General features: G+C 37.1%; 1 protein-coding gene across 3 annotated transcripts; it reads left to right on the top strand.

Annotated features, from left to right (window-relative positions):
* Positions 1-73,052: 73,052 nt before the first annotated feature.
* On the top strand, positions 73,053-135,881 carry LOC131052835 (sorting nexin 1). Of its 3 annotated transcripts, none has more exons than XM_057987462.2 (11): positions 73,054-73,380; positions 74,312-74,437; positions 80,321-80,456; positions 98,227-98,360; positions 133,255-133,329; positions 134,060-134,219; positions 134,374-134,507; positions 134,647-134,715; positions 134,864-134,943; positions 135,065-135,128; positions 135,225-135,881. In XM_057987462.2, the coding sequence occupies exons 1-11, from the start codon at positions 73,369-73,371 to the stop codon at positions 135,465-135,467; spliced, it is 1,233 nt and encodes a 410-aa protein (XP_057843445.2). In that variant the 5' UTR covers positions 73,054-73,368; the 3' UTR covers positions 135,468-135,881. The 3 variants fall into 3 exon arrangements, with proteins under 3 accessions (XP_057843446.2, XP_057843445.2, XP_057843444.2); XM_057987461.2 differs by lacking the exon at positions 73,054-73,380 and adding an exon at positions 73,416-73,445; XM_057987463.2 differs by lacking the exon at positions 74,312-74,437 and having other exon boundaries at positions 73,053-73,380.
* Positions 135,882-144,179: the final 8,298 nt, after the last annotated feature.

Raw genomic sequence — 144,179 nt, 5'->3', positions numbered from 1 at the left:
ATTTAATTACATAATAAAGATTATTTAATTTACAGGATTAAATCACAATTAATTAAATAATTAATATTTAATTAATATTTAGAAAATGGTTAATGATTAATTGATTAGAGATAGAAATTGAAAATAGAATTTATTTAAATAATAAAGATTATTTAAATTGGGGAATTAATCATAATTAATTAAATAATAAATATTTAATTAATATTAGAAAATGGTTAAAATGATTAAATAATGATAGACTAAGAAATAGAATAATTATTAAGATGATGAGGAAATATGAAATTAGAAGAATAAGATTAATTAACTTAATTAAAGAATCAAAGAATTATTTAATTAATTAGACGAATAATTAGTACATGATCAATGAGACATTTTTAGGTGTCTACATTTGCCACTCTTTGAGACAAAGTCAATACGATATTGTTTCAAAGAAAATTTAAAAAAAAATTGCCCTAGTATGCCCTGGTGATGTTGTATAGTGTAATGCCCCCTCAAGAGATTCTTTGTACATTAAAGACATGAATGATCTCTCGAAAAAAGAAGAATGTTAGATGAAAGATAGAAGAATGGTTAGTTGATTAGAGATATAGATAGATGATGTGAAGATTATATTGAGATAGAATATGAGAGAATGAACCTTAGAATGAAATAGAAAGATGTTAGATGATAGAATATGAGAGAATGAATCTTAGAATGAAATAGAATGATGTTAGATGATAGAAAATGATTTAGAAAGAGATGATGAGAAAAGAATCAGCAAACTAGCAATAAGCAAATGAGATGAAGTGGGAATGATTGATTCACGAACCTTGTCATTATTTATTGTGCAATATATATTCATCACTGAGCCTCATTATTGAATAATGAAGCTTAGCACATCAGGGTATAAGGAACCAATATGTAAAGATATCTCATTGAAGAAACAAACACGTAACAGACAAGAAGTGAACCCCTCCATTCTGGGAAATACACTAGGGGTCGAGGTATGTGTGGCATTCACTAGCTGAATGCTCCTGTCACAGACACCCACTAGAGCAATTTCCCTAAAACTTCATCGGTTCATACCACAAACAACAAACAAAAGAAAAAGATAATGCCCATCATGGCTCCTCTAGTCACTTGTGGACATCCTTGAGTAGCATAGGAACATGATATATCACCAAATGATAAAAGATAAAGACTGACGCGAACAAAATTCAGCAACTATATTGACCTTGTGGCTTCGTTCTCAATTTCTTGATGTGATGGTTGATAATGTCTGATCTCAGAAAGTTGCAGACCCCGTTTAAGACTGACCTGTCTGATTTTGAGTGTATCATCTTCTGTTTAAGACAAGATAATGATCACTTGATATGGATATGATACGATTGATAATACATTTTGATCAATTGATTGCAGATGTTTGACTGGATAGTCGTATCCTTTGTTAACTTCATACGAAGCGTTTGCTGGATATCTACTAGGGTATTTGTTTCTTGCGAGACATTTTATTGCAAGTTTTTTGATTGATTGATTTTCGATTTTTAGTTCTTTTCCAAGAGCTTTTTCAATGATTTTGAATTATGTGGATCTATATTTGAATGTTTTTTGCTGATTTTTCATGGCATTATGCAGATGTTTTTTATTTTTTGAAGGATTTTTCAATGTTTTTGGATTTTTTTTTCACTGTTTTTGGATTTTTAACGAATTTTTTCCAAATGTTTTTGGTTGATTTTTAACGAATGTTTTCCAAATGTTTTTGGTTGATTTTTTTCAAGACTCTTAACGATTTTTAGGATTTTTTTAGTTATGCCCCCAATGTGCAGACCTGTATGACATGATGATCTGCAGAATGCATGTGGAGATAATGAAGTTTTGATATGACCTATGTTAATGCAATATGCACGATGAAGATGCATTTCCTATTCGAACAAGGATAACTATTTTTTGTTTAGCATTTTGTAATACACCCATTGAATTAGAGATACAAAACATTTAGTAGATAAGCGGTCAATCCATCTTTAAGGTCCTTTGGAGATGCGGAAAACCTCCCCATTGGTTCTTGAAACTTTGATCTTCTTTTGTCCATGTGTGTACAAATGAGTTAATTCCTGCTCTTATGTTCACTAAAGATACTTAGCATCCTATATGACTAGCTACGTGGATTATCCCAACTTCAAAAGCATCCCAAATAGAGCCTCGCTGCCAACAAGCTTTTAGAGCTCTGACGAGGTTATAGACTGTAATTTCTCAAATATTGATCCATTGTCAAAAGGTGTTCATAGCCCTAATGGAGTTACTTGCATGTTCCCATAGTCAAGCTTTTTGTGACACTTGTATGCGTGATATTTCAGTTATATATCATTTTTCTTTTGTCTTTAAGATGAATATTTGGCATAGCACCTTCCCCCCCCCCCCCCCCTTTTTTTTTCTTGCCTTAACTTGTAAGTAATGAAACCTACTTGGGTGTGATAATTACAGCGATGCTGAAGTGGAATTTTAGATTTTTCACTAGTCATGTGATCAACTAGGTGTCTCAAATGAATTAGAGATTTTCTTAATGTGTTTGACATATAGCAATTGATAGATTTTGGGTTAACAAGTCTCAAATAGTGAAATCACTACCCAACCATAAGTAAAGCGTCATCATAGGGTAATATTGAAAATGAATGACCTTAGGACCTCAAAGACTTCATGTCTGAATATCTAAGAAAGGAGATGACCCTTGTTTCTCTTGAATGCAAACAGATGACCAACTTAGACAGTTACCTTGTTTTATTGATGCTGCTATATGCAAATGCAGAAACTATATGTCATAAAAATTGTGAATATGATGTGCTTGAAAAAGAAACTATATGCAATGCAGTGCTTTGAAAGGCAATGATATGCAATGCGGAAAGTAAAACCTAAACTAACCTAGCCCTTAGGTATAATATCATTTAAGGTGCATGTTTTTCATAGGGTTAGAGAGTGGATCTCCCTCCATGGTAGCCAAATTGAATGCTCCATTGCCTATAACCATTGTTATGATAAAAGGACCTAGCCAATTAGGTTCAAACTTCCCTGGCTTTTCTTGTTCCACTAGGTTCCTTTAGTTCTCTTTGAGAACTAGATCTCCCACTTCAAAAGTTCTTGGGCGGACTCATTTAGTGTAACTCCGTCTCAGTCTATTCTGATAACCTTGCAGATGATTGAAAGCAATTTGTCTCTTTTCATCGAACATTTCTAGCTCTTGTAACCTTGCAACCCAATAGTCTTCCTCTGATATGATGTTTTTTAAGGAGACTCTTAAAGACGGTAGTTCTATTTCAATAGGTAATATTTCTTCTGTACCATAGACCAAGGAATATGGTGTTCTCCTGTAGGGGTGCGTGCTCTTGTTCTGTAAGCCCAAAGAGTGGGATTTAACTGGAGATGTCAGTCCCGTCCTGTGTCATTGACAACTTTCCTAAGGATCTTCAATATTGTCTTCTTTGTTGCCTCTGCTTGTCTATTGCTTTGTGGATAATATAGTGTTGCAAATCTCTGTTGTATTTGAAATTTGTCACACAATTCTTTCATTTCTTGATTTTTGAATGGACGTCCATTGTATGTCACTATGCACATTGGAATCCCGTATCGAGAGATAATGTAATTAAGCATGAACTTTGCTATTTGCTTTCTAGTGGTGTATGTAAGGGGAATTGCCTCGACTTGTTTAGTAAAATACTTAGTAGTTGTTAAGATGAATTTGTGCCCATTGGAAGAAGTAGGATTGATTTTACCAACTAGATCTCACCCCCATTGTGAAAATGGCCATGGTGATGTAATAGGTTGAAGGTCTTGTGTCGGTGCATGAATGAGGTCTCCATGCATTTGGCATTGTTTACATTTTTGTACATATTTATAGGCGTCTATTTCCATAGTTGGCCAATAATATCCAGTTCTTAGAAATTTCTTTGACAATGGCGGACCACTTTGATGCGCCCCACAAATTCCATCATGGACTTCCTTTAGAGAAAGTTGTGCTTCATTTTCATCAAGACATCATAGAAGTATTCCATCAAAGCCCTTTCTATACAATGTGTCTGCAATAATAGTGTGTCTGGATGCCTGACGAATAAGAGTTTTCTTTTTATTTCTAGACAAATCCGGAGACATGTACTGAGTATGCAAATATGCATATATCTCATTGTACCACGGGGATTTTGGACCCACAATTGCACATACATATTCTTTTGAGGGAATCTCATATGTCGGTATCATCAATTGTTCTCTAATAAACTCAAACTGAGTTTCATTATTAGGCATATTTATAAGAGACCCTATTGTAGCCATGGCGTCATCTGCCTTGTTTTGTATCCTTGGAATCTGTTCAAAACTAATTTTACTAAAATGTTCTTTGTAATCTTCTACCATTTGTTTATAAGACAACAATTTATCATCTTTCATGTTGTAGTCATCATTGACTTAGTTTATAATCAATTGCGAATCACCATAGACCTATAATTCTTTTATCCTCCACTACACAGTTGTATGAAGTCCTATGAGGAGAGCTTCATATTCAGCTATATTGTTCATACATGGAAAATTTATCCTAAATGACTTAGGTATAGAATCACCCTGAGGGGTGATGAAAAGAATCCCAACTCCATATCCATGATTTGTATATGACCCATCAAAGTATAATTTCCACATTATAGATGTTGTCAATGTAAATACTGATTCGTCTGGAAAGTCTATGAGAAATGGATGATTGTCTGGTAAAGGAGCCTCTGTTAACTGATCTGCTATAATTTTTCCTTTGATGGCCTTTCTGTACACATACTCTATATCAAACTCACTCAAAATCATGACCCACTTAGCCAATATCCTAGTCAATGTTGCTCTAGTTAATAGATATTTGAGTGGATCAAAGCGCGCTATGAGTTGTACCTTGTGACTCAGCATGTAATGTCTAAGTTTTTGAGATGAGAAGATTACTGATAAACATGCACATTCTATAGGAGTGCAATTAAGCTCATATCCTATCAAGGTTCTACTTATATAGTAGATATCTCTTTCTTTTCCTTGTTCATCATGATGTGCCAACAAATCTCCCAAAGCTAAGTTTGTCATTGATATATATAGTAATAGAGGTTTTCCTAGATTTGGTGGAAATAACACTGGAGTGTTCAGAAGATAATATTTTAGAGCTTGGAAAGCTTCTTGGCATTGTTCTATCCATTTAAAAGTAACTCCTTTCCTGAGTAAATGCAGGAACAGATGAAATTTATCTGCCAGTTGTGCTATGAATCTCCTTATGGATTGTAGTCTTCCTTGTAACCCTCTTAATTGCTTAAGTGTTGATGGAGATTGCATATCTATGATTGCTTTGACCTTCGCAGGGTCTACTTCAATTCCTCTGTTAGACATAATAAACCCTAACAATTTGCCTGATGTTACACCAAACACACTTTTTTGGGTTTAGCCTAACATTGTACTGCTCTAACTGATCAAATATCTTTGCAAGGACTGCAAGGTGACCTTCTCTTGTCTGTGATTTAGATAGTAGATCATCCATATAATCTTCCATTATGTTGTGGATCATGTCATGAAATAGTGTCGTCATGGCCCTTTGGTATGTTGCTATTGCATTCTTAAGACCAAATGGCATCACATTCCAGTAGTATGTCCCCCATGGATAGATAAATGTCATTTTATGTTGATCTTCCGGTGCAATTTTGATCTGGTTGTATCCCTAGAAACCATCCATTAATGAAAGCATCTCATTCCCAGCAGTTAAGTCAACTATCATATTGATGTTGGGTAATGGGAAATCATCCTTAGGACAAGATTTTTTTAGATCTCGGAAGTCAATACAGATTCTTATGCCTCCTGTAAGCTTAGTCACAGGTATCGGGTTGGATATCCATTCTACATAGTTGATAGGTCGAATGAAACCTACATCCAACAAATTTTGGAGTTCTATTTTGACCAGTAATGCAATATGTGGATGCATTTTTCTTAATTTTTGTTTGTATGGTTTGAATCCTAGTAGCAAAGGTAAATGATGTAACACCAACTCAAGATCTGGTGCAGGAGCACCTAGGTCCTAGTTTTCTTGTTTTTACAAATTTTGGCTTGTATTGACCCTAGCCAATTCAGTAGTGAATAAGGGCTCTAGGAGGGTCCAAGAGTGAGTATTTTTTCAATGTAGGTCTAGGTGGAGTTCATTTTACCTAGGTTTGCATTTTTTTGTAAATAGTGAGTTTGAGTAGGTGTTTGGCCTTTTTGTTGGTCAAAAGTGCTAAAAGTTGGGAAAAGCATTAGAGAGGGTTAAATAGGCCTTAGACATGTTTGAAATGTCATATGTGTGACTATATATAGGTCTCTTAGGTAGGAGAGATCAAAAGTGCAAAAATCATAAAGTTGCAAAAAGTTGTCATGACAACTTTTGAAAGTTGTCATGACAATTTTTGTCCTGAAATTGGTTAGCGGTGGATTTAGGGATTTCCCAATGCCATGGAAGGACTCCACACATGGAAAAGATATATAAAACCCCTCTTTCATGGTTATCAAGGTTGGTGTACTTGTATTTTGAAAGCAATAATCAAAATACAAGATTCTGGACTGCACTTTTCATTGTTTTTGTCAATTTTGGCATTCTTTGAAGGTTTAGTGGATTGAATCCATGAATCCAATGATGGATTGAGGTTTAGTAGTGTGTTTCAGGGTAGGATTTTCATTTTCAAGCTTTTTATTTAGAATTTACTACTATTTAAGTGGTTTGATTCACAAGTAGCCAGTTTTGGCTTGTAAATAGCAATTTCCTTGTAAATATGGTTGCCTCATGAGTCCCACACATGTTGCCATCACGGCTAGTTGGGGTATGGTTGGAAACCTCCTTTAAATTTTAAATATGTAGGTTCAAGTGTTGGAGAAGTGTTTGGATATGGCTGTCACCTCATTCTAGGCGAGTTCAAGAGCAACCCGACTAGAGAAGAAGAGGTGAAGAAGAGGTGAAAAAGTGGTGAAGAGTGTAGGGGTGTATGCAAGATCATAATTTCTAAATTTGGAGGAGTCCATGGGGTTGGGGTAGAATTGTATGTATAAGGAGGAGTCTTGAAAAATCCATTTATCAATAAAACCCAATTTGCCTACTCACTGTCAGTTAAAGGCCTTTAAAACCCTACAAACCCTCATTTTGGGGTTCATACCTTGTACGGTCCGACCAGGGCCTAAAACCACAAAAATATATTAGGCATGGGTGTATCATTGAAGAAAAGTTAAACTTTTTTAGGGGTTCTTTGAGTCGTTTTCCTCCAGCCCTAGAAAACCAGTCTTGGAGGCCTAATTAGGCCTAATTCCTTGTAGCCCTTTTTCCAGGCAAGATTGTGAAACCGGTAGGAAATATAAAGGTTGCAACCCACCAATGGACTCCATATGTACTAAAAACATGTTAGAAGACCTCATTACACCTCTACAACATCTCATATCAATTGGGGGTCATTATGACAAGTTGAGGCTAAGAGGCCAGAATTGAGCACCTGAGGAGCACAGTGAATTGATAGGGTTCCTAACCAAAACACCTGAAGCAAACACCCTAGTAAGGACAAGAATCAAGCCCTAGAAGAGAGTGAGAGGGAATTGGAGGCCTAGAAAGCAACTAGGCCTGGTGAGTTTGTGGAATTGAGCAACATCAACTTAGTGAAGTGTTGAGCAGGATAGGTTAATCCTATCAAACTGGTATCAGAGCCTACAAGATTTGGGATGGTAAGGTTGATGTCCTTGTTGTCAGGAGAGTCAATTGGAGATAGCATGGTGACCAATGCAAAGTTGGCCAGGAAAGTGGATGATCAGGAGGAAGAGAATAGAGTCCTGAAAGAGAAGTTGATTGTGTTGGAGAGTAAGCTTGGTGCAATTGAAACCAAGGCGGATGAAGTGTTGATAAAGGTGGAAGGAGCAAAAGGGAAGGGTAAAGAAGTGGTAGAGATAGACAAGATACCTAAACCTAATCCTATCTTAGAGAAAGAACCTTTCTTGAAGGCATTGAAGGCCTTGAGTGGCAAGTCACTGGAAGGGTTGTCATTGTTCACTGGCAAGATGGAAGCAAAAGTGATCCTAGAATGGATATAAGGTATGGAGAACCACTTTGAGTGTGAATGAATAACTGAAGCCCAGAGAGTTAGGATAGCCAAGTCCAGGATGAGAGGAGCTTCTCTCACATGGTGGCAGTTTGTACAAGATGAGAGGAAGAAAATGGGCAAAGCGCCCATCTCTTCTTGGAAAGGGATGTTAGTTAAAATCAAAGAAGTCTATCTCCCTAATGACTATTAAGTGCAAATTCATAGGAAGAGGAAAAACTTAAGGCAGAAAGATCTTGATGTCAGTAGCCACACGGAAGAGTTTCACAAACTTAACCTTAGATCTCATGTGGTAGAAGAGGAGAGTCTCAAGGTTGCTAGGTACCTAAATGGCCTACGGTGGAACATCCAAGAAGAAATCAGTTTGATGAGCCCAAAAACAATCCATCAAACTTTTCAACTTGCCCTTAAGGTGGAGGAAAAATTGAAAAGAAGACATGACTCAAGCAACAATAGGGGAAAAGGTAAAGGAAAAGACAATAAAGGCCATAAAGGAGGCTTTGGTGGAAGAAGTTTTGAACAAAGAACACAAGGAGAGTCTAAACTCACTGAGCAACAAGATAGTGGCAGTAGTAGAGGAGGATTCAATAGAGGAAGGGGATCAAACAGTGGTTCTAGAGGAAGATCTAGTAGTCAAGGTAGAGGTGCCTCATACTTTGCAACAATGAAGTGTTACCATTGTAACCAACTTGGTCATCCAGCATATAGGTGTCCAGAGAAGGGATTATCATCACATGGTTGTGAAAGAAGAGTGAGCTATCTTCAAGAAGAGTCTTCAAGTAGCAAGACTTCAGAAGTTGCCTTAGAGTTAGAAGTAGGTGACAACTTGATGATAAGGAGAACATTGATCAAAGAACTGGTCAGAGAAGAGCCTAGCCAAAGAAGGTCCTTATTCAGGATCAAATGCAAGATTTTGGATAGAGTGTGCAAAGTGATCATTGATTCAGGGTCTACAGACAACATTGTGTCAGAAGAGGTAGTGAGCAAGCTCAAATTGCAAAGGATACCTCACAACAACCCTTATAGAGTCACCTGGTTGAACAAAGGACAACATGTTCTTGTTAATGAACAAGCATGGGTGGATTTTACCATTGGAATGTATAAGGACAAGGTATTATGTGATGTTCTACCCATAGATGCATGCCATCTTCTATTAGGAAGACCATGGCAATTTGATAGACAAGCTATCCATGATGGAGCCAATAATGCATATTCATTCAAGAAGGATGGAGTCACATTCAAGATTCAGTCTATCCTTGAGGAAGGTGAAAAAAGGGCAGCAGGTCCTAATGTTCTTTTAGTGAGTGAAAAGCAGTTCTTAAAGACACTTGAGGAAGGTGAAGGTATAGGGTTTGCACTTGTGATGAAGCCCAAAGAAGAAGACAAGAAAGAGTAGCAAGATCTACCATTAGAGGTGCAAGAATTGTTGAAGAAATTCAAAGGTATAGTAAGTGAAGGACAACCAGCCACCTTACCTCCTAAAAGAACCATAAGCCATCAAATAGACTTCATTCCCAGAGCATTCTTGCCTAATAAGGTAGCCTATAAAATGACTCCTCAACAAAACGTTGAAATTGCCAAGCAAATCCAAGAACTCTTAGACCAAGGCCTAATTAGCAAGAGTATTAGCCCTTGTGTTGTCCCTACCGCGTTGGCACCACAAAAAGGTGGTACTTGGAGATTGTGTACTGATTCTAGAGCCATAAATAGGATCACCATCCGATATAGGCTCCCTATTCCTAGAATAGAAGACCTAATGGATTATTTAGGGGAAGCCAAGTACTTTACCAAGATTGACCTTAAGAATGGCTATCATCAAATTAGAATTAAGGAGGGTGATGAATGGAAGACTGCATTTAAGACTATTGAAGGTCTTTATGAGTGGCTTGTAATGCCATTTGGCTTATCCAATGCTCCAAGCACCTTCATGAGACTCATGAATGAGGTGATGAAGGACGTCATAGGTAAATTTGTGGTAGTATATCTTGATGATATTCTCATTTTTCGTAAGGATAGAGCAACACATATTAGTCATTTGCAAGATGTATTACAAAGATTGTATGATGAAAAGCTAACCATGAATTTGGATAAGTGTGAGTTTGTCAAGTAGGAGTTGGTTTATCTTGGGTTTGTGTTGTCTCAAGGAAACCTAGATGGACCCCAGCAAAGTTGAAGCCTGTAGCGTCCTAAAATTGTGACACTTGCAATTTCGACTGCATTTGGGTCTTCACGATGGCGGCGCAACACTGAACCTGAATGGAGACCCCGAAACTTGCTTATGACATCAAAAACTGCATTTTTTTGCACCCTGGCCTGATCCCTCCTTGCACCCTGCTGTCCCAGGAGGTGGGACCATGGCGCCCAACGCCCTGGTCCTTCAGGACTAGGGTGCCCAGCGCCCTGGTCCCCCAGGACCATGGCGCCCAGCGCCGTGGTCCCTAGCCCTATTTTGGGCCCGATCTCTTTTGGGCATCGGGTCTTTAAGTTTGCAAATTGGAAAATAATGTTTCCTGGTCGGCCTAAGGTCAGGAAAATCAGTCTATCAGCCCTAATTGACAAGTATATAAACTACTTTTCCTCTCCTAGCAAGAGGAGGAAGAAAATAAGCAAAAGAAAGATGCGGAAGCAATATTCAAACATTCAAGCATTCAAGCATTCCTTCAAGCAATTGAGTATTCTAAGTCTCCATTCAAGGCTAAGTATTGCATTCAAGATAAGGATTCAACCATTGAAGAGGAGATCACATACAACATACAACATACTACATACATTACACCTTCGCATGTAAGAATACAAACATTCTTACAACAAGGTATCAGTACTTGTTTACATTACAAACATTTACATTTACAGCATTCTCATTTCTTGGTTAATTCCAAAACTGGGGTTTGACCTAAAGGCAAACCCCTCATCCCTAACCCCCCAATCGTCCTCTCTTTTCTATGTGTAGGTTGCAGGTACGCGGCTGTAATTGAAGATCTGGAATCCTTGTGCAGAGACGAACAGATCCCCCTTCGTTTCGCGGATTTTTCGGAGGACCGTGTGCACATCGGGCACCATCGTCTCATCAACTTTCGCTCAAATTTGTAGAACAGCACCGTCTCGACATTTTACTGCTAATTCCAGGTCCGCAGCTTCAACCCATATCCCTATCTCTGTTTATAAGTGAATCTTTCCTACTTTACATGCATTCCTAGTTCAATCATTCTATCTACATTCTTTACAAAAGAGGGTATCCTTGATGTCTTAACCCTTGAAACTCATTTAGAATCCAATCTTACATTGCGTGGGATTGGATCTTATGGGTTTCAACCCCTCTTTTGAATGTAAAGTCTCTCTTAAGTGAAAACCATCAACCCTAGGGACTCTCCCTTCTCTCTCCTTGGAGTTGGGGAGGGGAGAACAACTAGGGTTCGATTTTTCCGCTTTACATTTTGGTGAATCCGACGTGAACATCCTCATTTTGATTATTCATGGTTAGATCTGAAAATTCGGCTTTCCTAATTATATTTCCATGTTTGATCTTTTGCAAATTTTAGAGGTTGATTGCATAAAAACCCTAAAATTTTCTTTTTAAGTAATTAAACTTGTGAAATGTTTAATTGTTAATGCTTGTTTCAGATCTACCCTTCTATTGCAAATTGTCAATTCATATTTGTGCCTTAATTCTAAAAATTAAGTGGTTAAATGTCAAAACCCTAATTTTTAAGACCTTCTTGATTCAACCTTTGACTGATAATTTCACTAATCAAAACACTTCCAAATCGGCTGTAACTTTGGATTCCGCAATAAAATCACAATATCTTTCATCCCTAAAAATTTGGAAAAAAGTTGCGAGGACCGTGTGCACCCCGAGCGCCATCGTCCTCGACATTTTTTCCGAAATTTTGGGAGCTAGATCTTACTGTATTTTTCTGCTAAAATCCAGAATTTTGGCTGATTCTATCAATTTTAACACTCTCAAAATTAAAGTCAAAGTTGGTCTAGCGATTGCTTGGATTGAGGCTTCTAATCATTCAAAAATTGTTGAAATTAAAATTCATATCAAAATTGTGTTTCTTACAGTCCTAAATCTGAAAAGTGTGTTGGCATTCATTCGAAATTTCAGTGTTTTATTCAAATTTTTACAATTTGTGACTTTTGAAATTAAGGGTTTAATTGCAACAACCTTGATTTCCACTTTCAAAATCGAATTTTGCATGAAATCGAGTCAAATTTTAAATTTCAAAACTTGCATTGCTTTTGGCATTCCTTCTAAAATCATAAAATTCAAAATTTCAGTTTCCCCCTCTTTTTCAAAATTCAAATTTTGCATTTTTCAACAATCTTGGTAGGGTTCAATTTTGAGATTGCAACTTTAATTTGGCCTATCTACAGATCGTAAAATCACTCAATTTTTTTAGATTAGCTTTAAAATCATCATAACTTTCATCCCTGAAAATTTTGAAAAAAGTTGCGAGGACCGTGTGCACTCCGTTCGCCACGGTCCCGGACATTTTTTCTAAAATTTCGGGAGATTGTCCTGATTGCATTTAACAGCTTAAATCTAGGAGATTGGCTGATTTTATTGAAATTTGCTACCTCTAAAATTCAAAATCTTCTCTCTCTCTTTAGTGCATGAGTTTTACAACAATAAGCCCTACTTACACTATTCCTGTTAGACGAAGCCTTAGAATTAAGTCCTTCCAAGGTGTAATTACCGAGGAGATGGAACCTAATTTGAATGGCCTTTTTAACGAGGACATGGGTAATTCCTTTAATCCTCTTAATAATGAAGAAGCTCTCCATGAGGTTTCTGTAGAACAACTTTCAAAATTGGATAACCAATTTGATGATTTTCGACAATGGATGTCTCAAGAATACCCCGATAGTCAAGCTCTTCCTTTAATTGAAGGTCTAAAACGTATGGTTCAAAGTGATAAGAATGGAATTGATATTTTGCGTGGTATTGCACACATTGTGGATTCGAATGTGATGCCGATGAAAAGTTGTGCTGAAACTTTAGGTTACACACAACCTCCTACTCAAGTTAATCATTCTATTCCTTTGACAACTTCTATTGCTAGTATACCTACTTTTACATCAAACATAATGACTACTTCAATACAAGACATTCCTCCTATGATCACTAGTCATGGGGGCAATCCTTCTTCTTCAATCAACCCGCTTCCTTCACTCAATCCGACTTCTTCATTCATTCCTTCAATGAGTGTCCCTATTATATCTCCACAAATAAACATGACGCAAGGGGGCAATTCATTTAACCCTTCCATTCCTCCTTGTAGTGTTCCTCCTTTCCAATCATCTCCTATGACTAACTATCATAGTGTCCCACCACCTTACTCTCTACCTTCTTTCAATAACATAACACATCCATCACAATCTAACACGTCTAATATGAACTCTTCGATTGAAGTGACCATTAACAATCTTGCACAAACTGTCTCTTCTTTACAGCAACAAATTGCCTCTATGAATCAATCTAAGTTTAGTGTGCCCACATTTGATGTTGCGAGCCCACTTTCTCTTGAAATTGTTCGAGCTATCCCCCCTAAACATGTTGAAATTCCGCATTTGGAGCTTTATAATGGTAAGGGTGATCCTCTAACACATGTTAAGAGCTTTCAAACAATATGTACTGATTTTGCTTATGACCAAAGGTTGCTTGCAAAACTGTTTACTAGAACATTAAGAGATAAAGCCCTACAATGGTATTGCTCGTTGCCTTCTTATTCTATTACTTCTTTCGAACAACTTGCAAATGTTTTTATTCAACAATTTCAAAACAATATAAGTCCTAAAGTTACTTTGATTGATTTAATGCATTGTAAACAAGGTGTTAAAGAAAAAGTGACTGATTTCATCGGTAGATATAAGCATTTGTATGCTCAAATTTCTTTTCCAGTACCTGACAATGATATTCAAAGAATCTTTATTTCTAATTTACAAAAAGATATTAGAGAAAAACTTTTGTTTTCTGAGTTTACTTCTTTACACCAGTTGTGTGCAACTCTTCACAATTATCAACTGACTGTGAGTCTAATGGAACAAGCAAATCCTATGGCTCGGAGTGATAAGGGTGATAGTAGTCAACAACCATTTGGGAAGTTTAAACCGAACAGAGAGTTCATTAAGTTCAATGAAAACATCACCAACAACAATGTGAATGCAACATCAGGTGTGCCTCCTATTTCTAAGTTTTTCAAGAAAGAAAGAAAGTTTACTCCTTTGAATGAATCATTGCATAGTATTATGAATAAGTTATTGGAACAAAATGTGCTTACTCTCCCTCCTATAAAGCAAATAGATCCTGCAAAGATTAACTCACCCTATTTTGATAACAAATCTTTTTGTCAATTTCATCGTCATCCTGGGCATGATACTGAAAAATGTTTTTCTTTAAAGGGTAAAATTCAAGATTTGATTGATAATAATACTATCTCTGTTTCTGGTGTGAATGATAAAGGCAACACATCTGTAGCTCCTCCTAACCAAAATATTGAGATTTTTACTGATCCATTGCCTTCTCGTACCTCTAATGTGATTGATACTAATGATTCCTCTGTCTCACCTGATGATCTTGTGTCCATGACTCCGAATGTGATTAACTTTGTGGAACAACGGAAAATCCCTAAAGAACCTTCGATCACATTTGATTCCAGTGAAACCATCAGGGCACCTGATGGCCCTTTATATATAGTTGCAAAAGTCAAGAATACACCTTGTCGTGGAGTGCTTATTGATCCTTCTTGTATGATTAATATCATTACTGAAGAATTTCTTTTTACTTTGCAATTGAATTAAGTGATCTATGATGAAACAAATGTGGTTGTGAAACTATTTGATGCATTTTCTTCTCCTGCAATTGGTTCTATTACATTACCTATTGAGGTCCATAACAAATCCCTTGATGTGGACTTTGCTATTATTCCATCATCCGAACAATTTCGTGTGAAGCTAGGCTATCCTTGGCTATCTTCCATGAAAGCTATTGCTTCTCCTATTCACAAGTGTTTGAAATTTCCCCATAATGGTGAAGTTGTTACTGTCAATCATAGTCTCTTTAAACCAGCTGAAAGAACTTCTAGCGTTCCTATTGATTACTTTTGGCCTAAACAATTCCAATCTCTTCCTCCGCGAAGTGATCATCTTTTTAAATCTTATCAAAAGTGGAAGAAAGATATGATCCTATCTCTAAGTGAACCTAGAGTACCCAAACTTGACATTCCTATCGTTCTTGAGAATGAAGTTCTTCCTTTGAAAGATAAAACTAATGTCTTTTCTCAAGAATATTCCCAACCCATCCCTATGAATGTGACTATGCTTATAAAACTTCCTAAAAGTAGACCTATACCTCCTCGTCATGATGGACTTGGTCTCCTTCCTAAACCAAATATTCCTCCCTTATATGGAGCAGTTCCTCCTCCTTCCTCTTATGGAGAGAAGAGACCTTCCTCTTCTCCTATTGTTCAACCTAAGAGACCACAACCTGAACACCCAAGTGAAAAGGATGAGAACATTCCTCCTCCTCAATCTTCGCAACTTCCTACTAAGACTAGACGAAATCGTTCTGCATGTGAACGCTGATGAAAGCGTCGTCTTAGAGCTCAGGCAGCTGCTTCTCAAACTTTGCAATCCCCAAAAACACCTTCAGCTAGTATTATTCCATTTTCTCCTCAGCTGACGATGGAGCCAAAATCTCCTGAACATAAGATGCATGATGGTCTTGATCCTGTGCGAGTTAAAGATCCTATTTTTATAAATCTTGATGATGATATAGATGAAAATGTTATTCATGATGAAAATGTTACTCCTGTTCATTCTGATAGTGAATATGAATATGTTGATGTTGATAAACGAATTTTCTAAAGCACTTATCCTAGCTCCTAGACAAGAACACCGTGGCTTGGGGCATGAACATAGCCCTTGTTTGGATCTTGTGATAGCTCCATCTGCTATGTTGGATGTTCCTCCTCTAGCGTGTTTCCTACCTTCCTGAAATATTGATCAGCAAGATCGGGGGGTAGATGATGTGCTAGACTAGTTCATTAGCATAGCAGATTCTTTCCTCCTCTCTTTTGTTACTTCTTCTATGTGTTATTCTCATTCTTCTATTTGTTGTCCTTAGTGTTGTCTACTTGAGGATGATGCAAAGCATTGAGATCTCTTTTGGTCTCTCTCATGTTGACTCAAAAGACACATGTGTTCCCTTCTTCTAGGTGACCTTCCTTGATTGGGGAATGAAGAACAATTATGCATACATACATATGATATACATGAATTATCATACAGCATACTGACCCCGAGGAAAGCGAAGTCACCTCGTGCTTTGTGTTTTGTGTCTATTATCCTTGGGCTTATCTCACACTTGGGGGCTAAATCCTTGTGATAATGTGCTCCTTTCTCATTTCTTATATGTATCACTACCTTAAAGCAATCACCCCCGGTGAGGCGTGTGCGATCGCTTTAACATAGGGGGGCATACATCCCGTCCATATCTTTTCAAGATACTTGAAAATTTCTTAACAAATTTAGCTTTGCCTTGAAAATTTTTGATATCTTTCTTGCATGACTCATAGTGAGGGAACCTTACTACTGACAGTCATGGTTCTCCCTCGTGATCTTCCCTTTTATTTTGTCAATCGAAGTTGTAAGATCCTTAGTCCACTGGGGGCTTGGTGTATCTTGCCTCCTTGACGTGGTGAAAGCTTTTCAATGTTGTTTCCTTGTACTTTACCGGAAGTATGAGCGTATGCTTATACTCCCGCTAAAGTGGGGGCTAAATGTAGCATCCTAAAATTATGACACTTGCAATTTCGACTGCATTTGGGTCTTCACGATGGCGGCGCAACACTGAACCTGAATGGAGACCCCGAAACTTGCTTATGACATCAAAAACTGCATTTTTCCGCACCCTGGCCTAATCCCTCCTTGCACCCTGCTATCCCGGGAGGTGGGACCATGGTGCCCAGCGCCTTGGTCCTTCAGGATTAGGGCACCCAGCGCCCTAGTCCCCCAGGACCATGGCGCCCAGCGCCCTGGTCTCTGGCCCTATTTTGGGCCCGGTCTCTTTTGGGCATCGGGTCTTTAAGTTTGCAAATTGGAAAATAATGTTTCCTGGTCGGCCTAAGGTCAGGAAAATCAGTTTATCAGCCCTAATTGACAAGTATATAAACTACTTTTCCTCTCCTAGCAAGAGGAGGAAGAAAATAAGCAAAAGAAAGACGCGGAAGCAATATTCAAACATTCAAGCATTCCTTCAAGCAATTGAGCATTCTAAGTCTCCATTCAAGGCTAAGTGTTGCATTCAAGATAAGGATTCAACCATTGAAGAGGAGATCACATACAACATACAACATACAACATACTACATACATTACACCTTCGCATGTAAGAATACAAACATTCTTACAACAAGGTATCAGTACTTGTTTACATTACAAACATTTACATTTACAGCATTCTCATTTCTTGGTTAATTCCAAAATAGGGGTTTGACCTAAAGGCAAACCCCTCATCCCTAACTCCCCAATCGTCCTCTCTTTTCTATGTGTAGGTTGCAGGTACGCGGCTGTAATTGAAGATCTGGAATCCTTGTGCAGAGACGAACAGATCCCCCTTCATTTCGCGGATTTTTCGGAGGACCGTGTGCACGCCGGGCGCCATCGTCCCGTCAACTTTCGCTCAAATTTGTAGAACAGCACTGTCTCAACATTTTACTGCTAATTCCAGGTCCGCAGCTTCAACCCATTTCCCTATCTCTGTTTATAAGTGAATCTTTCCTACTTTACATGCATTCCTAGTTCAATCATTCTATCTACATTCTTTACAAAAGAGGGTATCCTTGATGTCTTAACCCTTGAAACTCATTTAGAATCCAATCTTACATTGCGTGGGATTGGATCTTGTGGGTTTCAACCCCTCTTTTGAATGTAAAGTCTCTCTTAAGTGAAAACCATCAACCCTAGGGACTCTCCCTTCTCTCTCCTTGGAGTTGGAGAGGGGAGAATGACTAGGGTTCGATTTTTCCTCTTTACAAAGCCATTGTGCATTGGCCTACTCCTAGATCAGCAAAAGAGGTGAGAAGCTTCCATGGATTGGCCCAATACTACCAGAAGTTTATTAGGCAATTCAGTGCTATATGTGCCCCAATGTTAGACAACATTAGAGGTGGTATGAAGGCCAAGTTTCAGTGGGGTGAAGCAACAAACAAAGGTTTTGAAACCTTGAAGGAGAAGATAGTTACCCAACCGGTACTAGTGTTTCCTAATTTTGAGAAACTTTTTATTGTAGAATGTGATGCAAGCAATGTTGTAGTAGGTGTTGTCCTAAGCCAAGAGGGGAGACTAGTAGCCTTCCATAGTGAGAAGCTAAGTGATTCCAAGAGGAAATACTCCTCTTATGATCTTGAGTTGTATGCTTTGGTGCAAGCTTTGAGAAAATGGAGACACTATCTCCTACCCAAAGAATTTGTGGTGTACATGGATAACCAAGCATTGAGTTTTCTGAATTCCCAAGACAAACTCAATCACAAACACATGAAATGGGTGGAGTATATGTAGGCCTATAAACTCACCATTAAGCATAAGAAAGGGTAGCTAAACCGGGTAGCTGATGCACTAAGTAGGAGACTCTTAATAGTCCAAGAAATTCAATTGAGAAGCATAGGTGTGGTCAGTTTTAAAGACTTGTATGCAGAGGATGAAGATTCTCAAGTGCCTACCAAATATCCAAGGAGTATCAAAATCATTTCCATAGTGAATACTCAAATTTCCCTTTACAAAATGGGCTATTGTTCAAGGGTGGGCAGCTTTGTGTGCCTAAAGGCTCAATGAGGGAAAATCTCATACAAGAGAAACACAATGGCAGCCTTAGTGGTCATTTTGGAGTCAATAAGACTCAAGAGTTGGTTCAGAGGTTCTATTATTGGCCAAGGATGAATCAAGATGTGAAGAGGCATGTGGAGACTTGCATAGTTTGTCAAAAAGCCAAGGGTACTTCAACAAATGTTGGTTTGTATCAACCACTTCCCATACCAAGAAGACCTTGGGAATGCATTAGCATGGACTTTGTGGTAGGTTTGCCAAAGACAAAGCAAGGATATGACAGTATTTATGTCATTGTGGACAGATTTAGCAAAATGGCTCACTTTGTACCTTGTAAGACCACTCACAATGCATGCCACATAGCTTGGTTGTTTTTTAAGGAAATAATAAGGATACATGGTTTACCATTGAGCATAGTTTCAGATAGGGACTCCAAATTTATGAGTCATTTTTGGAAAAATATTATGGCAAAATCTTGGCACAAACCTCTCTTTTGGATCAGCCTACCACCCTCAAACAGATGGGCAAACTGAGGTGGTGAATAGAAGTTTGGGAAACTTGTTGAGATGCCTTACCCAGGAGTGTGGGCAGACATGGGATCAAGTACTTGCTCAATCTAAATATGCATACAATGACACCATAAATAGGACTACCGGTAAAAGTCCTTTTGAAGTAATCTATGGTGTGCACCCAAGAGACATTTTTGAGTTGAGGGATTTAGGAAGTGTAGCAATCAGAAGTGGATATGTAGAGGACTTTGCTCAGTCCATGAAGGAGGTCCAAAAATCAGTTAGGCAAGCTTTGAAGGAGAACACGAGCAAAATCAAACAAAAAGTTGATGAAAAGAGGAGATATCTACAATTTCAAGTGGGGGATCTTGTTATGGTGCACTTGAACAAAGAAAGGCTACAAAAAGGAGTGCCAAACAAGTTGCAGATGAGGAAGATAGGTCCATGTGCCATTCTAGCTAAGTATGGTAAAAATGCATACAAAGTGGATCTTCCTAGTGACATAGGCTTGTCACCGGTTTTTAACATAGCAGACTAGGTTGCATACAAGGGGCTAGTCCAAGGTGTAGAATGCAGTCCCATAGAGGTTTCAGATGATGTGCATAACCTTCAGTTACCAGCCAAGCCTAATCCAAAGGCCGAGAAGGTATTAAGTTCAAGAATTGCTAAGAAGACTAGGCATCAAGCCTATTGGGAGCACCTCATTAAATGGCAGGGAATGGATGATGTTGAGGCTACATGGGTGATGGATTTAGAGTTCCAAAATATTGGAATTGATCCAACATTGATTCCTCAAGAGGTGACATGATCTCTTTTTGTTAGGGAGAATGGTGCGGGAGCACCTAGGTCCTAGTTTTCTTGTTTTTACAAATTTTGGCTTGTACTGACCCTAGCCAATTCAGTAGTGAATAAGGGCTCTAGGAGGGTCCAAGAGTGATTATTTTGTCAATGTAGGTCTAGGTGGAGTTCATTTTACCTAGGTTTGCATTTTTGTGTAAATAGTGAGTTTGAGTAGGTGTTTGGCCTTTTTGTTGGTCAAAAGTGCTCAAAGATAGAAACAACATTAGAGAGGGTTAAATAGGCCTTAGAAATGTTTGTAAATTCATATGCGATGACTGGATATAGGTCTCCTAGGTGGGAGAGATCAAAAGTGCAAAAATCATAAAGTTGCAAAAAGTTGTCATGACAACTTTTGTCCTGAAATTGGTTAGCGGTGGATTTAGGGATTTCCCAACGCCATGGAAGGACTCCACAGATGGGAAAGATATATAAACCCACTCTTTCATGTTTATCAAGGTTGGTGTACTTGGATTTTGAAAGCAATAATCAAAATATAAGATTTTGGACTGCACTTTTCATTGTTTTTGTCAATTTTTGCATTCTTTGAAGGTTTAATGGATTGAATCCATGAATCCAATGATGGATTAAGGTTTAGTAGTGTGTTGCAGGGTAGGATTTTCATTTTCAAGCTTTGTATTTAGCATTTACTACTATTTAAGTGATTTGATTCACAAGTAGCCAGTTTTGGCTTGTAAATAGCAATTTCCTTGTAAATATGGTTGCCCCATGAGTCCCACACGTGCTGCCATCACAGCTAGTTGGGGTATGGTTGTAAACCTCCTGTGCATTGTAAATATTCAGGTTCAAGTGCTAGAGAAGTGTTTGGATATGACTGTCACCTCATTCTAGGCGAGTCCAGGAGCAACCCGGCTAGAGAAGAAGAGGTGAAAAAGTGGTGAAGAGTGCAGGGGTGTATGCAAGATCACCATTTCTAAGTTTTGAGGAGTCCATGGGGTTGGGGTAGACTTGTATGTACAAGGAGGAGTCTTGAAAATTCCATTTATCAATAAAACCCCAATTTGCCTACTCACTGTCAGTTAAAGGCCTTTAAAATCCTACAAACCCTCATTTTGGGGTTCATACCTTGTACGGTTCGACCAGGGCCTAAAACCACAAAAATATATTAGGCATGGGTGTATCATTGAAGAAAATTGAAACTTGTTTAGGGGTTCTTTGATTCATTTTCCTCCAGCCCTAGAAAACCGGTCTTGGAGGCCTAATTAGGCCTAATTCCTTGTAGCCCTTTACCGGGCAAGATTGTGAAACCGATAGGAAATCTAAAGGTTGCAACCCACCAATGGACTCCATTTGCACTAAAAAAATGTTAGAAGACCTCATTACACCTCTGCAACATCTCATATCAATTGGGGGTCATTATGACAAGTTGAGGCTAAGAGGCCAGAATTGAGCACCTAAGGAGCACAGTGAATTGATAGGGTTCCTAACCAAAACACCTGAAGCAAACACCCTAGTAAGGACAAGAATCAAGCCCTAGAAGAGAGTGAGAGGTACTTGGAGGCCTAAAAAGCAACTAGGCCTGGTGAGTTGGTGGAATTGAGCAACATCAACTTAGTGAAGTGTTGAGCAGGCTAGGTTAATCCTATCAAGATCTAAGCCTGGCATATCCGCATAGGACCAAGCGAAGTTGATAGGATGTTGTTTGAAAAAATGTATGAATTTGTCATTTTATTCTCGATTTAATGATTTTTCCAAATGGATATTATGTACAACTTCTCCTTCTGCTATATTTACCTATTTAGTTTCTTCCATGAGCAATGCTGAATTTTCTCTTTCGATAGGGAGGTTGCCTAACTCACTCTTGCCATTATGGTTATTTTGATCCATATCTTCTATTATAGAGGTACTTGCCTCTCCAAAGTATTTCGTTCTATCCAAGTCTACAGCAACTCCTGCCTTGTGATCACCTTGTGGAAATCCCTCTCTGACACCAAGGAATTCTGCAATGGCTTCATCATTTTCAAACCAATCTAGAGTTGGTTTTCCTTCTCGCCCCTAATTAATAAAGTGTGAGTATAAAAGGGGTAGTTCATTACTCCCTTCTGTCATAACAGATTCTGATAACATGATGACTTGATTATTTGAGTGACTTGGTGTATTTTCATCTTTTATAGGCGATCTTTGATACCTTATCATGTCACTTGTTCGTGGGCTGGAATCATGGAGTGATAGGAATTCATAGTCATGAGAGTCTGTCTCACTTTCAATGTATGATTCAACTTCTGAGGTTGTATCACTTATCTCCTCTTGTTCTTGCCTTTTATTTTGTGTAGTTTGACTGGTCTCCCTTGTATAGTAGTTACCCTTCTTAAGCCAGGTATTACTAGTTGTAGTCTCTCTTCATCTGATTTATTGGGTGGAGCTTGAGTTGTTTCCCATGGCAGAAGTATTGACAATAACTAGGGATTAGGCTCATTTATTGGTGCTAAGCTTGTGCTTGTTACTACATTTGCTTGTGCAGTTGTTTCAGGAACTATATTGTTGTGTGACTCAGTGCTAGGTTCTTGCAAGAGTTGTCTCATATCTTCACCATCTGATTCCATACTAGGTGATGTTGGTACTTGGTTGTTTGTTTGAGATGAAGAGGGAAACACTCGCATAGACAACTGCCTTTGAGATATGTAGTCTGATGGTATCCTTGGTCTGTTCAGTATATCTAGTGTGCGTTTTCTTGCTTTCGTTGCATGTGGTACATGTTTATATCCTAACCCTTGATTCCCTGGATTGTCATTAGGTACAATAGGTTATAATCTTCCTTGTTTATATAATACCAAGCCTGTGGTGCCATCATACCCATGTTTTTGGAGCATTTTGAACCCATTGTTGTACCGATCTAGAGGTAATTTGGGTATTGTCATGTCATCTTCTTCTCTGTATATTTAATGATTGACATATTCATTCATAGATTCTTCTTGTAAATTACCCCATCTAATGAAAGAGCACGAGTCTGAGTATCTGACAATTTCCTTTCCTTTGTCTTATTTCATTACTACATTTTGAGGTTTCCCAAAAGACCTAGGAGAGAGAGACAATTGTTTTCCATTTGAGGTACTTGAAATATAATACTCTTCACAATCAATATATTTTATCTATAAAGAAGATTTCGTAGGCACATTCTTCTATGTTTTTGTGATTGTCAATGACTCCATTTGTGTAGTGAGAGGTGTTGCTTGATTAATTGGTACCTAATTATCCACACTTTCTTTTAAGTAATTACAGTGTTGGAATAGATTTGGATCACCTTTTATGGTGATTTCAATGTCGTTATACGAGAATTTGACACATTGATGAAATGTTGATGGTATGGCTTGCATGGTGTGAATCCATGGGTGGCCCAATAAAATGTTGTATCCTAGTTCTTTGTCCAACACTTGAAAAGCGACCTCTATTGTTATAGGTCCTATTTGCACTAGTAGAGTTACTATACATTTGAGGGACATTCTTCATCATCATATGCTTTGATATTTATTCTCTTTGATGGATCAATATGAAGCTTAGAATATCCCAATTCCTTAACCAGCTTTAAAGTATAAATGTTGAGACCGGCTCCTCCATCTTTGAGTACTCTTTTGATTCTTCTCTTATGTATGTAAGCTTCTAGATGTAGTGGGTCATTATGGAGAAGTCTATCACTAGGAACATCTTGTTCCGTGAATGCAATGCGGGTGCCATGTGCCAAATTCCCTACCATGGATGGGAAGGCATTTTCATCTATATCTTTGTCCACTACTGAATCTTGAAGCGCTTTGTCCATAATGGCTTTATGAGTGGGTGAAAAACGCAAGAGTTCAAAAAGTGATATCTGCGATAGGGTTTTCTTGAGTTGCTCAACAACATTATAAGTCCCTATTGTTAGTGGTAGGTTTGGTGGTACTCCTTGTAAAGTTACCTTTGATTCACGAGTAACTACTGCACAGTCTCATCTCTTGTGCAGGAACTGTTTGTACCATATGTTGTGTTGTCAAGGTTTATGTTATATCCCTCCTTATAGTCTTTACGTGTAAGTTTGACATCCATGATATGTGCTATAAGTTCATCTTCAAACCATCCTGAATGAAATGGTTCGTCATGCCCCCAGTCCATGAGACAGAGATTTTTGTCTTCATCATATTTTGGTGCCTCTGACAACATGCAAATTTGGTTATCATCTTTGTGAATCTCTCGATATTGCTCATCTTTATCAAGTGTTTCTTGTGAAACATCTTTTACTACATCTCCTGAGCTAATGGCATGAATAGTATAGTCGTATGAGACTTTTGTGTAGTTAGTTGTATTATCTTGCATTTCTGATGTAGTATCCTTCCCTTTGTCATGTTTAACAAATGGACCCTTAAAGATTGTGTAATTTGTGTTTGCTGAAGTTTTATCGGTATCAATCGTGATGTCAGCTTGATCAATCATATCTTGGACCAAGTTTTTCAACTTACAGCAACTCGTTGTTTTGTGACCTTTAGTATGATGATAATCATAGAAATCATTATCATTCCACCATGTAGGTTTGAAATGACCTGGTTCATATACTCTTATTTCCGGTAAAGTGATCATGTTTGTTTGTATTAACTTTTTTAGTGTTGATTCAATAGGTTCCCCTAGAGGTGTGTAATTTCTTCTTGGAGCTTTTACCCTTGGATATTTTGTGTTCATATTTTGTGCAGCGTTCACATTTGTTGAGACAGTGTTATTCTCCATATGTAGATTTAATGATTGACTTGTACCTTGTAAAGATAAAACCAGTTGATTTCTATTCACCATACGGGTGTCTACAACACCATCGTTGGTCATTTTTTTTTTTTTCAACCAAAATTTGGCTTTATCATTGTTGTTGTTGTTGCCATACTTAATGAGACCTTGTTCCACTAGTCCTTTCTCACACTTGAGGGATTTTTCAGTGATTTGTTTAAATGTGGTCAAACATTACATTTGTATTGGGTACTTGATCTTAGGGATTAAGTTTTTTTGTGAACATATCCACTTGCTTTGTTTCTGGAATAGTATTCTTGCACATCCTATAGAGAGCTCTCCATCATTTTATGAAGGATGTGAATATTTCATTCTCATATTGTTTCGTGGTGCATAAGTACATCAAAGTGACTGGGGTTTCAATGTTATGTGGAAAAATTGCAATGAAGTGTTCAACTAATTCTCCCCATGATGTGATAGTTGGTGGTAAATGTGAAAACCACTCTAAGGTTGGGCCTCCTAGACTTTTAGGAAACAGTCTCATTAGGTAAGTGTCTTCAGTTGCAACTATGCATGCCGTAAAAAACTCTTTGATGTGGTCTCTAGGATCACCTTTCCCTCAGTATCTATCGAATTTCAGTGTTTCAAAATATGGTGGGAAAGGTAGAATGTATAATGTATGATCAAAAGGATAAGGACGTAAGTCCTACATTGTGTAGCTCTTTTTATCGTTACCAATTTGCATAGTCGTTACCTATTGTTGCAAATTCTATAATTATTGTGACAAAATATCCATTTGAGTCAAAGGTACACTTTGTGCATGTATATTTCCCACAAAAGGGTTTCTGGTAGCATAACTAGGAGGTTGTTGGAAGGTACCATGATTATAATTTCATGTGTTGTACGTTCTAATAAGTATTGTGAAATAAGTGATATGTGAACCCATGTTTGGCTGAGTTGTACTCGTTGTATTGGCAAGACCTAGATTTGCATTTTGATGACTATATGTTGATCCTATAGAATAGGAAACCGGAGGTTGGGTTGCACTTGTTGTATGAGGAACTTGTGTTTGAATAGGTGCTGAGACACTTGATATTATCGATATGGTCTATGTTGGTGCACTAACATTTATTGTTGAAGATGATGCACTTGACTGAGAGTTCGCGTTTGAACTGACATTTGTTTGTATAGATGATGTTGGTGCATTATGAGGAAAACTTGAGGTCGTTGCTTGTGTTTGTGTCATATGCGGTATTTGACTGCTATCTTGACCTAGAATATTTCCTAGTGGTAAGATTTTTGTGACATCAAAATCTTCAGGTAATTTTGCCCCATTTTGTAATAACAACGAGAGATACTTGTCCCTATCACTATGTATAAGTGCATCTAAGATCATAAGGATATGTGGGTCTTGTTGAGCTGATTCAATCTCTTCACGTGTTAAATGTTGTTGTAGTTCATGTATTGTGGGCATTTCCTGAGAAATTGATTGCTGACTAGTTGATATGTCCATATTCCAAGTTGGGTTTACAGACTGGTCATTGTTTGGGTCCATTGTACCTTTTGCCTTTTGTGACCTTGTAACAAGCATTTAAGACTTCTATATGAGGGTCGTTTTATAACTTTATGCAAGATGACAACTAATGCTAGACTCTAGACCTAAGTATAGGGTATGCAAGACCAGACTAGACTCTCTATTGAGGATTTGGATGTGAGACCTGTTGAGTATTTCGAGATTTATGCAATGCAAGTTTTTCAAGTTCTTCTCTTAGATGTTATGCAGCAATTTGTCTATCAATCCTATGGGCAATTTTATACTTGATATTTATCTCATACTCGACTCCTATATACTAGGGTGCGTTTCTCCTTGATTCTCGGGCTAAGTTAGCTAGACCATCAATAATTTCTTGTTAGCCACCATTTGGCACTAGATTGGGTTGCTCGAAGGGGAGAAAACCATCACCTGGGAGACCCAATAAGACACATGCTAATACTTTCTAGGATGATTATGAAAATGATGATGCACTAAGACATATGTATATGAGGTCTAGACAAGCACTTAAATGAGGACGTAAATAGAGATTATGCAACTTCTAAGGGTGATAATAAGAACATAAATGAGGACTATGCAAGGACTTAGGACTATGTAAATGAGGACTATGCAAGGACTTAGGACGTTGTAAATGAGGACTATGCAAGGAATATGGACGATAATAAGGATGTGAATGAGGACTATGCAAGGACTTAGGACGATGTAAATGAGGACTATGGACGATAATAAGGACGTGAATGAGGACTATGCAAGGACTATGGATGATAATAAGGACGTAAATGAGGACTATGCAAGGACTTAGGACGATGTAAATGAGGACTATGCAAGGACTTATGCAAGGACTATTTATGGTCACAAGTGTGTAAACTTTTGAGTTTTGACGTTTCAAAAATAGACTTTGTTTTCAATAATTTCATGTTTAGGAAAAGTTTTGTGGTTTTCCAAGTCTGAGAACAATTGTTTGGAGGTAGATATAGCTGACTGAACTGGTTTTCAAACAATCTCATAAAATTCAGAGATATGCAGGATAGGGCCTGAAATAGCCCAAATAACTGACTCAATACTAGTCTGATACAACAATACATAAAAAGACTCAGAAGACAATCTTAGGCTGGAAATTGGACACCATTCAATGAGGCCCCCACAACAAAATACTGAAACAAGACCGACAAATAGAGAGTCTAGTAGCACGGGCTCCACTCCTCGGCACACACTTCTCGGGCATGCCAGTCTCTCTTACCCCGAAGATCTGAAGATCTTATCACTGAGGGATTTCTATCTCATAATGCAAGGTACATGAGGGGTATCTATGGGGTACGATCCACACTCCCAAAATCACTGAATGTAGGATTTTGGGCTACTACGTTGGTTCTTATTGTAAAATTTTGAGGGATCCCGATCCAACGACGGATTCTTAAAGCAAGGCACTTAAGACTTTAGTTGAGCTTATCGGTGCAAGGAAGGCCCCCACATATGTCAAATTCACTCAACACTCTAGCCGCCTGACCAATATGTTTATATAGCAGCTCAAAAAACCCACTCGAGAGTACGTTGGGAGAGATGATATCCCCAACGCATCCCAATTCAAAGTACCTTTGTGGGGTGATGAATTCCCTAGTCAAAGATACCCTTCTCTACTTGAAATAAAATAAAATTGAGCATCGTTGTCACCTTCTCCCTTTTCCCAAGACCCCGAAGGTGGGTGGAAAGGTAGTTAATGCAACAGTAGATCCACCCCAAACACGATAAAAGTTCTTCCCTTTAAGAAAATAAAATGTGAGTTAATCTATGTTCAACCTGATTCATGTTTATTTTAAAGCCCAAATTGAGGCGTTGAATATGCATGCGCATGTCAATTTTAAACACCAAACTGAAATGTGAAGGCATGAATGTCAATTTTAACCATTGTTAATTTTAAGCCCAAACTCAAGTGTTACAAATGCATATCCATTTTAAACCATTGTTAATTTTAAGCCCAAATTGAAGTGTTACAAATGCATATCCATTTTAAACCATGGTTAATTTTAAGCCCAAATTGAAGTGTTACACATGCATGTCCATTTTAAACCATTGTTAATTTTAAGCCCAAAAAATGAAGTGTGAGAGCATGAGTGTTTATGATCTAATGCTAATCTGATCCTCTCTGTAAATTTGCCACAGGCTGCAAACATATGATTAGTAACCAAATAAAATCCATAGAAACGAATATGTGATGATACATGCGCGATTTCATGACCCTGCATAGGCGATTGCGTGATTCTATCAGAGTGATTGTGTGATCCTGACAGAGCGATTGCATGATGATAACAAGGCGATTGTGTGATCCACAGGCAGGCAACACAAAAAAATAAAATAAAAACTGAAGCTATTTTTTATCAAAAATCTGCAAAACAGATTGTGAGGCTCTAGCAAGGTCTCTGATCATCCATTCAATGTTAATCAAATCATATTTCACCCTATATGAGAGAACTAAGCTATTGTATTTATCAATGGTTGGTTGGTCTTCTAGATCTTGTATCTTCTTGTCCACTTTGAGAATTTGTTGATGGTGTTTGGCTTGTCTTCTTTGATCCTTTGTCCTCCCGGCATCAAAATTTTTGAATTGTACCTTACATGCCATAAACTGTCATAACAAAAACATGCAATAAAAATAATTTGTTTCCAGATTTACCCAATTTCATGCAGAATTACACAGATCAAAGAACAAAAAAGAAATAAGAAAAAAAATAACAGAACAAAATTATTCCTAACGAATGTGTAATAATGTCAGAGTGATTGCGTGATCTAGTGTAGGTGATTGCGTGATCTAGTGTAGGCGGTTGCGTAATCCTGTAAGGGCGTTTGCATGATGGGTTTCACATGTATGCGTAACCCTGTCTACTCGATTGCATAGCTCTGTCTATGTGATTGTGTGATGATGCAAATGCAATTGCATGACGAATAGATCTGTTTTTAAATCCGTGCAAAACCTACAAAAAAGAAAGAAAAATCCGTATGATCTTCAAAAATAACATAGAAAATAGAGAAGGTTAATTAGCTATTGTTCACGTCGGGTTCACCAAAATGTGCTATGCTCAAATTCATCGTTACTAAATAGGAAATAAGGAAAATCACAAATCCCTTAACTATCTAAGCAATTCAAACACAAACCAATGAAATAGATGCAAAATAGACTAAAATTAAACAATGTAAAACTCCATATTGTGTATCATGACTTCCATTGTTCTCCTCCCCTTTGTGGTATAGTGGCTCTCAGATATCGCGCTGGCAACTTGCAAATGATACAAAGATTCAAAGTTCGTGATTGTTGAAAATGAAGATTGAATGCTCAATTTATAGATAATTGGAAGGATTGATTGAAAGGTAGAACATAATGATCAAGAGGTGGAACTCAGGTGAGCTCACATATTGATTGATAGTTGAACTGCTGATTTGGAGGTGAAACATAATAGATTGAATAGATTAAATGAGTTAATTGATTGAGAAAAAGCTATCTGAAGGAAGAAAAATAATGATTGGAGGAAATAAAGAGGATGAAATTGTTAACTGGAAGATGAAAATAGAGATTGGAGAGATAAATGATTTAATTAATTAATTGATTGAATTAATTATTTTAGCACGTGATTGCACTTTGACTTAGATTTTCAATTTAATCTTTGCATGAGATTTATTCAAATAATTGAATTTATTTTAAATTCAATTTAGTATTTGAATATATCTAGAACTTGACTTTGATTTTCAATTTGATTTTTGAAATCATGCACATGTGATTGAATTTAGAAGAAATTAGAAGAATTTGAAATTAAATGAAATTAGAATTTGGGGATTTGGAAATGGAATTAGAAGAATTAATTAGCTAATTAAATAATTTAAAGAAACTATTTAATTATTTTAGAAATGAAATTTAATTAAATAATAAAGATTATTTAATTTAAAGGATTAAATCACAATTAATTAAGTAATAAATATTTAATTAATATTTAGAAAAGGGTTAGTGATTAATTGATTAGAGATAGAAATTGAAAATAGAATTTATTTAAATTGGAGAATTAATCAGAATTAATTAAATAATAAATATTTAATTAATATTAAAAAATGGTTAAAATGATTAAATAATGATAGAATAAGAAATAGAATAATTATTAAGATGATGAGGAAATATGAAATTAGAAGAATAAGATTAATTAACTTAATTAAATAATTAAAGAATTATTTAACTAATTAGACGAATAATTAGTACATGATCAATGAGACATTTTTAGGTGTCTACAGTCCAATGCAAAAGTTTGCTTATGACATTTAAGTAGGTCAACCAGGGTTACCTCTTGGGCTTCTATAAGTTGATTATTAATATTCAAACACTTATTCAGAGCAACTTCCACCATGACGATAAGATCTATCTGAGTCGCTTCAAAGAGATAAGAAGTGTGGACTTCCTGTGGTAGCAAGGTATGCAATATGTCTATGGCTGCAGGAAGTTCCGATGTCGTGATACATGATGTTAGCTCCTGTGATTGCTGCTCCAAGACATATTGATTTTTCATAATATTATAAAGCACACAATCTTCATCTTGAAGTCGTATAAATGATTCTCTATTAAACATCATAATATGACAAACAAAGTTGACCTCTTTTTGTAATTCTTCTCCCACATCAGGACACACAACTTGCTCTTGATCAAGCTAAGGTTGAGCAGTTGAATACAGGGCAAGAGTTTTAGTAGAATTCCCATCGGAAATAGTCATGTCCCCTGATCGACACCCAATGTATGCATCAGCCGTAGAAAGCCAAGGTCTCCCTAAAATGACATGATATCCTCCCAATGTAGCTTTGGGAGATAATATCATGAAGTCTATTGGATATTCTCAGGAATCCAGAGTAACCACAATGTCTTCAATCATACCATCAGGTCAGGTTGTGGAACTATCAGCAAGCTGCAGAACCATAGGAGTGGGTCTGAGACTGGTTATGTTAAGTTGTTGCATGATATCCTTAGTCATAACATTGATGGTTGCTCCCAAATCTATTAGAGCATTATCTATCCAAATTCCATTAATGTCTATTTTCACAATAGGGCTACTAGGGTCGGAGTATTTAGGTATTGTAACCTTGCCCAACATAATATCAACTAGTTGACCCATTACATGGACTATTTGTGGATCCTTTTTCTTCCTACCAGGTTTCTTCAAACATGCTTCCTTAATTTCTTTACCATAGATGGGGACATCATTAATGGCTTGGAATAATGGAATCTTAACACATATGTGTTTTAGCTAATCAATAAGATCAAAGGTTGCATCCTCATGTTGTTTAGTCTCCTTGGCTTGCAACCTTCGAGGGAATTGGGGCATTTTATTAGCTGGAGGTGAACTGATAGGTTGTTGAACCTGAGGAACTTGAGTTGTTGGACTCAATACTTCCTTTTCCTATGATACTTCAGTTATAACCGGAGGAGATGGATTAGGCAAGGTTATCCTAGATCTAAGATGAATGTCGCTTATATTGAGAGAATATGTAGGATATTGATTAGGATCAATGGAATATACGTGTTGTTGTTGTTGGGGCTTACTATTAGGATTTGGCATGGGTTGAGCTGGAAATTGGGTAGGTTTAGATGGAGTAGCATTAGGAGCAAGGGGTGGCATTATAGCAGGCTATTGAGGCTACTGTAGTGGTTGCTAGTATCCAGAAGATTGATTTGACCACTGCTGGCCTCCTCTCCATTGAGGAGTAGGTTGTCAACTCCCTTGTGATGGTTACCATGGTCCTTGAGATTGAGACCAATCTCACTGTGGTTGTTGCCACTTTGGAGATGGATTTGAAAATTTTGGCCATGAACTTTGAGGATTATACCAATTTTGAGGTGCAAAGTTCCCAAAAATTTGAACATATGGAGGTTGCCATTGATTATTTTGTGCATAAGAATTCCCATTATACCCAGTAAAAGATAATGGATCAAGCGGCATACCTTGTCTTGGGACCCATGGCCTTCTTTGAGCAACATAAAAGAGTTGTTCATCATGTCCATGTACTGGCTTAAACTCGGGAACATCAATATTTGCAACCAACTTACATCTACAGTCCTTCTTCTTTTGCCTAGAATGTGGACAGAATTCTGCAAGCATTGCTTCAGCTTCCCCGTGCTTCTTCTTGGCTTGAAGTGTGTCCAACTAAGTGGCCATTTTATTTATGATATCTTCCTTAAAATCCTTTAGAAGATGACTTAATTTCATTCCAGGCTTATAACACCTATTCTTCTTAGTAGTGGCCCTGGAATACTTTTGACAGATTTGGCCAATGTCGTTCCATGATGATTGAGTTATATCTCCACCTCCCATAAGGTCTAAGGCATCCGTGCATTCTTCACTGATTCCTCTTAGAAATATCAGCTTGAGAGATTCTTCATTTGGGGTATTGTGTTTAGACTTTTTAACACAAAATAAAAACTCTCAATATAGTCTTCTAGACTCTCATCCTCCTTCCGTGTCATTCTTAAGATATCATCTCCATGGCGGTCACTTCCCCTACAATAATCTTTATATTTCTCAAGAAACAATCATTTCATTTCATCCCATGTATTGATTGAGCTATTCCCTAAACTCATAAACCATCTCAAGGCAGACTCTTCCAAAGTAGCAGGGAATATTTTAAGTCTATGGGCATCTATAGTGTAATCATAGCTCCTACAAAGGACATCAAATTCAAACAAGAAAGTATCAGGGTCTTCTTTGACTAGCCCATAAAATTTAGGCAAAGAAGAAGGTAGGATGTTCTTGAGGTTAGCATTATCATGCAGATCAAAAATAGGAAATTCAAATGTTAGATTAATAGGTGGATTTCCGCCACTTGGAGGTGGGGGATTACCTCCACCCCCTAGTGGATTAGCTCCACCTCCTCATCTTGCCATTAGTCCTTGGTGAACAACTAAAGGGTAATGATCATCTTCAGGTGGTCCAAAAAGAAAACAAATGCCATTTTTTGAAAGTTCAAATGCATGATAGTTTGAATTATCTGGGGCTTGATAAAGTGCAACAAAAGGATTTACATCTGGTGCTTCATATGGATTGAGTCCTTTGTGATCAATATGATTAGGAATAAATCTACCATAGGCATCTCTTCTTCGTCTATGCATGCAGATTCATGAGAAATACTTAACAACTTATCTTAACTAACAAAACATAATTCTACTGAAAACTTGAAAACTCATGACTATGACAGGTTCTTAGTTTGGCACCATCCCCGACAACGGTGCCAAAAATGTCTGCCTTGCCAATTAGGATAATAACTAGACTCGAAGCCTTAACTCAGAGAGTGGACATCCATTCTGAATATCTATCATTTCTATGACTGAGGTTCATTTACTTGTCAACCCGGGGACATATTACTTGAAATGGGCCAGCATTGTTTGTGCACTAAGTTCCGGTAAGAGTCATTCTATCCTATTGTAGCAACTGAAGTTACTGAAAGAAACATGCAAAAATGCAAAAACTAAATGGCTATAGGAAAACTTAACATAAAATATTATTTTAAATGAACAACTATTATCCATGTTCAAATCTAGCAAACATGAACTACACTATCTGCTTTGGCTGTAGGAACAGTCACAGGATCTGGTTCTAGTGGCTGCAGGAACAGTCAATTGCCAAAAGAACTACTACAGCAAAAGAAAACTTAATTTAATAGTTACACAGGATTAATCACCAAGTGGGCCCCCTTGGATGAGTGTACCTAGATTTCAAATGATTCTATATGCTCAAAACAACATAACTTTATTCATTATCTCCAAACGCTGTTACAATACATAAAACAGGGAAAATACTTCTTGACTCTAAAAACTCTTTCTAACCTTTGCGAAGAGGTTCAAAACTTTATTTATAAGAAAATTATAACAAACTCTTAACTACATAGACAATTCCCATGAGATCAGGTGGAAACTTTAATTACAATAAGGAAGAAGTCAACCATAGAGATTGTGGGACTTTCATCATTACATGACTAGGAATATAACATGATAGTTTCTACAAGATTGTTGTCTGCTGAACACAGTCATAAATATATCTAGTACTACCTCGCTATTCTTCGACCACTCCATTCGAACACCATCTCCCTTATTGTTTTTAATGCTCTTAACCGCCTCAAAATATATCTAGCTGTTTGCATGACATGATCCTCCAACTAGCATAGCTCGTCCGCTTCTTCAACTACTTATTTATGCCTGCATCAAAGGTTAGCACATGCAAACACATACATATCCATTTCCTATCAACCATAATATATATACACCCATACATGAAATTATCATAGTAATTTGCATAGCTACAAGAATACTTAACCAAAATAATACAAGGTTCAGCAGGTTCCGTTAACATTCAATATGCACACAGTCAAAACTCTAATATATCCTACGACCTTTACATTATCCCGTTATGCAACTTAAAACATAAGAAAAAATTATTATTCATAGACATAAAAGAGATAATATTTCAGATCATCAATACCCTATTTCGAAGGCACTTCAAGGAAACCCTCCTAAGGTGTTTAGACAAAGAGGAGGTTGAACGAGCACTACGTGAAGTCCATCGAGGCATTTGTGGAGCACACTCAAGTGGCCTCACTTTGGCTAAGAATCTCTTGTGCACCAGATACTATTGGACCACCATGGAAGATGATGCCTATCATTATGTAAATAAATGTATCCCTTGTCAGAAGCATGGTGACGAGATTCATGCGCCTTCTTAGGATTTGCAGTCATTTATCACACCTTGGCTCTTTTCTCAGTGGGGATTCAATCTCATAAGAATTATCAAGCCCACCTCATCCAATGGTCATGAGTTCATAATAACCACCACATAATACTTTACCAAGTGGGTGGAAGCCATACCACTCACTTTCACCACTGGCAAATAGATCTCAAAATTCATCATGAATTACCTAATCTGCAGCTATGGAATCCCTTAAGTCATCATTATAGATAATGGCAGACCTTTAAAAAATCAGGATGTCAAAGAATTATGCTAGAAGTTTGCTATCCAACACCACTTCTCCGCTCCATACTATCTGCAAGGAAATGGTCAAGCTAAGGATTCAAACAAAACTCTTATCAAGATCCTTAAGAAAATAGTCAATGAAGTTGGTCGTGATTGACACTTGCAACTCCATCCCACTCTATGGGCCTACCACACAAACATTCATACCCCCACAAAAGCTACTCAATACTCCCTAGTCTTTGGTTCTGAAGTCGTCCTCCCCCTTGAGATTGATATCCCTTCACCTCAAGTATCACTACAAAATATCCTTCCTAATGAAGAGTACAGAGTGGCCAGATTACAAGAGCTAGAACTGCTGGATGAAAGGTGTCTCAAGGCCTTAAATCATCTCTGAGTCTATTAGAATCATCTTTGCATGAGTTACAACAATAAAGTCAAGACCCGGGAATTTGACATTGGTGACCTTGTTCTTATGGAAAATCAAAAGAATCTTCAAGATCATGAGAAGAAAGGCAAGTTTGAGCTTAATTGCCTTGGACCTTTTATCATCACTACAAAATGTGGATTGGTAGCCTAACAATTGGCAAAACCTAAAGGAGATCCTTTGGATGATCCCATGAACATAATCCATCTGAAGAGATTCTATGCCTAGTCTTCTGAAGTTGCCAGTTTTCAAAAATCAGAAAAAGATAAAAAAAAAACAAAATATCATAAAAATACAAAAAAATGAAAAAAAAAGTTAAAAAAAGTAAAGAAAAACCAATTTGTCCATCGATGAAAACCAATTTGTGACACTATGGGAAAGTACCTTGGTGAAATCTTGGTTCCAAGAGTCAAGGTAAATAAGTAAAATCCACTGTCTCTTTGGACACTCATCCCTTTGCTTGCATTACATTCCCACCCTCCCACCTGATATCCATACTTTTGTAATGTAAGTCATTAATTAGCTTCCTCTTTCCCCACCAACAACTTGACACCCATATGTCTTTAGTCATGTAAGTCATTAATTTGCCTCTATTTCTCTATCTGCCTCCTCCTTGCTCAACATCCATATTTCATTAGTGGTGTCAGGAATTAATTCGCCACTTATCCCATCTATTCGTTCTCTTCATTTGTGTAGGTCACTTTTGTTTTGATCACTCACACCGCTTATTTAAGTCCTTTGCACTCGCCTCTCCCCAGTGAGATGATGAGCTTTCATCTCAACTGTGAATAAGGATTGTCCCATCACATTGAGCTTTGCCCTATTTTCTAAGCTTATCCCATCAACCTGAGCTTCTTCTTGACTTGCACATCATCCAAACCTCCATACACACTATCCTACTCAAATCTTTGTAATTAGATTCATAGCCACATTCACTTGTGCATCCCATCTTCTCTATTATCTACTCAGCCCTATTAGTTACCTTTGCCCATCAGAATGCATCCTTCCCATGTCTGGTACATCATCACAATCCTAGTCCTACTCTTGGAAAGAGATGTCAGTTGGCCATGTGTATGCCATTTGCATGCTTTGGTATTTTGCTTTGATTTGCATCTTTGTTTCCTATGAGTACTCTTATCTAGGGTTGCCATGATCATTCTATATCTTGGTATGTCCTGGGTTGGTGTATATTGGGGCATGTTTTTGTGGTATGGCGTGTTTGAGGGTTTCTCTTGCATGATCATGCAGTCTCGCATTTACATCATCATGATTTTTGTGAGCCTGTGTGCATAGAGACCTATAGTTTAAGAGTCTAGTCCACGCCTCAGATTTTCACAACATATTGATTCCTATAATCAATGGTGTAAATCATCATTGGCAATATTAAACTAGGTTTACTCTCCCCATCTACACAAAAACAAATCAACCATCATTCATTCATTTCATGTTCCCATCATTCCCCCATCTCAAACACTTCAATTTTTTAAATTTCCCCTCCCTTTTTTCTTCTGTCTAAGTCCTATATCATTGTATTATGGATGGCTCATTACAAAAATTGTTCATTTCCATCCCATTGCATCTACATATGCACATAGGTCATTATTGCATTCATCTTTTGCCTTACAACTAGGTCCTTGCATTTTTTAAGGTACATCTTATCATTATCATTCATTTTCATTACCATTATCATTTAGTGATCATTATTATTTAGTGGAATTTTAATTGTTATCTCATTATAATTTAGATGCATTGTCATTTTCATTATTATAGCCATTTTAGTTGCACTATCAACTCACATTTCCATTTTCATCGTTAACCATTTAGGGGTATTTTCATTTAGATACATTATACATTGTCATCTTTATTATTTAGTTCATTATACATTGCATTCATTACATTATAACCATATCCGTATACAATCATCATTTAACAACATTCATATCACATTCACCATAGTTGCATCTATTATAATCATGTTCATTTGATAAGCATTACCATATCTCATTTTCATGAGAAATCATATGCACATTAAGTTCATCCATTACATTGCATTTTATTTAATTGGCTCATTTTCACATATCATTATAGGCATGCCATGCATTCTCATTACACACCATAAAAGAAATAGTCATCTCATCATCATTACATAGCATGTAGTATCATACATTGAGTCATCATTAATCTTGCATACAACATAGGATTAGACATAATCATGGTATATCACATGATCATACATCACAAAAATCTCATCCTTCATCCACAACATGTAAGAAACATAATATAGAAATATGTGCATACATATCATATAGGCATACATCTTTCATCACAAACATGTCAGATCAACATCATCCATCAAAAACATCAATCATCCATCATAAATTAAAATTCCATAATAAAGTTCGTAAATAGTCCATATACATCACCACCAAAATCATGACTCATATATACCAAAAATAATAATGTGTCCAATCATAGTACAATGATAAATCCCCGAAGGGTCAAAATGTCACACATATAGCTGAGAGATAGCCCGTGCTCTCCCTATCTCTTGCACCCGATGGTCGTATTGAAGGTGGTCGTGATGCTCTCATCCCAATGGAGGCGTCTGACTATTGGCTCCATGTCCTGTGCGACCAGGGACTCTCTGTATATGATGCCACCCTCTAATCAACTGGCACTACTTAATGATATAGATCCCTGTAATACTAGGTCTCTCATGCCATCCTCTCAATTTGTTAGTCCACACCTATAATCTATGAAAACGACAGCAAGTCCTTCGGGAACCAACAACTATCAAGCAATGTCCCTCTCTCCTCGTAGCCTCACAACCTTTGCCTCTGACCTCCTGAACTTGGCCCTCAGTGCCTACAACTCATCCCCCATTATGTCCATATCCTCCCTCATCTACCGCATCTAATATGTGACTCCCCCAGACTGAGCTGCCTCTAGTAGCTCTGCAGGGATCATAGCCTCCATCCTGTAACTATCTCACTCAGAGATAGCGACCTCTAGGTCTCTCCTTAATGCATCGCCCTCCCTCTTGACCCAGTCAAGCTCGACCTATAGGTTGTCTGCCCTAACCCTCTCCTGATCCATCCTCTATCTCTTCATGGCCAGCTGCTCCTCTAGGATCAGAGCTCAAGCCCTCTTAGTATCACTCTCCATAATGGCTTGGTCTAAAATGGCCCGAGAGACCTTTCTTGCTACCTACTCCCCTCCCCCTGCTGGCATCTCTACCTGTGCAACTATCTATATCTTCTTTGCAGGAGCATCCACCTATCCAGGAGCTTGTACCTATACCAGTACTGCTACTACTCACTGTACCTTTCTCCTCCTCCCTCACCTTGACATTCGTCATCAGCCCCTAGCTCCTCCTACCACTCCTTCCTCCCTGGTTGCATCCCCCTCACCCCTCAAATATCTTATCCACTGAAGGTGCTAGCTCATCGGCCTCTAATGCCCTTGGTACCATGAGACGAATAGGCCTATGGGCCTCCCACCATGCAGAGTATGCACTTGTGCAGCCAGGATCCTCAATCTATATCCTCTCCTCCCACACTACCATCTCTACCCATGTGCAACTAAGCCATATGATGAATGGTCCGATGGTTTCCCCCCAGGTGGTTGTCTCCCTAGTGATGTGTGGGTGGGTGCTCGCATGCCCTACTATATCTTGTATGTGACCAAACTATCACATAACCTAATGTGGAAGGTATTGATCAATCATGTGCATTGTGCGACCGAATAACCAACATTGGCTTTGAACCCATGAGAGCATGCAATCCCGCCACCACCGCTCACTTGAGATAATCTAACTTGGGCAATTCTACTTTTAAGGGATGAGAACACCTAGGTAAGTCATGCTATTACTCTTAAGTAAGCAAGATAAAATAAAGGGTATTTCGAGAAACTATTAATGTAAGGAAATAAAAAATCAATAATATATTTAATTGATTTTGCATTTATCACATCATCAAATATAGAATTAATAATAATAACTCCATGGCTAAATACAAAGGACAAAATTACAACTCAAGTTCTAGTGCTCGTTTGAAGAAAGCACATATACATGTTATGAGTACATTAATGACATACATGTCATTATGGTAACAATAAATTGAATTATACATCATTACATAATATAGCCATACATAAATTAATCATCTTTACTCACCATCAACCATACTATCATTTTCTAACTGAAGATGGGAACATGGGCCAAGCGTTTTTTTGCCCAACCACGAAATAATTATGCTTCCTCAGATTTCTTCTTGATATGAAGAACCACCAACCCTACATGGAATGCCTAGCTACCTGAAAAACAATGGTAGGATGGAAAGCATGGTGTAACCTAATACATCTACATGCACATCTACTACATGATAATGCAATGTCATATTATCAAGATATGACAGAGAAACGTATTAAGTAGATTTTTCTAGGAAATTCATCTATTCAATAAACTAGACTTTGGCCATAAGGTAAAATTACAAAGTTGTGTCACACTTTTATAAATGAAATGGCCAATGTTGATTCAACTTTTTAAATTTGAATCAATAGAAAGTGAAATATATATTTTGAATTTTGAAATGATGTAAACTAATAAAATGTATATTCTTTTGTGTATTTTATGTTTGTAATTAAAAGAATATATTAAAAAATGATTTGAATATAGTTTTTTATAAAGTAAACACTATAATTTAGTTGCTGATAAAATGCTAAAAATGAAGTTACACAAGGCGCCACACTTTATTTAGTAAATTTTACCTTTTTTTCTTCGATTTCTTTTGTGTATATTGATAGCTTGAAATTTTAGTGCATGGATATATTTTTTACTTCTTTTTTTTTTCAAAATTTTAAATAAATTTCAGTATTTTTTCTTGACAAGATAATCAATCTTATATTTTAGTGCTAATGACCTACTTTCAATAAAAATAAAATATAAAATAGTAAAAGATGTATTTTGGAATATTCACTTGTAGATCTATAAAAGGGTATTTTTACATTACAAAAAAAAATTATTTATAAGAGTAGGAGTTGTTGAAACATCGAGTTTAAAAAAAAAAATCGTAATTAGACCCAATTTGATATAAAATATACATTAGTAGGCACTTCTAAACGAAAAATTTGTGGCCCATATATAACTTAGCTATAATGAATCTATATAGACCATATGTTTGACTAAAATTAATTTTTAGTTAGAAATACTTAAATTCACTTGTGCTGATAAGTTGGTTGTAAACGTAACACAATATTGTACTTTCACCCCAAAGCACTTTTATATTATGGATTTTCTCAAAAAGAGTATCCTCCTTCTCTGTTGTTCCATATTTGGCACCCCTTCCCAAAAACAAAAGCTTATTCTAGACATAATGCAACATATACCCATGATCTAAGCCCATGAGTTATCCTATTATGAGGCATTTTGTCTCATTATATATGGCTTTTCATATGCAACCTATTCTAATTCATCATTCTTCATGTTTATTAAAATAAAATACTGATACATTCATGCTTATGGATATTCATATGCATTCCAATTGATTCATTATACTACATAGTTGTTATAAAAAATCACTAATTCAATCATATATTTGGCTTTTGTTATGCATTCCTAATGGTTCATTATTCTACATGGCTATTCAATGAATCACTAATGCGATCGTGTACATGACTTTTTGTTGACTTGGTTGAAGGGACCAGAATACTGAGAGGGGGGGGGAATCGATATTCCCACATATATTAAATTTTTTTACCAAACTTAAACTTTCTGATCAATTAACCAGATATGCTTAACACACATGAAACAACAAATGTAGAACAAAAATGAAAATCACAGCCACAAAAGGAACACCAAATTTTATACGTGGAAAACCCAAATGGGAAAAACCATAGAGAGTGTTAACTCTCAGGAGAATATAACTAGTTATATGGTGTTTTACAAAAGGGTGGCACAATACCGGGTGGCTCACTGCCAGATTACAAAAATGACTCAGTGTCAAACTGCTCACTGCAAAGATACAAAAGACAGCTTACTGCAATAATGCTCACTGCAACAGAAAAGGTTGAACTGAAGAGGATTACATCTCCAAATGCATGAGATCAGTTCCAAGATTAAGCTCGGATCACAATTGACCAACTCTACAGCAGATACGGTGAAAGATCTTTGTAGAACTGTCTTGCAGTAGGTCCAGTGAAGGACTAGTACAACACTGCAACACTAATTTCACTCTGACTTTGCACTAATTGCCTTTTTTGTTCGCAACTCACACTTCACAAAACATAAATGAGACAACCATGTCAGCCTCCGCAAGATCTCTACATGCTTCCTTTTTCACACTTCATTTTCCAATGCATATTCTGAGATTAACGGAATGGGACAGGGTCATCGTGACCCAAAAATACTGACCCATTATCACAAAACTCAAGCACAGATTCCATGCATACCAAGAATACCGCAACATGAAAGTTGAAGATATACAACTGACATGACCAAGATGGCTGATACCAAAATACGTAATTGATACTAGGACCAATATAGACACAACACAGGATTCCAGAGGAAGGGATCTTCTAGAAATCACTCCATTGTATCACCTCAATCTTACTACATCACAACACCTACTCATAACAAAAACTGCACATACCGACTACATACAACATCCGAACTAAACTAGGTAACACAAAATTGCATATATTGTCCAGTCCAAATCGGATAACTAGTTTGACATCAATGACAACAATATTCACACAAGTCTAACACTTTTCATATGCATACAGTCATGATGATTAAAAATATAACAAAAATACTTGGGAATAATAATCCATTTAAAAGAAGAAGGTATAGCCCATGTATGTATATAGTTAATATATACTTATATTACTACAAACATATGTATGGGCATATGTTCTTAAGCAAGATAACATAAGTAGAAATTAGATTTGGATATGGTTCTATGTATTTTCCTTTCAACATTTTTGTTTGCAATGATGACAAGAATGCAAATTTATAATAGCAGTTTGCAACACTAGAAGATTCATTTAAAATAAAATGTAAAATAGAGAAGGTATATCGCGTGTATGTATATTGTAAGTATACATATATGTGATATACTATAATGTGTATACATTAAATCAAATATAGCTAACTGCATGTTTATTTTCAGTTTTAAAACTAACAACTTTTAGATGAACATGAAGCAATAGTTACCTTTATTCCTATGTCACTATGTTTAACTATATTAACAGTCTTTATTTTAGTTTATAGTGAAATAAAAAATCAGTTTATATGTAAAATAATCTACCTCCAAGATTTCTATGTTTAATGATTAATTTGGTTAACTATTTCTATGATCTTGTTTATAAAAAACAATATAATAACATTTGCTACATGTTATATCTTGTATTGCCATGATAATTTCAATTTTAGAATGATATATCTAATTTGGTTTTCTAATCATGAATGCTTAATTTAACCTATTCTAGTTATTAATACTACAATAGTTATATCCTATAATATTATCTCTTTGGTTTTTCTTGAGTTCTATGAAAATATATTAGCTATTTGATGATTTCTCATATTAGATGTTCATCCATATTGACTCAGAATTATACAAGCTTTTCTATATCGGATCCTTGATCGGATAGACTAAAAAATATATATAACTTCATACAGTTTCAAATAGAAAAGAAAAATAACCTACATGATTTGTATTTTGGAGATAGATTGGCTCACAGGGATATGTTAGACCTTTGTTTCAGAGGCAACTCCTCTAATCAGCTCAGTGACATCTTTGTTGAAGTGTTTAAACCCCCTTCTAAAAACTGATTGATATATTGTATGGCAAGCTATTATATTAGCATTAAAAGAACAAAATAAAACTACTATGAATGCCTTGATCAATATTTACCCTACATATGCCAATATGGTGCTAAAAAACTATTCCTATGCCATGAAATTGTTGTGCATAAGCTCTTTTATAACAACAAAATGGAGGTGTCGAATATTCTCTGTGGACGCCCACCCCACAACCTCTCTAAGTTTATAAAAATGTATTTTTATTCTTTACCTATCACCCATTCAATAGAAGCATTCATTATCGGCCATATTAATAATTTTACTGCAATCTTTAAAGCACATATATGCCACATGCTAGAGGTTATGCTTTCGTGTTTTAATATTGCTATAACACTATTCATTTTGAGCATATATCATTTTATAGAAATCAAATATGACAAGTTTATTTTTATAGAATTCCATCGTATTATCAAGCAAATACACAAAGTAAATGTAGAAACTTAAAATCTGCATCCCCTTGTTGTCTTTGTTTTTAACCTTATTGCGTGGATGATCTTTTTTATTTGCGTGATCCCGTCCTATCTAGTTTGTTCCCTTTCCTTCCCATCTCAGGTTTGGGATTTCATTTTACCCTTAACCTCATCCATTTTGTGTCAATTCGTTCCCTTGTCACTTTTCCAGTGATATTTTTCCTAATTGCATCCCAACTAGGGTTTTTTGCCCCTAATTCAGCACTCTCGTTCAACCTTTTTCATGCCTATTTAAATCCTTCACCTCTCTTCCCACTCCTAATGCATAATTTGTGTTTTGACCCCTTCTTTATCCCCCTTGAATTGGTTTTCCCCTCACTCTAGCAGTGTCCGTTTTGACCATTTTATCTATCTCGATTTTAGGGTTTTGTAGGCTTTCTTTTTAGGGTTTTGCTACTTCCCGCCTACCATTTTTTATCCCATTGGATCCCCTCTCCTATCTAGTCATATGCAAAAGTTTCATTTTGACATATTTCCCAAACCCATGGCATCACATTTGTCCCTTCTTCGTCTGATGACCCACTTTGACTCGGTTTACTCAGTCTTACCCGGTTTAACCTAATTTGCAGTTTTTCACTCAAATCGTCTCATTTCCTATCCAAACCTTCCTATTATTTCCAACTTCGTCTATTTTGACCTAATTTGAATTAATTTGCCCCCTTTTAGGTCCTTAGATGTCAGATTGATTAATTTTCCCTTTAAGGTTTAATTAATTAATTAATTAAGCCCCTTTTATTAATTATTCTTCCCTCATCTTTCATCAAACCCCCTCCCCTTTTTTAAATTAATTAAATAATATTACATTATTTGGTTAATTTCCAATTATCCCCTTTAATTAAATAATTTTAATTGATTAATTAATTTTGACTTATAGTTGAATAATTCATTTTAATTATTCAATTATTTAATTATGTCTTCAAATTAACTAAATATCATTATTTAGTTAATTTTCCTAATTATCTCCTCGTATGAGGATACTATTCCACTTTTTCAATTTTTAATTGAAAATTATCTTCCCAATTTTCAATAAAGGCAACTTTATCTCAAGAAATATCTTTGATTTTTGAAAATCTTAATATCTCATTTTATTTCAATTTTTAATTTGAAAATGAGGTATGCATCCCCAAAAATCTGCTTTTTGCCTTTTTATTACTTTTTCCTTAATCTCCTTCATCCTTCTCCGAATGGTAGCTTTGTCGTGCGTTCGATCTCCTCCATCCACCCAATCAAAAATCTTTTTGATCCTGCCTGTTCGTCGAGTCTTCAGTTTTTATAAATTGAGGACTCCCCTTCAATTAGATCATCTAACTTTAACATTGTTATTTTGTCAGTTTATAGAATCCACTTTTAATTTCATTCTGTCACATTGTTACTCTATCTAGATACTCATCTTTAATCACACATTTTGAGTAAGGTTCGCATATCAATCCCCTTCACTTTCATTGTTTCATGCACATGGCTTCTCGAGAGCGACATATACCTGATATTAAGGAACTGCTATTATTGGCCTGGCATGTTTAAAGATGCATATACCTGGGTTGCTAAGTGTGACAAATGTAAATTCTTTACAGGAAAACCCCAACTAGCTGCTTTACCTCTCAGACCAGTAGTTGTGGAAGAACCTTTCAAGCAGTGGGGATTAGATTTCATTGGTCCATTGACACCCCCTCTAGCACTGGACACACACATATTCTCACGGCCACAGACTATTTTACTAAGTGGGTAGAAGCAGTACCTGTTAGGAGAACAACCTCAAAAGTAGTATGTGAGTTCATAAAGGAAAATATTGTGGTTCGTTTTGGGGTACCATTGAAGATAGTGACTGATAATGCTGCAAATTTTTCCTCCTATGAAATATCCATGTTTTGTTATGATCATGGAATTTCTTTGGTGCATTACTCTAACTATTATCTACAGGGTAATGGTCAGGCAGAATCCAGTAACAAAAATATGATAAATATCATGAAGAAATTGGTCAGTGAAAATGCTAAAGATTGGCACAAAAGGCTATATTAAGCTTTCTGGGCAAACATGACTTCACCAAAACGAGCAATTGGTATCTCACCTTTTGAACTTGTATATGGAGTTGGGGCTCAACTCTCACTTCCTCTTGAATTGGCAACTTCTAAATTGCAAACAGTCATTGAAGATACGTATTTTCAAAATGCATTGGAAAAGAGAATTATGTATTTAGTCAGAATAGAAGAAGAAAGGGAGAAGTTGGTCGATCACATTACAGAGCATCAATAGCAGGTTAAAAAGATTTTTGATCGCAAAGCCAGGCCGAGGAAATTTATGCAGGGAGACCAAGTCCTACTCTGGGACAAACAAAGGGAGCTGAAGGGAGCACATGGAAAATTTAAGTCATTGTGGAAGGGTTCATTTTTTATTCATGAAGTAAAGGGACCAAATTCATTTAAGCTGGCCTATGTGGATGGTACTATTCTTCCCTTGTCCTATAATGGACAAGATCTCAAGCTTTAAAAATTGTAAGCAGGTATTCCCTGTGTTTTCTGTACATAACTCAATTTTGTTGTGTTAGTTTTGTTGTGTCAGGTTTTTGTTGTTTTTAGCTGTGTCTGTTTTGGGCCCTCGTCTTTGTTTTAATGCGTAACCAGAGATTCTAAGTTCCTTTGTAGTCCTTCACAGTCCTGGTCCCCAGTCAAAGCCCTTGTTACCCCTTATTTATCCTCTTATAGCTTATCAATTAGTGGGCATAATTTTATTAAGTATTGCAAAGCTTAAGTCATCATCAATTTGAGTTTCATACTCATCTGTTGAACCCTTTATAAAGTTTAAAATTCTGGTTCAAAGGAAATGTGGTCTATTAAGTTCTAAGTCTTCATTAACATAGTCATTGAACTTGAACTTTGAACCTTTCGGGTTCAAGGTTCAAAGTTCAATCGGTCTTTTGTCTTATGTATTGCGATTGTGCCTTTAACGCCAGTCCTTGTGGTCGTCTTGAACTTGAACCGTTGAACCACTCTTGAAATGGTTCAAGGTTCAAGGTTCATTTTCGCATCATTGAAATTTTCTTTTGTTTCCTTCTTCCTTGCCGCAAGTGTTGATCTTTTGTCTTTGAACTTTGAACTTTGAACCAATGAACTTCTTTTGAAATAGTTAAAGGTTCAAAGCGTTGTTTCAAATCAGCCCAATGGTGTTTAGGAGATAAAGGCAGCGCGATGGGAACAGAATATTCCTCATTTTCCATGTTTTTAAACTATAATTATGGAAAGCAATCATGAGAAAGCATGTCGACTGTGTGGAATTGATTTTTAATTAATGAGCATGTCAGAACTATATCAAATCATGGGAAGTTTTACACGGATAAATGAGCTGGGGTGAAGCATGCTTTGGTATTTTTCAGTGTTTTCCATCCTTAAATATGATGCTTCTCAGGTAAGAAAATCATTGTTGTTGTTGGCGAAGAGTAAGGATGCGGAAGGTAGTTTAGCTCAGTTTTTTCGAGGGTTACATAGTTTGATGGTGAAGACAGGTGAATTTAATCACTAACCTCCCCTGCTCTATTTTAGCTTTGAAATTGGTTAGTGTAATTCTTTTCCTCGGGGTTGAATGTTGTCTGATTGATGCAATTTTAAGCAAACATGAGACCAATTCTTCCGAACTTGGGTCGAACATCATGCTTAATTAGTACCCTTCCAGAATTAGATGATACAGCTTTAGTTCAGGATGAGTTAGAGAATTTTCTAGGAAGGGCTAAGAATCCAGAGGCCAATTCCATGATGGAAAAGATAGTTCACAGCGGTCTGGTTGAAGCCGCTGCTTTCCCAATCACTGCTCCTTGCCCAGAATTAGTGTATGCATGCATGAGCAAATATGATGCTAGTAACAGGTGTATTAGGGCCAGTGATGGAGACATTTTAGTGCGGATTGACAGAGAAACAATAATGGCTGTGATTGGGATCCCTCACAAAGAGCCGTACGAAGATTGGTCCATAGGAACCTCATATGCATTTTTCTCTGAGAAGAAAAGTGTTTGTTAGAGTGTCATTGCTAGAAATTGGCTCCTTAAAATGCAAAAGGGAGGTTCTAGGTTACCTAAACCTTTTACAAGGGAGCATTTTATTATAGAAGTGAGGGACATTGTAATTCTTTTGAACAGGCTCAAGGGGAATTCACATGCCTTCTATTGGGAAGACTGGATGTATTTTTACATTTAGGTGTTATTATTTGGCGAGAAATACCTTGATTAGGCGCAAGTAATTGCAGTGAGATTGCATGAGGGTATGAGTAATTCTGTTGGAATAGCCAGTTTTCATATGTCTTCCTACTTGTTTTATATTTTAGCCTGCATCAGAGAATGGCCAGGATTATATCAAGAACCATGGGTTGATGGAATGAAAGTCTATGAGTTTTATCCACACTTGCAGAGACAAAGGTATACAGAAAACTTATTGAGATGGAGTGATGTCTTTGTAGGAAGATTAACTTTTGAAGTGTAGGGAAACATGAATAAGAGAATGTCATCCGAAGCATTAAAATTGATTAGTACTTATGGGAGTTGTTTTATTCAATTTCCTAGGTTCACTTATATTAGAATTGGAGGCTTTGAAGATGAACCTTTCAAACTGCCCAGATATACTCTTAATAGTTATGTGCTCTTGGAAGTCTGCCGACAGTTAGCTCATGTTGATAAGAAATTAGGGATGAAAAGTGAGTCTGGAGCAATTTTCCCAATTGAACTTGGATATTATAGCTGCAAAACTACCTCTGATGCATTGAATTTAGAATTGGAACTCAATAAAATGAAGTTGCAACGTTATGTTGCTCGGCAGGGGTTTGACAGTATTCAATAAAACATCTGAATGTTGATGTGAACTTTTCACATATACCCCAGTTACAAGACTACTAGGAAGATTGTTGTGATGAATTTGAAGTCCGAAGAAGATTATGGTCAAGGTTCACTTTGCGGCAAATCATTACTATGAAATTATCAATGAACATAACAGGAGTACATGAAGAGGAAGGTGAAGATGTATTGGACCCGGAGTTCAATAAAAGAATTCATAAGCAACCTATTCCTGAAATTGATTGGGATAGGAGAGAAGAAGAAAATATCCAATCCAGAACCTTTAATGTTATAAGGAGAACAGAAAAGTGGTTAAGAAACTGTAAATCTAGAATGAAACTGACCACTACCTCAGTTGAGAAATTAGTTGAGCAATCCCATACTGCTGCACGAACACTCATTTCTTCCTCTGACATAATTGTTGATAGTGCAGGTGCTACTGATACGCAGAGTGTGAAGGTTCAAACTAAGAGGTTCAAGGAATCACTATTTGGCTCTTCACCCATTCCAGAAATAAGAAGAAAAGTAAAGAACCTACAAGGGAAGAAGCCATCATAATTCTTGATAGTGAAGAAGCACAAGTAATTATGGATGAACCAGTAGCAGATATCCCTGCAACTCAAGATGCAGATAAACAAAAAGAACAACCTGAGGATAATCTCAATCAGGTGGCCACTTTGGCTATCATGGATTCATCAGACTATTAGATGCCACCAGCGAAGGAATCTCCAAATGTTTCCTGATGGTTGGGAGTCTCAATCAGCAAGAACGAAATGTGGTTCCTATCAGCGTTCCAATAGAAGATATGGTGAGTAGATGCCTTGGAAAGATGTTTAAGTCTAAGAGGCTAAAATCATAGGCCAGGCTGGAGGTGGATGAGAATACAGGGCATTGGGTAGCTGAAATGGCCAAACCAATTTCAGACAAAGATCCAAAAAATGCTAATGAGAAGGACTTTACCATTGAAAAGATTGATTTAGGAACTGCCTCCAGGGCTGCTGACACAAAACATTTAGAGTCTTCCACTAAAAGGATGTTATCAAGAACATGGAAGGATGAGAAGGACAAGCGGGAACTGAAACAAGTTGTTAAACAGATGGCAGAATACATCAATTCCATACACCATCCCAGCTCACAACCCTTGTCGCAAATTTCTCTGTGTTTTGATTCTAAATCGCCAATGAACCAAAATTTGTTGGATAAGGTTCAGAGGAATCGTATGATGGTGGAAACCTTCGATGAGTGGCTTGAATCCATATTTCATCAGGGAGCAGGATATATTGCTAATCTGATCAGGGTATATGAGGATGCTATAACTGTAACTCAAGAGCTTGAAACAAAGGTGATAGCGTGGGAAAAAGAAAGGAACAAATGGGCAGGAGTGTTGATCCAGATGAAAGATGTGCAAAAATATGGTGTCATGAAATTTCTCGCCGAAAAGGCGGTTAAAGATTTGGATGACAAGATATTGTATGTGGCAAAAGAAAATATTGAATGGAGAAATTCAATCATCAAGCAAGGCCACGAAGAATCCATTAAGTTGTTGAAAGAATTGAAAGAACTCATTGCTTTAATGCAGAAAGACTTGAAGTGCATTGATGTACAACTTCTCAAGGAAGACAGACAAACCATTGAGCAGATAGTGGATATGGTGGAGAATTTCAAAGGAAAGATGAACCTAGTCAAAGAATCAAAATCTTTAACCAAAGATGACTTCTCCAGAATTGCTAGAATTGAATCTATGTTGGTTGTCTGTTCTGATCACTTGGAAATGCACAAAACTAAAGTTATGGAAGTGAGTATGGATAAAGAAGTCTGGAAGGAACGCATCTTGCACATTGGGCTCCCACATTATCAGGTTGTTCACAACTTTTCAACAGCTCATATGGTATGGCGAAATATATGTGGCACAACACACCAATAAGACAAATCAAGAACCGTTTCCTGTTCTGCAATTATAGCTTTGTTTACGGCTCTTGGCTGTTTTAGTTAATTTCAGTTACGAACGGTTGTTTCTTGAAGCTTTGTGTTTAGTTATTAGGTTGGCCTGGTGGCTATAAATAGGAAGAATGGATGTTTTGGCGAGACCCCATAAAATTTTGTAAAAAATTAAGATAGCAGACTGTTTACTTGTTAATATCAGTGAAATACTCCATCTTTGAATGGAATGGAATGTCTAATACAGCTTTTGAAACCTGTGCGTTTGAATATATAAAAGATTTCTATTGGAATATTTATATGTTCATGTATTGGATTCCCTTCTCTGATTTTTATCAAATATAAGTCTATGAATCAATCTGATGAATGAAATTAGCTAAAAGCATTTGAATATTCTGATTCCCTTTTCCTGTGAGGCATGAGCGAGTATCAATCAGAGTTCAAATATTTTGATCACTTTATATAGGTTAATCATTATTTGAAGTTTAATGTTTTGTTATGAATTCCAATAATCTTTGTGAGGCGTTCATTTTGTGTTGACAAGTGAATGTTAAAAGCCTTTCTTTGCTTTCTGGTTAAAAGTGAATTATATGATAAAATTTGGTCAAAATTCATTGAATATCATATGGGGAGTTGTACCCTTATGCAGAGGGTAAATTAACATTATTTACCCAACTGTTGGTTTTCATTGGTTTCCTACTGAGTGAATATGAGTATTTGTTAATAAATTTTGGGAAATCCAATCTGTTAACTAACAAATTTTTGGTGACTCTGCTGGGGAGTCGAATAATAAGACTAGTTACATAGCCACAAGCAATATTAATGATCAGTTGCCAATTTGCTTTAACTTGTGAATCGTGAGCACACTGGAGCCAAGAAGGTACACTAGGTCTCAAAGGCGTGAAGGGATATTTGATCCAATTTTTCAAGACTTGCAAAATTTAAACTTTTTCCCTTCCTTTACACCCAGAAGAAGAGCAAGAAGTAGACCCCCAAGTTTTTCCCCTGTTTTTCCCCAAACTTCTGTTTGTCATGCCTTAACCTTGCATGGTGTTACCCTTCCTTCTGTAATTAATCCTACGCCTTTGAATATTGTACTTCCCATGGCTGGGAATAATCCGTGGGGTCCAGTTGTTGGACCACTTGCTCTTGGTGCTAATCTGCATTCTTTGCCTAAAGGGTCTAGATAACACTTACCCAGGTTCAATGGTGATGGTAGAGTGACAGTTGATGAACATTTAAATGCATTTAATGTTGCATGTGGGGTTTTAGCTATTCAACATGAAGATGTAGAAATAAGGTTGTTTGTACAGACATTAACTGATGGAGCATCTGATTGGTTTTATCATTTGTCGAATGGTGTAATAACAAATTGGCAAGATTTGAAAACTAGGTTCGAGGCTAGGTTCAAAGTGGCAGAAAATGAGCATTCCCTCGTAGCCCAGTTAGCCCAATTAAAAAAAGAGATTCCTGAAACAATGAGGGATTTTGTGGTGAAATTTGATAAAATTGTTCATAAGATTCCAGTTAATCGAAGGCCTTCTGATGATAATTTGAAGTGTTTCTTTATTAATGCAATGCCTGCAGAAATAAGTTTCTTTATTCGTAGGCAAAGAGTGCAAGATTTAGCCGCTGCCAAAACTTTTGCATTAGAGTTAGAGGATGACTTAATTAATGCGAGTAAGTGGAAGAGAGAAATTCAAACTGCTACTTCGCAGTCATCAACTTCCACAACTTCATCTGACCCTGTAATCCAGAGACTGATGAATGATGTAATTGCTCTCAAAAGGCAACTACCTAAGGCTAGTACTTCCTATCCTTAGCCTTATCAAGATGTTCCAAGAAGAATTAATAATCAACCTACAATGATTGGGAATAAAACTCTACAACTTCCTCCAGTTCAACAAAGACTAGCCATTGAACCACCTCCACATAGAGGAAACATGTGTGTTTTTCATTTAACAGATGATCATGATGGTAGTTCATGCCCTTAAATGGTACGACATGCACAGATGCTTAGTACAGGAGAAGTCATAAGTGAACTTGGTTCAGAAGGAGAAGTTCATGGGCAGCCCGGCGACTCTGGAATACACTTCCTTGAATATGAATCAGATTCAGATAGAGGAGGTGATATATTGGTGACCCTCAAATATTCCTCTTGCATCGTTCTTACTAGGAGTCAGCGTCCTTTTAAATATACAAGTACCCCTACTTCTCCTGAAACTTTAACTAAGAATAAAGAAATCATGAACCAAAATTATGAGAATGGTTCAAAGGTTCAAGAAGTTCAAATGTTCAAGCGTTCTGAGTCTGATACTTCTTTTGATATCGTGGAGTTTTGTAAATCATCAAGGATTCAAATCTCACCTGCTGAATACCTTAAGTTGAATCCTAAAGAATTAGAAAAGCTAATTAAGTATGTGCAGGAAAGAAATTCTCAACTTAAGCCCTCAAGTTTACCATTGATAAATCTTGAACCCTCACAATATAACGAGGCTGTGGAATTGTCTGCTGCTTCTACATCTAAGACATCTGTTGATGAACCAGTTGAATTATCACACATGTCTGATCTAAGACTTGAGCCATTTTATGTGTCTTTATTTATCAATGGATATAAGCTCAATAATTGCATCATTGACTCAGGAGCCTCAGATAATATAATGCCTTCTGCAGTTGCCAAAGCATTAGGTCTTCCGCTCACTAAAACCTTTGGGAAGTGTTATTCAATAGATTCAAAATAGGTGCCCTTACTTGGTCAGATTAAAGATGCTCAAGTTACTCTGGCAGTTCATCCGAATAAAAGAGTAAAGCTAACTATATTAGTTGCTGATATTCCCGCAAGTTATGGAATGCTCTTAAGCAGAACCTTTTGTAAGGATTTAGGTGGTGAAATTAAAATGGACTGGTCTGAAGCGGTGATTCAGGTAGGTAAATAGAAAATTACTCTCATACCTGAACCAAAATCCAAATATATGGTTTTCCCTTCTGATGATCTAAAATCACAAATATTGTATCAGGAATGTGAATTTGGTAACTATTTGCTTTTCTCTGATGATAAAAAGGGTACGTCAGAAGACGTGGTTGATCGCGCTGCAGAGTTGTGGGCAATGGAATTTGATGGAAGCTGTGCATCTGCTGGGTCTGGCGCTGGAGTGGTACTTATTTCTCCACAGGGTGAGAAGATTCCTTTCTCATTTAAACTAGAGTTTAAAAATATGAATAACACCGCAGAATATGAAGCATTATTGCTAGGAATTAAACAAGCCAAGAAAAGAGAAATTAGGCTGTTGTGCGCTAAGGGTGATGCAAAATTGATTGTAAATCAGGTTCGTAGCCGTTATTCTGTGAAAAATGAGAGGCTTAAACATTATAGAAATAGAGTCTGGGATGAAATTGAGTATTTTGATGCATTTTCAATAGAAGCTATTCCCAGGAGTCAAAATTCCCGCGTGGATTCTTTGGCAGTATCAGCATCTTTATTACTTCCACATCCAGATTTTGGTACTAATGTTTACAGAATTGAAGTAATATATCGTCCTAATGTTCCTGATAATTCAGATTTCTGGCAAGTGTTTGAAGATGATAAACATATTGATAGGTTCTTACAAAATACTGCAATGTTTACTTCATCTTATTTTGAAGGTTCTGAAAATCAATGCAATGAGTTTTGTCCAGATGAGAAGGGAAGCTTCAGAGAAGGAGTGGTTCAGCTTAAAGGGAATTGAATTCCAAAAGGGTTAGTAACCTTAGAGAGCCTGTTTGACAGCAATGACAAGTATGTAAAAAGAACTGATTCCCAAAATGCTTATACATCAGTTGAATATGAGAAAGTTAATATCGGTGATGAAAATGATCTAAAAATGGTCAATTTGGGTAAATGTTGTACTCCTAAGGAAAGGTATTTGTTTGTTGAACTGTTGCAAAGTTTTTTTGATGTTTTTGCCTGGTCCTATGAAGATTTGAAAGATTTTAGAAATGGCCAATTTCAACATCACATTCCCCTTAAACCAGGAGTGGCACCTTTCAGACAAAAACTAAGGAATTATAACCCCAAAGTTGCAGATGCTATTTTCAGAGAAATAGATAAAATGCTTCAGGCAAGGATTATCTATCCAATCCATCATTCCACATGGGTGGCTAATATTGTTCCGGTTTGTAAGAAAAATGGAGAAATAAGAATTTGTGTTGATTTTCGGAATCTGAATCAAGCTAGCTTGAAAGACAATTATCCTTTACCAGCGATGGATCACATTCTCCAAGCTGTTGCCGGATCCAAAATGATATCAATGCTTGATGGTTTCTCTGGATATAATCAAGTAAGTGTGGCAAAAGAAGATCAACACAAAACAGCCTTTACAACACCATGGGGAACTTTTGCTATAATTGCATGCCTTTCGGTCTGATAAACGCTGGAGCCACTTTCCAAAGAGCAATGAACCTTTCATTTGGTCACCTGATTGGTAAGACCATTGTTGTGTATCTAGATGATTTGACAGTCTTTTCTAAGAAAAGGAAAGATCATTTCAAGGACTTAGAAACTGTGTTGCAAAAATGTCGAGATCATGGTATTTCTCTTAACCCAAAGAAATCAATTTTTTGTGTTACTGAAGGAAAGCTTTTAGGACATATAGTTTCACAAGATGGTATCAAGATTGATCCTGATCATGTTAGAGCTATCCAACAGCTAAGTTTGTCATCAGACAGGAGTGGTGTCAAATCGTTCTTTGGTCATGTAAGCATTCTGAGGATATTTGTGCCAGATTTCGCTGAAATCACTAAACATATTGTAGGAATGATGAGTGAAAAACATATCTTTAAATGGAAGGAGGAAGCAAAGAAAGCTTTTGAAGAGGTTAAAAAGGCCATTGCTCATGCTCCAACATTAATTAATCCTGATTTCAAGAAAAACTTCATCATTTACTGTTACGCCTCAGAGCATATAGTGTCTGGTATTCTCCTACAGAAGAATGAACTCGGTGAAGAGTTTCCTATTGCATTTATGAGCATCCCGCTTAAAAAGAATGAATTAAACTATTCGTTGAATGAGAAGCAGGCTTTCGTAGTTGTTAAAGCTGTTAAGCATTTCAGGTATTATATATTGCATTCTCATTCAATTGTTTTTGTGCCAAATTTTGCTGTTAAAAGTATCTTGACTCAGCAAGAAGTGGGAATGAATAATAGAGCAACTTGGGTTTCAAAGGTTCAAAAATTTGACTTGGATATCAGGCCGACAAAGTTAGTTCATGGACAGGGATTATGTCGCCTAATGGCAGAAAATAAAGAAGAAGAAGAAAGTTTGCCATTAGCTCTGTTTGTTACCCTGCAGGATGAATGGTTTACCAAAGTATCCTTTTATTTAACATATGGAGAATGTCCTGTGCATTTGTCTCCCAGAGAGAAAAGAAACTTAAAAGTAGCTAAGTATGTTATTTTTGATGACATATTATATAAGAAAGGTTTAGAAGGAACTTTCTTAAGATGTATGGATAAAGCACAACGTGAGGCCTTGTTGAAATCATTTCATGATGATGCTTGCGGTGGGCATTTCTATTCTACAGTCACTGCTTACAAGATATTAAGGAATTTTTATTATTGGCCTGGCATGTTTAAAGATGCATATACCTGGGTTGCTAAGTGTGACAAATGTAAATTCTTTACAGGAAAACCGTAACTAGCTGCTTTACCTCTCAAACCAGTAGTCGTGGAAGAACCTTTCAAGTAGTGGGGATTAGATTTCATTGGTCCATTGACACCCCCCTCTAGTGCTGGACACACACATATTCTCACGGCCACATACTATTTTACTAAGTGGGTAGAAGCAGTACCTGTTAGGAGAACAACCTCAGAAGTAGTATGTGAGTTCATAAAGGAAAATATTGTGGTTCGTTTTGGGGTACCATTGAAGATAGTGACTGATAATGCTGCAAATTTTTCCTCCTATGACATATCCATGTTTTGTTATGATCATGGCATTTCTTTGGTGCATTCCTCTGACTATTATCTACAGGGTAATGGTCAGGCAGAATCGAGTAACAAAAATCTGATAAATATCATGAAGAAATTGGTCAATGAAAATGCTAATATTGGCACAAAAGGCTATATGAAGCTTTGTGGGCAGATAGGACTTCACCAAAATGAGCAATTGGTATCTCACCTTTTGAACTTGTGTATGGAGTTGGGGCTCAACTCTCACTTCCTCTTGAATTGGCAGCTTCTAAATTGCAAACAGTCATTGAAGATACGTATTTTCAAAATGCATTGGAAAAGAGAATTATGTATTTAGTCAGAATAGAAGAAGAAAGGGAGAAGCTGGTCGATCACATTATAGAGCATCGACAGCGGGTTAAAAATATTTTTGATCGCAAAGCCAGGACGAGGAAATTTATGCAGGGAGGCCAAGTCCTACTCTGGGACAAACAGAGGGAGCCGAAGGGAGCACATGGAAAATTTGTGTCATTTTGGAAGGGTCCATTTTTTATTCATGAAGTAAAGGGACCAAATTCCTTTAAGCTGGCCTATGTGGATGGTACTGTTCTTCCCCTGTCCTATAATGGACAGGATCTCAAGCTTTACAAATTGTAAGCAGGTATTCCCTGCGTTTTCTGTACATAACTCAATTTTGTTGTGTTAGTTTTGTTGTGTCAGGTTTTTGTTGTTTTTAGCTGTGTCTGTTTTGGGCCCTCGTCTTTGTTTTAATGCGTAACCACAGATTCTAAGTTCCTTCCTAGTCCTTCACAGTCTTGGTCCCCAGTCAGAGCCCTTGTTACCCCTTATTTATCCGCTTATAGCTTATCAATTAGTGGGCATAATTTTATTAAGTATTGCAAAGCTTAAGTCTTCATCAATTTGAGTTTCGTACTCATCCGTTGAACCCTTTATAAAGTTTAAAATTCTGGTTCAAAGGAAATGTGGTCTATTAAGTTCTAAGTCTTCATTAGCATAGTCGTTGAACTTGAACTTTGAACCTTTCGGGTTCAAGGTTCAAAGTTCAATCTGTCTTTTGTCTTATGTATTGCGGTTGTCTCTTTAATGCCAGTCCTTGTGGTCGTCTTGAACTTGAACCGTTGAACCACTCTTGGAATGGTTCAAGGTTCAAGGTTCATTTTCGCATCATTGAAATTTTCTTTTGTTTCCTTCTTCCTTGCCGCAAGTGTTGATCTTTTGTCTTTGAACTTTGAACCAATGAACTTCTTTTGAAATAGTTAAAGGTTCAAAGCGTTGTTTCAAATCAACCCGATGGTGTTTAGGAGATAAAGGCGGCACGATGGGATCAGAATATTCCTCGTTTTCTGTGTTTTCAAACTGTAATTATGGAAAGCAATCATGAGAAAGCATGTCGACTGTGTGGAATTGATTTTTAATTAATGAGCATGTCAGAACTATATCAAATCATGGGAAGTTTTACACAGATAAATGAGCTGGGGTGAAGCATGCTTTGGTACTTTTCAGTGTTTTCCATCCTTAAATATGATGCTTCTCAGGTAAGAAAATCATTGTTGTTGTTGGCGAAGAGTAAGGATGCAGAAGGTAATTTAGCTCAGTTTTTCCGAGCGTTACACAGTTTGATGGTGAAGACAGGTGAGTTTAATCACTAACCTCCCCTGCTCTGTTTTAGCTCTGAAATTGGTTAGTTTAATTCTTTTCCTCGGGGTTGAATGTTGTCTGATTGATGCAATTTTAAGCAAACATGAGACCAATTCTTCCGAACTTGGGTCGAACATCATGCTTAATTAGTACCCTTTCAGAATTAGATGATACAACTTTAGTTCAGGATGAGTTAGAGAATTTTCTAGGAAGGGCTAAGAATCCAGAGGCCAATTCCATGATGGAAAAGATAGTTCACAGCGGTTTGGTTGAAGCCGCTGCTTTCCCAATCGCCGCTCCTTGCCCAAAATTAGTGTATGCATGCATGAGAAAATATGATGCTAGTAACAGGTGTATTAGGGCCAGTGATGGAGACATTTTAGTGCGGATTGACAGAGAAACAGTAATGGCTGTGTTTGGGATCCCTCACAAAGAGTCATACGAACATTGGTCCATAGGAACCTCATATGCATTTTTCTCTAAGAAGAAAAGTGTTTATCAGAGTGTCATTGCTAGAAATTGGCTCCTTAAAATGCAGAAGGGAGGTTCTAGGTTACCTAAACCTTTGACAAGGGAGCATTTTATTACAGAAGTGAGGGACATTATAATTCTTTTGAATAGGCTCAAGGGGAATTCACATGCCTTCTATTGGGAAGACTGGATGTATTTTTACATTCAGATGTTATTATCTGGCGAGAAATGCCTTGATTGGGCGCAAGTAATTGCAGAGAGATTGCATGAGGGTTTGAATAATTCGGTTGGAATAGCCAGTATTCATATGTCTTCCTACTTGTTTTATATTTTAGCCTGCATCAAAGAATGGCCAGGATTATATCAAGAACCATGGGTTGATGGAATGAAAGTCTATGAGTTTTATCCACACTTGCAGAGACAGAGGTATACAGAAAAATTCTTGAGATGGAGTGATGTCTTTGTAGGAAGATTAACTTTTGAACTGCAGGGAAACATGAATAAGAGAATGTCATCAGAAGCATTAAAATTGATTAGTACTTATGGGAGTTGTTTTATTCAATTTCCTAGGTTCACTTATATTAGAATTGGAGGCTTTGAAGATGAACCTTTCAAACTGCCCAGATATACTCTTAATAGTTATGTGCTCCTGGAAGTCTGTCGACAGTTAGTTCATGTTGATAAGAAATTAGGGATGAAAAGTGAGTCTGGAGTAATTTTCCCAATTGAACTTGGATATTATAGCTGCAAAACTACCTCTGATGCATTGAATTTAGAAGTGGAACTCAAGAAAATGAAGCTGCAGCCTTATGTTGCTCGGCAGGGGTTTGACAGTAAAGGATATGCAATAAAACATCTGAATGTTGATGTGAACTTTTCACATATACCCCAGTTAGAAGACTACTGGGAAGATTGTTATGATGAATTTGAAGTCCGAAGAAGATTATGGTCAAGGTTCACTTTGTGGCAAATCATTACTATGAAATTATCAATGAACATAGCATGAGTACATGAAGAGGAAGGTGAAGATGTATTGGACCCAGAGTTCAATAAAAGAATTCATAAGCAACCTATTCCTGAAATTGTCTGGGATAGGAGAGAAGAAGAAAATATCCAATCCAGAACCTTTAATGTTATAAGGAGAATAGAAAGTGCTTAAGAAACCATAAATCTGGAATGAAACTGACCACTACCTCAGTTGAGAAATTAGTTGAGCAATCCCATACTGCTGCACAAACACTCATTTCTTCCTCTGACATAATTGTTGATATTGCAGGTGCTACTGATATGCAGAGTGTGAAGGTTCAAACTATGAGGTTCAAGGAATCACTATTTGGCTCTTCACCCATTCCGGACATAAGAAGAAAAGTAAAGAACCTACAAGGGAAGAAGCCATCATAATTCTTGATAGTGAAGAAGCACAAGTAATTATGGGTGAACCAGTAGCAGATATCCCTGCAACTCAAGATGCAGATAAACAAAAAGAACAACCTGAGGATAATCTCAATCAGGTGGCCACTTTGGCTATCATTAATTCATTAGACTATTAGATGCCACCAACGAAGGAATCTCCAAATGTTTCTAGATGGTTGGGAGCCTCCATCAGCAAGAAACGAAATGTGGCTCCTATCAACATTCCAATAGAAGATATGGTGAGTAGATGTCTTGGAAAGACGTCTAAGTCTAAGAGGCTCAAAGCAGAGGCCATGTTGGAGGTGGATGAGAATACAGGGCATTGGGTAGTTGAAATGGCCAAACCAATTTCAGACAAAGATCCAAAAAATGCTACTGAGAAGGACTTTACCATTGAAAAGATTGATTTAGGAACTGCTTCCAGGGCTGCTGACGCAAAACATTTAGAGTCTTCCACTAAAAGGATGTTATCAAGAACACGGAAGGATGAGAAGGACAAGCGGGAACTGAAACAAGTTGTTAAATAGATGGTAGAATACATCAATGCCATACACCATCCCAGCCCACAACCCCTGTCGCAAAAGATGTGCAAAAATATGGTGTCATGAAATTTCTCGCTGAAAAGGCGGTTAAAGATTTGGATGACAAGATATTGTATGTGGCAAAAGAAAATATTGAATGGAGAAATTCAATCATTAAGCAAGGCCATGAATAATCCATTAAGTTGTTGAAAGAATTGAAAGAACTCATTGCTGTAATGTAGAAAGACTTGAAGTGCATTGATGTACAGCTTCTCAAGGAAGATGGACAAACCATCGAGCAGATAGTGGATATGGTGGAGAATTTCAAAGGAAAGATGAACCTGGTCAAAGAATCAAAATCTTTAACCAAAGATGACTTCTCCATAATTGCCAGAATTGAATCTATGTTGGTTGTCTGTTCTGATCACTTGGAAACGCACAAAACTAAAGTTATGGAAGTGAGTATGGATAAAGAAGTCTGGAAGGAATGCATCTTGCACATTGGGCTCCCACATTATCAGGTTGTTCACAACTTTTCAGCGGCTCATATGGAATGGTGAAATATACGTGGCACAACACACCAATAAGACAAATCAAGAACCGTTTCCTGTTCTGCAATTATAGCTTTGTTTACGGCTCTTGGCCGTTATAGTTAATTTCAGTTACGAACGGTTGTTTCTTGAAGCTTTGTGTTTAGTTATTAGGTTGGCCTGGTGGCTATAAATAGGAAGAATGGATGTTTTGGCGGGAGCCCATAAAATTTTGTAAAAAATTAAGATAGCAGATTGTTTACTTGTTAATATCAGTGAAATACTCCAACTTTGAATGGAATGGAATGTCTAATACAGCTTTTGAAACCTGTGCATTTGAATATATAAAAGATTTCTGTTGGTATATTTATATGTTCATGTATTGGATTCCCTTCTTTGATTTTTATCAAATATTAAGTCTGTGAATCAATCTGATGAATGAAATTAGCTGAAAGCATTTGAATATTCTGATTCCCTTTGTCTTGTGAGGCATGAGCGAGTATCAATCAGAGTTCAAATATTTTGATCACTTTATATAGGTTAATCATTATTTGGAGTTTAATGTTTTGTTATGCATTCCAATAATCTTTGTGAGGCATTCATTTTGTGTTGACAAGTGAATGTTAAAAGTCTTTCTTTGCTTTCTGGTTAAAAGTGAATTATATGATAAAATTTGGTCAAAATTCATTGAATATCATATGTGGAGCCGTACCCTTATGCAGAGGGTAAATTAACATTATTTACCCAACTATTGGTTTTCATTGGTTTCCCACTTGGCGAACATGAGTATTTTTTAATAAATTTTGGGAAATCCAATCTGTTAACTAACAAACCCAACATAAAGCACACACAGATTTGACATGTTTTATGAGTTTTTGATTGATTGCAAGTACCGGGAAATTGAAAAACATTGATTTATGTGCTTGATACTAGTTCTGCGTAGGTGGTCAAATGTCCTGCGCAGGTGGTTCAATCTACTACATAGTTGGTTAAATCTACTGCATAGTTGGTTAAATCTACTGTGTAGTTGGTTCATTCTGATGCACAATTGGTTAGACTGATTGTATTTTCAACTTAACTTGTTTCATGTGCAAGGTTTGATTAACGGGTTTGTTGCATGTAGGGTTTTGATCATTTTGACAAATTAATTTGCAAGATTTAACAAAGTAGAAGAACGTGTTTGCAAGATTTTAAGCTTTCAAATTAACAACTCTCATTTAGGACCTTGATTAAACTTGGATTAACCCTTTGATTTCATGTAAACAAATCTCATCTAGGACCTTAATTAAACTTGGATTAACCCTTTGATTTCATGCAAACAACTCTCATATACGACCTTAATTAAATCTTGGATTAACCCTACAACTTGCACCTAGTTTTAATTAGGGTTGGATTAAGCTCTGATTACATGCAACAATTTTCACACGTAGAGTTTAATTAAAAGGATTAATTGATTCTCTTTGCTTATCATTGTGATATTCTATAGTTTAGAGGATCCAAGTAGGAATCCTGAGTAAAGATGGGTCTCCCTTCGACAGGCCTTATCCCTTTGCTTCAACCCATCTTCCCTATGACAACCATCAAGAAGATATCATCTCAGGATTAGGTGATCTAGCTTGGGAAGTCCATACTAGCTATGCTCAGTACATGAACATGACCTTTGTAATAGAAGAGGAAGAAAAGAAAGCTGAACATCTTGAAAAAGCCTTGAAGAAAGAGCTTAAAAAGGAGAGAGAACAACGAGAATTGCAAGAAGAAGTAGTCCAAGATCCTCCTCCTGAAGCCTGATAGGGGTTTTTGTTTAGTAACCTTAGATTCCTTGCATCCTTAGCTTAGAAGGTGTTTAGTATCTTTTAAATAGCACTTTTAATCTCGTATCCTTAAAAAATGAACAAAAAAAATGTCTGGTAGAGTAACATTTAAAAATTTCGGGTCTTGTAGGAGAAGAGAACTTAGAAGAATGACTAAGAACTTTCAAAGAATCCAACAATCCCAAACCTTGTTCATCCATCTTGATACATCCATTGCTCCTATCTTGTATGAAACCCGTATCTTTGGCTACACTCAGAAGTATCACATGTATTTGATCTCATCTACCAACAATCTCTGGAGGAATACAATGAAATAATATGGTACTCCTTAGTGAAGAGGAAATAGAAACACCAACATTCGTACTACAACCCGATCTAGGATTTCATGATAACCAGGAAGATATAATTTTACAATTGCATGTGTTTAGATTGGATAACACATTTGGTTAGGCCACATTTCAACAAACCACTACTATTTTAGAACAAGAAACAGAGAAAGCGCAACGCTTAGAAGTGACCCTAGAAAGAGAACATGAGGAAGAACGAAGAAGACTTGAACAACAACGTGAACAACGTCAAACTCAGACCAATCCTGCGCCTCAACAACAAAATTAAATCTTCTTTCACTCTCTCCTTGTTAATTTATGCTTAAATTAGGGTTTTATTTGTCAAAATTAAAAAATTGAAGCTCTGTTAATCTTCTACACAGGTGGTTCAATTTGTTGCGTAGGTGGTTCAATCTACTACGTAGGTGGTCAAATTTGTTGCACGGGTGGTTCAATCCGTTGCGCAAGTGGTCAAATCTGCTAAGTAGTTGGTAATTTTCTAGTCAATTGGTGGGTATACTTGGATTCTTGAATCATCTTGGTGAATCAGTTAGATTAAAGTTTCATTTCATATTAATGGGTTTCTAATCAGTTCTTGCAACATTGTAGCATCCATGGGACAAAGATTGAATTCATAAACTACTAATTTGTTTGATGTAAAACTATTGCCGAAGAATGAATGTCAAACAAATGTTTTAGTAGCGTAACTCACCACTGCTATCTTTTCAATTTGGTTTAAAATGGGCATGGGACTGCCTTTTGATTAGAGTAGCTCACATACTGCTATCTTTAAGGGAAATGAACTTGTCTTCTTTCTTTGGAGCGCTTGCTCAATCTATATGGTGGGCCAATTGTTGCATTGAGTACCTATCCACCCGCCTTCGGGGTCTTGGGAGAGAGGGAAAGGTGATAACGACAGTTGCATTTTCTTTTGTAGTAGAGGGGTATCATTGATTGCAGATTTCATCACCTCACAAAGGTATCTCAAATTAGGACATGTTGGAGATATCGTCTCTCCTAGTGGGATCTTGAGCGATGTTTTTTGAGCCACTAAATAAAAAGCCTAGTCAAACGGTCAGAATGTTGAGTGAATTCAATGCATGTGGATGCCTTATCTGCACCGATAAGCTCAATTAGAGCTTTAAGTGGCTTTCTTTGTGGATTCATCTTTGGACTAGACCCGTAAAAAAATTACTACGAACCAACTGTTTTAGATTACCAAAAAACCTTCTACTTGTTGACTCAGGCATTGTGATACGTGCATATTGAAGAAACCCCTCGTGTACCCTTCAAATTGAGATAGAAAATTTCTTGAGATCTTTGGGTCTTTAGAAATTTGAAGCTTGGTATGCCTGAGAAGTGAGTGTCGTGTAAGGGGGAGCGAGAGCTACCAAGCTTTTATCTATCCAACTGAATGTGGTATTCTGGGAAGGGGGATTCAACAAGTATTGTCTCTGCCTAACCTACGGTTGTAGTTGAATGTGTTCTCTTTATATTCTAAATCAAGCAGCCATTTTATATTTTGTGTTTGTCAATCACTTGAAAACAAAGAGAAAAAATTTCAATGAACACTTGTCAAAAGATTCTAAAGATTGTCACTCAAACATTGTTACTATGTCAACTATCTCAAAACATTTCAACAAAAAAACTTGTTTCAACTTGCATATCAGTCTCATTTTCAAATTGCATAGTCACACACTTAGTCATTCTAAAGTTTTAGATTTGCATGAATATCAGGTCTCTATTTTTGTTTGCATTTTCATTATCATTTCAATAGGTCTTAAGTTTGCATCCTATTCATTAGTCTCATTATAAGTTATCCCATTTTCATTTTGCTAAGTTGCATTTTTCATTCAGTCTTAAAACTTAAAAAACCAAAAACATAGGTCATATAGCTTCGTATTTCATTTCCAAATCTCAAGCATTAACCTAGGTTGCACATGGTTGAAACACGTTCTCTAATCTCTAGGCGACATCGAGACATAATGTAGGAAACACCTTTGAGACAATCGTGATCACAATCCACACAATCTGAAAATATCATGCAACCCATCTTTACTCCAGGGATGGGTCTGAACCCGCAAACTTACCATGACACAACACAAAGGGGTAAGGCTTGATTTTCAAATAGTGAGACCACAAGAAGGGTGTTATCAGTGTTTTGAATTTTGTTGGAAGTCTTGCCTTTATTCCTTAAAAATCTCTCAAATTTTGGGTTTATCCTTGTCTGCGAGTCCATGTTTCTCAAGGGTTTAGGGTTTTGCAATTTCAAAATTATTTTTTTAAAGAAAAATATAAGCCTTTATGTCGCATTATTTCCAAGTCACTTCTATTTTCCCATTTCTTTTTCTACTTAAGTGGAAGGGTCACTGTGTCGTTGAAAGGGGCCATTTTGATTTGTCAGGCTTAGGCGAGCTTTGTTTTAAAATTTAAATATTTCATATTTTCCTAAGTCCTAAGTGTTTCCCTTATGTATGTGTCGGGTTCCTAAAGGCCGGATGAGTTTATTTTGATCTAACGGTTGTCGTGATACTGCGATGGGAAGTTGCGCGTTGAATATTCATCGTGACCCAGCGACAAACCACTAGCAGCGGGCTAGGTCAGACAGTTAATGCAAGCAGTTGGTGCAGATAGTTTTGTGGTGACGACTAAGTAATGAAGGATCTTAAAGATCGAACGGTTAGCTCATGATCCAACGGTTGTTGCTAGTTCGCGATTGAGAGATGCTCATCTTTTATCCATCGTGGACTAGCGACTAAGTGGTGGGGCCGACTATTGTGGATGGTCCGAGTGTGTTAACGGGTTGGCAAGTTCGAAGGAAATCAACAGTTGTCGTTGGACCGCAATTGGAAATTGCTCGAATTTTATGCATTACGAATCAGCGACAAGCCGTCAGTAGTCCTGGCGGTTAAGTTTTATCTGTCATGTGTTGGCTGTTAAGTGAGGACGGTTAAGTTGTGACTGTTCTTTAAAGCCCGAGTAACAATGAAATGATCTGATGGCTGTCGTTGAACCGCAATGAGGAGATGCTTGAACTTTAAGCTTTGCGGGTCAGCGACAAAGAGCAGACGAGTGACTAAGTGTTGAGCCCACTTTGAAAGCTAGTATGATTAAAGGATGTGCTAGTTCCGCATGATCCGACAGCGATCGCTGGACCGTGATTGAAAGTTGCTCGAACTTAATCTTTGTGGATTAGCGACTGAAGGAACAATACTCAGAGGAAGCCCTTCTGGTCCATTGGAGCCTAAATTTGAATTTCAAAAGGATTAATTGTAGAAGTGTGCGGCTTTATTGATAGTAATTAATGCTCAGTTTTTAATTAAGGTCCCTCCATACGACATTGTTTTGAAGTGTAAATTTGCAAAGAAACATTCAAGAAGATTTGCAGAGAAAATAGGTGTGCGGTTTTGTGATTTCTCAGACAACAAGTAAGTTTCTCTGCAACTGTGCTTTGCAATTCCTATTTTGTGTGGCATTATTTGGTGCTTGAAATTTAGAAGAGGCTATTTGAATAACAATTGAAGTAAGGATAGTTTTAAGATGGCACTGTGAAGGGAATTCAAGGGAAAGATATATTACCAAGAGAGGGCTATTTGTGATGACTTTCCGGAACAACTAGCTCAATCTACCAATAGTGCGAGCAAGATAAAAGAACTCGTGCCCAAATCTCCTCGCCTGCGGATTGGTGATGGTTTGTACGACAAGGGATGTTGGCTGAGGGATGCCCAGATATGTATGGCAAGTCTAGGTTTGTTCAGAGTAGGATTTGGTCAGGGGAATTCACCAGCTCCTATTAATAGTATATGGGAATTAGATGTGGGAAAACTAGTGGTCCCTGGAGTATTCATGGACGTCGATTTGTTGACCCAAATTGCCAAAAATTATGACCCTATCACTAGGATTGTGAGAAATGTAAATGGGGGGCCCTTGATTGAAATTAACGACGATGAATTTAGAAGGGTATTCTGGTTGAGTGAGGCATCAAACTATTTGGAACCCATTGATTTTGAGATGCTCAAGAAGGTTTATGATGCCCAGAGGGATCATCTTAGGAGTGGGCCCTTGAAGGAATTCTTTGCAAAGATAGGAGGATTGACATTGGTAGGTCCTGGCACAATGGAGCCTTTCCCTATGAATTTCTTTACTTTAAGGGCTAAGGGTATATATTGGTCTCTATGTCAAATTCTTGGGGAAGATGCAGATAATGCCATGCCTACCCATTATATGCTTATGATGGCACAAATTTTGAACCCGTCCTTGGTAATAACCTATGATTTTGCACCTTATCTTACATATGCCATTCATGAAGGTCTAATTGGGATAAATAATGCTAAGGTGGATAGACCTTTTGGCTTGCACTCCCTGTTGATGCACATGTTCTTATTTAAAGGTGTTGAATATTTTGCAAATGACATGGACCTATTGAAGGAAAAGGATGGTGAAGACATTACTATTCAATTATGGAGTACAAATTTGTCCTGGAACAGAGAGGATGCAAGTTACTTGAAACTTGACATATGCTTTGCATCTAGGCTCAGAATCCTTCTATATCAAGAGAACCCTAGGATCCCAAAGGCTCTCCTTGAATTCATTAGACCAAAGGAGTTTGCTGAGAATATTAAGATTGTGCACAATTGGGGTGACATAATCTTGTATCCGATTTCCATTATTTTCAGAGTATATGGTTTCAGGGGAACCCCATATTTGCTCCCTTATCAGGTTCCTTTGAAGATCGACATTGCTGAGATTTTGAGGCAGATTGGAGGCTTGCAAGAAGCAGAGCTAACAAACAAAGGAAGAGGGACAATTTTCCCAACAACCACTTTGGCACATCAGTTTGTAGTCACCAAAGGTGTTTGGTTACATTTTGAAAGTTTCCTTCAGCCATACAGGTTGTCAACGATAGTTGCTAGGTTTGTTGATCCGAAGGACTTCTTCAACGGTATGTTCAGGAAGAAGGTTGGGTGTGGGGGTAAAACTCATCAATTTCAATTTTCTAAAGATCTGATAAGAAATGAATTCAATTTGGATGAGCAGGAAGTAAAAAAGGAAAAGTGGTTGGCATTCAAGAAGACCCTTGATTTTGTCCAACATTTTGACAATAATTATGATCCTTTGAGCAGTTTTCACCCTTTTGAAGAAAAAATTAAGTTTTTGGTGGACTATTTTGAAGATGCAATGCAGACCTTGAATGAGAAGAAGGATGTTGTAGTGAAAGAAGATCCTGAGAAAGCTAAGCTTGTTTTTGCTAAAGTTGTTCCCCCTGGTGAATATGTGATGTATAAGAGATCAGGGTATAATATAGTGATGGCAAGGAAATACGAGCCTTCTACTTCCAAAGGCCAATGGAAGATGCCCCTAATTCACAAGCCTCCCCAAAAAGGAAGAGGTTAGAAAAAGAAGCACAGTCAAGTGAGTCTTTGTACTCTCCTTCTCAAACCCCATTATTCATAGGTGATGAGTAGGCAGTAGCTGAGAAATTGTTGCAGTTGGGGAGTCTAGGAGAGATTGCATGCACATACGGGGAATTACAAGAAGGGATGCCATAAGAGCCAGTGGGTGCCAAAATGGACCTGACTGTTGAAGAGTTTGAAGGCAGGGAACTAGATCCTATCATTAAGCAGGCCAATGATGAATTTTTGGCTGATAACAGTTTTGTTAAAATAGGAGCATTTTTGCAATTTGTTTGGAGAAGACATATTGAGCAGTTTAAACAAAGATGTGAGAAGAGAAAAGGGGAGCAACCCCATAAAGATACATTTTCTGTTGAAGCATAAACAAAGCAAGAAATGCTGAATTTTTTTGAATCAATTACCCCTAAGCAAGGGAGAAAATTGATTGCAGATGCTGGAGTTTTGATTCTCCCTGATTGGGACATAGCTGATGCGTTAGTTTTTGATGCAATGAGAAAAGAAACGAAACCTCTGGAAGGAATAAATTACAGTAATGACCATGCAACCCTTGTTATGTGGTCACTAAAGAGGGATGAAAACAAAAGAAAGAAAGACTCCTCAGGATCTGAATACTCAGGAGGCATGATTGTGAAGAGAGTTAGGGATACAGGGGTAGTAGAAGCTACCAACATGACCTTAGAGTCTGCAAAAATTGGTATGGCAGTGGCTGAGAAAGAAGCCAAGGAGAAAGTTGATCTTCAGGTGAAGTTAGAGGTAGTCCTACAAGCTTACAATGAAGCAAAGCTTGAGATAGCTTGCAAGGACAACACCATTGCAGAGTTGAAGAATAAATTGGGAGGACAACATCAAAAGGGTGAGTCTTACAATCTGATGATTGCATCCTCTCCTGCTAGGCCCCCTCCTTCCAGCCCAATTATTGAATTCTCGCCTTCTCCTATGACTCATGGTTTTCAATCAGCTGAAAACATTCAAGATGAGATGGAGAGATTGAAGCAGGCCCAGGCAATATTTGCAAAAAAATATGAAGAGAAGATCAAGGGTACAATTTTGAAGTTTGTTGATACTGTTGGAGCTGCAATAGTTTATATTAATATGAAAAGAGTATTAACTATTTTGGGCTCTTTGAAAGAAGATAAGGCTATCTTGGAGCCAATTTTGGACAAATGGATTGCCAGAGAGGTTAATTTAGAGTTAATACATTCTTTATCTCAGGAGGAAGTTGATGCTGATGTCACTATCAAGCCTACTTACGAGTTGGTAAAAGGTTTGTCCAGGTTTGCAGCGGAAAGGGTCAATGTAGAAAGGAAGGCAAACTTATATAAAAAGGAATATGCAGATCAGAAATTTGAATTGTTTCCTGGAGGTTTTGTTAGTATTAACAAATTGAAAGATAAAGAAGTGTGGCTTAGCGAGCTAGGTCATAAATTGTCTCAAAGAATAAACAACATCATAAATATAGACGATACTTCCTTATTCATTCAAACCATTGAAGAGATTGAGAAAATAAAATCACATTTCAGTTTCTTGGAAAAGGAAGTTAAATAGTTAAGAGAGACGTGAAAGAGTTTTAACAAGTTGAAGAAGAAAATTGTTAGTTTCTCTTGGCCTGATGATGATACTTTCAAGATATGGGAAAATAAATATGTTGTGAAAGAGACAGAAGCACAAGGAGATTCTACTGACGCTCCAGCAAGTGGTAGTCCGCAGGCGACCTTAAGCGGTTAGTTCTTGCAACGGTTTTTGGAAATCGAAATTTTGAAGAATCAAAGGCACCTGGCACTTGATTTGCAAATATTGAGAAGTCAGTTAGCCATTTTCCAGTTGGATAACTATTTAGTTGTGCTCTTACTTCAATTGTAATAAATGTATCTTTTTTGGGGGAATTGTGGTTAGGATAATAATATTTTTCTAGGAAAGTTCGAAGCTTGTTGCATCCATTTTCTCTATAAATGGATACCAAGACTACTTAGAAAGGAGACACAAAATTTTTGTAGCTAAGCTCTGGCAAAATTAATACAGGCCATTTTCTAAGCATTTTGGAGCTAGATATGTTGTACTTGTAATCTTTTGATGGAGAAATAAAATATACAGTCCAGAGAATTTCAACTCAGACTCGTGTTGTCTCTATGTCATTGTACTGGTGTTCATTCCATTTAAGTAATCAAGGAATATTTATTTGAATGATTTGCTAGGCATTTAATGAAGTTGTTTTAAGTCTTTTTCTCAAGTAGGAAATATAAATATACTTTAAACAAAGTCATTGATATCAATATTTTTTGGGTAGATTTGATGATGAAGTCTGGTGCAGATTAGGACTCTGAATATGTCAAGCATATACAGAGTTGATAGATCACTAATTTGTGACTTGTGTATGAGTTTCTTTTGTCAGGTTGCAGTCTATTGTAGATGACTCTATTGCCCGGATAAGGCACTGGTTTACTTGTTGGTTTCTTTTGGTGCATTTTGTGGTCCTATTCAAAAATCAAATCAATTTTCCATTTTATGTTTAGTGATACCAGTCCTTAAGGAAAGTTTACAGGAATTTACACTGGTTTCTTGTAAACCTTTTGTTATTTTTGTAAGAAAGTAGTCATAAAAGGGTTCACCCACCCATGCTTTTCAAAGCTTAAAGTGTAGGAGGTTTCCTCGTTAAAACCTCATCTTGTTGTCTTTATTTCAAACTTTTGTTGTTCTCTTCTATTTCAACACAGAGGCAGTAACTTTCACTTTTAAAGAGAGGGAACATAAGTTTTCAAAATGGAGAACAACAAAGGGAATAGTCCTTTGTCAACATTCATCAACTTGCCACCAATCCTAGACTTAGATCCATCGACACAAGGTTTCATACCAACATGATTGTTTTCAGGAAAGGAACCCGTTTTGTATCCAAATTTTAGCTATTCTCGACTCGAGTCATCCCCAAATGTCAATGTGCAATCAAAAGGATCATCCGATTCATAAACTTCCCAAGAGAGTCACCTTTTCTCTAGCCAAAGTGTCACAAAAACAAATGGATAAAGCTATGAATGACCCAAGAGTCGTTGAAACTTTAGACAAGCTAATCTTCATAGATCCGTTATGATATATTAACTGACTCAAAGAAAAACTGGTCTCAACATCTGAATATCAAACCCAGATAGAAGAACTTGAAACCTAACTTAGAACGCAAGAACAAATACAACAAGTTCAGCCACCGGTTCAATTAGATCTTCCTTGACAAACAGATCCTACAATAGGACAAACTAAGGAAGACCTAGGGAAAAGACCTTGCCTTGTGCTGAACACTTCTAAGGCTCCCTTTGATATGTTTGATAACCCCTTGTTCATGTAGGAACTACAGGCAAGAAGCCCCACCATTTCACCAAGGCTCTCCCTAAGGTAAAGCATGCTCCATTGTTAACACGGTTGAGACGAACCTGTGAAGTTTGAACCTTGGTTGTTGGCAATAATTGAATTGTTAATAAAGCTAAAACAAAATTAAAAAAAAAAATGGTCTTAAATATTAAAAAAAGACACAAAAATTTTGATTTTAAAGTTATACATTATCAAAAATTATATTTCTAAACACTCCTTAATATACCATTCCAAAGACAAATATCATGTATATATAAAATTATGCAATGTATTTTGATAATATTGTTTAACAAAATTTATTCCTATCGTCAATGAACCCTTGGTCTACTAGTGAAGTTGAAAGGTAATTATTGAGCCCACTAGGGATCAAATCTTGCCAAGTGCATGGCTCCGACATGTAAAAGAGATGAGGCTGGTATCCTAGCCCGAGAAAGAAGTTCTTATGCTCCCATATTTGATAGCAAAAATGAATTTGAAAAAAATAGAAATTATACATATCAAATATCCAAAAATTAAATTATATCACAAATAATATGTATGGGAATATGAGCCAAATCTTAATATACTTTACAAAAGAAAAGTCTGCCTCAAATAACCTTACTTCGCTAGCCGCCGGAAGTCGAGACAAATGCAATGCATAAAATGGCTAACCACGCCATAAACCTGCGCTGCATAAAACGAAAAGTACTTGAAGCTGCAGTTGTTTCATTGAATTGAAAAAAATTTCCACCTTAAAAAGAAAAATCATTATTTAATCCACTCTCTTACAGGGCGTATTTAAAAAAAAAACACAATTCCGTCTATCACTAATCATGTCATAACTGTTCTTATATTCTGTGTATTTTCTTACACGTTTTTGCGGGCAAGTTTGTAGATCTGTATTGGTATCTGGGACATTTGTAACCCTTTCACCTTTGCCAAATTAAAGAAAAAATCTGCACCAAAACCATGATCTCGAAGGTAAGTTCCAGCAATTGACAAATTAATTTCAATTGGTTTTATCTATATTCATGGATCGTTTGAAGGTACTCTGTTACTCTGATGCTCTTCAGCTATTAGATTTTAATCTCACAATAGCACACTGTATAGCTTATTTCATCTTTCTCTCTTCTTATTTGGGATTTGGTGTGTAAGTTGCCATCATTTAGAAGTGGGTGTTGGTTTTAATTTTTGTGGGTGTTGGAGTTCTTTCAATTGGCTGATTAGGGCATTTCTGGGGGTTAGAATTCTGAATGACAATTTTTGTGGTAGCAATAATTTAGGAGCTTAATTTGTAAAGGGTAGCTATGAAATAACATATCTTAAGACCTCACGGAGACACCCACTAACTTTTTGAATATGGGATTTCGTTCATGCCTTTTCTCTGCATATCCGTTTGCTATGCTTGAGAATTTTTGACGATAGTGTGCATGTTTTTTTGGGGAGTTTATAGCATTGGTTTAAATTGTAAGTGAGGTGCCCTTAAATTCAAATTAGACTCTAATTCGGTTGTATGTGGATGTATTTCAATCAAGAGGTGAATTATGAGGCCTACCGGCACCAATTTTTTTCTAATTTGAAAGTAGGCTTTGGGCGTGTGCCTTCGGGTTGATGCGTCAGCACCCTCCCTTTGCCTTGCTGGTGGTTTTGGTGTTATGCTTAATGGATCCTTTCCAGTTCGTGGTTGTTAAAACTTAAAAAGTTAGATATGTGATGTCTGTTGATTTACAAGCAATTAAATAGCTGGGATAGAAATGAACTGGAAATTTTTGATATGAAGGTCCGTGTAAATATTTGTTGGATTTTTTTTGAAATCTGGGTTTGAATAAGAACAAGCTGGATTTATTTTGTTTTGGTATTGGTTCAAATCTTATTATATCTATATTGAAGTCGGAATGACAACATAATGCAGCAACGGAACTCTGTGGGATCTTCAACGGCCCCCACAGGGCAGTCCTTTTTGTCAGTTACAGTAACTGATCCTGTCAAGATGGGCAATGGAGTCCAGGCTTATGTTTCATATCGTGTCATTACTAAGGTCAGTTAATAAACTTGATCTCTTTAGCTTGTAGAAGGACAAAAAAGTACTGGAATCTTCCAATCCCTCTATCATTATGTGGTTATAATTTAGTTATGTGGTCGTTTCAGTGTTTTTCTAAATGTTAGTTATCTATTGATGCAGTCAAAGTTAGCATTTGTTTCATACTAAAAAATGATCTATGTTTAAAATACACTGCTATTCAATACACAGGAAAAATATTTGGTGAATGTGTGTAAACACAGGCAAAATGTTTGTATAGAAAAATCCAAGGATATTGTCTAAATATTTTTTCTGCAAGTAGAATGATCTGTTAAAAACATATATATTCCATTACTCATTCGGCAACACAAATCGTATCTTAACTTTAAGAGATTTAATTAAGCTGATTACATGTACCGTTCTTGAAGTATTTTGTGTATGATAATCTCTTTCTATCTTTCCCTGCTCTGCAACTTGCTTCTATACATTCTCCTACACTGCACTTAATTGTGACAACACCAAAAAAGACTCAACCAACAAGAATTACATATTACTCCAAGGGTGTGCATTTTACACAAATTGAGCAAAACCACCAATTAAAGATGCCAAAGGATATTGGTCTTTGAAACTATGGAGTTACAAGCATATGGACTTCTTGAATCTGCTAATTGTCTTATGACATACCCAGATAGGCTCAGTTGGTAATGGAGCTGTCTGCATGTCTTGTTTTCTGCTGTATTGATTCATCTTGATCCAAATTTGTCATACAGGTTTTCGTTGACACTCGTCTGTGGAGCGTCTTGGACATCTGGGATGGGCGTCTAGGCCCTGAGTATGCATCCCTAGGGAACTCTGCAATTGCTTGAAAATTTTATTAAATCCTTTTTACAACGGGTGCGGTTGGATTAGAAAAGGAAGTGTAACTTGACACAACTTAGCCTAGTATGCCTGGATACCTAGAAATACTAGAAAGGCTATAAACCATACTTGTTTTGCAGGTTTTTTGACTTCTAATAGATCTTAAGTTGGTTTGACTAGTATGAATGGCCACTCTAAACCTATAGGAGAGTGACCAAGTAGTTTTTTAATTTTGATGGTAAATTTGGATCATTGGTACATTGAAACAGCATTCACCAAGGACAAACTCAACCAACACATCAATGTCCACTACAGGACTCAAACTCAGTACCTATCACCAAACAGCCAATAGACATACCATTACAGTTTGTGCTCAATTGTCATTTGACTTTAGAGTTTCACTTCAATTAAGCAGAGCAATTAATTAAGCAAATAAAATTAATTTATAGAACAAGGTAGGTGATTCACTTTGCTTTCTCTTCTACCACATCTAAGTAGTTAGAGCAAGCCATGTGTTCCTCCCCATTCATAGCCAGAGCCATTGAATGGTATCTATCATAGAAGTTCAGATTGACTGTACAGAAACCAGTCTCGCTGGTCAACCCCTCAATTGATGGTAGGGGAATAGTTCTCAAGCAAGGGGATTTGGGGAAGGGCCCGAATTCAGTTTCTTATGCAGGGTGGGTTTTTTTTTGAATTAAAGTGTAATGTCCCCTTTTGGGAGGACACTAAATTTTGCCCAATATACTTGTAGAATTATTACAGGTTGTCTATTTTCAGTCTATTATGCTAATTTGGACAGATTTAGTTTGATGTTGTTTCCCTCTTAAAATGCACAGGCCTGTTGTTTATATCAATCTGATCTGCTGCCTATACTCAGATATATGTGTGTGTGTGTGTAAATCCTCTATACTCAGATATATGTGTGTGTGTGTGTGAAAATCCTTTCTATTCCATCAAGTCTGATTCTCTGGTTATTGATTTAATATTTCCTCTTCTTTTCCTTCAATGCCTGCTTTATTACTATTCGCAGATTTGTATTTGCGTTCTGATCTCTTTGATAAATGTTCATATCATTCTTCCAGATTTTCTTATAATTCTGACTTAGGTCTGCTTCTAAATCTTCTTCTGATGCTTCATATATTTTTTTCTATTCCATGGATATCTACTTCTCAAATGAAAACTTCTGCACTTTATATCCTCCAATGTGAGGGAGAGTCACACCTCTTCATCATGTATGCCCTTTGGCAAGAGACACACCCTTCACCCTTAGCACCCTTTGAAAGAGTGTGACTCTTTATTATTTCTATCCTTTGAAAGGGACACAACCTTTCACAATCAGTTCTGCATTTCTTATTTAAACCATATCTGCACTTTTGATTCCCAAATTATCCCTCTCAAATGAGGTTATCTTCTCCCTTTTATATCTCATGTTTGAGGGAGTCACAACTTTTCATTTCATGTCTTTTGACCATTCATTAACTTAATTAAATTTTACTTATATTTAACTATATTATTTTATATTTTAATTTAAATAATATTTTTATTCTTTTGTATTTTAATATTATTATCATTATTTATTATTAAATTATATTTCAAAGTGGAGGCATTACAGTCTCCCCCACTCAAGATTGCTTGTCCTCAAGCAATGATCATGGAGTGCTCAAAATGATTCTTAATATGAAATGGCTTTGAAAATACACATGGAATAAACATGCTGAAAATACATCAGATATGAAACAGACACAGAGAATACACACAAAACACGAAGCAAACATATGCAAACACAGAGCATACACACGAAAACACATATTGTTAGGTTCTTGACACTCACTAAGAGTATCCTCTACATTCACTAAGAATGTCCTTAGCACTCACTAAGAATGCTCTTGGCACTTGCCAAGAGAGCCCCAAACATTCACTGAGAATGTTCCTAGCACTCACTAAGAGTGCCCCTGACATTCACTAAGAATGCCTTGTTTTCTTGCTGGATGTTTCTCCATCACAGTCTTCTTCTATCATATGTATGTGTCCTCTTTTGCATTGATGGTTATAGTTCCATGGTTCTTTGCATTTGAAACATAGACTCTTCTTCTTTAATTCATCTCTGGCTTGTCTTCTTCTTTAATTCATCTCTGGCTTGGCATTGATGCTCGGTATTCCATTGTTCATGGCATACATAACATTTTCTCCTTATATTGTCCTTCCTTGGATCTCGGCTGCAGGTGTGACCTTCTTTCCACTTCTCTTTGCAATCAAAGCAAAGGCCCTTTTTCTTCAATTCCTCCAGGTCATTGCAAGAAAGATATGGTTTCTTGCATTTATCTTCTTCTTGAAAATGACTATCTTTTGGTGGTACTCTCTTGTGGTGACTTTTTTGGGCAGAGTCGAGTCTTGTGGCCTTAAAAATTGCCTTTTGGAGAGTAGGAGGTTCAAAGGCGCTTACTAGCCCTTGGGTTGCATCATTCAATCCTTCTATAAATAGGTAGATAAGTCTGTCCTCGGATATTCCGGGGACCATAACAGCTAGCCTCTGGTCTGAAATGTACTCCTCAAGGGTCCCTTTTTGTCTAATACTCATAAGATCTTTGAAGTGCTTTTGGGGATGAGTGTGGTCAAACCTTTCAATGAGCCTCGCTTTAAAAGTGTCATAGTTTTGATATTTTTGTGGTCTTGTGTGATGAGACCATTATGCCACCATTCATGGGTTGTACCCTCCAAGTGTAATATAGCAAATGTTATGGCATCCTTCTCCTTCATAGGGCAAAGAGAAAGGTAGGTCTCCAATTTTTGAAGCCATGACCGGGTTGTAACTTTCCCGGTTCCATCAAAGTTGGGAACGGTTAGCTTTCCTACTTTGCTTTGTATCTCACGGTTAGGTTGGGCTTTCCTCTCTTTATGACCCCTACTAGAATCTGCTCTACAATATTCAGAAAAGGGAATGCTCCTCCTGATTTCAGGGTCCAATCTTGCATATTCTACGACAAGCTCCCTTAACCTAGGGATATGAGTTCCTCCATCATCTTCAGGGGTTTCTTCTCCAATCAAAAAAGACTGCATATTGGTTCTATGGGTAGATTCTTGGGTAGCTCTGTAATTTCCTTCTGATGGGCTTGGTGACCTGTCCCTTCTATTTTCGTGATTTGATCTGAGATCATTTATAGTTGATGTGATGTTTTGGAGTGCTTGGGCAGTTTTTTCCATAAAGTTTTTAAATTCCTGTTCCATGGCTAAAGAGGTTTTCTTTTTCTCTCTTTCTAAAGCTCTTACGGCTCGCTGACTCAATTGCATTAACTAGGGCCTTCCTAGGTTGACAGGAACATGCTCTGATACCACTTGTAATGTCCCCTTTTGGGAGGACACTAAATTTTGCCCAATATACTTGTAGAATTATTGCAGGTTGTCTATTTTCAGTCTATTGTGCTAATTTGGACAGATTTAGTTTGATGTTGTTTCCCTCTTTAAATGCACAGGTCTGTTGTTTATATCAATCTGATATGCTGCCTATGCTCAGATATATGTGTGTGTGTGTGTGTGTGAAAATCCTTTCTATTCCATTAAGTCTGATTCTCTGGTTATTGATTTAATATTTCCTCTTCTTTTCCTTCAATGCCTGCTTTATTACTATTCGCAGATTTGTATTTGCGTTCTGATCTCTTTGATAAATGTTCATATCATTCTTCCAGATTTTCTTATAATTCTGACTTAGGTCTGCTTCTAAATCTTTTTCTGATGCTTCATATATTTTTTTCTATTCCATGGATCCCTACTTCTCAAACGAAAACTTCTCCACTTTATATCCTCCAATGTGAGGGAGAGTCACACCTCTTCATCATGTATGCCCTTTGGCAAGAGACACACCCTTCACCTTTAGCACCCTTTAAAAGAGTGTGACTCTTTATTATTTCTATCCTTTGAAAGGGACACAACCTTTCACAATCAGTTCTGCATTTCTTATTTAAACCATATCTGCACTTTTGATTCCCAAATTATCCCTCTCAAATGAGGTTATCTTCTCCCTTTTATATCTCATGTTTGAGGGAGTCACAACTTTTCATTTCATGACTTTTGACCATTCATTAACTTAATTAAATTTTACTTATATTTAACTATATTATTTTATATTTTAATTTAAATTATATTTTTATTCTTTTGTATTTTAATATTATTATCATTATTTATTATTAAATTATATTTCAAAGTGGGGGCATTACAAAAATGTAGTGGCATTGGCCATATGTACTAAAGGTAGGCTGGCTCAACTAAGACCCCATTAGTGGTGGTGAGTAGTGGATTGGAGAGAAGTTATTCCATCTAATGCACCTTTGGTTAATGCTCGATTAGTACAACTGCTGCTTCACATTGAATCAACACGATTTCCTAGGTCTTATGTGATGGTGTACAAGAGGATCCTCTTGACCTTGATCTCTGGACATTTTTTGAGTTTCCAAAGGCCCTTTGCCTTTGGTCTACTGTTAAATCGATGACTTTGTCTTGGCTTGTTGGAAACATTTTGGGTTTCAAGAACATGTTGAATGTACCTGCTTTTGGTCTTTTATTTTATTTCAAACATGATTTGTGAAATTCATCTTTTTAGGTCTACCTGTTGAGAGTTAAGAAACAACTATTGCATTGAAATGTATATTAGTTTAATATGACTTTGTAATTTGAATTGTTTGATTTGTTTTTCCAAGAAGTCCTGTTTAAGAACACAAGGTTTTCAGTCGATGAAATTGAGTAGAATGTATTTGGGAAAAGAAGATATAAAATCTTCTATACAATTTTTATTAAAAGCATTCTACTAAGTTCCTGTTTGTTTTGTAACATCACAAAATGTTTCTAAACTTTACTATTTTACAACTACTTTTTAAGATGCAGTTAATGCATTGTCATTGCTCAGTATTTAGGATTAGGACGACGTCAATGGTATGTTTTAGAAATCTATTTTATATTATTAATATTGTGACAATTGATTACAGAACTGTTTTATAAATGCATTTCTAACTCTTGTTTTCTTGGGGCTTATGTTTTATTTATAAGCAGACAAACATGCCTGAGTATCAAGCCCCAGAATTTCATGTAATCAGAAGATACAGTGACTTTGTTTGGTTGCATGAGCGGCTTGCTGAAAAGAACAAGGGGATTTTTATCCCACCCCTTCCAGAAAAAAGTGCTGTAGGTAAGTTTGTTTGAGTTTGGATGCTTCTCTCTTCAAATTTGTATATTTTCTTTGTGATATTATTATGGGTTTTTTCTTATGTCCACTGCCAATAGTTTCTTCAAAATTACATTGGGAGAATGCAGAAAACCAATAGATGCTAAAATAGTAAAATAGTAAAATAGTAAATGTCCCTCTATGCTGCTGGACTCTCCATGTATGCAATTGTCTTGTGGTCCATGAGATGTAGGGCACAATATACAAGCACTAGCTTCCTTGCTCTCCAAGAGTTAATGTAAGCTTGCTTCTCTTGATAGAGTGGATTAAGCTATTTGTAGATCAATTCATATGAGCAGTAGGGGAACTACAAACTTGTGAGAAGAGGCGAATGGCTAGTGCGAATGCCAGTGAATGAGGCCTATTCAAAGTTGACCATTATAGTGGGATGTCTTACACCGTAGGCTCCCTATCCAACTTTTTCTTTTCTGCATAGCCCTTGAGTGTTGCGAATTTGGTCTACTCATGAAAGATAGTAGTGGCCTTCTTTGTACTCTACATATTTTGAATCGCCTTCATGAAGTTTCACTTCACCTCTTTATTTGCAAGTAGATCATTGTTAGGCCTTTTCACATACCATTTCAGATTCAATGCATAGGCAACCATGTACATGAGAGTGTTGAGCTCCTCTCACCTTTGTTGAATAATATGCTATGTAATTCTAATTTTCTTAGAGTTACTTAAATATTTTCAATGGATTTAATATGACAAGTTTAAGCATTTTACAATTTTATTATGCTATTATCAAATGTAATTTTAAACAATTTATTATTATAATTCTATGTTATTGTGTACATGCAAAATTGGTGCAGTATCCAAAACAAATGGGAGTGGGAGTAGGGGTGTTGACAAGACAGCTAAGGCATGCCTCTTCCATCTTGTGATGTGTTTGGATGCTTCTAGTTGCACCTACAAACCCAATAGTAGGTTTTAAAAAAGGCATTTTTTAACATTAAAAACTATATTTTAATAGCATTTTATATTAATAATAATATATATTCTTTAATAAATCATAATAGTATATTATAATATATAATATATATTTAATTTATAATTACATATATACTATTATTTTATTAAATATGTTCTCCCTTTCCCTATGTCTTTTCCCTCTCAATACAGTCACATGTTTGATCCATTTCAACAGAGTGCGAGAGAAAGATTTCAGAATTGCTTGAGATTGAATATTCATATTGAGTTTTGACATACATGTTGACTGATGAGTCCTCTTGGACTAGGATTCTTCTCCCTGATGGGGCTTCTAGGGGCAATCTTGGGCTATTTGGGGCTAATTGTATTTTGGAAGGTCATGAGAGTTTTATAATTGGAGCCTCTTTGAAAAGGCTTGGGCATGGAACTAACAATGAAGCAACATATTTGTAGGGAGCACAACTTCCACGTGGATGCTTTAGCCAACATTACATTGGAGATGGACACAAATTGCTTAGTTGGTGTTTTGTTAGAACTTTGGTAGAGCCGAAGGCCCGATTTCTTCATTGACTATCCTGTATCATCACGTTATTTGGCTATGATGAATTGATGGTGGGGAAATCTACTTAATTTGTGTAATCATTGAATTATATCTTACTACAATAGAGGTACAAGCAAGCAATACTATGGGAGGTTATGGTAGACTTAATGCTATATCCAACCTTCTCTTTCCTATGGCTTCTCTCTTGGATAGCTATGGACATTGTTGTAGAGTTGCTAGCGAAGAAGCAATAAATTTCCTTCTTAAGGGAGATTTTAAACCTGTAATTGAAGGTGTTCAAAACCAGCTTAATAATCATGATTCATGCCATTAGGGTGACGTTGGGAGACATGTTCCTCACATTGACACTCAAGTATCGGATTAATACAAACATATTCTCTATTTTTGTTGTAGTTTTTTTGGAGGTGGGATAACCCAAAGAGGTGATGCGGATTGTCAGAGGCATTGATAAGGCCATAGTGGCATAGGTGTCTCAATGTTGTCTTGAACAAAGTTATTTTCAACATTGGATTCCACCCTAGCGTAGGTCATTGGTTGGGATTCAACTTCAAATCTGCTGTGCAATGCATTCATAATTCTAGCCTTCAGCCACAACAACTCTATGCATTGTCATCAAGAATAATGGGAACTGAGTTATTAAAACTTGCCATTGGTGGAAGAAGACTCGTAAGATATGGAAACTTGCCATTGGCAGTGTTAAATTTGGATCAGAATTAAAAAATCACAGAGGTACAGAACAATATTTCTAATAGTATTGTTCTAATTCAGAATTCTGAATATATAGATTGTGCTGAAGATATCGATTATGATAATCGATATATTTCTTCAAAGTGTTTAAACTGATTGATTGAGTTTTCAGATTGAATAAATGTTCAGCATGAATATCATATGAATAATATGTGAGTGCACAGCATGTATTACACGAACCACACAGCAGAAGTATCAATCACGGCATATTATTCATCGACCATCGTATGGATATGAACAGAATATATCTCCTCGCGGATAATGCGAATGTGCACCACAATCTCTTCACAGACAATACACGTGTATGTAAACAGAATCCTTGACGGATATTACACACAAATATGCAGTATGATCTTTGACGAATATTCTCCAAGACTCCTGACCAAGGGAACTAAATACCCGAACAAGATGGATGAAGGGACATGATCCTAGACGGGAGATATGACTCATGCAAAGGGTGTGATTAGAACTGACACCATTCTTTAATTATCTGTTAACTAACCATAAGGAATCACTTGTATAAATATTAACAAACAACAGAAAATCGCAGATATAATATAGCGATAAGAGAAATGAATGAAGTAATATTAAAAGGTAAGATAGCAGTCAAGATAACTTCTGCTGCTACAACATCAACAGGTGGAAGAAGACTCTTTGTACAATATGGCAAAGTTTGCCTCTGGGTAAAAAATGTATGTTGCTCTTATTATAGTATCATTAACATTACGGATAAATAATGGAAATCAAACTTCTATCTTTGTAATGCAATATAGTGGCCTTTTGCTTTCATATTGCCATAGGAATTTTGGTTCTATGGCCCTCCTAAATGCAGCAGCTCCAAATTTGTAAATTTCATGGTTTTAATGCATAGGCATGGCACCCAAGGCCACTTCTATCTAGCAAAAAATATTCATTTTATATACAATATTATGATATACTTATATATACTATTATTGTTATATATATATGTATATATATATATTGATTGGTAAAAGTCTAGTATCATACTGATAATAATAAGAAATTTACATAAGAAGCTTACAGCATAGATCTGGTATCCCACAGTATGATTTTGTTACTTAAAATTTCTTGTTCCCCTTCAAAATGGGAACCGCAACTTCATACCTAGTTCAGTGATAACAAAAACATCAATTACAAGCCCAATATCATAAACAACTCGACCCTAAAATATAAATCCTTCATTAGATTCATCAAAAACCACCAATTCAGCAAAAGACTGCACTGGTCGAATCCTTTTCACTCGGCATTCCTTGGCTGATCTATTAGTCTTCCTTTTTGAAGATTGTTTTTTGTTTTGTCTTCTTGGCCTCCTCTGAACCCAAAGCCTGCTCCATTTGTTTCTGGTCATGGAGATACTCCTTGATGTGGTTCCATCTTCCTTGTGCCTCCGCCCGATGTGTCTCTTTGTCACTATCCACACCCCAAAGGAGGAACAACCTCAATGGCGGCACAAACTCTACATCATAGATCCATTCCCCACTCATCCTCACTCTTTGTGATAAACCCTTCACCTGGCTGTGCCATTACCATGAAAGTATCCATCCCAAACTTCCATTCTTCCCTCACACACTCTTGCATCACCCATTTCACATCTTCCTTGTCCCCCAACTTTAGATACCAAGCAAAGAAGATTGAGGCAAAATCCACATTGGTGCGATATCTGAATTCTAAGTTCATATAATCCTCTCCGAAGAGCACATCCACTATCTTGAGAAAACGCGGGTCTTCAATCTTGAAAATATTCCTCATTCTCTCTTCCGAGATCATCTCCATGAATGCAAGTTGTTGCTTATTTGTTAGGAGTGAAAAGTTTGCTTCTATGATAATTTTGAAAGCACCTGTCAATACCAAATTCTCCCTATAAATACCACCACCCTTTCAAACTGCACCACTTTCATAAAACAATTGCTTCAAATACCATGGATTGTGATCATTTAAACCTATTTCATCATTACTCAGTCCGCTCACTCCAGCTCACACGGATATGTCACCTCCGTCAGTAAATACAATTACTTCATCATCCGTATTCTCCCCAACAGCGGCACCTAGATTCAGTCTTTCTCCTTTTGCCTTAACACACTTGAGGAAATGCGTGTCCCATCAGTCTTTTCTCCACTCTAACGTTAATTCTTCATCAAGTGGCACTTCTCTAAAATCTTCCCACCATTCAAGCATGTTGCCTTATCTATTTACACAGCCCTAGTTCGATAGCTTATACACCACTCTGTTGCCTTCTCACTTAATATGAGAAATTTTGAAATCTTGAAAGTGATTCAATTTGGGATTCATAATCTTAATAAACTTGTTTAATTTCAAATTTTGTGCTTCTCCCTTCACAATTGAGTTTACTATAACCTGAGAGTCACCCTCAAGCCATAATTTTGATACTAAAAGCCAAATAGCTAGATTGATTGTAAGAAGTGCTACTTGAGCTTTCACCTCATTGTTAGTTCCTTCTTCTAGTTTTTGAGCACCAATTGCTAGTATGTTTTCAGGTTCATCTTTGGCTACATAGCATACCCTCGAGTTTTTTGATGCCCCATCGAAATTAATTTTAATCCACCCTTTCTTTGGCCTTTGCCATACAACTTCTTTTTTTGATTGTATAAGTGGATCAACCCATTGAGGCACATTAACGGGCCTATATAATTATATTATTATTGTTAATATATTTATAATAAATAATGTGTAATAATATTAATAATATATTTAATATATTATTATTATATTATATTTATTATATATAACGTAACTTTGTTTTTTGGTCGATATATATAATGTAACTTTAACAGTAATAATATATTTATATTTATAAACAATAATACATACATTACCCAAACTAGCATACCCAAGGGAATTTATTTTTTGCCGGACCGACATACCAAACTTGGAATCCATACCCATTCTTGTACTTGAATCAACAACTTAGTTATAACTTGCTCAAAAGCAATGAAACAATTAACAATCTATATATATAATTTCCATATGTGTTTTAATATCAATATGCTCAATACTTGTTAATGACCACTATCACCCCAAGAAGATCTCAGTGGTTTTGGCTCTCATAGCTATGGCACACTCTAGGTGGAAACAATTCAATTTATAACATATGTAAATTATACACAATATAGCAACTGCTCACCACAAAGCTCTGGCCAAGACGATCCCTAGTGTACCTTATACCTTGAGTTGGACATACCTTGTATGTTCCTTCTCCATTACCCATGTTGGTGTAAATAATTATTCATCATGGATATTATTACACTATACTTAAGTTTACTTAGGTACATGCATTTAATAGTAGTTTGGGTATGAGACACTTGGGTGTTTGTGTCACATTTGGATAGTGTGTGTAGAAGAATTTCCACCTTTTATGGTGTGATCTTGTTGTTACACTCTACATTCAGTGGGTGATCCACCTCATGTGGAATATTATATTGTTTCTCCTACCTACCCACACCTATTTCCTACCTACCCTCGTTTCTTATTGAGCCACATGTCATGTTTGTGTTCTCACATATCCATATAGCCTTGCCTATATAAGCAGGCTCATATTCATTGTATGTAACGATTGATGATCCAGTTGATCAGTATTTTCATCTTGATAGAATACAGTTTATTTCTATCATCTATTTTGTTCTCTCTTATTTGTGCGTTCCATTGCCTCTTGATCTTGGCAAAATCTCATAACCCAGCCCACCTAACCTCCTTCCTTGAGTGAATCACCATGATTGTTTTCCCAATTTCCCCTCATAGTTTATATAATATCACGAGGGTGGTATTCAACCATTTACCTTCTTTTAATAGGTAAATTTCTTTGTTTACGATTGATAAATTATTCTTTTAATGTCCCCTTCTTAAACCAAAGGATCATTGACAAATAATTTATTTTACCACCCCCTTCTAATTTTTAGAGGTTCATTATATTAAATTCTTTTTCACCTAGGGGAAAAAGTTCTATAATAGGCTGAATGTGTCCAGTATAGAAAGGGTGGGATATTTCTTTTTTATAGTGCCCTTCATTTGGTGAAGCATGCTACCAATGCACTCATACAGCTTCCCAAGGCTTGGAGTGTTAAAGTCCCCATATTTGATCATTGTGAAAATTGGAGATATAATAGAGATGATGTATTTTGCATAAACTCAAAAAGTGTCACTCTTCACCACTTTTTTCATCCTCTTCCCCTGATTTGACTTGGACTCGGTCCGATGGTTCTACTCATGTTGCGACCATTAGCAACAAGGGTTTTTGCAACTCAATCATCATCTGCATGAGGATGAAATATGAGGGATATCTGGTCTCAATAAGTTTGAGAAATTCCTTCTTGTGGAAAGTTTAAAATTTTGCATGTTTGTGTTAATTGTAGATGCTTTTGTAGATAAACATCTATACATCTCTCCCATCGAATACAACTTACCTGATCCAATCAGTTTCCCCATGTGCTTCAGTTCACTGTTCAAGGCATGCTGTTTGTTGGACTTTTCAACCAACTCCCTTGCTATTTGACACACATAGATTGCATCTATCATGACTTGCCCCATTTTCTTAGGGTCAACCTCCCCAATAGCATCTCTAAGAATGTGAATTGAAACTTCTCTGTCATGTCCCCTCCTTGATTGTTATATATAACCTAAATGAAGCAATTATTATTTATTAATTAATATAATATTTATCAACGAATGATTATTTGAAATTATTAAATATTAATTTTTTAATTAATATTTATATATAAATAATAATATTCTTGAAATATTCAAATTAATATTATATTACATAAATTATAAACAATTATTAAAATTTGTCATGCCCCCGTATCAATCAGTAATCACCCTAAACATTGCCTAAACAGAACCATATATTATTGTCACTAATCCATATAAGGGACAGCAATTACTAATCAACAAACCCACCCTTAAGGCAGCGACTGGTGGATATGAAAGGGTGCAATCTCCTAAATTCTAAGTGCCCCATGATTCCTTGTGTTGCAATATCATTCATAATATTATAACATAATCATTGTGTTTAGGAATATCGACTCATGGTAATCAAGTTCCAAAGGTAACGATTTGTTTGAAGAAAGCGGTGCTTGCAAAGACTAATGAAAGAAGCAGCTGTAAACACAACAATAATACTATGATTTTTAAGGCTACAATAAAAAAAATAAATAACATGAAAGAATGTGTGTTTAAATGCAAAAGAGACAATCTAACTCGAAAAGACGTGATTTGTCTATATTGACTAAAGCCAATAAAAAGATACAACCTACCTTTCCATGAAAGGTTATGTGTAACATATATAAAGAGATTAAAATCATTTTTAAGGGGGATGAAAGATAGTGATGGATTTAGGGAAATAGAGAATATTTAGCAGCCATCGATCAGATCAGATCAGAATTGTTATTAAGTTACAGGCAGTAACATCCTTGTTCTGGGTGGTATGCATGATATGAGTGCTTAATATATGAAGCCTGATAATATTCTTATGCAGAATTTTTATAATTATATAAATATTTTTTTTTGGTCGGTAATATTGATTTTTTATTGATTAAAATATGAAAGTATTCGATTACAATTCAAGAGGGGCCTATCATATCCCCGGAGTATACCATGTAACCTATAAATTTATCTGCCTATCCCTAAACATTACAACAGTACTACAAACAGGGCTGAAAAATAAACCCCTATGAAGGATTGGGTCATACAAAACAAACCATGGATCCCCATCCATCAATTCAAAATCTGGCCAAAACTGGTTCATTTCATCAAAAACCGGAAACAACAAAAAAACTAGTTCCCTTCATATCGAGTTTAGACCGGCAAATAACCGGTTCCCTTCATCAAAAAACTGGAAACTGCAATAATCGGTTCACTTCGTAGACACAAAAGTGTAGGTGGGTTAAAATCGGTTCCCTTAATCAAAAACTGGAAACTGCATAAAACCGGTTCACTTTGTAGACACAAAAAACTTGTAGGTGGGATAAAACTGGTTCACTGGGGTGGTCGACGTCTTGCACTTCGTCGTTTCCTCGGGATGACACTAAAAAACCATGGCCTCCTTCTCTCCTGCTCATTCTGATAAGTTCTGATTGCTTCCATTAGAGAGTTCCACTCCACCCTTATGTGACTTAGATAAAGTCTCTGGTTCACCATATTCGGCCATCGGACAAATGGCAAGAACCCCAACGCTTCCACTGTGATTTGACTCTCGAAGCACTCACTGAAATTAAAGCCATATCCTGAGTGCGCCCATTCAAAAACAAAATCCATCCCAGTTATTAGTTCCTTTTCAAAAAGAGGGTTCATGACCCAGCGGAGATTCTCCTCGGCAATCCCCAATTCCAGGCCCCATGCCAAAATCATGGCAGCTATATCCACATTGCATTTCCATCGGTGTGTGGCTTGCTGGAAGAAAAAGCCCAGTGTTCCTTGCATCGCTCTTATAACTTCCTCTGAAGGGCATTTGAGCAGCATTCTCAGTCTTCGATCTTCCACCGGTTCGTAAAGAGCTTTCTGCTGTTTCTTTGTTTGGAAGGTGAATGTAGCCTCCATCCCGTCGCCAAACAAACCTGCACAAGAAAAAACACATACACCAGCTAGTAGAAGAAAGATAAAATGCATTACGTTTGGGTTCTTTAAAAAGGAAGCCAGCTCGTGCGAGTAGTTAATCACATTGCTGCCACGACCTTTGATCATTATTACTTGACACTGTGTGTATCACGTCATCACACATCCACATAGCTGTAAATATTATAGATTGAAGCTTGTTGTAAGGAAGCACATGTAACGGTTCACATCACTGCCTTCATTGCTATCATTCACGTGCACAAAATAAAAGAGCCGAAGAGAAACACGCTTGAGCTGCTAATCATTACAAAGCAAGAGTTAATGACCACCTGAGTTGTGATTCACACACATCATATATGTACTTTGGTAGATAGAAATCATCATATGTTATCTGAGTGCATGATATGACCTTGTCATGTCATCATTTAGAGTTCAAGTTTTAGCCCATCTTATATTGAGTCCAACTTGCCGTCAAAGACTTCAAAAACGAAATCCTCAATTTGATTAAAGGACAGTGCCCATTTAGACAGTTTATCTGCAATTGTGTTGCCCTCCCGTTTGATGTGAGTAATAATGACTTCTTCAAAAAGTTTCAAATCCTCTAGAATTAGTGAGATGAAGTTTTGTAGGTGCCATGCTTTGATTTGGCCATTTTTTATGGCCTAGATTATAATTAATGAGTCCCCTTCCAAATGTAGTTTTTTTAATCCCCATTGTCCTAGCACATCTTATTGCCAACCATGTTGCATAAACTTCTGCCTCATTGTTAGTGCTTTGTTTGATGCGTTGTGCTCCCAATTTTATAATGCTGCCACTGTGATTTCGAAAAACCACTCCCACCCCTGATAGACCCCCTCCTCGCTGAGCTGCCCCATCAAAATTGGCTTTGATCTACCCCGGCTGGGGTGGAGTCCATACTGTGGGTGAGTTACATTTTTTACTCATCTGCCTAGAAAGCCAGGCCCCATGCCTTATTTTGATGTTGGGCCATGCTTTTTGTATTTTCATGTCCTCTATGGTAAAAGGGTTTTTCGTTGAATCCATCTGGGAAGCTGTAGCCCCTAAAGTTTCCTCCACTGCCCGATCAATTTTGCTACAAAGCTTTCTACCATCCTCAGCCTTGTCTTGGAAAATCCTACGATTTCTTTCCTTCCATATCTCCCATATTACAAATGATGGGCATATGTTCCATATGCTTGAGAAAGTTGATTTCTTATTTTGCCTTGGCCAACTATCAAATACATTTATGAGCGTATTTGGCAATGGGCTTTGCCATTGCAATTTACCTTTCACCAAGTCCCAACATTTTTGCGCTATCTTGCATTGTAGCAGGAGGTGATCAATATCCTCTTCAACTTCCCCACACATAAAGCACTTGGTCGGTCCTGCCAATCCAAGCCTTTTCCTCCTCTCGCCAGTTAGAATTCTCCCTTTCAGGGCTAGCCATGCAAACGCCCTTGCTTTGGGTAGACAATGATTATGCCATATTAAGTCATTAGCTGTCTTGCATTCCCCTACCACGCCTTCCAGAAACCTATAACCTAATTTAACTGAGTAGCTCCCATCTTTTGACCCACACCAAATTACTTTGTCCTGGCCTTTTGTGAGGTAAATCTTTCGTTGATCCAAGACTTGTTTTAACAACCTTTGTTGTTGATCCAATAGCCCTATGTCTGATAGGTCTTTCGAGCACCTAACCTCTCCCAGGTGGCTTTGTTTGCATACCAAATAGTCAATGACCTTGTCACCCCAAATTCTGCATAAAAGAGATTTTGCTTCGGAAAAATCGGCCATGTGTTTTATGACTGGGTACGCCGCCCAAGAATCATCCTAGAATTTAGTTGACTTTCCGTTACCAATATGCCATGAAAGATGTTCAGTGAGTACTTTCCTGCTGCTCACTATGAAGTTCCAAATTGCAGATCCCCTGGGTGGGTTTTGATTGTGAAGATTCTATGATTCTTCATTGTGTCCAGGTATTTAGCCCTCATTACCAAATAGTCAATGACCTTGTCACCCCAAATTCTGCATAAAAGAGATTTTGCTTCGGAAAAATTGGCCATGTGTTTTATGACTGGGTACGCCGCCCAAGAATCATCCCAGAATTTAGCTGACTTTCCGTTACCAATATGCCATGAAAGATGTTCAGTGAGTACTTTCCTGCTGCTCACTATGAAGTTCCAAATTGCAGATCCCCTGGGTGGGTTTTGATTGTGAAGATTCTATGATTCTCCATTGTGTTCAGGTATTTAGCCCTCATTACCTTTACCCATAATTGATTTGGTTTATTATAAATGCTCCAAGAGAGTTTGGCTCCTAGAGCTTTATTCATAAGTTGCCAGTTCCTAAGTCCAGCACCACCCTTCACTTTCAAACTGCAAACTTTTTCCCAAGCCAATAGAGGGATTTTATCTTGTTCATTAGCTCCATCCCAAAAGAATTTTCTCATTTTCTGTTTGATCACATTGATGATTTTGTTGGGAATTTTTAGGCATGTCATTGAGAAGATGGGGATGGCTGAGACAACTGTTTTTAACATCAGAATTCTGCCTGCCAAAGTCAACCATTTACTTTTCCGTCCCTCCAATCTGTTGAAGCAACTTTCAACCAAATTTTTCCAAATTGCCGACTTATTAGCGCCTCCAAATAAGGGAACACCTAAAAACTTACTTGGTAGAGTTCCCAGCTTCATGCCAAGAATGTTGCTAATTTCCCTTTGTTTAGGAGGTGGAGTGTAGAAGAAAAAAAATCTCAGATTTGAGCCAGTTCACTTCTTGTCCTGACACTTGTTCATAATTATCAATCACCTGTTTTACAGTCCGAGCTTCCCTTGTTGAGGCCTCTCCACCCAGGAAAGTATCATCAACGAATTGCAGATGAGTCAGAGGATCCACCCCTGCAACAATCCTTATACCCTTCCACCGGCTAGCTCTACATTCTTTCGAAATCAAACGCCACAACACTTCTGCCATAATAATGAAGAGAAAAGGGGACAGTGGGTCCCCCTGTCTTAAACCCTTGTTGGAAGAGAAGAAACCCTGAGGGCTCCCATTGATAAGGATTGAGAACCTAGGGGATTTAATATAACTTTCTATCCAGGCTATCCAGACCGGGTCAAAACCAAATTTTGCAAGAATTTTTAGTAGAAAATCTCTATTAATCTCATCATAGGCTTTCCTGATATCCACTTTTATCATCATATTCTCCTTTTTAGAAAGACGGATAGAATGAATTACCTCATGTGCCAGGATAATACCTTCATAAATCGATCTACCGGGGGCAAAACCATTGTGTTCCGGGGAAATAACATCTTCCAGAATACATTTTAGCCTGTTGGCTATCACTTTAGAGATCACTTTGTAGATCGTGTTGCACAAAGAAATGGGTCTGAAGTCATGGAAGGTAGATATGTTTTCCTTATTTGGGATTAGTGCTATGAAAGTATTGTTAAAGTTCTTAAAAATGAAACCACCTGTTCTAGACTCCTCCACAATTGCCTATAAATCATTTGCCAGAATGTCCCAGAAATGTTGAAAGAAAAGAGTTGGGAACCCATCCAGTCCTGGAGCTTTGACAGCTCCCATGTCAAAAACTGCAGTCTTTGCTTCCTCCGTCAACACAGCCCTAAGTAACATCTTGCCGTGCTGCTCCTTCACACAGAAGGGTAAGATATCCATAATAGATCGCACTTCTTGGTCTGCCCTTGGCTCCCCATTGAAAGCACTTGAGAAGAAGTTCACTGCCTCATTGTTGATGGAATCTTGATCGGTTAATAGCTCCCCCGTCATATTATGTATAGAGAAAATTTTGTTATAGTTCCTCATAACCTTTGTAGAGGCATGGAAGAATTTAGTATTTCTGTCACCTTCCTTCAGCCATGTCTCACGAGATTTATGTCTCTAGAAGGTCTCTTCTCTTGCTAGGACTTCCGAATACACCTTATTAAGTTGTTTCTCTCTCAAGAATGCCGATTCATCCATGCCTTGAAGAATGATTTGTTCTTGTAGAGTTTTTAATTCTTCCTCTAGACTTAGTTTCTCATTAAAGATGTTTTTGAAAGACTCTCTATTCCACTTTTTGAGTTGTTCTTTTACAAATTTAAGTTTTTTGAAGAACATAAAAGCCTTGTTACTTGGTTTTTTAGGGGGTAGATTCCACCATTTCTCCACCAAAGATCTTAAATTGTTATCCCTTAGCCACATAGCTTCAAATTTGAAAGGGCATCTATTAGGGCCTTTTTCGTCCTGTATTTGGATACCAATGGGGTAATGGTCTGACCCCGTGAATGGTAAAATATCAACACTACGCGTCCACTAATGAGAGGACCAGTCACCAACTACAAAGAATCTGTCCAGTCTTTCTGCTATGTTTAAAAAACCACTTCTTTTGTTTGTCCAAGCGAATTCCCCAGTTTTGAAGGGGATTTCAATTAATTCTGACTTTGTGATGAAAGAGCCAAAGTCTAAGTTACTTTGCCTCATCCAACCATTACCACCCATTTTGTCTGATGGTCGAATCAAAGCATTGAAGTCACCCCCTATTAGAAAAGGAGTTACAGTGTCCTGTCTTAGACATCCTGAGATATCATTTCACAACTGTTTTTTAAAGAGGGGCTGTTTGGGCCATAGACATTAATTAAGAACAATTGCAGCTGAAGTTGCTTCGAGTGAATTCACACCCATTGCCACCAGTGTCCCTGGTTAATAATGCTGACATCCACAAGGGACTCATTCCATAAGATGGCTAAGCCACCCGAGGCTCCTTGAGCCTCAACTAAGATGCATTTCCATTTTTTAAATCTACTATAAAAGGTTTCAAAATCTTCAGACTTAATTTTGGTTTCCTGTAGGCAAACAAGATTTGGGTGAAACTGATCAAGGCATCTCTTAATCAGTCTTACCTTGTCAAGGGCATTGCAGCCCCTGACATTCCACGAAAGGAACCTCATTGCTTCCGGGAAGAGATCACGTCCCTTCCCGATCTAAGTCTGAGTTTGCTTTGGCCAGCAACATTACCTACAATCTCCAATCTAACTCTATTGGATTTGGGTCCTCTTTTCTTACTCTCGCCTATCTTTACCTTAGCATTTTGAGCCAAAGTCATTTCCAGGGTTCTCTTATCCGAAACCCCTCCTATGGCAAGAAGTCCCATGTCATCCTCTCCCACCGGATTATCAGATAGTTCTCCCTCGGATTCTGACAAACTCAGGTCACCTCCACTGTCTTTCACCCATTCAAAGGATGCATCTAGGTTTCTAATGGGAGAAATTTGGATATCCTTAAAGACCGTTTCCTCCACAATCTGTTCAATTCTTAGAGGTGTAAATGGGAGTTTGTCCTCTTTTAAGTGTGTTCTTTCTTGAGGCACCTCATTGTGTTCTTTAGGCAAATCCTCCATTTGAGTCTTAGGGACTACAATCTCTTCCTCTTCTGCCATGTAACCAGCTTGAAAAATATGAGGGGACACATTGCTTTCCTCTTCAGTGTGATCAGCATTTTGCTTATGATTCTCTGAATAAATTAGATCCATAGCACTTAAACCAGTGGCTGGGGGCCCAAATGTTTCCCACTACATCCATCCCCTTACTCTGCAATTGAGGATCACTATATTGATTTTGGATTGTTACAGAATCTGATCCGACAGTGTTTGTTAGTGTTACCCGGTCTTTTGCAGATGCCTCTGCTGCAAATAGATCGTCAATCAGGCCTTTACTAGAACAAAGAGATGTTATTGTGTTCAGATCCGGCTCATAACACATCCTAGAATGTTGCAAAACATTCCAATCCAAAGTTTCCCAATGATGTTACCAGTCCTTTTGTTCCAAAAGTCTAATTATATCCTCTGCTAGTTCATCTCGGACTTTAGACTTTCCTTTGTCTCCAATTTTGCAGTCCCCTTTAGCATGGGCAAAAGAGTTGTAATCCGAGCATGTTGCCATCCTTTCTTCTAGGACCACCTTTTGCGCCCAGATCCCCGAACCAGTTTTGATTTCTATTGTGTTGGGTAGGTTATGCACCGGGTCCCAATCAATGCATATCCGTGAGACCATACTGAAATCCGTAGGGTCTACAAATTCCTCAGCTTTTCTGAAAGAGCCTAGGTTCTCTCCTATTTTTTTTAGGGTTTCTGTGTTCTTGTATTCTTGAGGTAGTCCTGGAAATTTAATCCATATTGGCACCCTATTGATGGTTTCTATGTTTGGATTGAAATTTGGCTTCCATTTGAGAATGCTAAAGCCTTTTCCATCCATAAAGAAAGGTCCATTGTCAAGAATCCAATCCCTATCCATATTAGTAGGGCATATAACCAGGAAAAAGCCATTTTCTATTGTTTTTAGTTCTACACCTTCCCCCCAAATAGCGTCACACCATGCTCTGATTTTTGATAGAGACGGCCACGAACCCCCCCATTTCAGGAAAAGAGCATGTGCATTAAGAAAATTGATATTGTCACCCCATTCACCATTCGAGATTTCAATGTTCAGGACTATTATAGATAGACTTAGGGCATACCTCTAACACTTTCGCAGCTTCCCTCGTAGGCTTCTGCTTCCAAAATTTCTCCTGCACCTTCTTGAAATCCACCTTCTTATGGTTGCTTAGGGCCTCATATCTTCCGAAACTGTCGGTGATCATTCGTCTGTCATTACTCTTAAAACCACCCCCTGTCGTCCTCCTTTGTTGCACATTCTTCGGATCCTTCCATGACCAAGACTGGTTTCGAAATACTGCGCGGGTATCTCTGAAATGGCCACGGTTTCCATTCCTATTCCTCGGCTATTTTCCATTGAAGCCTCCACTATATCTGAAACCCTCATGGCGTCTGAAGCCCTGCTAGGATCGATCCGCCATTTTTTTTTAGTCCACCCTTTTATCCTAAGCAATAATTATATAAATATTAATAATAATATAATAATTATAATTATTATAATAATTTCTGGAAACTGCTCCGCAGTAATATACAATAAACCATATAATAAGTAATTAATAAATAGGTAACTAATAAATATATAAAAGATTTATAATATAATATAATTCATTTATTTGTTTATTTGTAGGTTTAAATCAGAATAGGGATTATATGTATAACAATGATGTAATATCAATTAGATTACACACACACGCGCGCGCACGCACACACACACACACAAACACACACACACACACACATACAGAAATAGTAATTTGAATGAACAAATAAGTCCGAGACTATAAATCAGATTGAATTATCAATTCAATATCAGGAAGAAGATTATGATAACACTAATTTGATTCATGTTAAGATAGATTTGTCTCCTACTCAAGTTAGTTTTAAGTCAAAATGCATAGAAATAGATTAATTATGGTTAAAACAGGCCTAAACCTATTAGGGGACATTGCATTCTCATCATTCAAGTGTCCCAAATAGTCAATACCCCTGAGGAAGGAAGGACCATAATATTGATAAGTGGATATTGCCTAGTGCTCACCCATCCATCCATGATAATGTTGAAGCCACTTGAGATACACATGGCCTTCATTTTCTCCACAATAATGTTTATTTGGAATAATTTGTAATGATTCGTTTTCAACAAAATACCATTCAATACTCCTATACCCAGCAATTCTCATCTGCATCATAATCAGTGCATTCAAGGTGGCAATGTTGCAATCCTTATGGTAGCTTTTGGATGGTTTGGATGACTCAGCAACAATAAATCTCATTCTCTAATGTTTGAAAGCAGCAGCTTTATGGCTTGGAGTTACAATATGAATTGTACTTCACAAAAGGACACAGACTGTCTGTGTTAGAGATTGCTTCCCCAGAATTAGACAATGATAATCTGCCTAAATTAAGAAACAAGGAAATAACTTGAAGTGGTGCCATTATCATGTAAGTTCATGGAGATAATACTTAAGGAAAAAGTGATGCTAATTTCATACTAGCGATTGGGAATAAAGAAGAATTAAATTAAAATAAACTATAATTTACCAAAGAGCAGTGGTTGTGTGTGAAAGGTTGCGACTCCTTCCAAAATAAGCAATGCGTCCTTATGTATCTCTACATTTTTTATAGTATGCAATTCTATTGATGTTTTACTTTTAATGATAAAATTAGACAAACATTTTGGAATATAGCAATGGTGATTTATATTACTTCCCTTGTAACGAAAATCTCTTAAACATTTTTTATTTTTAATTTAAAAAAAAAATTATGCTCATGTCTTTTGATATATATACATGTTTTTTTATGAGTGCTGTATCCATATTTAGGGGCCTTGAAATTTGCCATATGCATATATGTGTCCTTGTAACTGTGCGTTAAACTAGAGAAGGCTTTATTTATCTCGTGATTACTTAAGGAAAGGCACAAAACCAACAACATTTGTCTTCCTTGATTCATATACTTAGATATGCCCAAATGCTTGATGTTATGTTATTTGTTTGTCTGTGCTTCTTTAGTGGTTTTTAGTTATTTATTGATGGTCTTACATTAGATCTCTTTAGTAATGAATTCTTTCTTTGATTTTGCAAAATGAACATGTATGTCCTTTCAGGTGATTTTATTTCCTGGATACAATTATTGGGTCCTAAGTCAAAACTGGGTAATGTTTTTAGTTATATTGGTGGTAATCTGATTGGCTATATGCATAATGTTTTTTAACTATTTTGAATTTTTATACAAAAGCTCAAACACAGTTTCCTACCAGAAGCTTGTTCTACAACTATAATGGACTGTGAAAAAGTTATGTTTTGGTGACTTCTGTCCTTAGAATTCAATAAACCAGTCATAACTGAAAGTCAGACAATAGCAAATGAACATATGATTCTAGTTGTTGTCTTGGGTGGTGTAAAGGAAGTAACGAAGTAGACAAGTTTTAGTTGTACCTATTGTTTTCCGTACTCTGAATTCAATTGTTTTGCAATGCAGAGAAGTTCCGTTTTAGTGCAGAGTTTATTGAGCTGAGGCGCCGTGGATTAGATGTCTTTTTAAATAGAATAGCTTCTCATCCACAACTGCGACAAAATGAAGATTTAAAGTTCTTCTTACAAGTGAATGAAGAGGTACAGTGGCTGTTACAAAATTTCAAATAGGATGTTTATTTTGCAAGTAAAATCAAAGATTTAGAAAACATTGTTGATTAGTTGTCAAAGATATTATCAAATGTTTGTTAGCAGATTGAGCAAATATTTTAGTGTTCTACTATGATGTACTGTGCCATATGGGGTCATCCTGAATGTTTGAGGAATGCAAAGGCATGATGGGGCACAAATGCAAATTTTCTGTGCCTTGCAATCCTCATTTATTCTGCATATTTTTTCACTTAACACATTGTAGATATTTTGGCATCCTGGCTACATTTCTAGTTCTACATGGGGACTTTGAGAAGCCTAGAGACATCGAGGAACATCCTCAATCTGCAAAAAACGTCGTGGGGATATCCTGATAGCCCACATCAAAAGTTGTTTGAAAATAAAAACATTTATAAGCTTTAGAAAACAAGCAGGGTCCATTTTGAAACAATTATTTGTATGATCATTGATAATATAACAATTAGATTTTCATGTTAAAATTGTCATATATATATGCATCTTAGTGTTTTGTTGGGTTCAATTTTTATCATTCAGTGGTCCATGTTGAATGTTCGTTGTTCCACATTCAACCTTCAATGTTGTATATGTTAACGTTTATTGAATTTCAGCTCTTGAGAATGTTTAAAGATTAGCAGCATTGGATTTCCATAGTCCATTTAACGATACTTTTCTAGCTTTTTGGAGAAAACTGTGTAGCAATTATTACATCAACATTTGGGATTACACTCTCTGATCCATCAACATTTGGGATTACACACTCTGATCCTAAATGGTGATGTAAGCATTGCTTCAGTTTTCTCCAAAAAGCTCGAAAATTCTAATGTCTAATGATGCTTACAGTTGAATTATACAATTAAAATGCTATAAAATGCGTGTGTATATATACATGCAATCATATTTGCCATTGCCAGCCATCTCCAAAATTCAGGAATTTTTTGCTGTCCCTTTTATCCTCACCATCTAGAAACTCAAAGGAACATAGGTCAATATTGTGCATTTGACTTTTGGGTTAGTGCTGATTATAGATAAATAAGCTGGTGAAATTGACATGTTGGAGGTGTTGAAAATGTAGCTAGGTCGTATCCCTTGATTGGGCCGACCTAGCTTGGTAAATTTTAGATGTGGCCTTCGGCCTTAAAATTTATTGTGTAATTTGTAAATTCAATAGGTCAGGTCCCATTCATATGCAACTTGTAAAGGGTTATTGGTTAGGTCCTAACCTATGTAGCTTGTGGTTATAAATGGGTCTGACCCCATAATGTAACTTGTGACCATTGGAGATTGGTCCCGCCTAGGCACATAAAACACTCAAAGGGCAAACACAAATGTAACGTGTGGAAGCATGGACCTATTCATGTAACTTAAACTAAAAGCATTATATTTTGGCGCCAAAGTCCTTAGCCGACTAAGGCAAGATATAATGCTTGTACCTCCTATATAATCAATGGATTGTAATCCATTTCATAGACAATAATGCGCACTTGATCAGCGAATACCACTCTGCCAGCGAATTCAATGTTGAAGTCAGCGAATATTCTCCAAGAGTCAGCTAACACATTCTGAGTGACAGCGAATTCACATTCTTGTAAATCGGCAGACTTCTGATCCAAGAAGCTATCCTCTTGCTGTGCGAACTATATCAGACTGATCTGCCCTAAGGTCTGCCCTACATCTGTTCGGAGATTCAGTCAAGTTCACATCAGAACTTGTGATTCAGATAAGTCAATTCTGTCATGCCCTAGGTGGGTGAATTTGTATTTGATTATCTTCTGACATTAATCTAATCAGATCTGAGATCTTTGGTTGCTGGGTTTTTCCTTCAAGAGGGAGGTTTCCCAGGGTACATGTGTGTTATGCATATGAATTACTTTGCATTCTGATTTTCTGTTCTATACTGCTAATCTGATTGCTAAAATCAACAGGAGGCTTATGATTTGTCAAAGGTTTGATTTTGTATGTCAATATTATTTTCCAATAAAACATTTATAATTTGCCAGGTAGTATGTTTAAAGCATCATAGATGAAATTTGTAATTTGCCTAGGTCTTTTGTACATTGTTAGTTTATTATCAATGTTTTATTTTGTTATACAATTGCCGAGTAGTAAACTGTTACCTAGAAGTTTGTGCAATCATCAGTGGAAAGTATCACCGATAAATTTTTTTACATTGGTTGATGCATATAGATACACGATACATATAAACCTGTTCAACTTGTACATTTAAGACATTGATATAACAATCAGCCAAACGACTGATGTGGGGGTAACAAGAGATAGAGAGTGATAAGACCTTTTGGTAATAGCTGATAACAGGGAGAGAAAACTAGCGACTGCCATATTTCTATGATCTGATTAAACCCAATCTTCTGGATCCAGCCATTCCAAATAGGAGACACAGATTCAAGAACCACGTGATAGCTATTGGTTATTGGAGTTTGTTTGGGGATATGGTATTACGACCATAATAGAGACTTTCTTCTCTTCGGAAGCAGAGGAAGCCGCATTGGCTAATAAATCCCACTTGCTCGTGGTCTAGGTTTTGTTCCGATGGATTCTAAAAAGCTTTGGTTCAGTTTAGTGACTTTCTTAGATGCTTCACCAGGGAACTGTTTATTTCAAATTATAATGTGAGCTTTGCCATTTTGCCCAAGTGAATAGTTATGGATTACAGTTATAGAGGACTTGACTTTCTTTATTGGGTGCAAACTTTCACATCTGTGAACGATTCTTAATTTCTTATTTATATGCACTTCATATATAGTGGCAGAAAGTTTATTTTATGAGGTTTCTTCAAAAGAAATGAGACTTTTTTTCAGAAAAATACCACCCATCAGCTGATTGAAGCAAAGTGCTTTGCCAGGGGGTGCATTTTTGGCAGAACCATGGGGGTATCTTTTTTTAATTTCATATTTATATGCACTTCATATATAGTGGTAGCAAATTTTATTTGATGAGCTTTCTTTAAAGGAAATGAGACTTTTATTCAGAAAAATGCCACCCATCAGCTGATTGAAGCAAAGTGCTTTGCAAGGGGGTGCATTTTTGGCAGAACCATGGGGGTAGAACCTCCTACAGTTCTAAGCTCTAAGCAGTGAAGAGACCGTGGCCATTTTATCATTTGAATTTTGAATGTGAAGCTGAAGTTGAGACCCGTGAAACCAATTCAAATATATTAAGTCATAGAATATGGGTGATGTATCTACAGGTGAGAAGGCTTGATTGGTTGATTACTTAAAGCAAGGTATCTACTTTTCCTTTATGTTTATAGATTACAAGTAGTGTAAAGCATACTATACCTGTAGCCTTTTCATTCTAAAGTACTTACCTAGAACGGTGCTTCAACCTTCCATGCCCCACCATGCCCGTTAAACCTAAGTAGATTGGCATTCTGGTTTCCAGAAAGATCAACCTGTTGGTTGTCACCCTTGTTCCTTCTTTTGTGTTAAGACGATTAACATGTTTAAATTATTCTTTTCCTACCAGCAAAATATTGGTGTTTGATCAGATGAAGATGTAGAGACAACCAGAAAATTAGAAACAGATGTTTTGATTGAGTTATTGGATATGTAGATTATACATATATTTATTTGATATATAATAGCCAAATGAATTTTAAGATACCTGGTTATTTTACTAGGAAAAATACTATCATCCAAGCTGTTGATCACAGGGACAAATGTTGACATGCCTATATTAGTATATTATCAAAATAGTTTGTCTGTAGTAGAGATATGGCAGAGAGGAGGAAGGAGCTAGGTTTTCGTAGGTTCCAGGTGTTGTCGATTGTAGTAGCGGCAGTATCCTTGACCGACTACAACCAACTATGCAATTAGCCTTTCGGCTTTGCATATTTGTATATGCCAAGTTAATTAAAACGTTTTGTTAATAAAACACAATTATTTATTAAAGGGCCTCAAACTTCAAAGAAGAAAGGAAGAGATGGGAGAAAAGGCAACTTCAAAAGAAGTAGAGATAGAAGTTCAGTTTCGACACCTAATTCTAAGAAGAAGAAAGATGTCTCTCACATCCAGTGCTTTAGGTGTGACAAGTATGGTCACTATGCAAGAGATTGTTTGACAAGGCCAAAGCAACATGCTTCTATGGCGGATGTTGGTGAAGTATCTCCTCAAAAGGAATAAAGGAACAACCAAGAAAGGTTTCTATTCATCTCTGCCCTATCAAGCAATGTTCCAATCGATAGAAGCACTTGGTTAATTGATAGTGGCGCTTCTTGTCACATCACAGGTTATAGAGAACATCTTTTAGACTTGGTAGAAAGAAAGACCAATCTTCAAGTGATAATTGGAGATGATGCATGCTACTTGGTAAAAGGCTTTGGATCCACCTCTCTCAACTTAGAATCTGGCATCCCTCTCCATTTAAGCGATGTCTTGTTCGTGCCGGCAATCAAGAGGAACCTTGTCTCCATTTCAGCCTTAGAAGACAAAGGTTATCAAGTTGCATTTTTAGAAGGGAAAGTTCTTGCTTGGCCAAAGAACTCTAGCATCAAGACAACACGTGTGATTGGGAATTGGCATGAAAGTCTATACAAGCTTTTCATCCGTCTAGTTCAAGCTCTCCTACATGACTCTACTAGTTCCAACGAGCTATGGCATAGAAGACTTGCTCATTTGCACTACAAGGCTCTCCCATCATTAGAGAAAATGGTTAATGGTGTCCCTAAGCTTAGTCATGAGCATGATGACACTTGTAAAGGTTGTGCCATGGTTAAAAATACTAAAAGCCCATTTCATAGTAGTGAAAGTAGGTCAAAAGAAATATTAGACCTTGTACATTCTGATTTATGTGGTCCAATGTCAATGGCATCCCTAAGTGGATATTTGTATTATGTAATTTTCATAGATGATTATTCTAGGAAGACTTGGATTTATTTTTTGAAGTCCAAAGAGTCTGAAGAAGTCCTAGATAGGTTTAAAGAGTTTAAGGCTCAAGTAGAAAACTTGTCTAGGAAAAGGATTGAAGTCTTAAGGTCTGATAATGGGGGTGAATACACTTCCGCAAACTTCCGTAATTTCTACATTGAGGCAAGAATTAAGAGGGAGTTTTGTGTCCCTTACAACCCACAACAAAATGGGGTTGTAGAAAGAAAGAACAGGTACATAGTTGAAGCAGCTAAAGCCATGATTCATGACCAAGACTTGCAAACCTCTCTCTGGGCAGAAGCTTCCAAAACAACAGTATATGTTCAGAATAGATGTCCTCATCGGATATTGCAGAATATGACTCTAGAAGAAGCCTTTTCAGGGGTTAAGCCTGAAGTCAGTCATTTGAGAATCTTTGGTTGTCCAGTGTATTGCCATGTACCTAAAGATAAAAGAACCATATTGGAACCTTCTGGCAAGAAAGGGATATTTGTGGGCGACAGTGAAACTTCAAAAGCCTACATGATTTACATTTCAGGACAGAAACAGATAGAGGTTAGCAGAGATGTTACATTTGAGGAAGATGTTGCATTCAGGAGATCTAAAGGTTCATGCATGGAGATTGATGATGATGACCCGAAAACTCCTTAAGACATGGATGTTGATCATACTCCTGAGATTCAGAGGGAGTCCACTGAACCTGTAGAGATTGTTGATCCAGTTGAACCATTGGAACCTACCGATGGTCCGAGAGACATTGTCATAAGCAAGAAGAGACCTTTATTATGCTGAGTTTCTGGATTCAACTGTGTAGGTTTTGTTAGCATCAACGTTTCAGATCACACTCCATTGTTAATTTTAGGAATCAGATTAAATAATGAACAGCAGAAATCAGAATGCAATGAAGAACAAACACAAATCACACACAGATACCTGTTGTGACGTATTCACACATCGCCCCATTGCAAATGGGGACCCCTGCTTTTTTTGCCTTCTAGGGTTTGTTTTCTGGGTCTTTTAGGGTTTTATCTGTTAGCCTTTGTAGGATGAGTGCTGTCAGGAGGATTGCTGGATGGCAGGCTTTGCTTGAGCCGGGGTGAGTCCATAGGGCCCCAGAATTAGGGTTTCCTTGAGAGTCTTCCTTAGGGCTTGGTTTTGCTCTTGTTGCTAATTGCGCCTTGCTTGGTGAGTGAGTATCATCCTTGAAGGTCTGAATTAGGTCAAGTTGGTTAGTGATGAAGTCTGGAATGTCATCCTGATCTTCAAATGCCCTGAAATTTGTCTAAGTCTGGAATGTCCTGATCCTGAAATTTGACTAAGTCTGGAAAACTGAAGAATCCTCCAAAAACTAGATTTTGCAATATAACTCCTGGAGGTCTGAAACCACTCTCAAACATCCTGAAAGTATATATGGAATATAACTTAAAGTATAAGTGAAATATCACTTATACTTAAATGTTATATTCCATAAAATGATCCTGACGGAGAGACCAAAATGTCAAATTTCGCTCTTGACCCTTCCAAAGGGTCCAAAGCGAATTTCGCTCCTGATCCTTCCAAAGGGTCTAGAGCGAAATTCTCCATAAGACAATCTAGTTTGACCCAAACTTAGAACCAACTCGTTCCCAGGCATTTTTGAGGGCAAAACACTTGTTTGGATGGAGAAATGTGAAAATGAAGTCAGGATTTTGGCCAAGATTAGGAATTTCACTCTTGACCCTTCCAAAGGGTGCAGAGTGAAAATCCTTATACACCTCAATTTATCACTTGTCAAGACCAAGTTCATAGTTTCTAAGGCATGCTTGGAGGTGTTTTTTTTGAATGTTCTAGCCCTGTAAAGATTGAAAGATGAGGAATTCTAGCCTAAAACATGAATTTCGCTCCTGACCCTTCCAAAGGGTCTAGAGCGAAAATCTTCTTAAAGCTCATTTTTTTCCTAAGATTGACTAAATTTTGACTTGCAGGGTATCTTGGAAGGAAGATTGGACGTCCTTGTTGATTTGGAAGCATGAGTAAATCGAGAATTTTGGCCAAGAAAGGATTTTCGCTCTTGACCCTTCCAGAGGGTCCAGGGCGAAATTCCCAAAAGGCTCTTATTTTGCAATGAAGAAGGTCAAGTTTTTGACATGAATGGAAGAAGAATAGCTTGTTTTTGCCTCCTGAAGAAGTTTCAGCTTTGAAGAATGAAAGATTTTGCTTAAAACCTAATTTTCGCTCCCGACCCTTCCAAAGGGTCCAGAGCGAAAATCTCTATGAGGGATATGTCTTGCCTTGTTTGGTCAAATTGAGGAGTCTAAGGCATCATGAAAGGAAGAATGAGCATATTCAAACCCTTAGGCATGTTTAGAAGTCATGAAAATGAAGGATTCTGGCCAGGAAAGGCAATTTCGCTCTTGACCCTTCCAAAGGGTCTAGAGTGAAATTCCTTATAAAAACAGTTTTTAGCCTTTCTTGGACATGAAATTCTATTCCTAGCACAATGAAAGATGAAATCCCACTTGGCAAAGAGGTTTCAAGGTGAAAAATGAAGGATTTTGGTCAAGATTGAGAATTTCGCTCCTGACCCTTCCAAAGGGTCCAGAGCGAAATTCTTAAAAACACCTATTTCCTTGCAAGGTCAAAGCAACTTTTTAGTTTTTATGGCTTGGATGGGTGTGAGGAAGAGTGTTTTGCATTTTGAAGATAATTGAAATTGTCAAGAAGAAGCAATCAAGCCTAGAACATGATTTTCGCTCCTGACCCTTCCAGAGGGTCCAGGGCGAAAATCCTAAAACCTATCTTTTCTTCCAAAGATTGGACTAGACCAAGCTTAGACATGGGTTTGAGAGGACTTTTGAATTGCCTTGAAGTGGAATTGGATTGCTAAGAATGAAAATTTTGAAGCCAAGAGGGAAATTTGCTCCTGACCCTTCCAAAGGGTCCAGAGCGAAATTTCCAAATTCTCCCTTTTTCTTGCAAATTTAAGACAAGATTTTGCTATTCATGACTTGGATGGGAGTGAGGCGTGATGTTCCATGCCTTGGAAATGATTTGAAGATGAAAGGATGAAGGAATTGCCCTAAAACCTAAAAATCGCTCCTGACCCTTCCAAAGGGTCCAGAGCGAAAAATCCAAAACCAGTACATTCCTTTCAAGTTTGTGCTAAGACAAGGCTAAACCAAGCTAGAAATTGCCCTTGAGACCACCTTTGAGTGGATGTTTGTTCCAAAAAATGATGATTCTAGGTCAGAGAAGGATTTTTGCTCTTGACCCTTCCAAAGGGTCCAGGGCGAAAATCTCAAAACCCCCTATTTTGCCTTGCAGGAACAAACCAAGCTTGGATGGAGTGAATGAAGAAGACCATTGCCTAGCCTTGAGGGGTGGATTCAAGACAAAATGATGAAGGAGTAAGCCTAAACAAGAAAAATCGTTCCTGACCCTTCCAGAGGGTCCAAGGCGAAAAACATCAAAGTCACCTTTTCCTCCAAAATTCAAGTGAAACTAGGCCTGGGCTACAGTAAAAGATGCCATTTGGAATGCCTTGAAGAAATTTAGACCTTCACAAAATGAGAGTTATGAGCTCAGGAGAGAATTTCGCTCCTGACCCTTCCAAAGGGTCCAGAGCGAAATTCCCAAAAATGCAATATTTCCTTCAAAGTTTTGATGAGCTAACCCAGTAATGGAAGATAAATGAACCCTGGAGATTGCTTTGGAGGAGGTCAACGATCAAACTAAGGTGAATTTTGACCTAATAAGCAAAAAATTGCTCTTGACCCTTCCAAAGGGTCCAGGGCGAAATTTACATTTTCACCTAATTTCCTCATGTGAAATGATAAAAGTTTGAAATGCAAGACTTTGATTAGGTCAAAGCAAACATAGGCTCGCCTTCCGGGAGATTTTGGAGTCGAAAAACAAGTTATTCAGGACCTCATTTGAAAAATCGCTCCTGACCCTTCCAAAGGGTCCAGGGCGAAATTCTTGAAAACACCTATTATTCACCTTGTTTAGGCTAAGTTGAAGGCAAAATGCAAAATTGTGATGGCAAACCTAGGTTGTGAAGATTTTGATTCATGAAGCAAACTAGCCTAGATGAGAATTCAAACAAGTCTTGAAATAATTTAGGCCTTCATCACTTTGGATATTTCAGTGCCTAAGAAGCAAAGAGCCTTCATTAAGCCTTGATCAAACCTTGATATTCCTCAATTTTCACTAAATTAGCCAAATTCAAGACATTTGGGGAGTCTAAATCAAGTTCACATGAATTAAGGCATTTGCAATTTAATTAATTAATTTCTAGGCCTTGAAATAATTGAAAAAATCCACCTTTGAGCTTTGGAATTAATTTAAAAAATTAAAAAATTATGCTTGAGTGCTCAAAAATCATTATTGTGCCTTTACAAACAAGTCGGCCATCTTTTGAGAGGAGTTTTATTTTATTCCCTATTTGCCAAGTCGGCCTTGAGGGAAATCAAGGTGAGCGCCCTATATAAGGGAGGTGTATTGTAGCATATTCAAATCATTCTTTCATTATCTCTCATGCGATCTTGAAGGGCATATTTGGAGGTGCGAAATTGAGCAAGTTGGAGGATAATTTCCAGATTTTGGAAGGTGTTTGAAGGCGAATTCCCAGATTTTGAGAAGCTAGTGGAAGGCGAAGCTTTTTGAAGGCTAATTGAGGCGTAATTCATCCAAAGGAAGACCACAATTCAATCCTTATCCAGCAAAATCTGGTCTTCTTTCTTCATTTTTCAAGGTTCACAGTTAGGCTTTCAAAGGAGAAGGTATGAAGAATCCTTTTTGAAGTTCTTATTCAAGACTTGTTTTGATTTCATAGCAATCTTTTAAAGTCTAAGTCTTGAAAAATCTAATTTCTATTCATAATTAATTTGAAAATTTAGAATTCTTGAATTTATTTTGTCATTTTCAAATTAATGTCTAATATGTTCCCTTGAAAGGTCTTAGATCCTATGCTATAAGATATTATACTCAAAGACTAACTTTAATCTTTTGTGTAGGCATCAAATGATGACCCCCAAAGCTGGAGGATCAACTACTTGGCAGAACCTCATCAAAGAAGATCAAGTCAGGACCAGGACGATCTCCCCCAGTCCAGCATCATTAAGGACGACCTTCTCCATCTATCTTCCAGTCCAGCATTTGAAGGAAGGCATCACCAAATTGGCATCAACCAAGTGTTAGATAAGGTGGCATCCCAGTCATCACTCCTCCATTCAGATTGGTCCACCTCAACATGTCCAGATTCAATGTACCTGGCTCATTAAAGATGGCACAAACTTCGATGTACCTACCCCGGCTATCCATTGTTCGAATATTCCAGAGAAAACATGTGTCCAAATAATGCAATTATTTCATTGGTCAAAATTAAGTTTGTTGTAACAAACCCTAATTAGGGTTTGATTGTAGAATCTTGGCCATTGATCTCAAATTGATCTTAGCCATTGAATTGTTTTGTGGGCACTATATAAGCCCTGGCTCCTCATTTGTAAAGGCTAATAGTTAGTCAATAGTAGTTAGAAGGTGAATAGTTAGAAATAGTGAATAATCAGTTGATAGAATAGCAATTAAAGTAGAATAGAGAGAGAAGGCAAAGATTGTTGCCAAGATGTTGTAAAAAACTTGTAAAATTTCATTGAAGAAATGGTGAAATTTATTGGTCGATTCAACAATTTGCATGGTCTCTATACTTCTCAGATTTGATTTCATGTTATTAGATGAGTGGAAGAAATGTGTTTGATTGATGGTGAAATTTGTATATCCATACTACTAGCAGTTTGTTGATTGCAGACTTGCCTTGTGTAGTCACCTGGAATCATTCAGCTTGAGCGTAACTTCAATTGTTGCTTCTTCATTGACATGCATCAGCTTGATGGTGTTTATGCCTGTAGTGACGATCTGAACATTATAAAGCTTTCCTCTGAAGATCGCACTAACCTTGTGGAGATGGTCCTGGGATGTCAAAACAAGACTTAGTTAGAATTTCATTGAAGGTCATTCATTGCTCCTACATTCTTAGTGCCAAAATTAGATCCTTTCCTCGCCCTCATCCTTTTTTCTTTTTTCAAAATCTAGGCTAGTGAAATCCTGTGTTCCAGTAATATTCAAAACAAATCAGACGTTTATGTCATTGAGTGTAAGTCCCCTTGTGATTCCAGCAAAATCACATCATCCCGCGAAGAGCTTATCCACGAGTAGAGATCCTACAAAGCAGAACCTTGGAGTTGCCTCGACTGATACTTCGGCGAGATCTTCAGCAGTCGGGAACTTTGTTCAAGAGAGGATAAGATACTTCGGTATTTTATTCTGTGTTCGCATGTGCATAAAAAACACATCAACAATACCCTGAGAAAACCTCCCTCTTGGAGGAAAAACCTAGCAACAATAAATGCAGATTTGATTAGATCATTCACAGTAGCTTAATACATCTTCACCCAACTAGTGCACAACACATAACTTATCTGATATATGTCAATCTGCCTTGAAGATCAGACCAGAACCACTGAGAATGGAGTATGTTGTCCCAGAATGAAGTTCGTTCAGACAAGAACTAGTTCGCAGAGTTCGCTTGACTAAAGACTTAGTTTGTTATGTATATTCGGCAGTCCTTAGGTATATTTGCCAGTCCACAAGTAGATTTGAAACCTCTAGATGGCTCGCCGAATCAAAGGAGATAATTCGCTAATCTCTATTGGAGAAATTCGCTGCCAATTAGAGATAGTTTGCTAATGATCAGAAGTGATCCACCAAAGGTCTTATGCTTGATGTAGAAGTTCGCTGAATGTGTTGACAGCCTTAAAGAATGATTCGCCTTGTATATTGATTGATTGATTATGCCATGCAAATGACTTGCTTATATACTTGACTTGTGGTGTCAAGTCTCAAGTCGGCCTGCCTTGTTAATTTAATAATATTTTTATGTATATCGTCCAAATAGGTCTTGACCTATTAAGACGTTATTGCTTGATTGCCTTTACCACACGCTACATGAGTTTGGGCCTAGCCCAATTACATAATCGCTCAAATACATATTTGATTTTACCGCCCAAATTGGGCCTACCCTATCTACAAGTTACATTATACATAGGTTTTGTCCTATCCATAGCAAGATATAAGTACCAGGTACATGTATTTGATCCCAGCTCTAAGTTACATCATTTGCTTTCACGTTACATGTGTTTGGGCCCAGCCCTAAGTGGTTCGGATTGCATGAGATGATACGTAGGAATTTTAATTGTCATTGACAACATTAAAATCCAATAGTCAGGTATCCGAGCTAGCTACAATTTTCAACATCCATGATCCATCATCAAGATGAAAGTGAGCTAATGAGAGAAAAATGGATAAATTGCAGACCAAATAGTTTAAAAAGGAGAGGAGAGGGTAGAGGGGAGGCACAACTACCTAGAGCAAAAAGAGGATAAAAAATTAAAACAAAATAAGATAAAAAATAAATTGAAACAAGAAAAGGTGAAAAAAAAGGAACACCAAGAAGGCCAAGAACGAAAGAACAAACTCACAAAAAGAAATACAAAAACAAAAAAGAGTGCAAAAGATATATATATATATATATTACAAATGCAATATACAAGCAATATTTGCATATATACGTATGTAAACGTTACAAATTAAATAGATAAATACATATAGAAATTGGGCTAGGAAAACTACGTAGGAGGCAAAAAAGTTTGCAGCTTCGAGAGGCACATTCAGAGAAAGCAAAAGGCCTCAGAAGTTTTTGAGCTATGTTGCATTAATGAGTAATATCATTGAATTTGAACCTTCCAGTGTTGAGGAAGCTTCAAGTCTGCATGTATGGAGAGATGCTATGGACGAAGAATATCAATCCATTATTAAGAATGATGTTTGGGACATTGTTCCAAGACCTGAAGGTAAGTCAGTTGTATCCTCCAAATGGTTGTTCAAGATCAAGCATGCAGCAGATGGAAGTATTGAGAAATACAAAGCAAGATTTGTAACTAGAGGATTCTCTCAAAAGGAGGGAATAGACTATGAAGAAACATTTGCTCCATTTGCCCGCTATACTTCTATCAGGACCATTATTGCCATTGCAACAACAAAAGGATGGAAGCTACATCAGATGGATGTGAAGACAACTTTTCTGAATGGGATAATTGAAGAAGAGGTCTATATTGAGCAACCTAAAGGCTTTGTGATTCATGGGAAGTGTCATGACCTTTTTCACACATCGCCCCATTGAAAATGGGGATCCTCCCTTTTTCTTGCTTTCTAGGGTTTTTGTTAGAGCCTTGTGACCTTCCTGCATTAGTATTGCTAAGTTTGTTAGTTTTGAATGGTCTGAATTTTGAAAGTCATGAGTTAGTTTGTGCAAACCAAGTCAAAACAGAGTCTAGACACCGTTAGAAGGCCTAGAAAGGCCAAAGGATGAAGATTGCAGTTGATTTGAGTGGTTTTGGACAACTTTCTATTTTTGGAAAGTTTTGCTTTTTTGCTTTTTCCTATTTTTTACGAAGTTTCGTTTTGACATTTTCAGTGTGATCCCCGAAGTGGCTATTTTTAGAAAGTTTTTCCAATTTTTTAGGGATGCTTGCTTTTTCTATTTTGGGAAAGGGGATCTAGGATTTGCACTATCGAAATTGAGATGCACTGAAAACAATCGTCAAAATCCTCCAAAATTCAAGTTTTGATAAAAAAGCCAAATTCCTAGATTTTAGGAATTCAATGGATGAAAGATGTACAAATTTCAAATTTCAAGCAAATCTGGAAAAAATTGCATAAGTTATGAAGATTTTGAGTTTTGATCCCATGGTGCCTGAGTTTCATGAAGTCCGCCCTTGATTAAGTGGATAGTGCACAACCTTAATGAAGTCCGCCCAAGTGTATGGTTCCTGACATTGATGAAGTTCGCCCTTTATCACTTGCAACATGGAATAAATCACATGAAGTCCGCCCTGCTCATTGGGAAAACAATTGCTGAAGTCCTTCAAGTCTGCCTAGCATGATATGGAGTGGTGCATGAAATAGACAAAGTCCGCCCTATCCTGCAGATGAAAGTTTCCTAAGTGAATTGAACTCCACCCAAGGTAATGAGTGAAGTGCAAAGATCAATCCAAGTCCGCCTTGAGATAAGGAAAATATGGCTAAGTGTACGAAGTGGTGCCAAGAATCAGATCAAGTCCGCCCAAAGTTGAAGGAAGTAGCATGTGGGAGAAGTGCAAAGGTTTGAGCAAGTCCACCCTCCTAAGGTGCATAAGATAAACAAAGTCCGCCTTGAAGCTAGATAGGAGTATCATGAACTCAACAAAGTCCGCCATATGAAGAGGTTGAGTGCATAAGATGAACAAAGTCCACCCTAGCATGATATGTGGTGCACAAACTCGCCTTGAAGCTAGATAGGAGTGGCAAGAACTCAACAAAGTCCGCCCTATGAAGAGGTTGAGTGCATAAGATGAACAAAGTCCGCCCTGTTGATTGTAACTAGGCTTATAGGGGTTCGGATTGCCATAAGGCAACATCCCAACCCCCCTTTAGGACCGGGTCCTATCCTAGTGTAACGTGACCCTTTCTCATTCACATTGCCACGCTATGCTAAATACATGCCATTTAACTATTGGCGCCAAAACCAAGGAGGCCGACTTACATTTCAAAGTGCAAAAGATGCATATAAATAAATGACAATTCGTAAGTCAATAAACAATCATCAAGTTCACATAAAAGGCGATTTAGTTCTGCTGTGCGAATTCAAGGAAGAGTGTGAACTATTTCAGATTGGTGCGAAATTGTCCAAGAGGACATAGTGATTTTATGCAAGGCTTTGAAGCATACAAGGGACAGATCTGATATGTGAAGATTAGATTCAAGCTAAGTATTGTACTTATATTTAGAGGAGAATATATAATCTGACCTGTGGGTCTTTCATGCTGGGTTTTTCCTCCTTGGAGGTTTTCCCAGGGTATGCTTGTTTGTCTACTGTTTTATTTCTGATTTATGTTGGCTTATTAAATACTGCAAATCTGATTACAATCTAGGGCATAATTAATCTAAGTTGATTTACTAAATACTACAAATCTGATTACAACCTAGGGCACAATCAATTATATAAATCTGATTAATATACTTAGGGTTTAAAATTACATGGTATCACAGCTATAGGTGTCATTAACTTCTAATTTTAGCAAATCGATTGTTGCATATAGCTGTTGTTTGTGTTCAGATTAAAGATGTTAGGTTTGAAGGCTGAAGATAGGCTTGAGGGAGCCATTGATTTTGCTGCTTGGAAAGTTCGTATTCTGTTGATCCTTGAAGAAAATGACCTACTGAAATTTGTAGAAGAAGAAAGGTTGTCTCCTCCAGAAGATGCTGAAGAGCTGAAACTGTTCAAGAAAGATTCCCTCAAGGCTAGAAGGATCATAATTGAGTCCGTCAAGAATCATCTTGTCACTGTCATATCAAAGTTTACATCTGCTAGAGAAATGATCAAACACTTGGAAGGGATCTATGAAGTCAACAATCTCAGTAGGGCTCTTGCCCTAAGACAACAACTTCTACAAATGAAAATGAAAGAAGAAGACTCAATCATAGCCTACTTCATGAAGATCAATGAACTTAAGGACAAGCTAAGCACTCTTGATTGCCAAATCTCAGATAAAGACCTTGTTATGATTGCATTAAATGGGAACCATTCATTCGTAGCATTGGTGGAAGAGCCGATCGTCCCAACTTTGAGTGTCTTCAATCCGATTGCATCGAAGAGGAATCTCGAATTGAGGTAAGAGGAAAACTCAAGAACTCTCTCAAAGATAATCATGTTCTCTTATCTAAATCTAGGAAAGGTGGTCATTGGAAGAAAGAAAAGAGAAGCAAAGATTTTAGATCCTCCTCCTATGATCCAAGGAAAAAGTCAAGAAATTCCTCTCACATTCATTGCTTCAGATGTGATAAGTATGGTCACTATGTCAGAGATTGTCAGAATGACCCAAAGGAAAGGGAAGCTAACTTAAATGAAGTTGCCAAACAAAGTGAAGACTACCTTCTTATCTCTGCTCTTTCCAGCAATGTTCCTACGGACAGCAATACGTGGATACTTGACAGTGGTGCCTCCAGACACATCTTAGGATTTCGTAAGCATCTCTCAGATCTGATTGAAAAAGACACCAATCTTCATGTAGTAATCGGTGATGATGCTCGATACTCGGTAAAAGGTTCTGGCACTACCTCTTTGAAACTAGATTCTGGTATTTCCTTACAACTCTGTGATATTCTATTTGTACCTGATATTAAAAGAAATCTTATTTCCATTTCGGCTTTAGAAGATAAGGGTTTGCAAATAGCATTTTCTGAAGGGAAAGTACTCACTTGGTCTAAGAAATCTAACTTCAAATCTGCTCGTATTATTGGAAATAGATGTGATAGTTTATATAAGCTTGTAGCTAATCCAATTCAAGCTCTCATTCATGAGACCCCTGAATCATGCGAGCTATGGCATAGAAGATTGGGTCATCTTCACTTTCAAGCTCTTCCCACTCTCGGTAAAATGGTCAAAGATATGCCTAATCTGAGTTTATCTCATGATGATGCTTGTAAAGGTTGTGCAATGGGTAAGAATGTAAAGAATCCCTTTCATAAAAGCAATAGTAGGGCTAAAGAAAGGTTAGAGCTTATTCATTCAGATTTATGTGGTCCTATGTCAGTAGCATCTCCTAGCGGTTTCCTATATTATGTTATCTTCATAGATGATTTCTCTAGGAAAACATGGATCTATTTTCTTAAAACTAAAGAGTCTGAAGAAGTCCTAAACAGATTTAAAGAATTCAAAGCCTTAGTTGAAAATACTACAGGAAATCGAATTAAATGTTTGAGGTCTGACAATGGAGGTGAATACACCTCAGGTAGCTTCTATGACTTTTGTGTTAAAGCAGGAATTAAGAGGGAGTTCTGTGTTCCCTACAACCCTCAGCAAAATGGAGTTGCTGAAAGAAAGAACAGGACCATTGTTGAAGCTGCAAGAGCCATGATATATGATCAGGACTTGCAACCTTTTCTATGGGCAGAAGCATCCAAAACCGCAGTTTATATTCAGAATAGATGTCCTCATCGAGTCCTAAAGGATGCGACACCTGAATAAGCCTTTTCAAGAATCAAACCAGACATCAGTCACCTAAGGATATTCGGAAGCCCTGTGTATGTTCATGTGCCTAAAGAAAAACGAACCAAGCTGGATCCATCTGGAAAGAAAGGCATCCTAGTAGGATACAACGAATCTTCCAAAGCCTTCAAGATCTACATTTCAGGTCAAAGGTATGTTGAGGTAAGTAGAGATGTAACTTTTGAAGAAGATATTGCTTTCAAAAGATCTGAAGGTTCATTAATCAACAATGATGATATGGTGATGGAAAAACAAGATTCAATTGTTGATGCTAACCTTGAGTTACAGGAGGAGTCTACTGATCTTCCAGATCAGGAAGTTTAGAATGACTCATCAGAACCCATGCAATCTACCGATATACCTCAGGATATTGTGGTCTGCAAGAAGAGACCACTTTGGGTTAGAAATACAATTCAAGATGCTGAAGGGTTTGCTGCTCCTGGAGGAACCTTCAGAAATAGCAAGAGTGTCCAAAATCACGCCAACTACATATTTGTGATGTGCAATATAATTGAGTCTGAACCCCACAATATCGGAGAAGCTATGTCCCATCATGCTTGGAAATTAGCCATGGATGAAGAGTATGGGTCTATCATCAAGAATGATGTCTGGGACATTGTATCCAAACCCAAAGGTAAGTCTGTCGTTTCCTCTAAATGGTTGTTTAAAATTAAACATAATGCTGATGGTAGTATTGAAAAATATAAAGCTAGGTTTGTAGCTCGTGGTTTTTCTCAAAAAGAAGGGATAGATTATGAAGAAACCTTTGCCCCTGTTGCTAGATATACCTCTATTAGGTCTATAATAGCTATTGCTGCAGCCAAAGGTTGGGAGCTGCATCAAATGGACGTTAAGACAACCTTCCTTAATGGTGTCATTGAGGAGGAAGTCTATATTGAGCAACCAGAAGGTTATGTAATCCATAAAAGAGATTCTCATGTTTGCAGGTTGAAGAAAGCTTTATATGGGCTCAAACAGGCTCCTCACGCTTGGTATGAAAGAATTGATAAGTACTTACTAAGTTTAGGGTTTTCCAAGAATGATGTTGATGCTAACATTTACTTGAAAATTTATAATGATGAGATGCTTATTTTAGTTTTGTATGTAGATGATTTATTTCTCACGGGTGAAAATAATTTAATCATAAGATGTAAAAAGGAATTAGCCTCAGAATTTGAAATGAAGGATTTAGGTCTAATGCACTACTTCCTAGGGTTAGAAGTATGGCAAAGAGCTAATGAAATCTTTCTAAGTTAGGGAAAATACACTATTGATATTTTGAAAAGATTTAGAATGATAGATCGTAAACCTATGCATACTCCTATGGAATCCAACTTAAAGAAGTTAAGTGTTTCTGTAGCTAACTTGGATTTTGCAGATCCTTCTGAGTACAGGCAGTTGATTGGCTCCTTGATGTACCTAGTCAATACTAGGCCAGATATCTGTTATGCTGTGAATGCTCTCAGTCAGTTCATGGGCTCACCTAAACATGTTCACCTGGTTGTTGCCAAGCACATTCTAAGATACCTACGTGGCACGATTGGTTATGGGCTGAAGTATTCACTTAATACCCCAATCCTCTTGAAAGGCTACTCAGATTCAGATTGGGCAGGAAGTGTCAAGGACAGGAAAAGCACTTCAGGCATCTGCTTCAACTTGGGCTCCGCAATGATCTCTTGGGCATGCAGAAAGCAATCTTCGGTAGCATTAAGCACTGCAGAAGCTGAGTACATTGCCGCATCTGTTGCATCCAGAGAAGCAGTGTGGCTTCGTAAGCTCCTTGTTGGATTATTTGGTCAAGTCAATGATCCTACCACCATTCATTGTGATAATCAAAGCTATATAAAGATGTCAGTAAATCCTGTATTTCATGATCGGTCCAAACATGTGGAAACACACTATCATTACATTCGGGATATGGTGCAGAGAGGCGCCATTCATCTAAAGTACATTAGCACAGATGAACGGATTGCTGACATCCTCACCAAACCTTTATCCAGAGTGAAGTTCGAGTACTTTAGAGATAGACTTGGTGTCATGGAAAAGGGAACCCTGATTGAGAGGGAGCTTCAATCTCAGTGACTATTGGTAGCATTTTGAATCATTCTTTGCTTGTGTGCAAGAATGAACTACATCCAATCTATGCTTGTGTGCTAGATGGATAATTGTAATAATGTAAAGACCCACTGGGGTATTACACTTTCTATGCTTGTGTGCTGGATCCATTCTATGCTTGTGTGCTAGAACCATCCTATGCTTGTGTGCTAGGTGGATGATGTAATTCTATGCTTGTGTGCTAGATGGAACTTAAAGGTTTAGATTATGTATTCTCCTCCTCCCTAGTTAAGAGGGAGTGTTGATTGTAACTAGGCTTATAGGGGTTCGGATTGCCTTAAGGCAACATCCGAACCCCCCTTTAGGACCGGGTCCTATCCTAGGGTAACGTGACCCTTTCTCATTCACATTGCCATGCTATGCTAAATACATGCCATTTAACTGTTGGCGCCAAAACCAAGGAGGCCGACTTACATTTCAAAGTGCAAAAGATGCATATAAATAAATGACAATTTGTAAGTCAATAAACAATCATCAAGTTCACATAAAAGGCGATTTAGCTCTGCTGTGCGAATTCAAGGAAGAGTGCGAACTATTTCAGATTGGTGTGAAATTGTCCAAGAGGACATAGTGATTTTATGCAAGGCTTTGAAGCATACAAGGGACAGATCTGATATGTGAAGATCAGATTCAAGCTAAGTATTGTACTTATATTTAGAGGAGAATATATAATCTGACCTGTGGGTCTTTCATGCTAGGTTTTTCCTCCTTGGAGGTTTTCCCAGGGTATGCTTGTTTGTCTACTGTTTTATTTCTGATTTATGTTGGCTTATTAAATACTGCAAATCTGATTACAATCTAGGGCATAATTAATCTAAGTTGATTTACTAAATACTGCAAATCTGATTACAACCTAGGGCACAATCAATTATATAAATCTGATTAATATACCTAGGGTTTAAAATTACACGCCCTAGCATGATATGTGGTGCACAAACTCAACAAAGTCCGCCTTCCTACTTGGGAAAGAAACTCAACAAAGTTTGCCCTTGATTGGATAAGAAGCAAGTAAATGGTGCACAGACTTAACCAAGTCCGCCCAAGTTTGGAGAATCAAATCAATGAAGTCTGCCCTCATGAGGAACTTGTTAAATTTGGAATAAAGGAATATTCCCATATGATGTCAACAAAGATCTTGATCAAGTTCGAACTAAGGCAAATTTAGAAAGTTTTTCAACATGGAAGTTTGAAGATTAAGTTCGATTTGCAGACTGAAATTCAAAATAGAAACTTTCATTTTAGAAATCAGAACTTTCTTAATTGATTCAACTCAACTCAAAATTCAAAGTAGAAAGTTTCTTAAGGGATCAAGTCAGACTCAAAATGAAGACAGAAGTTGCCTTTAAAGGACTGAGTTCAACTGAGCATCAAAATTGGAAACTTTTTAAGTGATTCAAATCGAGCTCATTAACTGAATGTCCAAGTTCGATGTATGAAGGACAAATTAGAAACTAATTTTAGAAGATCTTCTGTGAAGAATTCGAACTCCAATACAAATACAATTCATTCTTTCATTTTCTCACATGAGGTTTGAGTTTTGGATAGCAAGTGGAGAGAGTTTCTAAGAGGTTTTATGCAGGTGAAGGACATTTTGAGAGAATTTTTAAGAGTTTTGCAGGTTGAAAGAAGATTTCAAGTATAAGTCCCGAGTTTTCAACCATTTTCCATGAGTTTTCACACAAATTTTGGAAGAACCTCGATTGATTGGAGGGCAAATTCATTAATTTTCTGAGTTAAATTTTTTATTTTACCTCCTTGGCAGCTTCTTTTCCCTTCTTCCTCATTCTTCCAAAGGTGAAAATGGATTCTATGGGTAGAGTATTGGGTTCTCAACCTGGTTTTTCTTCAAAGTTTTAAAAAGAAAGAATGAATCCAACAGATTTTCCTTCTTTTCTTTCTCATTTTCTTCCTTGTGAACAAGTCAGTATGATCTCAATCAAGTTGTCTTGGACTGATTTTCGATTGAAATCAGACATGCAGCTTCTTGAGTTTGGTTATATTCAAGGGATTTTCTTGAGATTTTCAGAATATCCAAGTGCCGAAAAATCCCCTTTAAAGTGCTAAGTATTGGAGAAAGAGTAAAAATCATGATATACTTAGCTATCAAACCATCAAAATTCACGCTCAAAACGAGGATTTTAACTTAATTTTCTTTTGGTTTTACAGGTCATAAATGGCAGTTGAAGGCGGGATCATCGCAGAAAACACAAATGGAGTTACAAGCCAAATTCAGAATTGAAGACAAGTCCACAAGCAAGCTTCATCCAAGCATAAAGATGGCCAAAATTTGGCTAAGTATGAGAAATACTTCACAGGGGAATTCTTCTCCAAATTCAAGGTACTTGAAAGAAAAGTTCTCGAACTTGATGAAAAGAATTTCAACTTCTTGAAGGATTTCATCTCCTGAAGAATTAAAGACAAGCTCCCAATCAGAATCAGATGGTGACAAGAAGAATCAAATTTCTATACTTAGACAATTTCTTTACACAAATTGGAGAATTCAAGGAAGATATCCAACACGTTGAGGTGGCGCCTCGTCATCTTCCAACCAATCAGATTGTTCCAATTCAGCATGTCCAAGTTCAATGAACCTGACTTATCCACAAAACTTTCTAGAGGGCACACTTCACAATGCAACAACCTTCTATTTTCATTGTTGGTTCATATTTAGCAAGAAGGACAAGTGTCCCAAAATGTAATTTTCTCATTGGTCGAGGGGTAGTTAGTTTTAGGAAACCCTAATTAGGGTTTTATCTTTCAATCTGGGCCCTTGATCGTTGTTTGATCTCAACCATTCAAACTTTCTGTGTGCCTATGTAAGGTTACCTCCTCTCATTTGGGGAGTGTGAGGTTTTTTGAAATATTGTTGCAAGAAGGTCATTTTCAGATAATACATTACTTGTGTGCTTTCTCTTAAGGCTTTGTAATCTCTTTTATTTGAATGATTAGCAAGGTTTTCAATTTCCTCAACACAATAGTTAGAATTTATTTCATGTATGTTAGACGAATGAAAGATTTGATAAGTATTGATTTATAGTGTATCTCCGCTCATACTTTTGGTGAATGGATGATTTTCAAAATGTGCGAAGTTAGTCTGAGCATTCTACTTGTGCATGCTTAAACTTCTGATCAAAACACATCCCTTGAAGATTGCATCCACTTTGTGTAGTTGTCTTAAGTGAGGCAAAGCAAAGTGTGGTTTATTGAGTTCACCAAATCAATACCGTCTCTTTGAATTCCTAGGAATAGATTAGAACTTCTAAACCCTTATCTCCTTTTTAGTTTTTCCATGATCCAAGTCCCAAATGATAGAGCTTCATTGTCTAAACCTTCATTGTGAATTGAACAATCCAAGCGTAAGTCCCTTTGTGTATTACCAGCAAATCACAATGCCCATTGAGCTTATCCACACGTCAAGACCTGACTAAAGAAACCTTGGAATCACCATATGATCTTCTAGCAATCTTTAGCATACGCAGTGATTTTTCAAGAGAGGATAAATTATCTTTGGGTACTTTATTCTAATGTGTGGTAGATGATAAAACAGACACCAACAGGAAGGAGTCTCATGTTTGCAGACTGAAGAAGGCTCTGTATGGCCTTAAGCAGGCTCCTTGTGCTTGGTATGAGAGGATTGATCGATATTTGATGGGCTTGGGGTTCTTCAAGAATGATGCAGATCCAAATCTCTACTTCAAGGTAATTGATGGTGAAGCTCTAATTTTGTTCTTTATGTTGATGCCTTATTTATTACTGGTGAAGATCATCTGAATTTGAGATGAAGGATTTAGGTCTTATGCACTACTTTCTAGGATTAGAGGTATGGCAAAACCCAATGGGATTATTCTAAGTCAAGGAAAATACACCATTGATATTCTAAAGAGATTTGGGGTGATGGATTGCAAGTCCATAACTACACCTATGGAAACAAATCTGAAGAAGTTGAGGGAGTCTGTAGCTAGTTCAGATTTGGTAGATCCTACTATGTACAAGTAGTTGATTGGTTCATTGATGTATGTAGTCAATACTAGACCTGACATTTGTTATGCAATGAGTGCTCTCAGTCAGTTTATGTGTGAACCAAGACATTCATCTAGTTGCAGCAAAACATATCTTGAGGTGCTTGCATGGCACAATAGGATATGGTTTGAAATATACTTTTCAGTGCAGATTTGAAGTTACAAGGTTACATTGATTTTGATTGGGCCAGGAGTGTCCTTGACAAAAAGAGTATATCCAGCTGTTGCTTTAGTCTGGGATCTGCAATGATTTCTTGGTGCAGCAAGAAGCAGTCTTCAGTAGCAGTAAGCACAACAGAGGCAGAATATATTGCAGCATGTGTAGCAACTTGAGAAGCAGTGTGGATTCGAAAGCTCCTTGCAGGTTTGTTTGGACAAACATTGGAGCCAACTATTGTTCATTGTGACAATCAAAGCTGTGTGAAACTATTTGTCAATCTAGTGTTCCATGACAGAACAAAACATGTTGAGATCCAATACCATTACATCAAAGATATGGTACAAAGGAAAGCTGTTCAGTTGAGATATATTTGCATTGATGAACAGACGGTTGACATTCTCACCAAGTCTCTTGCCAAAGTGAAGTTTGTGCATTTTTTAGACAAGCTTGGAGTTGTAGAGAATGAAGCACTTGTTGAGAGGGAGTCTCAGCATCAGTGATTTCTTGAGATGTACTTTAATGCATTCTTCTTTGTGAGAGAGAAGTTTGACGTGCAAGCCCTTGTTAATGCATTCTTCTCTGTGAGAGAGAAGTTTGAGGTGCAAGCCCTTGTTAATGCATTCTTCTCTGTGAGAGAGAAGTTTGAGGTGGAAGCCCTTGTACCATCCTCTGGGAGTAGCCATGGTGGATGTTATGTCGAGAGACTCCATGACAACATCACTTGTGTTTATTCACCCTCTGGGAGTAGCCATGGTGAACGTCATGATGAGATGGCGACATCACGTTGAGTGACTCTGTGATGGACACTTGTGTACATTTCCATTGCTATACATGGGAGTAGCCATGATGGATGTCATCACGTTGAGTGCCTCTGTGATGAATTCTGTTTCACCCTCTAGGATTAGCCATGGTGAATGTCATTCCATGACATAGATATCAGGAAGGATTCCTCCCTAGCTAAGAGGGAGTGTTGTCGATTGTAGCGGCGGGAGTATCCTTGACTGACTACAACCAACTATGCAATTAGCCTTTCGGCTTTGCATATTTGTATATGCCAAGTTAATTATAACGTTTTGTTAATAAAACACAATTATTTGTTAAAGGGCCGACTTGGTGAAAGTCCACCTCTCTTGAGGGAAGACGTGTTGGTTGGGATAGACCCGACCCTTGGTGAAGAGACATCCACGCATGGGTATAAATATAGATCGGTTCCCTCTTCATTGCATTGAATGAATACACAGAAGTTCATATACATCTACAACAGTTCGAATAGACACACAAATTAGATCGCTCTCCTCCACTCTGCATTCAGACTAAAGCGAGTTCAATACTTTCATCAAGGTGGTCAATATATAGTATAAATCAGCACTATTCTTATAGTTGCAGATCAGCCTTGTTAGTGGCCCCATAACTGGCTATGTGTTGGCCATATTGTAATCTAATTTCTTCAACATATATAAGAGATTCTGTTGCTGGATTTTTCTCCCTCAAGTAGGAGGGTTTTCCCAGGGTATATACTGTGCAAAATCTGATTGAATTGTCTTCTATCTGCATGTTATTAATCTGATCATAAAATTAACACCAGGATCTTCGATGTACTGGTCGAGGGCAAACCTTGTGGCGCTTCAATCAGAGATATGGAGGCTGAATCCAAAATCAGGCATGGCGCCCACCTAAACAAGCATGGAAGGCTCCCACAAACTCTTTCAGCTATGCTTTCAATCATGGAGCTGATAAAACATCTCATATGGAAACAGCCTCAAGGAACAAATGTGGTTTTGCAGAATTGAGAACGAATGGACCTTTTGATTTTCGAAAAATAGAGAAGAAATTTTGGAGGCCGAAACCACAAGGCGATGTCCAGCGATTGGAGAAGGAATGCCCTAACATTGAGAACTCTACAATGGTTTCTTTAATGATTGATGGTCAAGCCTGGAATGAATCGGTAAGTAACTTTAAGGAGAAGGCCTTTTTTATGAAATGGAGCGGCCCCTGGTTAGCTTTTAGAAGGGTTAGGAATTGGTGTAATGATCATTGGGGTGAAGCTATACCCAATGGTTTTTATTTAGTTATATGTCCAAGCTCTAAAGATAAGGAATGGATTTTCAATAGTGGTCCTTTTTTAATGGGAGGGAAGGGGTTCTATATCAAGGATTGGACCCCGAATTTCAACCCTAAAGAAGAAATCATAACGGAGGTACCACTCTGGATACGTTTATACAATTGCCCCATGAATACGGGAATGCCGAAACCCTAAACCTGATTGGAAATAAGTTAGGAACCTTTGTTAAGGCGAAGGAGGTCATTGCAAACAAGGATTATAGCATGTATGCCCGTATTTGCATTCTTTGGCAGGTAGAACACCGTCTTCCACAAATGGTGGAATTAGAAACAAGGGAAGGTATTTGGAAACAACCAATTGAAGTTGAAGAAACAATAGAGATGTGCAAGGCATGTGAAGTCTTGATAAAGGTAAGGGCCTTGCTCAAGATGCTCTAACAGAAGTACTACTTTCAAAAGAGAGTACTTTCCTATTTGAAGATCATGACTTCATGGAGGTGATGTCGAAAAAAGGGGAACAACCCTTTGGGGAAGACTGGAGTCTAAGACAGTTTGTATCTAGCTTCGATTTCTGGAATTAAGGAATGGATGGGGAAGACGACAAGGAAGTTGAAAGGTACCTGTTGTGACGTATTCACACATCGCCCCATTGCAAATGGGGACCCCTACCTTTTTGCTTTCTAGGGTTAGTTTAGTTTGCTTGGTTGCCTGGTCTTGGCTATTAGTCTTTGCATTGAAGGGTCGCCAGGGGGCTCATTAGGATAGCAGGCTCTGCTTGAGTCAGGTGGATCTCCTCAAGAGGTCAGGTCAATTGAGTGATTAGGGGTTATTTAGATCATTCCTAGGGTGTTTTTTGTGTACTATCCGATCGCACTTCAAGTTGCTAAATTAAACCGTGTTTGAATGCATAATGTCCTCCTAGGTCCCATCCCTTACATCAAGGACAAAGCAAATTCACCTTGAGGAGTTTGGAATGTCATCTTGATCCTCAAATGTCCTGAAATTTGGCTAAGTCTGGAATGCCATCCTGATCCTGAAATTTGACTAAGTCTGGAAAATTGAAGAATCCTCCAAAAACTAGATTTTGCATTATAACACCTGGAGGTCCGAAACCACTCTCAAACATCCTAACAATATATATGGAATATAACTATGCTTAAATGTTATATTCCATATATGAATCATGACGGAGAGATTAACATGTCAAATTTCGCTCCTGACCCTTCCAAAGGGTCCAGAGCGAATTTCAAATTTCACTCCTGACCCTTCCAAAGGGTCCCGAGCGAATTTCCTTATATCTCCCTTCTTGGTCATAATTTGCCTCATATATCTTATCCCTATGGTGTGATTGAGAGAGTATTGATGTGTGAAACAAAGAAATGTGATGGAAAGTGAAGGATTTAAGCATAATTGCAAATTTCGCTCCTGACCCTTCCAAAGGGTCCAGAGCGAAATTCCTAGGACTCCCCAATTTTGCCTAATGCACTAAAAGATCCTTATTTTAAGCTAAATTGATGGCAAGCTGACTTGATGGTAGTAGAAGGAGGTTTGACAAGTTAAATACAAGGCAAAGAAAGGAGAAAAGAAGTGTGAATTGAGCCTAAGGAAGAATTTCGCTCCTGACCCTTCCAAAGGGTCCACAGTGAAATTTCTTAAAACCTCTATTTGCTCCTTGTTTGAGACCAAGAACCTTATCCCTATGGCGTAGTTGAGGGAATATTGATGTGTATTTGCCTTGCAAGGTGGATTGGAGCGAAGGAAATGATGGAATCAAGACTAAATGGCAAATTTCGCTCCTGACCCTTCCAAAGGGTCCAGAGCGAAATTCTTAAAACCTCTATTTTGCTCTATGTTTGAAACCAAGATTTTTGTTCCTATGGCATGGTTGGGAAGGGATTAACGTGTTCTTGCCTTGAGAAGAGATTTGAGGCAAGGAGATGATGAAATTTGAGCTAAAATACCAATTTCGCTCCTGACCCTTCCAAAGGGTCCAGAGCGAAATTCCTTATAGGTCTTGTCCTTGGCCAAGGTCCAAAGCGAAATCCTTCTTTTTGGTCTTTTTGGGGGTCAAATCAATGATGTCTTCAGGAGAAAGGGATTCAAAGGTCAAGTGAAGTTCAAGGCTAAAGGAATGTGAATTAAGCCTAAAATGCAAAATTTCGCTCCTGACCCTTCCAAAGGGTCCAGAGCGAAATTCCTAGGAGGTCTAATATTTTGCCTAGGTCCTTGAGCAAAACCTATTTCTAGGCAATTTTGGAGGCGAATGACTTGATCTTGGTAAGGTAATGTTGGAAATGAGGTTTAATTGAGCAACTTTGTCAAATTTCGCTCCTGACCCTTCCAAAGGGTCCTGAGTAAATTTCACTATAAGGCCTGTCCCTAGAGAGGATCTTGAGCAAATTTCATTCTAATGCCTTCTTGTTGATGATTTAAGGTAATAAATGCTATGTTAGAATGAATATATTATGTATACTTAATAATCTTTTGTTTGTTTTGCAGATCAACAAAATCAAGTTCAAGGGAGACCAGGCTAGGACAAGGGCGACCTCTTCAAGTTTCATCATTATCGAGGACACTTCAAAGGCATGGAGGAGGACTCAAGGTGCTTCTAAAGAATTGGAAGACTTAAGTGTTCGAGGAGTTGAAAGCTATCCTCAAGACCTCATTCTACCACATGAAGAAACCACATGATATTAGAAGAAAGATCCTGTAAGCATTTCAAGGCGAAGTGGGCTATTAAGGAGTGATATGACCATAAGGAGGCTTCATCAAACATATGAGAGTCAAGGAGGTACATCATTCATCACATCAAAGACACAGGAGGATCAACCAAGACATAAACGTCAGACAAGGTGGCATCCCAGTCACTATTCCTCTAGTTGGATAGCTCCACCTTAGCATGTCCAGATTCAATGTACCTGACTCACCAGTGATGGCACGAACTTCAAGGCACCTACCCCTAACATCTATTGGTCCACACTGCTGGAATGTAATTTTCTCATTGGCTAAAGGCGTTTGTTGTAATAAACCCTAATTAGGGTTTACATCTTGTAATCCTAGCCATTGATTGTAAATCAATTAGAGCCATCGAATTGTAAAGAGCTCCTTATATAAAGCTCTGGCTCTTCATTTGCGAAGGTTAATAGTTAGCTAATGGAGAATAGTGAATAGTTAGAGATTAGTCAATAGTGAATAGTCAGTAAAAATAGAATAGCAATTAGAGTAGATTAGGAAGAGAAGGCAAGGAATTGCCTTGGTTGTAAATGAACTCCATTTTCATTGAAGTTATGGTGAAATGTGTCGTTTCTTTGCAATATGCATGGTCTCTTGTTGAATCTTCATTTTAGATGATGGTTAATTAGATTGAATGAAGGAAGTTATTGAATGCACTTGCGTGGCATCTGCCTAGTCCAAACCACTAGTCTCTTGCTGACTGTAAGTGCACCCTGCGTGGTCAACTGGCATAGAATGAGCTTAATCTAGAGTCGTTACACGTCTATTGTTCATGCATTATCTTGAATGGTGATCAGTGTCTGATGGTGTACGATTTGAATATATTCGAAGCATCCCTTAGAAGATCGCACTGAGTTGGTGTGGAATTGTTTAGCCTAATGGTGAGACCAGCCCAGTAGGACTCCACCTAGTCGTTCATTTATCTTCTTTCATTCTAGGCCTTAGAGTAGACTTTCTGAGCCTTTTACCTTTTGCTATTTCTTTATCCCGGTGCATAGATAGGACTTGTGATTCCAACAAATCAGACGCTCAGGTCATCAAACGTAAGTCCCCTTGTGATTCCAACAAAAATCACAACATACCACAAGAGCTTATCCACACGTAGAGAACCGGCATATAAGAACCTTGGAGTTGCCTCGATTGATCCTTTGGCGAAATCTTCAACATTCGGGGAAACTTTATTCAAGAGAGGATAAGATACCTTTAGGTATTTTATTTTGTGTTTGGTCGTGTACAAAAGACACATCAACAGTACCCCGAGGAGGTAATAGACACTCATGCTAAAAAAGACCCAAAGGTGGAGTTTTTTCTATCAAATAATGACTCCCAGGAAGGGATATTTGCTAGGCAGGAAGATGGTGTGGATTCTGGGTCTACTGAGGAAAAGAGTGATCAGAATGATTTTACCTTGGAAGATGGTTTACATAGAACGCTGGAGAATGAATACAATAGCCACCTAAGGATAACAGTTATGGAGATAGAGAAGACTACTGCTGAGGGGTTTCTCAAGTCTCAGTTCTTAGAGGTTGGAGAAAGCTCATTAAGAGTGATGCCAATTCAATGCAAAGTCAAGGAATCTTATATGAACGCTTTGAGAGGGGAGAAATCGGTTGAGGAGATGGAAGATTGTCAGATGTCTTCAGAAAGACCACTTCGAGAGTAGATCCAGAGTGTGGAGGAAGGATTGGAGGATATGGAACCCATCTTCAAAGATATTCAAATCTCCCCAATTAGAAACTTAGAGAGCTCTCTAGAGGAAGCAAAAGAGGAAGGAAATTTATTCGAGGATTTGGAATCTGAATCCCCCACAAATGAGGAAGTAGAAGATGGGGATGATTTGGGTATGAATGCGTTTATGGGTATTATGGAAAAGAGATCTTTGGAATAAACACTAGCAAACAAGGTAAAGGTGAAAGTGGGTGAAAAGAAGAAGCGAGGTCCGAAATCGGCAAGAGTAAAGTTGGAAATGGCAGGCAGTGCGGCTGGTCAGAAACATGGCTAAAAAAGGGGGATCATAACACAGTTTTTTCACAACTCGGTTAAGGTAAGGAGAGCTTGTAATAAGAGTTTTTCAATCCAAGATGCCAATGGTACATTTCTTAATGAAAAGGATGAAATTTGTAATGAAGTTGTACGTTTCTTCGTCGAGTCCTTTAGAAACAGACATGTCAGACAAATGAGATCTTGAATGTTATCCCCAACTGTGTGTCGGAAGCCCAAAATGCCTTGTTAACAAAAAGTGTTTCTTTGGAGGAAGTTAAAATTGTTCTCTTTAGTTTGGGGGGAGACAAAGCACCAAGTCTTGATGGTTTTCCGACACTATTTTTTCAACGAATGTGGGGTGTTTTAGCTAATGATATTTTGGAGGTTGTGGAAGAGTCAAGGATGGGAGGCTTTGTTTTGAAAGACTTTAATAATACATTTATAGCCCTTATTCCTAAAAAAGAGGAAATACAGTCTTTTGGTGATTTTAGGCCCTTCTCTCTTTGCAACACAGTTTATAAAGTTATCTCAAAGGTGATGGCTAACAGATTGAAGGTTGTCCTTGATATGGTTATCTCTCCAGAACATAGTGGCTTCTCTCGAAATTGTTCAATCTATGAAGGGATCATAGTTGCGCATGAGGCCATTCACTCAATATCGATTGCCCATATGGAGCGAATGTTGGTCAAGATGGATATCAGGAAAGCTTATGATGAAGTGGATAGAAATTTCCTTCTAAAAGTTCTTAGGAAATTTGGTTTCTGTGATGCATGGGTGAATTGGGTTGAAAGTTGTATAGAAACTCCTCGCTTCTCAGTTTTAGTGAATGGTATTCCCTAAGGTTTTTTTTGAATTTGAATTTGAGAAAGGGTTAAGGCAGGGAGACCCAATTTCACCATTTTTATTTATAATCATGGTTGAAGCTCTGGGAAGGTTGATCTCCAAAAAAAGGAGAGATGGGATGTGGAAGGGTGTTAAAGTGGCGGAAGGCATTGATAATATCTCCCATCTTCAATTTGTTGATGACTACTCTGTTGTTGGGGGAAGCAACTTTTAGGGAAGTCAAGATTATGAAGGAGGTTTTGAACAGGTATAGCCGAGCTTTTGGGCAATGTATAAATTGGAGTAAATCTGAGGTTTTCTTCTTTAACACTTGTCAAAAGCAAAGAGAGATCTGTTCTATTCTGAGTATGAAATTGGGCTCCCTTTTTGGGAAACATCTGGGTATCCCACTCTTTGGTGAAGCAAGTTGATCGGCTGTGTTGAAAGATTTAGTGGATTGTTGTTTGAAAAGAATAGATGGCTAGAAAAGTAGATGGTTGACATCAGTAGGTAGAATTTTGATGCTAAAAATGGTAATCTTAGCAATTCCTATTTTTTCTATGATGTGCTTAAAGATTCCGAAAAAAGTTTTGAAAGTAATTGGCCAGAGAATGAGGATTTTTTTTTGGAATGGTGCAAGTGATCAGGACAAAATTCCTCTTCTCTCGTGGGAGATTTGTTTGGCAAAGAATAAAGGGGGTGCAGGTCTAAGGGACTGGAACGTTATGAATGAGGCATTAGGTGTGAAATTGGTGTGGAACATCTATTCTCAACCCTCCCAGCTATGGGTTAGGATCTTAAAAGCAAAATATCTGGATTCTATGGATGATTGCAGGATTTTTACTATTTGCAACCCCTCTTCTGGCTCAGCAATATGGAACTTTATTATTTCTTGTTGAAGGGTTATAGTTGAGCATATTTCTTGGAAGGTAGGCAATGGTTTGAAAGCGAAGTTTTGGGATGATTCATGGAATGGTTTCTCGGTTTTTAAAGATAATGGTGATTTACAAGATTTAAGACTCTGGTTCCTGCAGCATTGGGGAGAAAAATTTAGTGATTACTTGGTTTTTCGGGGGGATGCTTTTGGAGGTGAATGGGGTTGGAAATCTCTTCAGAATGCTGAAATCTCAGATAGGCAGAAAGAACTAATTTATGAGATTTTCAATTCAAGGAAGATTTAGAGGGTGAACAAAGAGGATAAAGTGGTGTGGTGTGGTGTGGAGCTGTCGATGGAAAATACTCAGTTAAACTGGGGTACCAATTTTTGGAGGCAAGAGAAGGGGGATAAGATTGGCCGGTTAGTTTATATTGGGGTAAAGAATGTTTACCTAAAGTAGGACCTTTGCATGGTTGGCGATCATAGGGTCACATTCTAACAGGGGAGAGAAAAAAGAGACTGGGTTTCTGCGGACCAACCAAGTGTGTCATGTGTTCCGAGGCAGAGGAAACGATTGATCATTTACTTTTACATTGCAGGATAGCATCCTTATGCTAGGAGATGTTGGTAAGGTCCTTAGGGTGGCAGGGGCCGATGCCGGAAACGTTAAAGAAAGTTTTTGAAAGTTGGCCGGTGGATTGGAAAAAATCGACTTTTTCATGCATTTGGAAGGTTTGCCCCTCTTTAATTATATGGGAAATTTGGAAAGAAAGAAACAGGAGAATCTTCTTAGATAAGGAGGAACCTTTAGACAAATTGAAATGGAGAATCAATAATGCCATTGAGGAGGTAGTTGGGGTGGCAGCCTGCCAGTTCTTTAATCCAGGGGTTCCCTTTTCTTTGGAAGATAGACAAATATAGGCCCTTTGGCCTGGTATCCGTTTAAGGCCCGTTAAGGGGCCTGGGTGGGTTAATTTTGGCTTGAAAGAAAAGATTATTGAGGAGTGGGAAAGACCTTCAGAAGGGTGGTGGAAAATAAATTTCAATGGTGCTTCTGAAGGGAACCTTGGACCATCAGGTGCTGGGTTCATTGTTCATGATTGGAATGGGGATGTTGTGGCTTTCGGAACGAAATAATTAGAAGTTGGAACAAACAATGTTGCAGAAGCATTAGCAACATTAATGGCTGTTAGAATTGGCAAGAAGTTGGAGGTCACGAAACTACACTTGGAAGGTGATTACCTCATAATTATACAAGCAATTATGAAGGGAAAAATTGAAGTGTGACATCTACAAAATTCAATTGCTAAGAGAGTGGAAGAATTAGCAAAATATGAAGATTTTCGAGTTAGTCATGTCAGGTGTTCGGGGAACACGGAGGCAAACACTATCAAAATGGGCTCATCTTTTGATGAAGTTGGCAAATTAAGGATGGAAGACTTTAGGCAACTTTTCTTAGAAGAGATTTAAGAAGTTAATAAGTTGATGGTCGAGGCTATGATTAAAATTTCATTTTGCTTGAGCGTATTAAATGCAGTACCTGGTGATGTGATATGAAGTTAGGCGACAGGGTACTGGGATCTTGTAGGTTATTAATGACCGTTTGGGTAGCGGATGAATTCCTCATTTATTGCTTTTCCTCCCTTCTCGAGACTTCGGCAGTGTGTTTCATGTTTTTAAAGCTTTGAGTTTGAGGTGCAGGGTAGTTCTGTTTTGGTGAAGCTAAGAGTTGAGGTGCAGGGTGGTGGCATTGTTACTACAGTGAATCAATGGAGGCAAATTTTACACTAAGGACAAGCAGACAATTATGCCCTTTCCTTGGGGAGGTTTTTGAAAAGAGATTGAGGGGAATGTTCCTCTTCAATGATGAGTGGTTGGTGAAGTGTGTGCTTTTATTTTTGGGCAAGGCTTTTAATTTGGTGAGGCATAGGTACAAGATAAATATGAATGTCTACTCTCTGATCATGGCGTGGGGTCTAGATGTGGGGGAGCCGACAGGCATGTTGAAGCGGGTCATGGAGATAATTGTCCACAAAGATATTTTGGAGGGTCTGGTTTCCTTCCTTGAATGAGCAGTTCCGGGAGAAGGTTTCGATTTGCAAGAAGGTGTGGAAGGTGGTGAGCAGGGCTGTGGTGGGGATTTAATCCCTTTTGTTCGGTGGCCGAGAGGTCTGTGCAAAATTCACTGTAGAGCCGAAGCCAAGCACGGCTGGGAGGTGTTAAAAGTTTTTGTGCAGATCATGGAACTAGAGGCGATGATTAAATTGGCTAAGGCAGAAGCGGAAGGTGTGGAGTGTAGGGTGCTTTGACCGAGAAAGAGGAAAGCTGCGGAGGTGCATGAGGAAGGTGTCGACCTGGGCACATCTCGTGGAAATAGATAAATCTTTCCTTTGATACAATTACAGTATCTTTAGTTTTTTGTTGTTCACCTGTGGGGTTTATCCATGCTCTGAAATTTGTTGAATAGAACAAGCTGAGGGGGGTAGTTTGTACTGGTTTAAACTGTTAAATGTTTGTGAGCGAATTTTTTGTAAAATCTCGATATCGGCAGATAGGGTGTAATCATGGGTAGTGGTAGTTGGGCTGTTTTTTGGTTCAGTTTTCGTGTGTTTTTTGGTGGATAGCTGTGGATGTTTCTGGAAGTTTATTTCAAACTGCGATGTATGATTTTTTGATAATGAATAAAATAATATTATTACCGAGCAAAAAAAAATAGTTTGTCCGTTGAAAATCAAATTGCCCCTTCTCATAATATATTCAGTTTAGAATCTAGATCCCTGACGGGGGGGACTAATATAGATATAAATGTTTCAAAATTCTGAGAGAGCCCAAGGGATATTGGAATCTATTTATAATTTCCATTGGTTGACAATGAGATCTTAGTTTTCACATTTGCTTTTGCTACTGGAATTGGGAAAAAAATAGAACATAATCTTGGTTACCAGGATAGCTCTGGGATGCTTGTTTTCTGATCTAACATGTTCCTGTTCACTGGTTGAATTCTTTAATTTGGCTTCTTGATAAAAATTGAGGTATTTTGGAAATCAAGTCAATCTTGTCAATTGACACATTCTTTGCTTCTTTGTGCAGGCAATGGACCGAACTAGATCTGTAGAGAGTACCATCTTTGGAAAGAAGCCCAGTGACTTTATTCAAATATTTAAGGTAAAACAAGGTTGTGATTACCTTAGCGGACTAGATAGGGAAAATCAAGTTCTATAATATGTGCATATAGGAAGTACCTGACTTGTGACATGGTATGAAGAGCTTTCTAAAATGTCTTTTAGTGTGCTGACATTCATTTTGTTGAATGTGAGTTAAGACAGATTTTACCTCATTGCTCCATGGTGTTGTAAAAGAATAAGTTAATGTTTTATTTTTCCACATAATTTTTAGGTCCTTGGCTCTGTGTGGATGCATTGTTCTTGTACTAATATATATTCTTGATATGTGTTATCATCTCTGATAACGTTGTTTCTTATGGTCAGCTAGACAATTTTATTTTTTCCTTATTAAACTTAGATTCTTTCAAGGACAGTTAGCATTATTAGGTGTTTTTATTTTTATTTTTAAATAAAATAACTAAAGGATTAGTAGCGAATGCATACTTCACATCATGTTGATTGTTTTCAGGGGACAGTGGGTGGTATTCCCCTATTGTAACGCATTTTAAGTATTACTTAATAGTATGTATTTAATTAGATGGTGAAGTCTTGGTCTACATTATGGTGTGTTTAATCCTGTATATGGCTGCAGTTTCAATTATTATGAATTTTGAGTCCTTAAGAATCTAGATGTTCATTTATGGGCATTCTAATTTTTGAAAGACCATATATGATTTTTATGATTCATAATTTTGGGAAGGAATCTGACTTATAGTTTGATCTGAATACAGGATGTACAAACAAGGGTTAGTGATGCTGTACTTGGCAAGGAAAAGCCAGTTGAAGAGAGTGACCCTGAATATGAAAAGCTTAAACATTACGTTTTTGAATTGGAAGATCACTTGTCCGAGGCCCAAAAACAAGCATTTCGTTTGGTGAAAAGGCATAGAGGTAAATGTGTCATTGGCAATGATCATATTGTCTGGTTGCTCACATACCCATAATTATGGAATGTGCCTTATATGTTTTGCTACTCATTTTAGCTTTATATTTGACATTGACTTCTGTGTGTGCTGTTTATGCTCAAATTGATTAAAACTTTCAGAGCTGGGTCAGTCCTTGGTTGATTTTGGGAAAGCAATCAAGCTACTTGGTGACTGTGAAGGAGGTTCACTTGGAAAAGCATTTTCAGCACTCGGATCTCAGTCAGAGATGCTGTCATTCAAACTGCAGAAAGAGGTATTTAATCTACCTATCATATTGCCAGTATCTGTCGAAACTGTTCGAACTTAAGACGGAAACAAAGTGAAGCAGAACAAATGCCTTTCATTATGGAAGAATGTGATAAGGTTTTTCATTTTGAATGAACCTGAACCAGGCACAGGATCTTCTACTGAACTTTGAAGAACCACTTAAGGACTATGTACGTACGGTGCAGTCTATAAAGGTACGACTTAGATTTTGGATTGGCTTCTGAGAAATATGATTTGAAATTATCCTTCTGTGACTATTTTAATTTTGATTTAAGCCATAGGACCATTGCCATAAATATATTTTTCCCCAAAACATGCCCTTCACATTGTTTCTCAAAGCAGGCAACTATAGTCGATAGAGCTCAAGCGTTCAGACAACAATGTGAATTGACAGAGACAGCCAAATTGAAAGAGATCAATGTGTATGTGTTGGATACTTTGCCTTTGTATTTATTATTAGACATTTCTTGATATTGTATTAGCTATAACTTTTATTTTCTGAATTTGATGTGCCAATGATTTATTGTTTTTTTCATTTTTTAGAGAGAGATTGAAAGCTACGAGACAGGAGAGCAAAGTCCCAGAGGCAGAAGCAGAATACAGAGATGTAAGGAATCCATTTTTGTGGGTTTTACAGCATTGATACAGATTTATCTCTTGTATTCTCTTTAGTAAGTTGTTCTTACACCTCCCTGTGTTGCAGCTTAAAATTCAGAGTGAAGAAGCAACTAAACGGTTAGAGTCAATCATAAAATTAATGAATCAGGAGATCAAAAGATTTCAGGAAGAGAAAACTCTTGATTTAGGTTTCGTTTTTCATGAATTTGCAAAAGGTCAGGCACAACTTGCAAATGATATCGCTGAGGCTTGGCGGAGCCTTCTTCCCAAATTAGATGACTGCTCCCAAGATTCCGAAGCTAAAGCAACCATAGATTCTTCAGATTAATCCCAACCAAAAGATGATGAATTCAGTTGGAAAATGATTTTGTACTTGTAGTGCATAACCAGTCTGTAAATAAAGTGTTAGTCTGATTTGAGTTACTGCAATTCTTGAATATTTGAGGCCAACCTGGTTAGCATGATAGATGTTCATATCAAAATTTGTCATTATGGTCAGTATATATCTCTTAAAGCTTTTGCTTTGGAGCGATATTTTACAGGAGAATGATTCTCCAAACCCATTTTTTTTCTGTTGAAATTAGTGGAGGGGTCGTATCCACTACCATTTATGCTATATTGGTTTCTGTTTTATGAACATGTATCATAGTCAAGGCCTGGAACTACTATCTCAGTTTTGTGGAACTCACTTTTCTCTGAAAATTTACAAATGGAAGTTCACAGTGCCTGCAAAAGTTTCATATAGGTTTTTGCTGAAAGTTAATGGTGGATTCAGTTCTCTTGGTAATGTTGTCGGCTGTCATCTGTCAATTAGAAATAACTTTTGGAAAACAAATGCTGTATTGCCTAGAGGTAAAATAAAAACTAAAGACTAAGGTGCTCAAGTGTGAAGCCAGTTTGAGTAATGTGGGTTAGTGAAATAACATAAAACCTTTATTTTGGAGTGTGATTCCAATGCTCTTAGCCTTTATTATACTTGCATCATTTTTCCTTTTCCTGGGTTTGCATGGTATGTAATTCGTCCTTTTTTTCAAAGTTTGCATGTCATGTAATTCATATCCTTTTTTCCAAAGTTTGCATGTCATGTATTTATACCTCTAATCATCGAAGTACTAATTCATTCTGCATCATCTGACAAAAAGTCATTTCATATCTGCCCAATCCTTGTATTACATAATCACATCTTTAGTAACAATCAGCAGAACAGATTCATGCTGTTCAAAAAATGGATAGTAGTTTGGTCTGGATTCAGTAGTCGAATCAAGAAAACAGCTTCTAAAAAAACTACCATTGGTTCCATCTACGCACCTGCAAGTACTCAGGTTGCGCTTGAGCTTTCTGTGCTTCCTAGTCACTAGGCTAACAGAAAATTGAGAAGATAGATAATATTCAAACTCAGGATAACTAGAAAAGAAAATAAAAGAAATATTCCACACCTGCAAATACTGAGGTTGCACTTGAGCTTTCTGTGCTTCCTAGTCACTTGGCTAACAGAAAATTGAGAAGATAGATAGTATTCAAACTCAGGATAACTAGAAAAGAAACGAAAAAAAAATTCCACTCAAAATGAAATACACTCACAAGGGTTTCAGCAGTATTGGCATAACAACAATTTTTTTATCTTCTGTTCTCTAGTAAGGGGGAATTTGCTTGTAAGAGCTAAAAATGCAGATAGGAAGAGACCTGTAGCGTGCATGAGCTTTTGTAGAATATAGAAGCTTAATTGTTATGCTAATATTACCTTTTTGATCCGATTGCTCTTGAATACAAAATTTATAAATGGACTAGACCTTCCCATTTGGATGTCAACAAGCCCAATTATCTCTCAGAGAGTCTTGGATTTCCTTATTATAACTTGATCTTCCTGCATCACTGTTTGCAAGTCCAATAACCAGTTCACAAATTTCAAGTGTTAAAACTAACTTCTTTTGTGAGACTCATCATACAGCACAGAGGGCTCATATACTTTCAATCAAGCAATTTGCACTGAACAGAATATATGGGTCATATAGCTAGGAAGATCAAGCTTATAGCTATTTTTTCAAACTTGCTGGATAACCTTGAACTGGAGATGGATATGTTCAATCTTTTCCACAAATTTGATGGTTTTGGGTTTTGGTCTATTCGTCCTTGTATTTGATCTGCATTCCATGGAGTTTTGGAGTGGGGGGATACAGGGATAGGTTTTTGGGATGGAGGAACTATGGACCAAAATTTGGGGATGGTTCTGGTGGTGCAAATGTGATATTGTTGGATAACCTTGAACTTGAGATGGATATGTTCAATCTTTTCTACAAATTTGATGGTTTTGGGTTTTGGTTTATTCATCCTTGTTTTTGACCTATGTTCCATGGAGTTTTGGAGTGGGGGGATACAGAGACAGGTTTTGGGGATGGAGGAACTATGGACCCAATATTTGGGGATGGTTGCTGGTCTATACTCCATGGAGTTTTGGGGACGGGGACAGCAGGGGATGGCAGTATGTGTTTCCGGTACGGGGTTTTTTTGGTCCATTTTTTAGGGCATGGCTGTTAAAAAATAGGGAAATTTTTAAAAATATAGAGGAATTTCAAATATCATAAGATTGATAGCATTCATTACAGGCATTGTAGAAACTTAAAACATAGCATTAGATTTGAATTGAGATTTCACATTAGAATCGACAAACAAATTATCAAAATTCAAATGCTGAACTTACATATTGTAAATGAGATTTCCTTATTTTCATTTTGTTTCCTAAAAGGGTTTTTTCGTGAGTCTTATGAATAAATTTTTATCATTCATATGTTGTGATAACAGAAAATACCGTTGTTATGATGACTGCAGAAATTCTTCGGAAATATTGCAGCACTTTGTAATAATTAAAAGCTGCCATTTTTTTTCAAACCTACGTGCAGCCTTGTTTAAGGACTATCGTACCATTCTAAGAGGCTGATAAAGGTCCTAAGCTGCCACACTAATTTCATTTGTTAAGGGAGGGTACGTTTGAAAGATGTCCCCACATACCCGGTATGGGAATGTGGGTACCAGCATAGGGGGCGCGTTCCCGTTGAGAGTTCCTGGTGGTGCAAATATAATATAGTTATATATATACCGTTATTGTTTCTTTTGATAAATGAGGGAAGTGGGTGCTTCTCCCTTTATATTAAATGGAGAAAAATACATATTACATTCAGTTCAGATTCAAAATGCCTGCAGCAAAACTAAGTAGGACATCTGAGCTAGATAATCATTAATTAACTACCCTAACTGTCAAAAATATGTAAGAGGTGGTACTGTAAAGGAAACACCATTGCTATAGAAGACAAAAAGGGGAGAAATAGTACAAAACAAGAGCCTTAACAAAGGTCATGCTGCCCTCGTATTAGACCATTCAATGTCTCCATGTGGATCCACCCTTGTGATGTCCCCATCTAAACATGATAGAATTTAATGATAAATAATAATAATACAATTATATTTATATATATATATATATATATATATATAACCAAATCAATGAATAGAATGAATTAAATAAAATCTTAATAATAATAAACAAGATTTGATATATAATTTATATTTATTAATTTCATATTTATCAAATGATAATTGTTCAATTTCTACCAATGAATATTAACTCAATTATTATTGAACCAATTTGCTGATGACAAAATATAATATATATCAAGTCTCTGATTTATGCAAACTTTTGATTGTTAGTGTAATGACAAATATTAATAATAATATTAATTATTAATTTAATAACAAATATTTATAGAACTCTAGAAAGGGCATTAAGGCGAGCATCTATATTACAACTGATTACAAATATCATCGGCAAAATGAAAGCATTGTAATTGTAGCTATTACAGAACGATAATAAAGATGATCGTAACTCAGTGGCAGCTGATGGAGTCAACGTTGGTAATGACCATTCCCATTATGTTCAGTACTAATTTGTATATCAAGGAACGATATGTTGACGATTAAGTCAAAGCGGAGGATTATCAACCAAGTAAAGCATTGAATATCGATTTGTTAAGGAAGATTAATCAATCATTAGCAAACACTAATTGGAGGATGGTTCGATTAAATTAAAGAGGCATGATAAGTGAACAACAATCGTTCGTTTGAAAAGATGAGATGTAGTCGATAATCATAGTGGAAAGGTGAAGGAATAATGAATGGTCATAAGACACGATCTTTGGTTCTCTTTCCCAAAATATAAGACATGTAACGCAAACAACCAAGGGGGGATACAATATCGATCAGAAATTAGCCAAACATATCCTCAAAAAATATCAGTATCAATCAGCATCAATCATCGATCAAGGAGGAGAGATTAATAGTCTGCAAATTGTCCAGATCAGATGAGAACTGTTATTAAGCTCCAGACAGTAACATCTTGGTCCTTGGCGGTATGCACAGGGATGTGCATAATATATACAACCTGATAATATTCTTTATGCAGGATTTAATAGTAATATTTAATGGTAATACTAATGTAGACTATAATTAGTAAGGCGTTCATACTAATTTCACATACAGTGGCAGACCAGATCCGTCAGATCTGTCTGCCATTACAGCTATTAGAAAGACTAATGCTTAGTGTTTCAGGATATGAGAGTGTTAATACTTTATAGGAAATATAATCTGATTTATTTATTTATGTTGAGGGTTGGTCAGACAAATAATATTTTATAAGAACAATGCTGCAGTAAAACATATAGTATAAAACTATCTGAAAATAAATAAATAAATATCTAAATATATATAGATATAGAAATAGTAATTTGAAGTAACAAATAAATCTAAGATTATAAATCAGATCGAATTATCAATTCAATATAAAAAAAGAAGATTATGTCTTTATCAATTGAATTCATGTTAAGATAGTTTTATCCTCTAATCAATTTAGCTAAGTCATAAGTATGTCGAGATAGCTTAATTATGATTAACAACAGACCTAAACTAAGAAAGGGATATTACAACCCAAGGAGGTAGAATAATCAAAGTAGATCCAGCCGACTGATGCAGGGCACCAATCGCGTTGTAGAAAAATCCGAAACTATTACATGCAATAAGAGTATGCACAGGTAGAAAGGGGGCAACCAAAGCATAATTATAAAAAATCATGAAATCTTCAGTAGCATCGCCCGAGATCATAAGTCGTGTTGAAATTTCAAACCATCTGCTCGACAAGCTCAACCACAATCATTCTAAAATTCAATCTCTCATGTTTGTAAGCCCCTTACACACCATTCTAAACCCAAAGTGGTATATAAGAATATTCTCAGGGATGCTTGCATCGGAATACTCAAGTATTTAGAATATGAGTAATTTCAGACCTGAGCTCCTCTATTAAAAGCAACTGAGCTGTGGCTTTATGTCCACTAATAAATGAATTTGACTCTCGTATAGCTTATCTTGTCCATGTTTTTCACATTATCTTAAGGGTTTTCTACTATCAACAAATGGCTCCCCCGGAAGGAGCTAGAACTAGTCCCTTCAGACGTCGCTACAACATTATCAATATTGAGAAAAACCCCATCTTATGAGAATCCAATGGAGAATGTCCCTAAAAGGATTTATACAATCATGTATGAACTGCATGTTTGTTTTTTATCAGTAAATATTTAGTTTCATGCTTGAAGTGTTCATCCTACTTGAATAAGGTTATAGATCTTGAACATTTGTAAAGTAACACTGACTCGGCCAAAAATTATTAGGGTATTCAAGTTTAAAGGGCATGGGATATGTTAAGATCATATTCTTTTTCCTATAATTGTTCTGCTAGTTAATTAACTTCCTTGGCATTATAGGTTTGAAATGAATAAACATTCAAAGCCATAAATGATATAGAAACATCATTGTTTGGTGGCCTGATGGCATTATTTATGGGCTACATCACTACTCTTGTCAACAAGAGTTCTTCGATGGGAATGTAGAAGGCAAGATGGTTGGGAAGGAGAATGACAAGGTTTGTTAGTATTCACAATAAAATGATGAACAAAAGCATTCTCTTATATAGTGTATGAATAGGTAGAATCGTGAGGTAAAGAATAAATCTATTTAAGCTCATAGTTATTAAAGGTTATAGGAAAGAGCTTAGCAAGAATTTAATAATCCATACAATTAGAATTCAATTAGAATTTAATAAGTTGAATTATTTCATGGCCCCTTTAATACTACTTTTAAAAATGAGGCATTACAAAACACGTGAAATGGATAATAATGAATCTCATAGGAAAGTAGATTATGATTTATTGCATTGTGTAATGCCTTTATTTCTAAGAGGTAAGGAGTTAAATTTGATTTACAACTCATCAGTATTTTAATGTTAATTTTAGTGACATAAGGATAGGCAATGGGAGTATTAATGGAGGAATGAAGGCAACAACATGACATAATAGGTTTAGTATAAATTGGTTACGGGAAGGTGAAATGTGGAGAAGACATGGGAAATGTGTGTGGGAGCAATGTTAGAAGAGAATACGAGAATCATGAACAATATGATGATTTTGGAGAGTGGAACTTAGGAAATGGATATCAAATTAGGGGAGGAGAGTGACCATGTAGTATGATCAATGTGGATACAAATTTGAGAGGATGCACAATAGAAGAAACACATCCCTTGAACTATACCCATTAGTGGCTTCATCTCATATGGTTTATTCATTAAAGAATATAAATGACAACTACTAATCCAAAGGATTGACATTATTAATCAAATTAGCAAGTTTTGATATAAGCATTTGTGTAGTGAGAGCAATATCTTTGTTGTCCATGTCTGATATATGTGACTAACAATTAAATAATCCCACCCATTAAGTTCATTGGTATTATTCAAATCCTAAAAAAAGTTTCCTCAATTTTGTATCTCGAAATTGGGAGATTTAAACTAGGGATTTTCCTTACTACAAAGTAGAAAATAGGTTAAGAACTTAACCTATGAGAAAAATATGAAGCAAATATAGAAAAAAGAAAACCAATCTAAGATTTAGATTTGATCTAAAAATTAGAAAATTTAAAAGCATAAAATGAAAAGAAAAACCAAAAGGTAAAACCTGAAAGGAATTGGGAGAGGAGCGTGAACGTAGTATGATCAATGTCGGTACAAATGTGAGAGGATGCACAATAGAAGAAACACATCCCTTGAACTATACCCATTAGTGTCTTCATCTCATATGGTTTACTCATTAAAGAATACAATAACAACTGCTAATCCAAAGGATTGACATTATTAATCAAATTAGCAAGTTTTGATATAAACATTTGTGTAGTGAGAGCAATATCTTTGTTGTCCATGTTTGACATATGTGACTAACAATCAAATAATCCCACCCATTAAGCTCATTGGTATTATTCCAATCCTGAAAAAAGTTTCCTCAATTTTGTATCTTAAAATTGTGAGATTTAAACTAGGGATTATCCTTACTACAAAGTAGAAAATAGTTTAAGAACTTAACCTATGAGAAAAATATGAAGCAAATATAAAAAAAAGAAAACCAATCTAAGATTTAGATTTGATCTAAAAATTAGAAAATTTAAAAGCATAAAATCAAAACAAAAACCAAAAGGTAAAACTTGAAAGGTGATGGAATTTTTAAGAGGTCGAGTCCACTTAATGAAGAGTAAATAAACTAACCCATTTTGAATGTATACTAATATAAGATAAATAATTAATCAAATGAGTTATATCTAGACTAGCATAAATGAGTTGAATCGAATATAAGACAAGAAAATGTAAAAGTAATTAAAAAGTGTATGGTTAAAGATAGCTTAGCTCCTCCAAATGTTAGGAAATTGGCAAGTTGTTCAAACCATTTCCTACATAACTCTATGAGAGAAAAGAATGCATGCAAGCTTACAAAATAACCCTAATACAAATATTGGAGACACACCACAATATTACACAAGATATACCTTGGGAAAACCTAGCCTCCAAAAGCATCTATACTCGATGCACTATTCAACCATGAAAAATCACAATGCCCTTTCAATCTCCATATACTTTTGGATCATCAAGCTCCTCTAATGCATCCTCCATGTGTCCAAGCATAGATATCCCATTTCATGCTTCACATATGCACTCAACAAGAGAGCTCATTACAAATGACAACCAAGTCAAACAACCAACTAGTCAACCAACTAACCACCAAACATGTGCTTGCTTTTGTAGAATCAAGCTCACATAATATAACCAAGTCATAAAGATAAAACCATGAATGCAAAAAGTCGATCCTAGATTTTACTTTTTGGAACAAAGCTTTTCCAATATTAAATATTTTTCCTATGCAACTCACACAAAAAATCTAACGTCACATATGACTTTACAAGTGAACCCAAATAAATATTTAATTTAGATAATCATGTCTCTTAAGATACACCACAAACAAATATATTTTACTCAATTAAAATAATTCATTTCTTTTTGCAAGGTGTACAACACCCTTTTCTCAATACCAAATAGAGTTGAAGTGTTGTGATGTGTTTTGTATTGTGTCAAACTTTTGTAATTGAACACTACCTATGCAATTCAAATATTCTCTAATAGGTGTGTCATTAAGTCCTATAATTTTTCTTGATAGAATACATATCCTAATTCTAAGTTTCAAAAAAAGTGACCTCATCACAAAATGTGACCTAATATGAAAATTATGATCCTATTTGTGCATGTTGCTAAGTACTTCCCTAGGCTTAGTCAAACCCCTATATAATTATTGTTCACGTCGAGTTATGTGAAGATAAATGGATGCTCTATGGATGATGCTAAGTATAATGATGTTCTTGATTTGGAGATAATCTTTGAATTCTTTTAATGCTGTTAGATTCAAATGATATTCTAGGACAATGAGATAATTCCATGTGATTGGTATTTAAATATGAAATCCCAAGTGTTCAATTCCTTCAAAAGTTAAATTCTCAAGCTAATTGGTAATGTTCATATTTTAGAATAGAGTTAGCTCAGGGAAATATGAAATTAGGCTTCTTCCAAGATGGGTGGAATTGCACCAATGATCACATCCAGGGTAGGATCAAAATCGGTTCTTGACCA

Source organism: Cryptomeria japonica, chromosome 6 (assembly GCF_030272615.1).
Source record: "Cryptomeria japonica chromosome 6, Sugi_1.0, whole genome shotgun sequence".
In the NCBI taxonomy this organism is placed as follows: Eukaryota; Viridiplantae; Streptophyta; class Pinopsida; order Cupressales; family Cupressaceae; genus Cryptomeria; species Cryptomeria japonica.
This window is presented reverse-complemented; position numbering and strand designations above follow the sequence as displayed.

Coding starts and splice junctions, on each gene's coding strand:
- LOC131052835 (XM_057987461.2), top strand. Junction 74,438..80,320: donor CATATCGTGTCATTACTAAG/GTCAGTTAATAA, acceptor ATTTATAAGCAG/ACAAACATGCCTGAGTATCA. Junction 80,457..98,226: donor TCCAGAAAAAAGTGCTGTAG/GTAAGTTTGTTT, acceptor TTTGCAATGCAG/AGAAGTTCCGTTTTAGTGCA.